Genomic DNA, 143,821 nt, shown 5'->3' with positions numbered 1-143,821 from the left:
GGAAAGCTTTCCAGAATTTAGCTACATAGCTACTTCCGCGGTCGCTGACCACCTTGCGCGGAAAACTATGGAGACGGAAGACATGTGACCCAAAGAGGCAGGCCAGTTTTGGGGCGGACAGGATACCTGCGCAAGGGACAAGATGCACCTGTTTAGAGAACAGGTCCGTGATTACCCAAAGTACAGTTTTTCCTTCACTGAGGGGGAGATCGGTCATAAAATCCATTGCAATTACTTCCCAAGGTCTAGTGGGGGTCTCTAATGGTTGCAACAACCCGGGGGGTTTACCTTGTGACCTTTTGACAGTAGCACATACCGGGCAACTGCGGATGAACGAGTCCACGTCAGTTCGCATGCCTGCCCACCAAAACTGTCTACGTAACAAATGTAACATTTTTAGAAATTCAAAGTGTCCTGCGGTCTTGGCTCCATGGACTAACTGTAGCACTTCCTTCCGTAGTCCTTTCGGCACATACAGCTTAGAGTCTTTGTACCAAAAACCCCCACGTTCAGTTAGAGCGGTGGGGAGGGTTTGCGCAGAGAGTTCGGCTTGGCAACCGGAACGAAGTAAGTTCAAAAAAGAGTCCATTAGACCCCCTCTATCAGGCATTGTGAGCACTGTGCTGGTGTGAGGGGACGCTGACGTCCCTGAGGGGGGTCAGATGACTGAATTATCAGGGCGACTGGGTGCGGGCGGAGTTGGCGAAGGAGGCAAGGGGGGGTGCGGTCGGGCCGACTGGCGTGGTCGGGCTTGGAGTTCCCCCCATGCAAAGGCTGTGGTGGGAGCCGGGCTTGCAATCAAGTTTGGACTGCTAGAGTGGACAGCAAACCTCTGAGCAGGAGTGAGCTAGTTTTAGAGTAAATGAGAATATCATCCAAATAAACCACCACTCCCCTATACAATAAGTCATGTAGAATCTCATTAATGAATTGCATGAAGACCCCCGGGGCCCCTTTTAATCCAAAAGGCATCACTAAGAATTCATACATGCCAAAGCAACTGGAAAAGGCTGTTAGAGGTACATAGCCTTCCCGAATTCTGATTCTGTAATAGGCTTCCACCAAGTCTAATTTAGTAAAGATACGCCCCTCTTTTAATTGTCCCAAGAGATCCGAGATCAGAGGAATGGGATAGGCATTGGACTGGGTGACTGCATTGAGTTTTCGAAAGTCGATGCATAACCGCAAGTCACCCGTTTTCTTGCGCACAAAGAAAGCAGGGGCCGAAGAAGGGGCGGTAGACGGTCGGATGAAACCCCGAGTCAAATTCTTTTCCAAGAATTCACATAGCACAGTACGTTCGGAAGCGCTCAAGGGATAAATCTTACTCTTAGGCAGTTTCATCCCCCACCACTTCAATAGCAGAGTCTGTTCGGCGGTGGGGGGGTAGTACATCACATTCCTGCACATCAAAAACGTCTGCAAAGTCCTGATATTCAACAGGTAGTGGAGAGGGCGAGGGGGTGTCTGTGACTAAAGCCGAGGTTGGTGGAGGTACAACAGCCACCTTGTGACGGTGTTGGTCGCAATTAGGATCAGAGAACTTTATAGTCCCAGCCCCCAGTCAATATACGGGCTGTGCCCCTTGAGCCAGTTAATTCCCAACAGCACTTCGTATCTGATAGGGGCTATGGTGAAGTCTATTTGCTCCCAATGGTGGCCAATGCCCATCGCTACCCCGCGAGTGCGACGATCTACTGGCCCACCCTTGAAGTCACTGCCATCCATTTGGGCAAACTGGATGGGAGTTGACAGGGTCTCTGACTTGACTTTGAGCACTTTGAAAGTGGCTTCATTGATCAGGGAGCGGGCACACCCGGAATCTATGAGTGCTTTGACTTGTAATTGGGGGCCCCTTTTATGGTGTTGTAACACTACATCCACATACACAGTATCTTCGATCTCACTCACCTTCACTGGAGCTTTGGGTTTTGCAGGAACAGCTGCGAGGGTCCGCGGTGTCACTCCACTCACCGCAGACCCCGCTCGTTTTTTGACAGATCCAAAGGAGATTCAAGATTTAAAGCAGGGGGGTCCCAGCCTCTGTCCTCATCCGAAGATGGTGAGCTGTCCCCTCTCAGGGCACTTGTAATCCGGAACCCTGATGAGTCCATCGGTGCAGGCTCACTGGGCGCATCTCCAATGTGGAGTGCCGATGGCGCAGTCCGTCCTGGAGCAGTGCTACGGTTGGCTGCGGTGCCTCTTCGCTGAGTTCGCCCCCAATTCCGGGGCGGTCCATCCAGTCGAGAAGGGACTAACTGGTCTGGTCGAAGCGGGCAGGCTGCAGCAAAGTGGCCCATGGCTCCGCAAACGAGACAGGCTCCCCTTTGAAACCGAGATATGCGGTCTTGCGAGGGTTGAGCAGGTCTCCGCGGTGTAGGAGTAGCAGCCTTGGGTGGGGGCTTTTGGTTGCCCCCCTCCCTGGCCCGATGTCGGGCCAGCAAAATGAATTGGCGGTGGCTTTCCACCTCTTCAGCTAATAAAATCCATTCTTCCAGAGTGTCTGGGTCTCGTCGCATATAAGCCCAGTTCAATATCTCAGGATGTAAGGCTTCCCGGAAATAATGTATTCGGGTAGCCTCGGTCCAGTCCACTATTTTACTGGCGAGCCTTTGGAATTCGTTTGCGAATTCCCGCACAGGTGTAGAGCCTTGTCGAAATTGCAGAAGGGCTGCCTTGGCCTTCTCTCCCAGGAAGGGGTCCTCAAAACATCGCCGCAACGCTCGCATGAAATCATTGAGTGAGCGTATGGATTGGGCCTGTGTGTCAAACTGGAGAACCATCCAGTCGGAGGCTTTTCCAGTCAACAGTGAGGCAACGAACCGTACTCGGCTGTCTTCAGTGGGGAAGTGCTGCCCCTGTTCCCTCATATAACTGTCCACTTGGTGTAGGAAACAGGGCAGAGCCTCAACTGAGCCGTCATAAGTCACCCATAACCGTGGTTGCTTCCACTGCATGAGAGGGGGCGCTTGGGCTAGCGCTGGCAGTTGCCCTGGGGGTGGCAAAACTGGTTGTCCCAGAGGCGGTAGGACTGGTGCCCCCGGGACCGGCTAGGCCGGTTGCCCCGGAGGGGGCAAAGTTGGCGGTCTCAGCAGCGGAACCTGTGGCTGTGGAGCCCCCTGAGTTGGAGGCCCTGGCACCGGTTGAACTGGGGGCATTTGAGCTCACTGTAAACGTTCGTTTTCTCGCATTAGGAGCTCCATTTGGTCCTGCAGACTGGCCACACGATCAGTCAAGTCCCGGTTCTGGCCCCGTAAGAGAAGGATTTCATCCCCAGTACCCCCAGTACATCGGGCCTGACTGACTCAGAGGCCAGTAGCCCAGGGAGACTCCTCACAGTATAAGTCCTCCTCATCTGAGTAATCCGGTTCGATCCCGCAACCAGCGAGCTGACGTGCGTGTTGCACGTCTCGAGACGGGCCATAGGTCGGGGAAAACGGGAACAATCCGAACCCTGTACTTCCTTTGGGACGCACGTCCACTGCCGTCGTCGCGCTGCTCCGAGCGTTGGCCGCTTGAGTCAAACGTAGCTCCTTAGCCTTGTTCAGATCGGTCAGCGTCTGAGCTGCAGCCGCATCGGCGGCCCGCAACTGTTCCTTGGCTCGCTGCCGATCGGCAAGCGCTTGGTCGGCCTCGAGCTTAACAGCGAGCGCTGTTGTAAGGAAGTTTGGTCCAACAACGGTTGAACCCAGACTGCCAGAGCAGCTGCGTCCGAACCAAACTCCGGGGTTAGTCGTTTCGTGATCTCGGCCACCATGGTCGTGGCCGAGGTCAGTCCCACAAACTGTAAAGCCGTCTGGGCCGCCACATCTTGTGCCTCCTTCAGGCACACAGTAGGATCGGACACGGTTGATCTCAGGGCCTGCTCCTCCCGCATTCCCGCCATGGGGGAGCCGCACACAGGGCAGATCGGGGCGGCTGCCGACTCCTGTAAAGTCAATCCCGCGAACAAACAGGTCAAAGTCGCTAAATACTCCTGCGCCAGCTGAACTTCCTCCAACAAACTATCCAGCTTTCGGAGGTCATGCTGGGCACCTCGATCTGCGTCGAGGGTCGTCTAGGGGGTCGTTTCAGCAAGGCGATGCCACTGAACTCGAATAAGTACAACTAGGCGATTAATCTCCGCATCCGTCCGCAGAGCCTCAGCAAGAATATCATTCAGCAGAGTACGGTCATCGGGGAATTCGTCCGACGGTCCCAACGGAAGGTACCAAGGTTCAGGACCCTTCAGGGCTCCATCCAGGAACCCACTACCCGGGGAGCACTGTCTCTACTCCCACCTGGGACCCAGGCGAACCCTCCGGGGCTCCAGCCACAGGCAACTCACTCGGAGAGCTCGTTCCCTGCTCCAGTCCGAAATCCCAGCGATCCCTCCAGGGCTCCAGCCAGGCAGGTAAAAGGTAGAGAGGGATTCGTGCCAAAATGTAAGCACTTGTCCCCGTGGCAATCCCATAAACAACATCCACAGACAAGTAGTCCAAAAGACAGTTGATTTATTAGAAAACCTACAGGTATACAGAGCTAACAGGTAAATTGGCACGAATGAGAACTAAAGGCACAGCCTATATGGAGAAGCATTGGACATATCAGATAGTGGTGGCAGCCCCTACGAGAGCAGTTCCCACAGAGGAAAGGAATTTGGCAGTTACCAGGCTTGGCCTTGGGACGCACCTGGTGGAACCAAAACACACACAGTCTGGCTGTCTCAGCAGAGAGCAGACCTGACACTTCTGGTAAGAAAGAAAATGCTCCTATACACACTTTGGATCTGGCGTCCTGCCAGGGGGCCCAGTTATTATGTAAAGTGGGCCTTGGATTGCCTCACTGGCATTTGGAGACGACATCCAGTGCCAGCTGGCCATGGCATACAGTGAAGTCCATGTTGAGTGGGGACCAAAGAACATCTTTGCTGATGCTGCGTTACCGTTCTCTCTCACTGCCTGGGCAGGTATGCAATGGTGTTCATGCACTTCTGTTCATGCAGAGGTCTCGGAGTCCTTGTAACATCCCGTTGGCAAAAAAAAAAAAAAAAGGCTTTCACCCCTGAAGAATCCTCTCCCAGAGCCCCAGAGAGCTCCTACTCTTTTAAATGATGCTGTCGTGTTTTCCTCACTGCCCCTTACGCCTAGAACCCCCACCCAGAGTCCCAGACAGCTCCTGCTCACTTAAACGATGCTGCTCTTTCTCCCTCACTGCCCCTTACATCTGGAATCCCCTCCCAGAGCCCCAGACAGCTCCTGCTCCCTCACTGCCCCTTACACCTGGAATCCCCTCCCAGAGCCCGAGAGAGCTTCTGTGCCCTCACTGCCCCTTACACCTGGAATCCCCTCTCAGAGCCCCAGACAGCTCCTGCTCCCTCACTTCCCCTTACATCTGGAATCCCCTCCCAGAGCCCCAGACAGCTCTTGCTCTCTCACTTCCCCTTACACCTGGAATCCTCTCCCAGAGAGCTCCAGCTTCCTTAAATGATGCTGCTCTTTCTCCCTCACTGCCCCTTACACCTAGAATTCCCTCCTAGAGAGTTCCTGCTCACTTAAGTGATGCTGCTCTTTCTCCCTCACTGCCCCTTACACCTGGAATCTTCTCCCTGAGAGCTCCTGCTCCCTCAAATGACTGTGCTCTCTCTCACTGCCCCTTGCACCTGGAATCCCCTGCCAGAGCCCCATACGCCCTCTCGCTCTACCCCCTTTTCCCTGCTGCCCCCTTATTAGTAGAATCCCTTGTTACCCGAATTGCTCTATAAATGGGGAAATTAGCTTGAACTATCGGAAACTACAATATTTATATAGCGAGATCAACCTATGTATACCAGAGTCAATAATCTGTGACCCTTGAAATCAAGACAGAGGCAAAAGGATTCCAAATTAAATAGTGTTTATGTATTCAAGCATTCAATGGTGCAACACAAACATACACAGAGAATCTAAGAAATAAAAGGCAGTAGAGTAGCGACAGATGCCAATGTGGCAGGTATCGTTGGTGGGGAGAATACTTTACCGATCTTGTAGAGGAGGTGTCCCAAGCTCCAGTAGACTAAGATAGCAGAAAATAGAATTAAGGCGAGGGCAAGGGGTTCCCGTAGACTCAGCCAGTGAGACAGAAGGGAGCGTGGTCAGGCTGCGCAAAACCAAACCAACAGAGTAACGGCGAGTATGCCAGGAAAGACCTACGGTAACATTATGGGCGGTGGGCACCCCAGATATACTGTTTTTCTGGGGGTGGGGTTGATTGGATTACCCCTCCTAGGTTCCCAGGTGACAAAAGGTGACAAAAGAACTAATGTTCTGCTACTTGGTTGGGTGGTGACAATTTAGAAATCTATTCTAATTCCAGTGACTTGTACAACCTCAGGAGAAAACAAGGAGTCTCGCTGATGAGCTTAATGATCTAAAACAATAGGTGCAGTCTTGCTAACGTCCGGGGATTGTTATCTCATTGTCTCTGAATGGCTTTGCTTAAGCAGTCCGATGATGCAAGGGAGGGGTGTGTGTTGGCTACATGCCTGGGCATATTCCTTGACATGGCTTCTTCTGGAACATAGATGCACAGGAAACATGGAGTCTCTCAGGTTCACTGGAGAGGGTTGACCTGGCCTCGGTCCTCGTCTGCCTGTCTCGCGTATGCATGTCAGTTTCACTGGCTGGGCTCGGGAGCCCTCCCCGTGGCTTTGGGGCTAGGCATGCGCCTTGGAACAGCGGCTGCACTGATCTGTTTGGGTTGCCATGACCAGTCCTGGAGATTGGCAAGCCCATTTCGTAACACCCTTGCTCTCCTGCTCCCTTTAATGAGCCCCATTTGTTCTCCTTTAGACCAGTGCTTCTTAAACTTTTTCCACTCGCGACCCCTTTTCGGATGAGAAATTTTTATGTGACCCCAGGTATATAGGTATATAAAATAGGTATACAAATCAAACATTTACTGATAATAAAGAAAACTGCGACCCCCACATTCAGTTAAGCGACCCCATATGGGGTCACGACCCACAGTTTAAGAAGCTTTGGTCTAGACCAGGGCTTCTTAAACTTTTTCCACTGGCCACCCCTTTTCACCTGAGAAATTTTTACACGGACGCGGGTATATAGGTATATAAAATAGGCATACAAATCAAACGTACTGATAATAAATCAGAAAGAAATGTATTTTAAAACAATTCTTTGGTATACCTTTTACTGTTGCCAAATTTTTTTTGTGACCCCCACATTTAGATACGCGAGTGACCCCATATGGGGTGGCGACCCACAGTTTAAGAAGCTTTGCTTTTAGACCAGGGACTTCTCTCCCTCCGTGCAAAGCTTCTCTTTTCTGTGCTGCTAGGCCCCTGCCCTGACCCCTTGCTGCCTGCAGAACTGACCCCTCGAGCACCTGTCATAGAAACAAACTCCAATCCTCCTGTTGACTTCTGCCCGTTCCTTTCCCACTTCCCCAGCCTCCCCCTCTATCAGTAGGGTTGCCAAACTCCAGGTACTAGCTGGAGATCTCCTGCTATTACAACTGATCTCCAGTCTGTCGAGATCAGTTCCCCTGGAGAAAATGACCGCTTTGGCCATTGGACTCTATGGCATTGAAGTCCCTCCCCTCCCCACACCTTGCCTTCCTCAGGCTCCGCCCCAAAAACCTCCTGCAGGTGGTGAAGAGGGACCTGGCAACCCTATCTATCAGAGAGGAGTCTCCCAGGATTTGCCTTTCCCTCCCTTATGTCATCTCATTCCAGAAAGTGCCGCCTACGTGGCTGCTATACAAATCAGAAGTACGGGCAGGAGGCCTGGCTTTCTGAGAACGGAGGGAAGTGCTGGGCGAGCCTTTTCTTCTTCTTTTTTGGCTGCTCTTTTTTTATTATTATTATTCTACGAGGCTTCCTTATTTTGACAGATTTGACCTTGGCTTCCAGAACATTGTCTGCCGGTTGGATGTAGTGGATGCTCTTGATTTCAACACTCCCCACCCCTCCCCAGACTCTTGGCCCTTCACAAACCAACCCTGAATATAATTTATGACCTTCTGGCTCCTGTCAACACAGGCTGTTAGAGGAGTTCCAGGGAACGTCGCCAAGGGGGGGCAAGCCAAAATGCTTTGGGTGACTTTGGCTTGTGGCAGGTTCTTCTCCCATGGGATGTTCTACTTGGGTGTCGGCGGGGAGGAGAGGGAGGGAGGCGTCCCGGAGAAGAAGAGCCTCGCCGAGCATTTATTTTGAAGCCGTTCTGTTCCAGGGCCTTTGGAGACGCTTGCAACGTGATCTGCGGCGAAAATCCAGCGGCCTTGAGTGACTGATCGCCTAGTATATGAAGGGAACACTTAGCAAAGGGCACAGAGACACGGAAAAGCCAGTTGCGTGTGCGAGACAGAGAAGGTGAGGGGCTGCCAACGGTAGGGTTGCCACCCTCCAGGTGGTGGCTGGAGATCTCCTGCTATTACAACTGATCTCCAGCCGATAGGGATCCGTTCGCCTGGAGAAAATGGCCGCTTTGGCAATTGGACTCTACGACATTGAAGTCCCTCCCCTCTCCAAACCCCGCCCTCCTCAGGCTCCACCCCACAAATCTCCAGGTATTTACCAACCCTTCCTGGAGAAAATGGCCACTTTGGCAATTAGAGTCTACGGCACTGAAGTCCTTCCCTTCCCCAAACCCCGCCCTCCCTAGGCTACTCCCCAAAAACCTCCCGCTGGTTGCGAAGAGGGACCTGGCAACCCTAGCCAATGGGCCCCTTTACCTCCAGATAGTCCATTCTCTCTGACCAAGATAGGGTTGCCAGGTCCTTCTTCACCACCAGTGGGAGATTTTTGGGGTGGAGTCTGAAGAGGGTGGGGTTTGGGTACTGAGAGTTGGAGGAAAAAAATCTTTCTTTGTGCAAGACCTTGGAGATAGGGTTGCCAGGTCCCTCTTCACCACTAACAGGAGGTTTTTGGGGTGGAGCCTGAGGAAGGCAGGGTTTGGGGAGGGAATTCAATGCCATAGAGTCCAATGGCCAAAGCGGCCATTTTCTCCAGGTGAACTGATCTCTATCGGCAGGAGAACAGTCGTAATAGCGGGAGCTCAGCTAGTACCTGGAGGTTGTCAATCCTAGTGTTTTTGGCCCATTGGCAGCCCCTCGCCTTCTCTGTCTCGAACACATAACTGTATTTCCTCTTCTCTCTGCCCTTTGCTAAGTGTTCCCTTAATATACTAGGCGATCAGTCACACGAGGCTGCTGGTTGGCAACCTTACCTCCAACTGTACAATGGTGCAGCCCAACGGTGCATTCTGCGGTACCCCGGTCTCACCCTGGTTTTTGGCAGTGTTCAATCCCTCTCCTAAAGGAGGAGGATGAGCAACATGGTACTTCCCTGAAGGCTTGGAGGTGTTTGCATGGGAAGCTTGCAAGCAAGGGAGAACTTGGCCTAGGGTTGCCAGGTCCCTCTTCACCACTGGTGGGAGATTTTTGGGCCGAAGCCTGAGGACGGTGGGGTTTGGGGAAGGGAGGGACTTCAGTGCCATAGACTCCAATTGCCAATGTGGCCATTTTCTGAAGAAGAAGAAGAGGAAGAGGAAGAGGAGTTGGTTTTTATATGCTGCCTTCTCTACCACTTAAGACAGAAACAAACCGGCTCACAATCACCTTCCCTTCCCCTCCCCGCAACAGACACCCTGTGAGGTAGGTGAGGCTGAGAGAGCTCTTAATAGAATGGTGACTAGCCCAAGGTCACCCAGCAGGCTTCATGTGTAGGGGTGGGGAAACCAACCCGGTTCACCACATTAGCACCCGCCGCTCATGTGGAGGAGTGGGGAATCAAACCCGATTCTCCAGATCAGAATCCACTGCTCCAAACCAGCGCTCTTAACCACTACACCATGCTGGCTCTCCAGGTGAACTGATCTCTATCAGCTGGAGGTCATTCGTAACAGCAGGAGATCTCCAGCTAGTACCCGGCAGTTGGCAACCCTATCTCGGCCCCATCTAGCTTCTCCTACAAGCCTGGCGCAGTGGCAGGTGGGGGGAGAGAAAGAGAACCACTTGCCGAAACCTTCCCTTGAACGCACACGCCTGTCGGGAATCTTCTTCCTATGTGGCGACCTTCCCTTCCCTTGCAAGCTGGCCGATGCCCTTCCTAAAACCCAGCATCGGATTTCTCTGTGGGAAGGGTCACGGGGAGAGAAAAGCGGCCCTCTCCCCTCCAGCAGGCTCCCCCTTCTCCTTCCTCCTCCAAGGTGGATTCCCTCTCTGCTGCTTCATCTAGGGATGCCCTTATGCAGGGAACTGCCTTGCTCCAATTAAGATAAAGAGAGAGGAGGGGAGAGAGAGAGAGAGAGAGAGACTGGCTGGTTGCGTTTTTTGTCCTCTGCTTGCAGGAAAAGGCAGAGGAGAGCCAGGCAGGGCGGTGTCGGGCATACCCAGCATAACTGCATTGTCTGGGTATTTATAGACAGGCGCTTTTGAGCGGGGGCCCTGGGGGGGGGGAGGAAGGGGGTGTGCGCTTTGGGATTGGGGGAAAGAGCAGGTGTGCGTCTGCGGGTCTTTTCTTCCAAAGAGATGAAAGGGATGGAGCCTGCCGTGCCCGCCACAGGTAAGTTGTGCCCCCGAAAGCTTTGTCCTCACCTGCAGGCTTCCTAACGTGGGATGTGGGGGGGGGGATCTTGACTTTCCGAAAACTCAAGACCCGGGGGTGGGGGGCAGGGAGGGAGGCAAAGTTCTGGTCGATGACACATGTGGGGCCCCCCTCTATGTATGCCAACCCTCTTCGGTTTCACTGTCCGAGGAGAGTGGCTGCGATTGAATTTGGTGTACGCATCGGGTCGTCGGAATAAAAAATAATGGGCACTTGCGCTGATTTGCTCTTGGCTTTTGAAATGCAGGCTGGCGCCTCTGTGGACCGTGCTGTTACTTTTCTCTTTTTGTTGTTGCTGTGGTTGTTTTGCACAGGTCAGGGTGCCAAAACGCTAACGGGGGGGGCGGGGAGGACGGGTCTTTTGATATCCTGTCTCTGCAAGTGGAATGATAGAGGGGCTGTGGCTCAGTGGTAGAGCATCTGCGAGGCACGCAGAAGGTCCCAGGTTCAATCCCCGCCATCTCCAGTTCAAGGGACTAGGAAGCAGGTGATGTAAAAGACCTCTGCCTGAGACCCTGGAGAGCCACTGCTGGTCTGAGTAGACAATACTGACTTCGATGGACTAAGGGTCTGATTCAGTATAAGGCAGCTTCATGTGTTCATGTGTTCAATTGGTAGAAATTTCTGGGAGTCTATATAGATGCTCCCACGTTGTTGACAAGACTCAGATTCCACCTCTTCCCAAAAAGCCAGTCATTTCTCCATTTCCAGGATCCAATTTCTCTACTCTTAAACACCAAATGCTCCCTGCGGCGTAATCTTTCCAGCCCCTTCATACAGCTGAGGAATGGAGATGTGTGGGTAATCTGGGGTGCGCTGAAGCAGGAGGGTCAGGTAAGAGTTTGACTTGAGATCTCTACAATTGTTTTTGATATCCTGTCTCTGCAGGCCGCAGCTCAGTGGTAGAGCCTGCCTGGCATGCAGAAGGTCCCAGGTCCAATCCCCGGCATCTCCAGTTAAAAGACTAGGCAAGTAGGTGATGTGAAAGACCCCTGCCTGAGATCCTGGAGAGCCGCTGCCAGTCTGAGTAGACAATACTGACTCTGACGGACCAAGGGTCTGATTCAGTGTAAGGCAGCTTCATGTGTTCATGAGAGAGGCTGCTTTAGAAAAGGACAGAGCTGTCGCAAAGTGACCGAGACCCAAAGCGCTCACCCTAGGGACCCTGCCCAGCCCTTTCAACTTCCAGAGCACCTCTTAGATGCTGTGTCCCCCCTCCAGTTTCCTTTTTCTGCCTCCCCATAACAACATGGGCAGCAGGCCCCACGTCTGCCAATGCTCCCCCCCCCCCAAGTTTTCCTTCCCTGTGCCAAGCGAGGAGTGGGGAGAGTGGTCCGCAGGCTAATTTACAGATGAAAGTTCTACTAGTTTTCAGGATGTTTGCTAAAGATACCAGTCTGGGTGGACCTTGGGAAAGGCGTGTTCTTCGATGGGTCTACCAGCACCCATTTTAGCTATGAGAACTCAGTGAAACCTCCCAGCACAGTGGCAGTCTATCTCTTGGGTGCAGGATGTGTGTGCTAAGTTCCGTCAAGTCGCTTCTGACTCATGGTAACCCTATGAATCAATGTCCTTTAAAACGTCCTGTCTTTAACAGCCTTGCTCAGATCTTGCAAATTGAGGGCTGTGGCTTCCTTTATAGAGTCCATCCATCTCTTGTTGGGCCTTCCTCTTTTCCTGCTGCCTTCCACTTTTCCTAGCATTATTATTTTTTCCAGAGACTCTTGACTTCTCATAATGTGACCAAAGTACGACAGCCTCAGTTTAGTCATTTTAGCTTCTAGGGTCAGTTCAGGCCTGATTTGATCTATAACCCACTGATTTGTTTCTTTGACAGTCCACGGTATCTGTAACACTCTCCTCCAACACCACCACATTTCAAAGGAATCAACTTTCTTCCTATCAGCTTTCGTCATTGTCCAGCTTTCACACCCATACGTAGTAGTAGGGAATACAATGGGTGCAGGATTGGGACTGCTTTTATGGCCAGCTTGTGGCCTTCGCGTATGCATCTGGCAGCTCCTGAGAAGCAGGCAGATACGGGACTGGAGAGGGTCCTTTGTTCTGGTATAGGAGAGAGATGTCTATTGACAGCTCTTGGCTACAATAATTAAATAGAGCCTCCATATTACCAGAGGCTAATGGGGGTGGGGGTGTTGCTTTTCTGCCAGGTTGTGGGCTTCTCATCAGGGCACGAAGAGAATCCAGTTGTAGAATTTCTGAATGCATCACACGGTTAACTTGGAGAACTCCCTGCCACAAGATGTAATCTTAATCTGATTTTTGCAAAGCAGTTCTTCTATCCCTAATTAAAGCGGGTTAGGTAAGATCGTGATTATCAGTGGCTCAAACCCATTGCTTGCTGGGGGTAAAGGGAAGATGACTGGGGAAGGCACTGGCAAAACACCCCGTAAACAAAGTCTGCCTAGAAAATGTTGGGATGTGACATCACCCCATGGGTCAGGAATGACCTGGTGCTTGCACAGGGGACCTTTACCTTTACCTTTTTAAGACCCATGACTTGTAAATGGAACCTCCATGGACATGGGCAGCCTACCCTGGAGTTTACGCCGCAATGCAAGGGGATGCCTAGCTTGTGGCTGGCTACCCTTGGTCGCTCATCTGGGGAGCCGGATTTGTTTCCCCACTTCTACACATGAAGCCATCTGGGTGACCTTGGGCTAGTCACAGCTCTCTCTCAGCCCCACCTGCCTCACAGGGTGTCTGTTGTGGGGAGGGGAAGGCAAGGCGATTGTAAGCTGCTTTGATTCTTCCTTAACTGGTGGAGAAAGTCGGCATAAAAAAACCCAACTCTTCTTTTTCTTCTACCTTTGGTCTGGTCCAGCAGTGTTCATTGTGTGTCCTGAACTGCGAATCCAGATGTAGAACTTCTGAATGCATCCCACTGTTAACTTGGGGAACTCCGTGCCACAAGATGTAATGATGGCATTTTATAAAAGGTTAAGACAAATTTGTGCAGAAAGAGAGCTTATATCCATGGCTGTTAGGCAGGATTGCTAAATGGACCTTTAGAGGTGGTCTACCCCTGGATACCCACAGCTGGAAAATAACAAGAGGGGATTTGTGCTCTGCTGGTAGTCTTGTTGGAGGTGTCTGCTGTGTGGAAGACAGGAGGGGGGACTAGGTGGGCAGACGGTCTGATCCTGTGTAGCTGTTCTTGCAATTTTAATTCCTCGGGAGGTGGTGGGCTCTTCTTCTTTAGAGATTTTTAAGCAGAGGCTAGATGGCCATCTGCCAGCAATGCTGAATATGTGAACTTAGGCTGCTCAAGATGGGGAGGGCAGGAAGGGTTGTGTCAGTGCTTGGCTCTCATAGCCCTTTCTTGCATGCCCAGGGTAGTGCCAATCGCCACTTTGAAGAAGAAGAAGAAGAGTTGGTTTTTACAGGCCAACTTTCTCCACCACTTAAGGCAGAATCAAACTGGCTTACAATCACCTTCCCTTCCCCTCCCCCCCCCCCCAACAGACACCTTGTGAGTTAGGTGGGGCTGAGAGAGCTCTAAGAGAGCTGTGACTATCCCAAGGTCACCCAGCTGGCTTTGTGTGTAGGAGTAGGGAAACAAATCCAGTTTACCAGATTAGCCTCCGCAGCTCATGTGGAGGAGTGGGGAATCAAACCCAGTTCTCCAGATCAGAGTCCACTGTTCCTTCCAAACCACCACACCACGCTGGTGTCAGGAAGCAATTTTTCTCCAGGCCGATTGGTCAGAGATCCTGGAGGATTTTTTTCCCCATCTTCTGTGCATGGAGTACGGGTCACTGGGGTGTGTGGCGGGGAAGGTAGTTGTGAATTTCCTGCATTGTTCAGGGGGTTGGACTAGATGACCCTGGTGGTACCTTCCAATTCTACGATTCTATGATTCTAAATTAGTGATGCTCAAACTGTTAAGAGATCGTGAGTCAACATTGTGGCTTGGCAAACTTAGAATGTGTCAGGGTTTTAATCAAATACATAAATGACATGAGCTTTGGGGTTTCTTGCGCAGTTTTGTACGAGATGGAATTATGGCCAGCTCTGCTTCTCGGAGCGTCATCAGAGAGAGAGAACATTTCTCTTCCGATCCTGCAGCCCTTATGTCCTTTGAATCGGGCAATGCCTGAGAGGCACATGAACACACATGAAGCTGCCTTATCCTGAATCAGACCCTTGGTCCATCAAAATCAGTATTGTTTACTCAGACCGGCAGCGGCTCTCCAGCGTCTTAGGCAGGGGTCCTTCACATCTCCTACTTGCCTAGTCCCTTGAACTGGAGCTGCCTGGAGCTGCGGGGGATTGAACCTGGGACCTTCTGCATGCCAAGGAGAGGCTCTACCATTCAGCTACTGCCTGCAGAGACAGGATATCAAAAACAATTGTAGAGATCTCGAGTCAAACTCTTACCTGTTTCACCGCACCCCAAATTACCCACACATCTCCATTCCTCATTTGTATGAAGGGGCTGGAAAGATTACGCTGCAGGGAGTATCTGGTGTTTAAGAGTAGAGAAATCGGATCCTGGAATTGGAGAAACGACTGGCTTTTGGGGAAGGGTTGGAATCCGAGTCTTGTCAACAACGTGGGAGCATCTATACCGACTCCCGGAAATGCAAGGCACGGTCCGTTTTCTGATCCTGTGTAGAAATTTTGATATATTGGTTGGGAATTTGGCTCTAGATTGGGGGCAGGGTTGCCAACCTCCAGGTACTAGCTGGAGATCTCCCGCTATTACAACTGATAGAGAGCAGTTCACCTGGAGAAAATGGCCACTTTGGCAATTGGACTCCATGGCACTGAAATCCCTCCCCTCCCCAGACCTCGTTCTCCTCAGGCTCCGCCCCAAATACCCCCCACCAGTGGTGAAGAGGAACCTGGCAACCCTACTTGGGGGTAGTAGTCAATCCTGGATTAGGATTGCCAGGTCCCTCTTCGCCACTGGCAGGAGGTTTTTGCTGCAGAGCCTGAGGAGGGTAGGGTATGGAGAGGGAAGGGACTTCAATGTCACAAAGCGGCCATTTTCTCCAAGTGAAGTGATCTCTCTTGGCTGGAGATCAGTTGTAATAGCAGATCTCCAGCAAGTGCCTGGAGGTCGGCAACCCTATCCTGGATCTAGGGCTGAGCTCCACCCCAAAAACCTCCCACCGGTGGCAAAGAGGGACCTGGCAACCCTAAACTGCACCCTGATTGGCTCCATGGCAGGAGGAAAAACTCTCTGCACATGCCCAGATAGGTTCCATTCTTGATCCAGTTTGAAAAGCTGCAATTCTGGTTATTAAAACTTTGTGAAATTGATGAGGGATTCGATTCAGGATCTGCAAAAGAAAGCCCTTCATGTGATTTATTATTAAATTGTGGAATTCACTGCCACATGACAGTGGTGATGGCCAGAAGCTTCGCTTGAAACAGCGGAAGAAAAATTCATGGAGAAGGAGAGATCGACCAGTGGCTACCTGGAACCTCCATATAAACAGGCAGTCTACCTCTCAATACTGGTTAGTGGAGGAGAGGTGGGAGAGGCCTATTGCCTTCGTGCTGTTTGGAAACAAGGTGCCAGACTAGAATGAGACTTTCCTTATTAGAATAGGTTTTGATCATAGATCATGAGATCGATCAGTAGCTAAATAGGGCCTCTATGCTGAGAGGCAGTCTATCTTTGAATACTCCGGATTGGGCGAGGAAGCAGGATGCTGTTTTGGATGGACTTTTGATCTCTTCTTATGTCCCAAATTGATTCAGCCTTCTGTCTGGCTTGATGTTCTTTTCACGCCTTCTAGAAAGTAGTTCTTTTTTCTTTTAAAAAAAAAAGCATTTTGAATTTTTCGGTGGGGGGGAGAAGTATTTTAAAAATATGTTTGTGTGGAAAAGCTTTTTTTTCTTTTTTCTTTTTTTTTTTGGCACCGTGCTTGTGTTCCCAAAACGATTGCGTCTAAACAGGGCAATCATTGAGCACCTCTCCCTCTTTGCTCTCTGGAGTGGTTTATTAATAGCGCCGTCCCTTTTGTTTTGGAAATGAATGGCTGGCAGATGGTCCAGACCTGAGGAACAGGCCCGGATCTGGAGGATTCACACTCTGATGGGGGGGGGGACTGGCTCCATGCGGGGAGAGAGAACCTACCAGGTGTGGCTGGCACTGGATATCCTGCAATGTTTTCCTGTGTTTGCAATTTGCAAAAGTGCCGAAAGGTTCCTTCCATTCTTTTGTGGCTTGACACAACTGATGGGCACAGACCTACTAATAACAACACTGCAAAAAAACAAAACTTGCTATGATAATAACAGCCCTACACCCAAAATTTCTTTTGTGTGATGTTTTATCAATGTGCATAAGCCATAGAGGGCCACATAAGGTGCTCAATGCACTCAGACATAGGGTGGAAACGCATGGTCGCTTTAGCCTCCTTTATTCCCTGTTTCAAGCCAGGATTCAGCCAAGATTGAACGCATGCGTTTGGCTGCAAGGTGATTTACCAGCAGCATACAGTACAGTTTGCTATTGAATACTTGCAAATATATCATAAATGAGCTGATGAAGCCACCGTGAAACGTGAGGTGACTGGTCTCATGTCCTCTACCTCTGAATTCTCCGAGGTCTTCTTAGCACCCGATAGACATGACTCCTTCGTGCTGGTCAATTTCATCCGGACCTCGGCAGGTCCGCCTCCGGGTGCTTGCAACTCACTTGAGGCTTTCTGCCCATGAACTATTGTGGCTCTGTTGTCGAATTGCAATTCTTATTGTATACCTTTCAGACTATTAGATGTTTATGTTATATTGCATGTATATATTTGGCTTTGCTTATGTTTGGTTTATCTTGGGGCATGACGTTAATGCCCAGTAAATATTTTTGAATGTTTAACTGTTATATGGTGTATGAGAATTTATTGCACCGTGTTATTTGTAGAGGCCTCGTGCCGCCAATTTTCTAAACTACCTGGAGGTTGGCAACACTAAGTGGGGGGGGGGAGGTAGCTGTGAATTTCCTGCATTGTGTAGGAGGTTGGACGAGATGACCCTTGAAGTCACTTCCAGCTATATGTTTCTACGTTAAGGTAAGATTGAGGAGTTGGAAAACCTACGGGGGAGGGCAAGCTGCATGCACAGCCAAGGGCGACAGAGGTGAACAGGTCTAAAGTCTACCTTTGGCGGCAGCGCCTTTGAATAGCCCCCTCCCCTCTCCCTGCCCTCCCGCCTGCCTTGCCACTCTTCATTTTCCTCCAGTGTGGACTCCGCTGCAGAAAAAGCTGGTGGAGTCCCAAGGCGATAGAGGCCTTCAGAGGCTAATGGAGAATACGTGTTCAAAGGGGCATCTGTCGTTCTCTTTGTAAAAAGTCCTTGCCCTGGGTCGGATCCTTGCGGATCTGTTCCAGTAGCAGTGGCGCTTTCTTCCTGTGCAAAGAACCTTCCTCTGAGGTTCCTGGCACCAGAGGAAACCACACCAAGTAGCAGAACAGTCAGATCTGTGGGAAACAACCCTCTGATTTGAACAAACAGTCACAGATGAATACATACTGCTGCCTTATTAGGGATAGCAACGTAGACCACAAAAATCCGACCACAAAAATCATGTGTGTTGTAATTAGGGTTGCCAACCTCCAGGTGGCGGCTGGAGATCTCCCGCTATTGCAACCGATCTCCAGCTGATAGAGATCAGCTCCCCTGGAGAAAATGGCTGCTTTGGCAATTGGACTTTATGGCACTGAAGTCCCTCCCCTCCCCAAACTCTGCCCTCCTCAGGCTCCACCCCAAAAACCTCCCTCCAGTGGCAAAGAGGGACCTGGCAACCCCAGTTGTAATCAGGAATTTTTTTGTATGCATCATTGCCGTGAAGTCTCTGCCGGCTTTAACACATATGATTTTTGTGGTCTGCCTTGCTGTTCTTTTTGCTAACTTCCTTTCATCAGCACATTATTGTAATTTTTTTTTTTTGGTCTTATTAGGGATGCCAGCCTCCAGGTGGAAGCTGGGGATCCCCCGGAATTACAGCTCATCTCCGGATTACAGAGATCAGTTCCCCTGGAGACAGCTTTGGAGCAGGGATGTCAAACTCATTTGTTACGAGGGCTTGATATGATATAAATGTCACTTGGTAGGGCCGGGCCAAGTGTACCATAAAATTTAACGCCAGGGACCGGAGATACAAACTTTATAGGAAAGCCAATTAAAGATTTTATTTTTTACTTTATTTTTTACTTAAAATACAAACATGCTTAACACAATTACACTCTTAGGTCATGTATACATGAGAGTTTTAACAGAGGTTCGTTGCCCGCAATTCCTGTTGGGAATCTATGCACCAGCAGTCTCCAAGTTCAAATCAAGTCCCCGCCCCTCTAAATGCTGCTTTTTAATTGGCTTGCTTGTAGTGCTTACTGTGAGAGAAAATCCCCCCAAACCCAATTGCCACATAAAAAAGCACTTTAAGAACAACAAAAACACGGAGCAATCTGGAAGAGGAGCAGAGATCCAAGACTCGGTTTTTAAAAGCCTTTCTTGTACTCAGAAAGAGCTCTGAGGAAGCAGGAAGCATTTGAGTCTCCGCCTCAGGACATGCTGCATTGTAATTGGCTCTGAGCGAAACCAAGCTTTCATAGCCCACACTTTCGCTTATGCACAGAGATTTTGCCCCGGCTTTGCTCAGGGAAGAGGGAAGAGTTGGATTAACAGAGGAATGGGAACACCTGGACATTGCGAGGGCTGGGCACGAGGTCATCTCTAATGGAGGGAAAACTCATGCATAACTCCAAGGAACAACTGATTCAGACCGGGGGGTGAACGTGAGTGAAAGTACCCATGCATAAACGACCTTACAGTATTTTCTTTTATTTAACCGTCTTTGATCATTGTCCCCTCAGGACTGGGGGTGGGGGCTGCATTGGCTGGCTCGCAGGCTGGATAAGAGCTGTCAAGGGGCTAGATTCAGCCCCCTTATGTTTGACACCTGCTTTGAAGAAGAAGAAGAAGAGTTGGTTTTTATATGTCAATTTTCTTTACCTTTTTAAAGGAGAATCAAATCGGCTTACAATCTTCTTCCCTTCCTCTCCCAACAAAAGACACCTTGTGATGTAGGTGAGGCTGAGAGAGCTCTAAGAGAACTATGACTAGCCCAAGGTCACCCGTCTGGCTTCATGGGAGCTGGGAATCAAACCATGTTGTCCAAGTTAAAGTCCACGGCTCATGTGGAGGTGTGGGGAATCAAACCTGGTTCTCCAGATTAGAGTACACTGCTCATGTGGAGGAGTGGGGAAACAAACCCAGTTCACCAGATTAAAGTCTACCACTCTTAACTCTACATCATGCTGGGCCTCTGGAGGGTGGCCTCTATGGCGTATCCCACTGAGGTCCCTGTCCTTCCCCAAACATCTAGGAACTTCCCAACCTGAAGCTGGCAACCCTACCCTCCATCCCTTTCCAGTGGCCAGGGGGACCTGGGAACCCTATACATTATATTGAATCAGACCCTTGGTCCAGCAAAGTCAGTATTGTCTACTCACACTGGCAGCAGCTCTCCAGGGTCTCAGTCTGAGGTCTTTCATGTCAACTACCTGGTCCTCATTAACTGGAGATGCCAGGGATTGAACCTGGGACCTTCTGCATGGCAAGCAGATGCTCTACCGCTGAGCCACAGCTCCTCCCCATTTGCCCAGTTTTTATTTACTTTAAAAAAAACAAAACTTTGGTTTTCTCTTTGGGTTTTCTCCCCATTCGGAACAGTTTTATTGCATTAGCTCAAAACCCTAGCAAAACAATAAAAACAGCAAACAAATAAAACAGTACAATCACAGTATCAAGTAAAATCCATAAAATATCCATTAGAAGATGAAAATACATTATAAGCATTTAGAACACAAGTTTTATAGCTAAAAGAAGCAGAATTAACAATTGTTTATTGTCCCTGTAATAATCCAGGTTAAACAAGTGAACCATTCATTGACCACATTTGCTTGAGAGGTTTTTTTTTTAAATGATGGTATGCGACTTAACTGCACTTTACACACACACACACATATTGCTGGCCCCACCAAGTAATCAGAAAGGGAGTTTAAAATATAGCATTGGTAGGCTTGCCAACCTCCAGGTGGTGGCTGGAAATCTCCCGCTATTACAACTGATCTCCAGGCAACAGAGATCAGTTCCCCTGGAGAAAATGGTCGCTTTGGCCATTGGACTCTATGGCATCGAAGTCCTTCCCCTCTCCAAACTCCACCCTCCTCAGGCTCCACCCTCAAATTGCCTTTATATGCAACCCTATGCACCATCAGGAATTGGAATTATAATTTCAGTCTGTTTAGGGCTGCATTAATGTGATTTTGTTTTACTATATGTTTGTGGATTGTGTAAACCGCTCTGAGTCCTGCTTGCTGGGGTAGAGTGGGTTATAAGAGTCATAAAAAAAAGAAGAAGGAATAAATAAATCTCCAGGTATTTCCCAACCCGGAGCTGGCAACCTTAAGCTGTCCCTCTTCACCACTGGCGGGGTTTTTTCGGATTGGAGCCTGAGGAGGGCAGGGTTTGGGGAGGGGAGGGACTTCAATGCCATCAAGTCCAGTTGCCAAAGCGGCCCTTTTCTCCAGGTGAACTGATCTCTATTGTCTGGAGATCAGTTGTAATAGCAGGAGATCTCCAGCTAGTACCTGCAGGTTGGCAACTCTATAAGCACTGGAAATGGTCATCCCGCTCAATCCTGCACCCTGAAGCGGTACCGTCTCCCCTTGCTACCCCAGAACTCGACCACCTCGTTCTGTCCCCCGGTGTGAGCTGAAGAAAGTCTCTGACTGCTGTTGTCCCACACAAAACGCTTGCCTGTATCTTCCCCCTTGTCCACGTGCCTTTGGCCTGGCGCTTCCTTAAAGGGGGAGCAAGAGGGATCCCATGTGGAATTAATTCTCTCTTAGTCAGCCAAACTCTACTGAGGATTACTCCTCTGCCGAGTGCCTATTTAAAGCACGCCTGACCTTTCTACGCCTACCCGGGGGGGTAGGGGGGTGGCAAAGTCTTGGTTGCTACAGACAGTGTGGTGTGTTTTCTGGGAAAGCTAATCTCCCTGGGTGACTCTTCGGGGCGGGGGAATCTTCTGTATGAGCAAGCGAAAGGAGCCCGTTCCAGCCAGCCCCAAGGGCAGTGACTGGAGGGGTCAAAAGGGTCAGGCTTCATTGTCTTGCAATATGCAATCCAGAATTCAGTTCATACCTCTGGAGCTGCAATGCATCTGAGGGCCAGCTGGGCCAGCTCTAGCGTTCATGTGCATATATTTAAATGCATGTATGTGCAGAGTGGGGGAGGGGAAGGTGGCATGGTATAGCCTAGAGTTAGGCTTACCAGGTCCCTCCTCTGCTCCAGCGGGAGGCTATGGGGCTGTGGGTGCAATTGTGCGTACGCATGCGCGCACGCACCAATGTGCGTACGCAGCACTTCCAGTTTAGTGCCGCCTTGCAAAGGGCCTTTTCCTCTTAGTTGGAGTGGTAAAGCGGCCCTTTATCACTCAAACTAAGAGGAAAAGGCCCCTCGCGAGGCGGCACTTCCAGTTGTAAACCGGAAGTGCTGCGCGCGTTCGTGCACATTTGCCCGCCAACCCTCAGGTGGTTGGCAGGCAGAGGGGTGAATTGCCTCGGGTTTGCCTGCCACTACCGGGCACCTGGCAACCCTACCTAGGGTTGCCAACCTCCAGGTACTGAAGGAAAAATCAGACACCTCTGTACAATTACCAAAAGATGAGAAATTCAGTACAGGAATCCAGCCATAAATGATGCCAAATATATTCTGGCTAAACCTTTACAGAATATATTTGGCATCATTTATGGCTGGATTCCTGTACTGAACCTCCAGGTACTAGCTGGAGATCTCCTGCTATTACAACTGATCTCCAGGCGATAGAGATCAGTTCCCCTGGAGAAAATGGCTGCTTTGGCAATTGGACTCTATGGCATTGAAGTCCCTCCCCTCCCCAAACCCCACCCTCCTCAGGCTCCACTCCCAAAACCTCCCGCCGGTAGTGAAAAGGGACCTGGCAACCCTAGGTATAGCCCAATCTCGTCAGATCTCGTCAGCTAAGGCGGGGCGATACGTGGAAGGAAAACTTTGCGGAGGAAGGCAATGGCCAAACCACCTCTGCTTCTCACTTGCCGGAAGTTGGCTGTGACTTGATGGCACATTATACACACACACACACACACACGCTCAGAGTACAGTTGCCAACCTCTCTATCCATAGCATGCAGTTTCTGCCCTGCTGGCATTTTCAGTCAACTTTTGCTTCCAAACATGCAAGGCTGGGATTCTAACCTATCTTCAAATCATCCTGATGACTGATGGATAGGATTGCCAGGTCCCTCTTCCGGCGGAAGGTTTTGGGGGTGGAGCCTGAGGAGGGCGAGGTTTGGGGAGGGGAGGGACCTCAATGTCATGGTGTCCAATTGCCAAAGAAGCCATTTTTCTCCAGGTGCACGGATCTCTATTGGAGCAGGAGATTTCCAGCTACTACCTGGCAGTTGGCAACCCTACTGATGGATGGCCTCCTAACACAGGGGTGTCAAACTCATTCATTATGAGGGATGGATATAGGGTTGCCAACCTCCAGGTGGTGGCTGGAGATCTCCCGCTATTGCAACTCGAGAAAATGGCCGCTTTGACAATTGGACTCTATGGCATTGAAGTCCCTCCCCTCTTCAAATCCCGCCCTCCTCCACCCCTCAAATCTCCAGGTATTTCCAAATCTGGAGCCGGCAACCCTAGCTCAGAGTGACCTAGATGGCCCTCCTCAGCCTCTGCCCCAAAAACCTCCCACCGGTGGCGAAGAGGGACCTGGCAACCCTATGTGAGGTAGGTGAGGTTGAGAGAGTTCAGAGAGAACTGTGACTAGCCCAAGGTCACCCAGCTGGCTTCGTGTGGAGGAGGGGGGAATCAATCCCAGTTCACCACCACTCTTAACCACTACATCATGCTGGCTCTCCACGTAAGCAGGGAATTCAGAGAACCTGATACACGGATTATTACTGTTATCACAGTATGATGATGTTCAATTACTGATTAAAAAGACAAATAAGCCCCTTGGTGGCAGGGAGGTCAAATTACCCCTGTTTTTGCAGTGGCTGGGAAAATGGAAAATTTCCTGCCCTCATGGCAGCAAGCCAAGCTTTGCTACAACCTTTCCCAAAACTTCACAGCATAGCAGGTTTCAGAAAGATCAGAAAAAATCCCGGGGAACACCAGGAGGTGCACAAAGGCATCACAGTGCTATGGAGAACAGCAGGGGGAAAAACATACTTCCCAAGTAGGATCTAGAGTTGCCAACTCCTGGTTGGGAAATTCTTGGAGATTTGGGCAGGGGAGAACCTGAGGAAGGCGTGTTTCAGGAGAAGAGGGTCCAGTCGGGTCTAATGCCACAGAGATAATGCTCAAAAGCCTTCTGTGAACTCACTAAAGCGGATACATGCAATCCATCACCAGCCGGCATAGATCAGGCAGAATTTGAAGGAGAGCGTCAGCATGGTGGCTCAGTGGCAGAGCATCTGCTTGGCAATGGGAAGGCCCCAGGTTCAATCCCTGGCATCTCCAGTTCAAGGGACTAGGTGATGTGAAAGACCTCTGCCTGAGACCCTGGAGAGCCGCTGCCGGTCTGAGTAGACCAGGGGTGGGGAACCTTTTTTCCGCCAAGGGCCATTTGGATATATATATAACATAATTCACAGGCCATAAGAAATTATCAACTTAAAAATTAGCTGACCAAACCCCAAGCAAGCAGCCGCCCCAGATTACCCCCACCCCGGCACGGGGAAGCAGGCAGGCATCCAACCGGTGGCACACTTGCCCTCCTGGTGGCACAGGATGGTCTGTTGCACCTGCCGGGCACAGCCGTTCAGCCACACGCCGGAGTTGCTCCTGCTCCGCATGGTCGGGGCCGGATTCTACAGCCAGCTCCTGCTACCTCCGCCTGCAGGGGTGAAATGAGGACACACTGGCTAAGAACTCGCCCTCCCCCACGCACATTCTGCCTCTGCCCCCTTTAACCCCTCCACTGTCGCCCCTTCTGCCCCCAGCCCTCTTGTGGTACAGAGGAGGTTGAGGGGGGACAGGATTGCTCTCTTTACATATTTGAAGGGCTATCTCTTAGAGGAGGGCAGGGAGCTGTTCCTGTTGGCAGCAGAGGACAGGACTCGTGATAATGGGTTTAAATTGAGGATGGAAAGGTACCTGCTGGATATTAGGAAACATATTTTTCCAGTAAGAGTTGTTCGACAGTGGAATCAGCTACCTAGGGAGGTGGTGAGCTCCCCCTCCCTGGCAGTCTTTAAGCAGAGGCTGGATAAGCACTTGTCAGGGATGCTCTAGGCCAGGGATGGGGAACCTCAGGCCTGGGGGCCGTATGCGGCCCCCGAGGACATTTTTTTGTGGCCCTCGGAAGCTCCGGGGCCCTGCCGGGGAGGAGAGGTGCAGGGCAGCCCTCCCCGAGGGTGTTCCTGGGGCTGCGGCTTACAGGGGCACTGCGGCGCCCTTTGGACCTCCTCTTGCTGACTGTCGGCTGTTGGTCGGCAAGAGGAGAGGGGAGGGGGAGGGATGCTTCCCCCAAGGCTGCCCCCTACAGCCACAGTGTGCAGGAACACCACGGCACATTGTAAGCCCCTCACGCTGCTTGTCGGCTGTTGAGCAGTGGGGGGGGGGGAAGAGGCCGGCGGCTCCCGGTGGCAGAGCATGCATGTGGGAGCCAATCGAGCTTCAGGGGGGGGGGCTTTTGTGGACTCTGGGGGAAGAAGGTATGGAGACTGGGGCCCGGTCACACTGGGCTCTGTGCGCCATTGTGTGTGTGTTGGGGCGGGGAGGCTGGGGCCTGGTCGCACGGGGCCGGCGTGTGCAGGTGTGTGTGTGTGTGTGGGGAAGGCTTTTCTCTCTTTTCTTCCTCTTTTTCTGTTACTCTTTCTCCCTTCTCTCCCTCTTTTTCTCTTTCTTCGTCTCCCTTCGTCCTTTTCTTTCTTTCCCTCCGTCATTTTCTTTCTTTCTCCCCCTCTCTCCATTTCTCCCTCCCTCCCTTTTCATCTTTCTCTGTTTTCCTTCCTCCCTTCCTCCCTTGCCGATCAACTGTGGGCTGCACCCCCCTGGCGCCTCATTTGCTCGGGCCCACCACTGGCTGCCCTCTCGGCTGGGAGGGGGGAGCGGGGGCACCCTGCAGGCCTTCTCTGTGTGGCCTCCCCTGGGGTTGCCAACCTCCAGGTGGTGGCTGGAGACCTGGCAACCCTAGCCTCTCCCCCCCACCAGGAGATCTACACCTGGTATGGCCCCTGAATGATGTCATAAATGTGCAAATGGCCCTTGGCAGGAAAAAGGTTCCCCACCCCTGCTCTAGGCTGATCCTGCATTGAGCAGGGGGTTGGACTAGATGGCCTGTGTGGCCCCTTCCGATTCTATGATTCCATGTAATTCCGAGAGCTATGTTTGCCCTTTATGACAGAAACAGAACTAATCTGCATACGTCTACATAATTTATTCTGCTCCTCCTAATCATCGGGAAGGGTGAGACCCAGTGGGAAATTCTATCCAGCTGCCTTTCCGGTTTATGGGGTAGCACTCAGTTTTGGCTGCACATGTTCAAGTCACGTTTTGTCAGCATGAGGTCTAGCAACTTTATTTATTTTTTGGCCATGAAATGGGGAAGCAGGGTTCTGTGCCCAGTTCTGCGCTTTTACTGGGGCGGTTTGGAGTTATGGGATTGATGCTGCTCTGATCACTTCCTCCCTTTTCATCAATAAGGAAGCTTGAATGCAAGGGTCGGCGGGAAGGATTTCAACCCTTCCTTTGGGAATGTCAAAAGCAGGCTGACGCACATATGCATACCTGCACACAAGTCCCCTTAACAAGCATTGTTTTCCCAGGGAGGTAATAAATTCTCCCTCCAGGGGATGTATTTATTGGCGGTCACGACAGACCCAGAGATTTAAAGCCTCCTCTTTTGTATCGACATCAATATAAGCTATTAGGGAAACAACCACTAAGTGGTGTTTAATAAAATATTCACTTTGGCTCTATCAGGAGGAGAGAACCTTTGAGGGATGGGGGGGGGGGCATTTTTTCCCACCAACTCAATTTGGCACTTGACAGAGCTGCGCTCTTAAGCTAGGTCAGATCCTGTTTGTGAGGCTGTTTATCATGTTTTCATCCATTGTATCACCTTTGTGGTTTGTATAAGTGTGTAGCACCATAAAGTTTTTTGCACTTTATTTAACCTTTTCGCATCTATGCTGAATTCCAAACTCAGGTATTAGCATAGAGGTGCCTTTTCCCCACAAACCACCAGGTAGCAGCTGGAGATCTCCTGCTGTTACAACTGATCTCCAGCCGAGAGAGATCAGTTCACCTGGAGAAAATGGCCGCTTTGGCAATTGGACTCTATGGCATTGGAGTCCCTCCCATCCCCAAAACCCACCCTCCTCAAGCTCCACCACAAAAACCTCCCACCGGTGGCGAAGAGGGACCTAGCAACCCTAACATGAAGCCTGCTGGGTGACCTTGGGCTAGTCATAAATCTCTCTGAACTCTCTCAGTCCCACCTACCTCACAAGGTTTCTGTTGTGGGGAGGAGGAGGGAAGGCTATTGTAAGCTGGTTTGAGACTTCTTTTGGTAGATAAATTTGGGGAGGAGGAGGAGGAGAAGAAGAAGAAGAGTTGGTTTTTATATGCTGACTTTCTCTGCCCACTTAAGGAAGAATCAAACTGCCTTACAATCACCTTCCCCTCCCCACAACAGATACCCTGTGAGGTAGGTGGGGCTGAGAGAGCTGTAATAGAGCTGTGACTAGCCCAAGGTCACCCAGCTGGCTTCATGTGGAGGAATGCAGAGACCAACCCTGTTCACCAGATTAGCGTCCGCTGCTCATGTGGAGGAGTGGGGAATCAAACCCTGTTCTCCAGATCAGAGTCCACTGCTCCAAACCACCGCTCTTAACCACTACACCATGGTGGCTCTTAGCGGGGAAATGAACCCATTTCACTGACCAGATTAGAGTCCTGCCAGTCTTAACCACTACACCACGCAGGCTCTCTCCCAGTTCTAAAATGTCCTGTTTCTTTGGTCTGCTGTTCGAACCTCTTGGTTTGATACAGCTCACCTGGATCCCCTTACTAAAGGGAAAGGAGGGACATACGTCTGTTAATCCCAGTTTAATAATTGGGGAGGTGGGGCTTGGCTAAATGGTAGGTGGGGCTGAAAGAGCTCGGAGAGAACTGTGACTGGCCCAAGGTCACCCAGCTGGCTTCATGTGGAGGAGTGGGGAATTGCACCCGGTTCTCCAGATTAGAGTCCCCCATTCAGATGAACACATGAAGCTGCCTTCTACTGAATCAGACCCTGGGTCCATCAAAGTCAGTATCGTCTACTCTGACTGACAGTGGCTCTCCAGGGTCTCAGGCAGAGGTCTTTCACATCACCTACTTGCCTGCTCCCTTTAACTGGAGATGCCGGGGATTGAACCTAGGACCTTCTGCATGCCAAGCAGATGCTCTGCCACTGAGCCACAGCCCCTCTTCATCTGGAAGAGCGGGGAATCAACCCACTTCTCCAGTTTAGAGTCCGCCGTTCTTAACCACCACGCCATGCTGGCTCTCGAAAAAGAGGTGAGTTTCCAACAGGTTTTCTGGACTTTGCAGACCATTGGATCTGTGATTCCACTGATTGGTTTCTTGGCAGTTGTCGGGGAGGAGGGCATTTAATAGGAAAGAGAATCCGGCCCATTCATTACCTGTGGAAGAAAAGGGAGAGGCCCCCTTGGTTGGCTGAGCCCTCTTGCTCTCAAGGGACTAGCAGATTAATCAGGCTAATAAGAGTGTAATTTATCCCGTGCCCGGGCAGAAGGGAGAGGGAGCAGCCGCTCATGAAATATTCAGGCCTCTGCCCTCATAACAATAAACGGAGCAAAAGTAATTAAAACATCGCAACGGAGGGGAAACGAGGGAGTGGGGTGAAGGGCCAGAGAGTCTGGGTGGGTGGTGTGGCACAGGCCTGAACCCGTTTTCTCCACTGGCAGCTGCTGAGGATGCGTGGGTGAGCGGATGGTGCTGTGCTCCGGGTTAAGAACAGAAGAACGTAAGAAAAGCCAGGCTGGGTCAGGCCAAGGCCCATCAAGTCCAGCACGGGGAGATGAGACAACCTCTGACAGGAGGGAAAGGAATGCATAATCAAAAGGAAGCCCCAAAGCAGACGGTGGGGGTGACCGCGGGGAAACGTCCCTGCATAAGAACCTAAGAAAGGCCAGCTGGATCAGACCAAGGTCCAGCAAGTCCAGCAGTCTGCTCACACAGTGGACAACCAGGTGCTTCTAGAAAGCCCACAAACAAGATGACTAAAGCTGAGTTGTCCTGCCTGTGTTCCACAGCACCTAATATAATAGGCATGCTCCTCTGATCCTGGAGAGAACAGGGATGCATCATGACTAGTATCCATTTTGACTGGTAGCCATGGATAGCCCTCTCCTCCATGAACATGTCCACTCCCTTCTTAAAGCCTTCCAAGTTGGCAGCCATCACCACATAAGAACATAAGAAAGGACATGCTGGATCAGACCAAGGCCCATCAAGTCCAGCAGTCTGTTCACACAGTGGCCGACCAGGGGCCTCTAGGAAGCCCACAAACAAGATGGCTGCAGCAGCACCATCCTGCCTGTGCTCCACAGCACCTAATATAACAGGCATGCTCCTCTGATCCTGGAGAGAACAGGGACGCATCATGACTAGTATCCACTTTGACTAGTAGACGTGGATAGCCCTCTCCTCCATTAACATGTCCACTGTAGCTAGTCTCACACACACAGTCACACATGAAGCTGTCCGATTCTGAATCGGACCATTGGTCCATCAATGTCGATGTTGCATACTCGGACTGGCCGCAGCTCTCTAGACTCTCATATTTAGGTCTTTCCCATCACCCACTGCCTTATAAGAACATAGGAAAAGCCCTGCTGGATCAGACCAAGGCCCATCAAGTCCAGGAGTCTGTTCACACAGTGGCCAGCCAGGGGCCTCCAGGAAGCCCATAAGCAAGATGACGGCAGCAGCATTGTCCTGCCTGTGTTCCACAACACCTAATATAGGCATTAGGTAGTAGGCATGCTCCTCTGATCCTGGAGAGAATAGGGATGCACCATGACTAGTATTCATTTAGACTAGTAGCCATGGATAGCCCTCTCCTCCATGAACATGCCCATTCCCCTCTTAAAAAAGGAGAAGAGTTGGTTTTTATATGCCAGCTTTCTCTACCACTTAAGGAAGAATCAAACCGGCTTACACTCACCTTTCCTTTCCCTCCCCACAACAACAGACACCCTGTGAGGTAGTCGGGGCTGAGTGAATTCGGAGAGAACTATGACTGGCCCAAGGTCACCCACCTGGCTTCATGTGTAGGAGTGGGGAAACCAACCCAGTTCACCAGATTAGCATCCGCCACTCATGTGGAGGAGTGGGGAATCCCACTCTTCCACATAAAGCCAGCTGGGTGACCTTGGGCTAGTCACAGCTCTCTTAGAGCTCTCTCAGCCCCACCTTCCTCACAGGGTGTCTGTTGTGGGGAGGAAAAGGGAAGGTGATTGTAAGCCGGTTTGATTCTTCCTTAAGTGGTAGAGAAAGTCAGCATATAAAAAACAACTCTTCTTCTTCTTCTTCCTCAGTGTCCAAAGCACTTTGCACGCCTCATCCCAGTAATGCTCCCAGCAGCACTGCGAGGTAGGCCAGGATGATGACCTCCATTTTTCAGACAAGAGACTGAAGCTGTGAAAGAGGGGCTTGCCTGGGCCCACCGAGTGAGCTCATAAAATAGGCAAGATTTGCACTGGGCCCCTCCTGGACTTCCACAGTTCAAAGGGTGAGCCTATTGAATTACATTTGCTGGACCGGGCAACGGAGGGAAAGGAGGAGGTGGTTCACAGAAGCCTGCTTATTAGTCCAGCATCCTGTTTCCACCTGCGGCCAGCTAAAAGCTTCTGGGACGCCGACCAGGTTTCTTCCGTTGCTTGTTCTCCAGGGACGTGTGGTTGTGGGAACTTCCTTGAGCCTGGGTTTCTCTTTTGTCAATGGCTCCTTGCATTCGGGGGTGGGGGGGGTGGGAAGGTCCCAATCCCTACAGATTGCAGCAACGTAGAACTTCTCAGGCAGCTTCGAGTAGCTCTTATTACTAAGCTGCAGTGTTTCCATCCCCGCCGCCCACGCACACACAACAAAGTTCTGTTTAAAACAATCCAGTGGTTATTTACTCTGTGCAAGAAAAGTTGGCACGGCAGGGAAACAAAAGGTGCCCGCTGGGCCAAGGGCGATGCCTCTGCTTTTCCGTGGGAAAAAAATGAGGTGGGAATCTGGCAGCTGGGTGGGAAACAGATGTAGGGAGGGAGGGAGAGAATCCCCCCCTCCCAGCGTTGTTTTGGCAATTCCTGACCGAGTGCTTTTGAAAAGCGCATCCAGGCCATTTACGCATGGGAGTTTTACCTGAGGTTCGTTGCTGGCTGGACCCACACTTTCCTGTTGGGAATCTATGCACCAGCAGTCTCCAAGCTCAAATCAAGTCCCCGCCCCTTGAAATGCTGCTTTGTAATTGACTTTCTTTGTAGTGTTTACTGTGAGAGAAAATTCCCCCCAAACCCAATTGTCGCATGAAAAAACATTTTAACAACAAAAAAACAAAAAACGAAGCAATCTGAAAGGAAGGGGGGAGAAATCCAACCCTTGGTTTTAAAAAGCCTTTCTTCTGCTCAGAAAGAGTCCTGAGGAAGCAGGAAGCATTTGAATCCCTGCCTCTTTACACACTGCTTTGTAATTGGCTGTGAGAGAAACCAAGCTTGCATGTCCGGCACTTTGCCTTATGCACAGGATTTCACCCGGGCTGAGTTAAGGGGAGAGGGAAGAATTGGGTTAACAGAGGGACGGCAAGGTCCAGGATTTTTGAGGTCTGGCAGCGAGGTCACCTCTAATGTACAGAAAACTCATGCATAACTCCAAGGAACAACCGAGACAGACAGGGGGTGAACATGAGTGAAGGTACCCATGCATCAATGAGCCCAGACTCATGATATGCAGCTTAGCCGATACTGTCTTTCACTGGTTAATATTCTTCCCTCATTCTTGTCCTCTCCTTTCATCCCTAGTCCACAGTTGGAGTTTAGATGAAGATTCCATGGGGGCAGGAGCCATTTTCATTTTGCTTCCCTATTAGTTTGCTATTGCGATCGATGGCCTTTCTTTCCAAAGCCATAAACAGTTTCCAGCTTAAAACAGTGGCATGAAATCTAGGAGACCCACCACCTAACAAAAGAAAAAGAAAGGAGGACATTTTGTGCAGTAGCTATGTGCTGTGTAAAGGGTTGGAAACATCGATGCTGCTTAGAACATAACCATGTTCAGTGGCCTCGGGTAAATTCCTCATCACTTTAACATTCACAAGTATGTAGCATGAAGCACCCCAGGAAACCAATTTGGATTCCCTGATCTCTTCAACTCGCTCTCTGAATATGTATACGGTGAGAGTTGTGTATGAGTAGAGTTGAGGAAATCAGCCCAATATCAGTTGTGAATTATTTCTATCCCTGCAAAGAAAAACGCCTGCCTTGTAGATCTCTGACACTTAAAACTCTCCTCCTTCAAATTCCTGTCCAGATTTTGGAGAGCCAAATTTCTCAGTCTTTGTTTCCACAGTGGAACTGATGGGCAGTTCTGTTGGTTGTTATCTCTTAATTTTGAGCAGAGGGCCACATGCGTGTGGTTGGTCACACCTCTTTGTCTCGTTGCATGGTGTAGTGGTTAAGAACGGAGGTTTGGAGCAGTGGGTTCGAATCCCCACTCCTCCACGTAAGCAGCAGATGCTAAGATGGTAAACTGGATTGGTTTCCCTGCTACTACACATGAAGCCATCTGGGTGACCTTGGGCAAGTTACAGCTCTGTTGGAGCTCTCTCAGCCTCACCTACCTCACAGGGAGTCTGTTGTGAGGAGGGGAAGAGAAGGTGATGTAAGCTGGTTTGAGTCTCCCTTAAGTGGTAGAGAAAGTCAGCATATAAAAACCAACTTTTCCTTTTCCTCTTCTTCTTCATCTCATGAATCCAGCTGGGTGACCTTGGGCTAGTCACAGGTCTCTTGGAGCTCTCTCAGCCCCACCTACCTCACAGGGTGTCTGTTGTGGTGAGGGGAAAGGAAGGCAATTGTAAGCTGGTTTAATTCTCCCTTAAGTGATAAAGTTGGCATATAAAAACCTACTCCAACTCCTCCAACTCCTCCTCCACCACCACCACCACCACTACTACTACTACTACTACTTCTTCTTCCTCTTCCTCTTCCTCTTCCTCCTCCTCCAAGGAATCTTCCCCCGAGGCACAAGGAGTCCTTGCTCTAGAGGAGAGCTCCACAGCTGGTGGAATGAATTTGCTGGATCCAACCAACTCTCTGGGAAGCATTTTTCCCCATTCTCAGAGTTAGATATCAAATGTTAATTATGCACATGGATGAAGCCTTGAAAAACAAATCTTGACGTGCCTTTAAACAGGGTTAGATCTTCGTTTCATCCCATGCGTGGAGGCAGCGAGAATTTTCTTTGCAGTGTGTTATTTGCCTGTCGTCAATGGCGAGGGAAAGGATTCTTTATTCAGCAAGATCCTTTTCGTGCGGTTTGCTGAAACTCACATGTGCATCAGTCACAAGGACACACGAAAGAAAGCTTAATGCAGTTCTGCGCATAATTACCTTGAGTTTGATAAAAGGCTACAAAGGAAACGATGTGTCTGGGTGGCAGGGGAAGAGAGTCACGCGAAGTCACAAGGTGACCTTTGGGAAGCCATTTATGTCTCAGCCCCGTCCCCCTCCCATTTGCAGAGAAGGGATTATAATAAGGAGCTACCTTGCAAGGGTATTGGAAGGATTTCAACAAGAAAATGGGTTGGATCTCATAGATCTGTTCCCCTAGAGGTGACATTTTCCTCTGGCGCATGGAGCTTTCCCATAGCGGAACAGACTTTTTGCATGAAAGGAAAGTACCACTGCTAACAATACAGATTTGTGGCATCCAAACTGGGGAGCACTTTTGAACGCTCACAGTAGAGAAAGTGCTCATTTTAATTAACTTAGCTTTGAAGGGTGAACACACAAACACATGAAGCTGCCTTATACCGAATCAGACTCTTGGTCCATCAAAATCAGTATTGTCTACTCAGATTGGCAGCGGCTCTCCAGGGTCTCAGGCAGGGGTCTTTCACATCACCTAATCCCTTTAACTGGAGATGCCAGGGATTGAACCTGGGACATTCTGCATGCCAAACAGATGCTCTACTGCTGAGCCACAGCCCCTCTCCAGGGACAGGAAGACATTTTTACATTTATTTATGTATTTCAAAAGCCAGAGTGGGTCACATCATTTTCCCTTTTATCCTCACAGCAACCTTGTAAGGTAGGCTAGGCTGTGAGTGTGTGACTGGCCCAAGGTCCACTGAGCAAGCATCCATGGCAGCGTGGGGATTTGAACCTGGGTCTCCCCAATCCTAGTCTGAACACTCTAACCACTGCACCACACTGGCTTTCACCATGTTATCATCTTGAAGGTCCTAAGGCCATGCCTAGTATGTTTGCCAACTCTGGGTCAGGAAATTCCTGGCGATTTAGGGGGTGGAGCCTGGGGGGTGGAGCCTGGGGAGGGGGGTGGTGGGGTGTGATCTCAGTGGGGTTTAATGCCATATTCACCCTCCAAAGCAGCCATTTCCTCCAGGGGATCTCCGTTGTCTGGACATCACTTGTAATTCTGGGAGATCTCCAAGCCCCACCTGGAGGCCAGCAACTCTAAGCGTGTTGTCTTTCTTATTCCCCCACCCCGTTCTGCTGCCTCCTTCAATCACACGCACACACACACACACAAACCTGCCTTTTGAAGGGGACTTGAATATTGTAAAACAATTCTTTCATGAGACCCCAGAGTCCTTCCTTTCATAGCACAGGCTTGACCTCTGCAGAAATATTTTTCCGTAATGCATTCTGGCAGAAATTTATTAAAAACTCAAGACCTCCTTGCAAAAGCAACAGGTTGAAAATGAACACCGGATAATAGGTTCGGCGCACAACGCGGCCGTGATCTTTGAAACTCTGCCGCTCTGGGAAGCCTTTGGGACTGAAGGAAAGATTTGCTTATCACAGTATATTCCCCTGCCCCCAACCCCAAATAAACCAGAGAAGAGGGTGGTATATTATCCTGGCTCTCCATTATTTCCCATGATATGTTGGTATTGTTTTTTAAAAAACCTTTCATTGCAAGGATACTTTCATGAGGTAGCACTGAAAATCACATAAGAAAGGCCATGCTGGATCAGACCAAGGCCCATCAAGTCCAGCAGTCTGTTCACACAGTGGCCAACTAGGGGCCTCTAGGAAGCCCAACAAACAAGACAACTGCAGCAGCACCATCCTGTGTTCCACAGCACCTAATAGAATAGGCATAAGAACATAAGAAAGGCCCTGCTGGATCAGACCAAGGCCCATCGAGTCCAGCAGTTTGTTCACACAGCGGCCAACCAGGTGCCTCTAAGAAGCCCATAAACAAGATGCCTGCAGCAGCATTATCCTGCCTGGCTTCCACAGCACCTAATATAATAGGCCTGCTCCTGTGATGCTGGAGAGAATAGGTCTCTTGCCTTGAAAACTGTACGGGGTCACCATAAGTTGGCAGTGACTTGACGGCACTTTCAACCACTGCCGCCACCATGCTGGGCGGCAAGTATACCAAGGATGCCACCCACTCCATCACAGAAACAGTCAAATGTTCAGTCATTGTTATCCCAGCAATGGAACTGTAAATCACAAAGCAGTGAAGAAGCTTCCAGGATGCACAGAACTCTTCTCAGGCTGGGTGTTGAACTGAAGAGGAGTTCTGTGCGGCTTGGAAAGCCACGCACTATGTTGTCGCTTTTGGTGGCTTCTGACAAGGGTGCTTTGGGGTTATTGCCGCCATTTGAATTGTTTCAAAGGTTAGCAATGCTGTTGGCTATCTACAAAGTTGACTTCTCCCCAAAAATATCGGCAGCCAAAGGGCTTTAGCAACAATGGGCACAGTCTGTTCGCGGCCTCACTTCCTCCATCTGTAAAATGGGAACGACGAGAAACTGACCTCGCTCAGATACAGGACAGACAAAAGGAAGTACTAATTGGGGGGGATTCACTGGCAAAGAAGGGGAGGGGCTGTGGCTCAGTGGTAGAGCCTTTGCTCGGCAGGCAGAAGGTCCCAGGTTCAATCCCTGGCATCTCCAGTTAAAGGGCCTAGGCAAGTAGGTGATGTAAAAGACCTCAGCCTGAGACCCTGGAGAGCCGCTGCCATTCTGAGTAGGCAATACTGACATTGATGGACCAAGGGTCTGGTTCAGTATAAGGCAGCTTCATGTGTTCATGTGTTCATGGGGCAATGGCCACCAGTTTAGCTGACATTGCGGAATGGTAATTTTTACACATTACCCCGTTCTAAGTTTATTGAGCCCCTCTTATTGAGAATGGGACCTGACAGGGCAGGAGAAAAGATTGAGATGCTCCTACAAGGGGATAATCCTTCAATCACTTTACAGGTTGCGAAATTTTCCAGGGCAGCGATGAAAATTCGTCGCCATAAAACAGTCTCTTAGCAAATTGGCAGATGTATCTCAGCTGTTATTTCTCTTTTTAAGTGTTATAAGTGTAAGGGTCTGTAAGCTTTTGCTTTGTGTGCTCCCCCCCCCCCCCGGACTCATAAAAGCAGTCCAGGCCTTTTGCCTTTCTCTGGTTCAGGCGCTGCGTCCAGCAGGCCCCAGGTTGGAATGTCTCTTCCCACCATCCTCCTCCCTTGCTCTCTCCGACTCCCTCCCACCAGCTATGGCCTTGGTGTGTAGATAGTAATAACGAGCTTCCTGAGGTCTTTGATGTTTCTGTACCATGCACAATTATCTCGTAGATTCCCATAACATGCTTTTGACATCTGTTTCCCTGTAGGGGTTATAATTCTGTCTTTGTGAAATTGCTAGCACTTGCAACTCTGCCATTGTAAGGCCTATACTAACCTGAAGCTTCCAATAAAGTTCCTTGTTTCTGCATGACCGTCTGAGCAAGTGATTTTATGGAGTTTGCACAGGGAGGTTGGGAACCCTCACAATAAGACTCGGACTGTAATTCTTTGTTTGTAAGAATATATTAGTCCATGTTTCTTGTTTTATCTGGCTAAGGGCCGTAAATAAACTATCTATCTAGTTGACATTGCAACGGGATTAGACACATTCATGGAACAGGAATTTGTACAAACATGTATGAAGGAACTTGTACAAATCTATGGCGAGACCACACTTGGAATACTGTGTACAGTTCTGGTCAACACACCTAAAAAAAGATATTGCAGAGCTTGAGAAAGTGCAGAGCAGAGCAACCAAAATGATCAGGGGGCCAGAGCAACTGGCCTACAAGGAGCAGTTAAAACGCTTAGGGTTGTTTAGCTTGGAAAGAAGGAGGTGAAGGGGAGACATGATAGAGGTCTATAAAATTATGCATGGTGTGGAGAGAGTGGACAGGGAGAAGCTTTTCTCCCTCTTTCATAAAACTAGGATGTGGGGTCATCTGCTGAAGTTGGAGGGTGAGAGATTTAAAACAGATAAAAGGAAATTTTTCTTCACCCAACACATAGTTAAATTGTGGAACTCCCTGCCCCAGGATGTGGTGATGGTTGCCAACTAGGAAGGCTATAAGAGGAGAGTGGACACGTTCGTGGAGGATAGAGCTATCCATGGCTACTAGTCAAAGTGAATACTAGTAATGATACATACCCCTTATTTCTAAAATCAGAGGAGCATGCCTACTATATTAGGTGCTGTGGGACATAGACAGGATAATGCTGCTGCAGTCGTCTTGTGAACAGACTGCTGGACTTGATGGGCCTTGGCCTGATCCAGCATGGCTTTTCATATGTTCTTATATAGGAGAGGTGCCTCAATGGCTATTTGTCACACAGGCTAAATGGAACCTCCAAGACCAAAGAGAGTCTACCTTGGAATACCATTTGCTTGTGGGGGTGGGGGCAACAAGAAAGGCAGGCTTGGTCCTCCATGCCTTGCATGTCAGCTTTTGAGGCTGTCTGCTCGGTCACGGTATAAAACAGGACACTGGACTAGCTGGACCTTTGGTCCGATCCAGCACAGCTGTTCTTACATTCACTGTAAGGGGCTTTACATGTGTCTGTCCTTGAACTCAGATTTGTGCAACACAGCAGCTTAGTTTTGCAGTAGGATTGGGGGTCTGGCCCATGTGGGGTTGCTAACAGGCCTGGAAGAAAACGTCCTGTCCTTTCAATAGACACATGAACACATGAAGCTGCCTTATACTGAACCAGACCCTTGGTCCATCAAAGTCAGTATTGTCTACTCAGAGCAGCAGCGGCTCTCCATGGTCTCAGGCAGAGGTCTTTCCCATCACCTACTCACATGGTCCTTTAACTGGAGATGCCGGGGATTGAACCTTGGACCTTCTGCATGCCAAGCAGATGCTCTACCACTGAGCCATAGCCCCTCGCTTGATAGGATGTCATTTACCACCATGCATGAGAAGATCCAGTTGCCCATTTCTGCACTTTGAGCCTATGTTCAAGGAACAGGGCATTTTGCTTTCTTCAAGTCTGTTGTAAACCCTATCCATGAGGATACAGCACTTGCGCTGGATGCTGGTCTGTTTCTCGGTTCAATTCAAAATGTCCTTTTTGTCTGTAAAGTCTGGTATAACCTGGAACCGACATCCTTGAGGGATCTCTTGCTCCCCATCTCGATCTGCCTGCCATCTTTGCTCAGCCCAAGGATTGCTGAGAGATTCCCTCTTTCTGGGAGGGTTGTCCACCTCAAAGGGAACAGTGGCTTTTTGCTGGTGACCCCTGCCCTACAGAAGGGTCTGCCAGAAGAGGTGCATAAAACAGTTACATTTTCGTGGGCTTCTGCAGAGGGATTTCGAGAAGCCCTGGTCCGCTGTTGATTTGGGTCTAACAAATTAGCACACTTCTTGACTGGGCCAAAATATATGATAACCATCTTCAAGTACTTGAAGGGCTGTCATAGAGAGGAGGGTGCCGAGTTTTCTGTTGCCCCAGAAGGTCAGACCAGAACCAACGGGTTAAAATTAAATAAAAAGAGTTTCCGTCTAGACATTAGGAAGTATTTTCTAACAGTTAGAGCGGTTCCTCAGTGGAACAGGCTTCCTCGGGAGGTGGTAAGCTCTCCTTCCCTGGAGGTTTCTAAGAGGAGGTTAAATGGCCATCTGTCAGCAATGCTGATTCTATGACCTTAAGCAGATGATGAGAGGGAGGGCATCTTGGCCATCTTCTGGACATGGAGTAGGGGTCACTGGGGGTGTGGAGGGGGGAGGTAGTGGTGAATTTCCTACATTGTGCAGGGGGTTGGACTAGATGAACTTGGTGGTACCTTCCAACTCTATGATTCTATTATTCTAAAATTTGTATGAATCACTTCTATCGTTGCTATGTTTCTATGTGCTTTGTTGTAGTGTTTGTATTGATTCATTGGAAGTTGCATGGAGTACGATTAGAAAGCAAGGTACAAATTGTTAAATAAATAAGTGGTGCTGGATCACTGGATGGAAAGGAGATCCGTGGAGGAAGAGAATAGATCCATCCACAGCAATGAGTCATGGTGGATAAACAGAGCTTCCATGTTCCGAGGCAGCCTACCTTTGTGTGCCATGCACTGTGGACCAGTCAACAAGGGAAGAGCTATTGCCTTTGTGCCCTGCTGGTTGGATGTAAAATTAGTTGGACTCTTGGTCTGACCCACCAAGAGGAGGGGAGGTCTACCAAGAGCTGCTAGTCAAGATAACTTAATGGAATCTCCATGTCAAGAAGCAGTCTTTCTTGGTATAAAGGTATAATGGCTGGCTGTCAGTTACATTGACTGGGAAGAAACAAGCAGGGATGGCCATCAGAAGAAGAAGAGTTGGTTTTTATAAGTCAACTTTCTCTACCACTTAAGGGAGACTCAAACCGGCTTACAATCACCTTCCCTTCCCCTCCCCACAAGAGACACCCTGTGAGGTAGGTGGGACTGAGAGAGTTCTAACAGAGCTGCAACTTGCCCAAGGTCACCCAGCTGACTTCGTGTGTAGGAGTGGGGAAACAAATCCAGTTCACCAGATTAGCCTCCACCGCTCATGTAGAGGAGTGAGGAATCAAACCCGGTTCTCCAGATCAGAGTCCACCACTCCAAAACACCACTCTTAACCACTACACCATGCTGGCTCTCATCTACCCTTCAGCTTCAGACTGGGACATCTGACTAGCCACTGTTGGAAACATGGTGCAGAGTTAAGCGAGCCATCCTCGGTCCAGTCCAGCTTTGACAATACTTCTGCTCTTTTAAAAAGAGAGCTGGGCAAATATCTCGTGGAGAAGAGGTCTATCAATCACTGCTGGTCATAATAGCTAAGGGGAGCCTCCATGTTCAGGGGCAGTATATCTCCAAATATTGATTTTTAGGTGGAAGCAAATGGTGTGGCGGGTGTCATCTCCCTCCTTTCTTGTGGGCTTCCCAGGAGCATGTTGTTGGCTACTGTGAGGCAGCAGGATGCTGGGTGAGATGGATTTTTGATCTGATCCTACAAGCCCGCCCCCAGTGCAGTGAATTATATCTTGCTTATAGTGCTGTAACTTCCTGTGACCAATTCATAGAATCAAAGAGTTGGAAGGGACCACCAGGGTCATCAACCCCTTGCACAATGCAGGAAATTCACAACTACCTCCCCCCTACACCCCCAGTATCCCCTACTCCATGCCCAGAAGATGGCAAAAAAAAAAAAATCCAGGATCCCTGACCAATTTGGCCTGGAGGAAAATTGCTGTGAATTAATTATAAGTACCACTGCAATCACACCAGCCCAATTTCATTGGAGCTTGGAAGCTAAGCACGGTTGGTACTTGGATGGGAGACCACCAAGTAAGGCTCTGCAGAGGAAGGCCATGGCAAACCCTCTCTGCTCACCTCCTGCTCATGAGGCAGAAATTTGCCGGGTCACCATGAGTCAGTTGCGACTCCACAGAACCCTTTACCTTTTACCGTGCTGTAATGTTTGGTCTGTTGTGCTACTCGGTTGGGAACATGGTGATTGTAACCTCCTCTGGGGCAGGGACTTGCCTCTTTCATTTGGCCCATGCAGTACCACATCCCTACATGCCAGCATGGGGTAGTGGTTAAGAGCGGTGGTTTGGAGCAGTGGACTCTGATCTGGAGAACCAGGTTTGATTCCCCCCTCCTCCACATGAGCAGTGGAGTCTAACCTGGTGAACTGGATTTGTTTCCCTGCTCCTACACATGAAGGCAGCTGGGTGACCTTGGGCTAGCCACAGCTCTCTTCAAGCTCTCTCAGCCCCACCTACCTCACAGGGTGTCTGTTGTGGAGAGGGGAAGGGAAGCCGGTTTGATTCTCCCTTAATTGGTAGAGAAAGTTGGCATATAAAAACCCACTCTTCTTCTTCATCATCATCCCTATGTAGAAAAGTAATGAACGTTCAAAGATCTGGAGAGCTGTTTTGGTCATGTCCCAAGGCATGGCGGTGTGCTGGAGTCTGCCCACAATATGACACAACTCTAAAAGTATGCGGGGGTGGGGGGGAGGCCCTGCAAATTCAGCAGCGGTTTCCATTGCTAGATGATGTTGGCTGCACATCTGTTTCCTGGGTGGTTGGGAGAGGGAACGGAGATGGTTCCCCCCCTCTGTCAATGCCTTTCAAGCATTCTGCTACCAGAACACTGTGGGGTGGGGGAGCAGTGCAACAAAATCTCTTTGCTTCTTTTTGCATTCTCGCAAATAGGACCTGACTCTTTGGAGGAAGAATGATTAGGGTGCTAAATGAAAGGGAGGGCTTAGAGCCCTTTCCTGTGAGGAAAGGCTAAAGTCTTGGACGCTTTACGACTTGTAAGGGTTTACAAAATCACTGTGGAGCAGGTGGATGGATTTTCTCCCTCTTGAGCACCTATGGTAATGGGGGGAAGAATGGAAGCCAGTGATATTCATGGGCAAATGATCTTGGACCAGCTAAAGGAGATCCTTGTTCATGTAATGCAGAATTAGGTTCTTATGTTTTTAATTAATCTACGGAACTCATTACCACATGATGTAGCAATGGACATAAGTGGTATAGTGGTTAAGAGTGGTGGTTTGGAGCGGTGGACTCTGATCTGGGAACTGGGTTTGATTCCCTGTTCCTCCACATGAGCAGCAGAGGCTAATCTGGTGAACTGGGTTTGTTTCCCCACTCCTACACATGAAGCCAGCTGAGTGACCTTGGGCTAGTCACACTCTCTCAGTGTGAGGTTCGTCAGCTGCCCTCAGCAATCTCAATAAGTCACTTGATCAGACAGATCAATATGAAGCAGGTAAACGTTTATTGAAGAGCACGTAGGAACACAGCATGAGCACTACACGGATTCAAAGCTTCTAATGGCGGCCAAAACTACAAAGCATAATTTTAAGCATGACACCCACCCAGGTGCAGAGCTACATGGCTTGGGAACAAGAAGATAACAGCGCCTAGTAGAAAGCAAGGGAGTGAACCAGCCATAACACTGAGAGGCCTGTAAGGGGCTCAAGGCCGGAGCAGGGAGGGAGGATGGGAGAGGGGAGTTCAAAGAAATGAAACCCAAACGAGACATGAGAACAGCAATGGGCCTAACTCATGTCAAGAGCCTGTCTGACAGTTAAACACTTCACAGAGAAATGAACCCACATGACCTGGTACTTGACAGAGCCAGGCACAGGACAGTCAGGACCCTGAAGAGACAGTCAGGATCCTGACATTCTGCCCCCCTTAAGACCCCCCTCCCACATCCGCAGCAGGGCGAGGCTTTTGGGGGTACTCTTCATGAAATTGCCGAACCAGATGAGGAGCTGCTACATGAAGAGCCGCTACCCATTCATCATGACCAAATCCAAGGTGTTTCCACCGGACCAAATAGAACAGCTTTCCCTTCATCAGTTTAGAATCCAGAATTTTAGACACTTCAAGATGCATTTCCCCCCCACCACCACTGTTGGTACCTCAGGCTTAGGTTCTGGGTGGAACGGGGGAGCAGTGACATATGGTTTAAGTAGACTGATGTGAAACACTGGGTGTCCGCCCCTGAGAGCTTTGGGCAGTGCCAGCTCCACAGCCACTTCATTGATCACTCTGGTGATGATATATGGACCCACATATTTGTCACTTAATTTCTTACATGGTCTTAGGGATCACAAATGTTTGGTGGACAAATAGACCTGGTCCCCCACATTAAAATCCCCCCCCTGAGAACGGTGTTTATCCGCTTGTTCTTTATATTTGCGTTTAGCTCGCTCCAGATTCTTCTGAAGCCATGGCCACGTGTTTTGCACCACCTGTACCCAATCACCCACTTCCCTTGTGACCCCTTCTTCCTGGAGTACATCCACGTTTCCAAAGGGTCCTAAGTCTCTGCCATTTACCACATGGAACGGACTATATCCTGTGGACGAATGAGGGGCATTATTGTAAGCATATTCAGCAAAAGGCAGCAAATCAACCCAATCATCCTGATGATAGTTCACATAACAGCACAAATAGCATTCTAACACAGAATTAACACTTTCCGTTTGTCCATCTGTCTGAGGGTGATGTGCTGAAGACAACCCTTGTTCCACCCCCATGAGTTTTAAAAACGCTTTCCAGAACTTAGCTACAAATTGTGAACCTCTGTCAGAAATTATCTTGCGTGAAAAAGAATGATATTTCATCACGTGAGTAACAAACATACGTGCCAACTTTTGGGCCGTCGGTAAGTCTGAACATGGAACAAAATGTACTTGCTTAGAAAACAAGTCCGTCACCACCCACAGTACCGTCTTTCCCCGACTGGGGGGGAGATCCGTAATAAAGTCCATGGCAATGACTTCCCAGGAAACGGATGGGACTTCTATGGGCTTAAGAAGTCCAGGGGTTTTTCCCATGAGTCTTTTAGAAGTTGCGCAGGTGGGGCAACTGCGCACAAACAGGTCCATATCCGTTCTCATGCCTGGCCTCCAAAACTGACGTCTCAATAAATGCAAAGATTTGACAAAACCAAAATGTCCCGTGGGTTTTGCTCCATGAGCCATCTCTAACACTTCTCTCCTTATAATCTCTGGCACATACATTTTTACCCCATTAAACCACAACTCCCCCCGGTGAGTAATGGTTTGAGGGAGCTTTTTGTCCTTTTCTTCCTGGTGCACGGCTTCGGCTACTCTCGAGCAGAAAGCTTCTGGGAGTCCGCTTGCTGAGTCTGAATGCTCCACTCAGCTCTGCGCACGAGTAAGCACGGCCAATCCCGGCACCTCCCCCCGTTGTTCCGGGGTGAATAACGAATCCACCGGTCGATCTATTTGACCACAGTATTAGGGGAGTCGGGACAATGCATCTGCCAAACAGTTTTCTTTTCCAGGGACATGTTTCAACACAAACCGGAACTTGGCAAAGAATTGCGCCCAACGAACCTGATTGGCGGACAGCTTCCTAGCCCCTTTTAACGCCTCTAGATTTTTGTGATCGGTCTGGACCTAAAAAGGCTCGTCAATAGGGCTGTCGATTCAGTTCGTCCTGAACTGAAAAAATGCCGAATTTCCCCCGATTTGGTGGTTTTCGGTTCGGGATGAACCGAATATAAAAAAAGGTGGGAAATGGGGGAGCCGAATTCCCCGACTTCGGGGTATTCGGCAAATACATTCGGCAAATTTGGGGTTTGGCGCAGCAGCATAACCGTCAGGCTCCCCCCCCCGTGCGCCTTCACGGGGCTTTGCTGAAGGCGCGCAGGGGGGGGGAACAGATCTGCACCTCCCAGCTGTTAGGCGCAGATCTGTTTAAAGCCCCCCCCCGCTCGCCTTCAGGAAATTCCCCTGAAGGCACGGGGGGGAAACAGATCTGCGCCTCCCAGCTGTTAGGCACAGATCTGTTTAAAGGACCCCCCCCCCGTGTGCCTTCAGGGAAGACCCCTGAAGGCACGTGGGGGGGAAACAGATCTGCGTCTAACAGCTGGGAGGCGCAGATCTGTTTAAAGGGCCCCCCACGCCTTCAGGGAAGCCCCGTGAAGGTGCACGGGGGGCCCAAATTTTCCCCCGAACTCCGGATCTCGCGCCGAATTTCGCGGATCCAAAGTGGGGGAGTTTGGACTTCGGCACGGCCCGAATTTAAAAGGGCCGAATTTTGCCAAAGCTGAACTGTACCGAATGTTTTTTTCAACAGCCCTACTCGTCAAGCCCTTCCAGAAAATGTCTCCAAATCGAGAGGGCATGTTTTACTGCTGCCACCTCCTTTTCCCATATAGCCCAATTGAGTTCTGCTTGAGAAAATGTTTTAGAGAAATACACACATGGTTGTAGCTGGCCACCTTCGTCCCTTTGGAGAAGTGCCCCCCCCATAGCTACGTCTGAAGCATCCACCTGTACAATAAAAGGTTTTTCACAATCAGGGTGTTTCAACACTGGCTCAGAAGTGAACAACTCTTTTAATAAATCAAACACTTGTTGACAATCTGGACCCCACTGTAATTTGGCTGACGGTAGCGCAGCTGCAGGTCCTTTACCTTTTGTCCGTAACAAGGAAGTCAGAGGCAAAGCTGTTTGCGCAAAGTTAGGAATAACGTTGCGGTAGAAATTGGCGAACCCGAGAAATTGTTGCAGCTGTTTGCGGGTAGAGGGGACTTCCCACTCTACTACTTCCCGAACTTTCTCAGGATCCATAGCAAGCCCTTGATGTGACACTATATATCCCAGAAATGTAATGAAACATATTGAAAGCTGATGAAAGTCACATTTGGAAACTTTAGCGTACAATCTGTGAGTATGCAACTGGCGTAACACTTCTTTCACCAAGGCCACATCTTCTTCCATGGTCTTGGTGTAAATTAAAATATTGTCTAAATAAACAATCACTCCTTGGAACAATAAGTCATGTAACCCTTCATTAATCATCTGCATGAAGACACTCGGAGCCCTCATCAAGCCAAATGGCATGACCAGATATTCAAACATTCCAAAACAACTGGAGAAGGCTGTCTTATGTTCGTCACCTTCTCTGATTCTAATACGATGGTATGCTTCCACTAAGTCAAGTTTAGTAAAAATACAGCCTTCCTTCAACTGAGCGAGCAGATCTGGAATGAGAGGAAGGGGGTAGGCATTAGTCTGAGTGACCGCATTGAGTCTGCGGAAATCTATGCAGAGACTCAAATCCCCAGTCTTTTTCTTAACGAAGAAAGCGGGTGCCAAGTGAGGCGCAGAGGACGGGCGGATAAATCCCCTTGCCAAGTTGGTGTCTAAATAGTCTCGTAACACTGCCTTTTATTTAGGGCTCATAGGGTAAATCTTCCCTTTGGTGAGTTTGCCCTCTCCTACAACTTCAATGGCACAGTCAGTGGCTCGATGGGGGGACAATTCATCACACTCACGTACATCAAACACATCGGCAAACTGAGCATATTCCATGGGGAGCTGAGGCGGTGGAGCCTCTGGGAGCGGCTGCTCTTGCAATGCTGCCCCTTGCCCCTTGAATGCCACTTCCCTTCTGTGCCGCTCACACTGGGCTTGAGCAAATGTAATAAAAAAGTCCGGGCTTTCCAGTCTATGGCAGGACTATGACCATGTAACCAGTTCATTCCCAACACAATGGGATATTTAACTGAGGGGGCTATAGTGAAATGGAGTTGTTCCCAATGTTCCCCAACTCCCAAGGTGACTCGGGCAGTCCTATGCGTAACCTGCCCTCCCTTAAAATCACTACAGTCCATCTGGGCAAACTGAATGGGTGCAGGTAATTCCACCTTCTTCACCCGTAACTTATTGGCAGTCTCTTCATTCATTAAAGTCCGAGCACAGCCGGAATCAACTAGGGCCGGTACTCACAATACTGGCCCCCCCTTCGGCAATGCAATGGCTACCTCAATGTACACATTGTCTTCATGATCGCTTACCATCACCGAAGCTCCCTTCTTAGGATCTGAGACGGCCTGCTGAGGAGCCCCTTTTACAGCAGACCGATGGCGTTTTTTGCCGGCGGGCTCCACTCGTCCTCCTCACTGGAGGAGGAGGCACGGTTTGTAATCCACGGCTCCAAGGAGCCAGTGGCTTGGTTTGTAATCCACGGCTCTGATGAGCCGGAAGCTTGCGTCAGTTCTGGCCCCGGTTGCAGCTGCAGAGCCGTGGGTGTCCCTCGTCGTCCCGGCGGGGCGCTTCTGCTGCGGGCTTGTCCCTCAGCGCGGGCCTTTTCCGGTTCCACTGCCGCTGGCTGGGTTGAGACCAGTTTCTCGACCCAAGACGGATAACGGGCAGCAAAATGCCCCAAGCCTCCGCAAACAAGACAGGCTCCACTCTGAAAACATTTGTTTCGTTCCGTCGCTGACAGCCCCCCTCTGATCCCGGAGCGAAAGTCTTTTGGGGCACCAGGCCTTTCTCCACGGGGCTTGGTTTCCAATGCAGTATGTTGCCTCGAGAGCTGCAACAACTGTCTACGGTTTTCGATGTCAGCAGCATGCCGCACCCAACCCTCCCTGCATAAAGGCCCAATGCTGCAGGTCAGGGTTGAGCCCTTCCCGAAAATACTGCACTCGGGTGGCTTCACTCCAGTCCAAAATCTTACTTGATAGTAACTGGAACTGCATACTGCACCACCGACTTAGTCCCTTGGTGCAATTGCAAAAGAGCCATCTTGGCCCGTCCCCCCCCCCCCCGATGTGGGTCCTCAAACCGGTTACGGAGGGCCACCATGAAGTCATCCAGGCTTCCCAAAACTCGAGAGCGCAGTTCGTATTGTTGCACCACCCACGCCGCTGCCTCTCCTTGAAGCAGCGAAGCAACATAGTGAACCCGGCTCTCGTCCGAGGGGAAGGTCGCTCCCTATTCATGCATGAACACATCCACTTGGATCAAAAAATAAGACAACAGGTCACTCAACCCATCAAATATCACTTTCAACTCCCTTCGAGGTGGGGGCGCTGGACCCGGCGAGCCCGGTGGTGGCGGCAGAGGTGGCGGCGGTGGTTGAACCGGTTGGCCCCCCGAAGGCTGTTGGGGCTGCCGCCGTAAGTCACCCAACTCATGCGACATCTCTTCCATCAGGGTTTGCATGGCATTCATCCTTTCTGCCATCTCCTCCTTCTCAAAGCAAAGCTGACGGCGTTCCTCTTCCAACTCATGCCGCAGGATCGCTTCCCTTCAGGCCGGGTCATCCTCAAACAGTGTGCCCATGAATCCTTGCCGCTGGGGCCGGGTGTCCATCCCCGACGTCCAGCCCCGGGGGGATTCCAGCCAGGAGCTAAAGCGGGGGGGGGGCTTGGGCTGCGCGCCAGAGCCAGAGCCACTCGGCTTTTCCCCCACCGGCTTGTTCATCTTGGAGTCAGGATTGGGCTCACCCAGCATCGTTCCATCCGGTGGCACTGTCTTGTCCTCCTCCTTCTTGCCATCTCCATTCCCCGCCATAGCCACCCGCACGTCGGGATGAGAGCGGAGACCGGAGCAAAGTGATTAGCAGCTTAATGTGAGGTTCGTCAGCTGCCCTCAGCAATCCCAATAAGTCACTTGCTCAGACAGATGAGTATGAAGCAGGTAAACATTTATTGAAGAGCACGTAGGAACACAGCATGAGCACTACATGGATTCAAAGCTGCTAATGGTGGACAAAACTACAAGGCATAATTTTAAGCATGACACCCACCCAGGTGCAGAGCTATGCTGCTTGGGAACAAGAAGATAACAGCGCCTAGTAGAGTGAACCACCCATAACACTGAGAGGCCTGTAAGGGGCTCAAGGCCGGAGCAGGGAGGGAGGATGGGAGAGGGGAGTTCAAAGAAATGAAACCCAAATGAGACATGAGAACAGCAATGGGCCTAACTCATGTCAAGAGCCTGTCTGACAGTTAAACACTTCACAGAGAAATGAACTCACATGACCTGGTACTTGACAGAGCCAGGCACAGGACAGTCAGGACCCTGAAGAGACAGTCAGGATCCTGACACTCAGCCCCACCTTCCTCACAGGGTGTCTGTTGTGGGGAGGGGAAGGGAAAGTGATTGTAAGCCAGTTTGAGTCTCCCTTAAGTGGTGGAGAAAGTTGGCATATAAAAACCAACTCCAACTCCTCCTCCTCCTCCTCTTCTTCTTCTTCTTCTTCTTCTTCTTCTTCTTCTTCTTCTTCTTCTTATTCAGCAAGTTATTGGAGGACAAGGAGGAGGAGAGTTCCATCAATGGCTACTAGGCATGGGGGCTGAGTGGAACCTCCATTTGTAAGAGCAGTCTATCTCTTGATAGCAGGCAGAAGAGCCATGAAGTGAGAGTAAAATAGCAATCCAGCTTTTGCCGTGTGTGGGTAAAGTGCTGTCAGGTCTCAGCTGGCAACCCAGTAGACAAGAGACTAACAGAGGTAGTTTGCCATTGCCTGCCTCTGTACAGCAACCCTGGTATTCCTTGGTGGTCTGCCATCCAAGTACTCACCAGGGCTGACCCTGCTCAGCTTCTGAGATCTGATGAGATCAGGCTAGCCTGGACTATCCAGGGCAGGGCAGGGCAGGCTTTCACTGCTCTGCCTGTAAATTTCCACAGCCTTTTGCCTAGATGTGAAAAATAAAAACAGAGGTTGTAGCAACTCCTTCAAAATATTTATTTTTTTAGTAAATATACCATTCCTGCCTCCCCAGTTTACATCCCCCCCCCCAGTCATCAACTGTTCCAAACTTAACTGGATTAATTAGTGTGGAAAAAAGAATAATTCAATTGACACAAGATGAATACAGAGAATGTTAGAAGCTGGTTTGTGTGTGTGCTAAGTGCCATCAAGTCGCTTCTGACTCATGGCGACCCTATCAATCAATGTCCTCCGAAACATCCTATCTTAAACAGCATTGCTCGGGTCTTGCAAACTGAGGGCTGTGGCTTCCTTTACAGAGTCAGTCCATCCCTTGTTGGGTCTTCCTCTTTTCCTGCTGCCTCCCACTTTTCCTGGCATGATTGTCTTTTCCAGTTACTTTTTCTCATAATGTGACCAAAGTACAATAGGCTCAGTTTAGTCATTTTAGCTTCTAGGGTCAGTTCAAGCTTGATTCGATTTATAACCCACTGATTTTTTTTTTTTTGGCAGTCCACAGTATCCGTAACACTCTCCTCCAATGCCACATTTCAAAGGAATCCACTTTCTTCCTATCATCTTTAGCTTTTGCATAAAGCTTTGTTGAAAGCATTTCACCTGCAATATCCAGTTATAATCCTCGCAACTGTCCTGTAAGGTATATTGTCTTCTTACTGTGCAGATATTTCATCTAATGAGTTTGTGGCCGAGGTGAGATTTGAACTGGAAAAAGGCACACACCCCTCCACGTCTCATTCTCTTTGCCACTTTTTCATGCTGACAGTCATAAAGCGAATCAACCCCGGGATAAATGAACCAACCCAGGTTGCAAAAATAAATGAACCAACGCAGAATAAATGGATGCGGGGAGATGCAGAAATTAATCCTGGAGAGGATGAATCCATCAACTCGAAACGCGACCCCCAGTCAAGAATAAATGAATGCACTTGGAATGAAAGGAAGTGGCGTAAAGAAATGAATTTAAAAAAAATGAAATCAAGCCAGAGTAAAAAAGCTAATCCAAAATGCAAGGGGGTGGGGGAGGGAGAAATAAAAGAATGCCGAATAAATGGATGAAAACAAAAGATACGCAAAAGGGCAGCTGTGTCAGTCTGTTGCAGCAAAATCTTGTGGCACCCGAAAGAGAGTTGGAATAAAAAATTCTTTAAGGATTCCTGTTATCAAAATGCAGAAATTAACTCGGAACAAAATGAATGCCTCAACGAATTCCTCAAGCAAAATAGATAGATAGATAGATAGATAGATAGATAGATAGATAGATAGATAGATAGATAGAGAGAGAGAGAGAGAGAGAGAGAGAGAGAGAGAGAGAGAGAGAGAGAGAGAGGCAGGCAGGCAGGCAGGCAGGCAGGCAAGCAAGCAGGCATTTAGGTAGGTAGACAGACAGACAGGTAGGTAGGTATTTAGGCAGGCAGGCAGGCAGACAGACAGACAGACAGACAGATAGATAGATACAGTCGAGAATAAAGTAACGGGCCCAAACTAAAAAAACCCAGAATAAACTAATGAGTGCAGAACAATTCAAGGAATCCAGCATAATTGGAGGACACCAGAATAAATGAGCGCAGGATGAGGACAGGACAAACGCATCCAGAGTAACGATCACGCATTATGAAGGACAGTCTCTTCCCCGCCCCCCACCGACACCCCGCAGGAGCCCTTACTCCGGATCGCAGGGGGTGTGATTTTTGCGCGTGTGCACCTCGAGAGAAAGAGGCGAGGGGGCGGCGCGGCGAAGGGGGGGGGGCTGCGCCGGGAGGAGGCGGCGCTCCGCCCCAGCCCTCCAATGGGAAGGGGACCTTTCGGATCCCACCAGGGGGTCGGTGGGGTAGCGGGGAGGGGGGGAAGCCGCCGGGGGGGAGAAAAAGATTGAACCGGCGCCCGGGAGAGGCGGGGATGCCGCGGCGAGACCCCGGCGCTGTCTTCCAGCACCCGCCGCCACCGCCGCCGCAGGGCGACCGCGCCAGCTCCGCAGTCGGCGCGGCGGAGGCGAGCCGCCCGCTTCAGCACCGCGGACAGCTCCTGGGCGGCCCGCTTCAGCACCAGGGGCAGCTCCTTGGAGGGTCTCTTCAGCACCAGGGACAGCTCCGCGGCGGGCCGCCCAGGGACGGGGCGCTGGCCGGAGGGACCCCCCAGCCCCCCCTCCCCCTCGGCTGCCCGCCCCCCCTCCAGCCCCTCCAGCCCCTCCCGGACCCCCTTTTCCCCCTGCCCCGCCCGCCCCGGGACCTCGCCAGGCTCTGGCCCCCTTGCCCCCTCGGGCACCCCTCCGGTGGGCACCCTCCCCGCCTCCTCTCCCGAAGCCGTCCCGAGTGCGCCAGAAAGGAGCGGGTCTGCCTGCAGGAGCTGGTGCTCCGGCCCCATCTCCCGCTGGCACCGCCTCGCTGGGCCCAGGGAGGACCGTGGGCTTGGCCCCTCGCCGGGGACGAGCCGGCGTGCCCAGACTGGGCACGGCAGTGGCGCTGCCAGCCTGGGGGAGAGCAGGCGTCCTGGGCGCCCCAGCCGCATAAGCAGGAGCCAGCCCCGGTGCGGAGAAACTTCGCTTGCCACAGCACGTCTTCGCCGAGCTGTTTGTGGAACCCGCCGCCAGTCATCCCACGGAAGGTAACCTCCCTTGTCTTCTTGCTCATGGGGGGGGGGGTGCCATCTGAGACCCAGAGGTGCATGTTAGAACGACCCACATGAATAGTAGTGTGGTTAAGGGGTCGCGCTTCCCCTCCCCATAACTCCTCACATCTCTGGGGACGTGAGCGCTTTTGCCCATGGAGTAGAAGCAGTGAGCCTGAGCAAACGGGAGTTTTCTCTTCCACGACCCTCGGTGCATAAAATTTCTTTTAGCTAGTTTTATAAAATTATCGTCATCCTTGTCTTGCGGCTGGCCTGTTCCATTTGATGTGATGCTTGCTTTTCATAGGTTTCTTAAAAAATAATAATTGATAATCGTTTAAATGGTCACTGTTCGCATCGGAAGAAGTGCTAATCTGCATTTTTATAAATAAATAAACCAGAGCGGATGGAAACGGCCATCGACTGTGTCCATGGGGGTCCTGTTGGCTTTTGAAACCCCCCCCCCAGTTTTCTCGTATGGTCCAATTCCTGCCACCTAAGTATACCACTGTACTGCAGAATTTGAGGCGCGGGGGGGGGGGAATCTCACCTCACTCAGCAGTTCTGTTCCCTGCAATCCTCTTCTAGTTCAAGTTTGTTTGCTTTGGGGGAGGTTTGGGTGGTATCGGCCCCATTTTGGGGCAGAGAGATTTTGTTGTTGCTGTTGTTAAGTAAATGCCTTTTGGGGGGGGGGATGTTTGCATGAGTCCACGTCAAATCTCACTTTATTAAAACGACCTAGGGCCCCATGGGTGAGTGTTCGTCCAAATGATTCCAAGAAGAAGTTTAGATGGACGTGAGATACAGAAATGACACCACTGATATGGGGAAGATGTGTGTAATCAGAAGGGATTGAGTTAGTGGTCTCCTATTTCTCAAGGTTGGGGGGGATTGTTGGGTAGTGGAGACCCCCATCTTCAATGAGAAGCAGGCCTATCTGTACGGGGTGGTGAACAGTCTGTGGCTGCTTGCGCTAAAGGCTTCTGAATTAGCCCACCGATAGCTTTCCAGGTTGTGTTCAGACATCTCTGTGCTGCCTTTAAAATAATCCTCTCCCAATCAGAAGGTTTCCCTCCACTCTCTTTTTTTCATGTGATAGTTATCACTGGCTTCCCCACCTCCCTTTATATTAGAAAATTTAAAGCCCAGGTCCGCGGTCGGCCCAAAGGAAGGGGGGAAGGCTCCTGCCACTTGGAACGTGTGAAGCTGTTGGGAAACGTATCCGACAAACCTCTAAGGAACGGATAAATTTTACAGCAATCCGGGGGCAATGGGGGCAGAGCTGAAGAGAGCCCTCTTTGAGAAGAGCTTTCCTTTTTCATACCGGGCAAGAAAGCAGAGAAAAACCTTCTAGGGGGGCTCCTTCTCTGTTCAGGGCGTATCGGTTTTCCCGCTCCTCAGCCTTCCAGAGTGTCAACTGCGACGGGCGTCAGTGTCAGCCTGAAGCCAGCAATGCTCAGGCGGTTCAGCGAGAGGGGGCCATGCCCCTTGGCAAAGGCGTGCCCCTTCCAGAAGCCTGGCTTCAGCTCCTCCCGTGGTCTCTGAGCACCACAAAAGCAACCAGGAAAGTGGCTTATGGACTGCAGCTGGTCTCCACTGAATGCAGAGACCAGGTCCACGAGCCCTGGGAAACTGCACAATGACCTTGCAGGCGGCTGGGGCCGGGCATGCTCTCCTGCTGCCGTAAAAGCCTCTTGGCCTTCATCGGTGTCGGGGCGAGCCCTAAGTGTGGCCATGACCAGCTACTATGGGGGAGAGGGGAGCAGAGAAAGGGGGCTGTGGTGCCTGAAAGACGGATGGGTTTGCAGTGGCTTTTCCTAGCCAGAATCTGCCTCGTCAGAAGCGTGCAGAGTTATCCTCCGCTGGGGTGTACATAGGATAAGCATGGAACATGAGAAAGTCCAGCAAAGGCTCAAAGACATGCCAAATAAGCACAAGGACCCATTGGCTGTGACAGGAAGTAGGGAGAGGAACAGACCCTCTATCACTGCCCCTTGTGATATTAACATTCGACATCTCAGGCCCTGCACCCTCTCTACCTGCTGAAGTAAGGAGGGTGGTTGTGATAAACAGGGCCTTCTTGGTAATAGCCTCCCTGCTGTCTCCCATTTCCCTCTCTTTGTGGAGAGGGCCTGCGGCTCAGTGGCAGAGCCACTGCTTTGCATGCGGAAGATCCCATTATCAATCCCCAGTACACCCAGTAGAAAGGATCAGGGTGTCGATGACGGGAAAGATCTCCAACACCCTAGAGAGCTGCTGCCAATCCGAGTAGACAACTCTAACTTGGATAGACCAATGGTCTGACTCAAGGGGGAAAAAAGGGGGGTAAAGGTCCCCTGTGCAAGCACCAGGTCATTCCTGACCCATGGGATGATGTCACATCCAGACTTTGTTTACGGGGTGGTTTGCCAGTGCCTTCCCCAGTCATCTTCCCTTTACCCCCAGCAAGCTGGGTCCTCATTTTACTGACCTCAGAAGGATGGAAGGCTGAGTCAACCTTGAGAGGGCTACCTGGGACCAACTTCCGTTGCGCAGAGCTTGGACTGCAGTACTGCAGCTTACCACTCTGTGCCACGGGGTTCTAAATCTTGACTGTGGGTAAGGCAGCTTAAATAAGGGTGTGTGGCTCCGTGGTAGAGCATCTGCTTTGCACACAGTAGGTCTCGATCCCCGGCATCTCCAGTCAAAAGGACCAAGCCGGCAGTAGATGAATGACCTCTGCCCAAGGTTCTGGAGAGCTGCTGCCAGTCCGAGTAGGCAGTACAGACCTCGGTAAACCCTTAGTCCGACTCAGTGTGCAGCACCTCCATGTACTCTCCCTGAACTCGGTGCTATGATTATATATTTTCCCCCTTGGCTGCTCTTTTATTTCTGTTTTCTGGAGCGAGGCGTGACTGTGCCATAGACTTTAGCTCCTGTTATAGATGGGTTTTATATGGTTTCTTGGTGGCATTCTTTTGTAGATCATTGGCTTTAGTTTCTGGTTGTTTTTATGTGTTTTTTTATCAGTTGTAAACCACCTCGGGCCTGTTTTTTTGCAGAGAGGGAGGAGATAAATATTTTAAAATCGATAGCAAGAGGCATCCAGGATTGCAGCTGCCGTGACAGAGATGTACGCTATGGCTTCACATGTGGGGAATACGGTATTCTTGAGAGAGTTCCTTCAAGGAGTAAAGTAGGCTGAGGGGTTCCTGAATGGGGGGAGAACCCTGTCCCATAATACTACAGCTTGGGGTCACCCAATGAAGTCACGGAGAAATAGGTTCAGGAAAGACAAAAGGAAATATTTCTGTACTCAATAAGTAATCAAATTGTGGGATTCACTGCCAGCGGAAATAGTGATGGCCACAAGTGTGTGTGTGTGTGTGTGTGTGTGTGTGTGTGTGTGTGTGTGTAAAGCACCATCAAGCAGCTGACTTATGGCAACCCACGCAAGGGGCTTTCAAGACAAGTGAGAAGCAGAGGCGGTTTGCCATGGCCTTCCTCTGCAGAGCCTTCCTTGGTGGTCTCTCTTCCAAGTACCGACCCTGTTTAGCTTCCCAGATCTGATGAGATCGGGCTGTACCATACCACCTTCCCTTCCTTCATTTATATATATGTACATATGTAAGTGCCATCAAGTCACAACTGACTTACGGCAACTCCTGCAAGGGGCTTTCAAGAAGAAGAAGAGTTGGTTTTTATACGCCGACTTTCTCTACCACTTAAGGAAGAATCAAACTGGCCTAGAATCACCTTCCCTCCCCCTCCCCACAACAGACACCCTGTGAGGTAGGTGGGGCTGAGAGAATGTGACTAGCCCAAGGTCACCCAGCTGGCTTCATTTGTAGGAGTGGGGAAACAAATCCAGTTCACCAGATTAGCCTCTGCCGCTCATGTGGAGGAGTGGGGAATCAATCCTGGTTCTCCAGATCAGACTCCACCGCTCCAAACCACCACTCTTAACCACTACACCACGCTGGCTCTGAACAAGTGAGAAGGAAAGGTGGTTTGCCGTTGCCTTTCTCTGCAGAGTCTTCCTTGGAGGTCTCTCTTCCAAGTATTGACCCTGCTTAGCTTCCCATCCTGACATTTACTATGCAGACTATGTTTACGGAGTGGTTACTTAGCCATTGCCTTCCCCAGTCGACTACACTTTTCCCCCAGCAGCAAGGTGGGTACTCATTTCACTGACCTCAAAAGGATGGAAGGCTGAGTCCATCTTGAGCCGGCTACCTGAAACTGACTTCCATCGGGATCGAACTCAGGTCGTGAGCAGAGCTTTCGACTGCAGTACTGTAACTTACCACTCTGCGCCATGGGGCTCTCTCAGGGTCGACTTACGTTCTTATAATTGCCGAAGCTTATCCATCACTCTGTGTTGGGAGAATTTGTAGACCACGTAGAGGGGACGCCACAATTCAAGCTCCAGATTTTTTTCCTGGCTTTTCTGTGACTCCTATTACCATCTGAATTAAGGCCAATGAGGATCAGGGGTGGGGCCTTTTTTGCTGTGGTGCCCTGTCTGTTGAACTTCCTCCCCCATGACACTCGCCTGACACCTTAACTGTCCTTAAAGCACCAGACAGAGACCTTCCAACTTTACTGCATGCTTGGTTGACTTCTCAATCTTGATTCCCCTCCATGTTGGCTCATTAGGTATGATGGCTGTGTGTGTGTGTGTGTGTGTGTGTGTGTCACAGCTGACTTGATTTGAGAGCCAGCGTGGTGCGGTGGTCAAGAGTGGCGGACTCTAATCTGGAGAACCAGGTTTGATTCCCCGCTCCTCCACATGAGCAGCGTACTCTAATCTGGAGAACCATATTAGATTACTCGCTCCACCACATGCAGCCTGCTGGGTGACCTTGCTGGGTGAGAACTCACAGTTCTCTCAGAACTCTCTCAGCCTTGCCTACCTCCCAAGGTGCCTGTTGTGGGGGGTGGAAGGTGATTGTAAGCCCCTTTGAGATTCCTTTCAGTAGAGAAAAGCTGGGTATAAAACCCAACTCTTCTTCTTCGTATGGTGACTCTAGGGTTTTTAGGACAAGAGATGTACAAGGAGGATTTTCTGTTTGCCAATGATTAGATTTGTGAAGGTTGATTTTATTTGGGAGTTGGTCATCTTGTTGGGTTCTCTTCAGATCGGATTATTATCTTTGTGATCGGATAGTGATCTCTGTTACAAACCCTGTTTTCTTGCATTGCTTACAAAATGCATTCTTCACACAACACATAATTAAATTGTGGAACTCCCTGCCTCAGGTTGTGGTGATGGCTGCCAATACGGAAGGCTTTAAGTGGGGAGTGGACATGTTCATGGAAGAGAGGGCTATCCATGGCTACTAGCCAAAATGGATACTAGTCATGATGCATCCCTATTCTCTCCAGGAACAGAGGAGCATGCCCATTATATTAGGTGCTGTGGAACACAGGCAGGATAATGCTGCTTCAGTCGTCTTGCTTGTGGGCTTCCTAGAGGTACCTGGTTGGCCCCTGTGTGAACAGACTGCTGGACTTGATGGGCCTTGGTCTGATCCAGCATGGCCTTTCTTATGTTCAAATGATGCAAAGTTGTTCTATGTTGGGAAAATGGGATACAGATAATTTTAATCAGCCCACCGAGAGACCTTCCATTGGGATGCATAACAGGGAAGTTGCTCTCTGATAACAATGGGATTTGGAAAGGGAAAGAGATCACATTGGGGAGGCAGCCCAAAACATTCTACCATCCAACTTAAACAGCCACAGCTGGAGTCACACCTCACTCAGCATCCTCTGGGAAGTGCTGTGGCTCAGTGGTAGAGCATCTGCTTGGCATGCGGAAGATCCCAGGTTCAACCCCTGGAATCTTCAGTTGAAAGGATCAGATAACAGAAGATGGAAAAGACCACTACATGAGCCCCTGGCAAGCCGCTTCCAGTCTGAGTAGACAATACTGACCTTAGAATGGAATAGAATAATAGAGTTGGAACGTACCACCAGGGTCATCTAGTCCAACCCTGTGCACAATGCAGGAAATTCACCACTACCTCCCCTCCCCCTCACTGATCACTACTCCATGCCCAGAAGATGGCCAAGATAATCCCCCCCTCTCAAGATCTGCCTAAAGTCATAGAATCAGCATTGCTGACAAATGGCCATCTAGCATCTGCTTAAAAACCTCCAGGGAAGGAGAGCCCACCACCTCCCAAGGAAGCCTGTTCCACTGAGGAACTGCTCTAAGAGAGCCAGCATGGTCTAGTGGTTAAGAGCGGTGGTTTGGAGCGGTGGACTCTGATCTGGAGAACCAGGTTTGATTCCCCACTCCTCCACATGAGAGGCGTAGGCTAATCTAGTAAACTGGGTTGGTTTCCCCCCATTCCTGCACATGACGCCAGCTGGGTGACCTTGGGCTAGTCACAGCTCTCTCTGAATTCTCTCAGCCTCACCTACCTCACAGGGTGTCTGTTGTGGGGAGGGGAAGGGAAGGTGATTCGCCAATTTGAGTCTCCCTTAAGTGGTAGAGAAAGTTAGCATATAAAAACCAACTCCTCCTTCTAACTGTTAGAAAGTTCTTCCTAATATTTAGACGAAAACTCCTTTGATTTAATTTCAACCCATCAGTTCTAGTCTGACCTTCTGGGGCAACAGAAAACAGCTCAGCACCCTCCTCTATATGAAAGCCCTTCAAGCACCTTGACAGACAGATGTTCTGATTCAGTTGAAAACATCTTCACGTGAGACATTCTGGGACAGGAAACGCGTCTTTGGCACCACTGGAAATATTCCCCTCCCACCTATCCACACACGTGCCACAGCCAACCTGACTTGTGAGATTTCCAAAAGCCAAATAAGCAGGGGGTGGGAGTGGCGGCTGCTTGAATGCAAGAGTGTTGGTGTCCTTGAAGAGGGGGAAGTCAGAGCAAGTATGTCTGAAAGGCACAAGAGCCTCCCTCTGCCAGATGCAAACCACTGGGCCAGCTAGCCCCGTATCGTTTTTTCCGACTGGCAGTGGCTCTCCAGGGTCTCAGGCAGAGAAAGGTCTTTGCCAGCCTTTGAGAGAGTGGACCTGTGATCTTTGACATGCAAACCAGCTGCTGCACCGCCAAGAGACGGTTCAAAAGAGCCCATGAAGCTGAGTCAGGCTATCAGGGTCATTTTGGCCTACTCTGACTGGCAGCTGCTCTCCAGGGTCTCAGCAATGCAGATTCTGAGAACTTAGGCAGATCGTGAGAGGGAGGGCAGGAAGGGTTGCATCAATGCTTGGCTCACACGGCCCTTTCTTACATTCCCAGGGTAATGGCGATCAATCACCACTTTGGGGTTAGGAAGCAATTTTCCTCCAGCCAAATTGGCCAGGGATCCCGGAGGGGTTTTCCCCCCACCCCATCTTCTGGGCATGGAGTAGGGGTGACTGGGGATGGGGGAAGCAGTTGTGAATTTCCTGCATTGTGCAGGGGGTTGGACTAGATGACCCTGGTGGTCCCTTCCAACTCTATGATTCTAGAGGTCTTTTTATATCACCTACTAACTGATCCTTTTATCCTGAGCTGGAGATGCTGGGGATTGAACCTGAGACCTTCAGCATGTGAAGCAGATACACTACCACTGAGCCACAGCCCTGCCCCAAGATTTTTTAAAAATTTCTTGGGCTTCTCAGCACATGCAGGCAAACCCATGGACCATCTAGCTCAGTGCTGGCTCTGCAGCAGCCATCCAAAGTCTCAGGCCAAGACAAGTCTGAGCGCCTTCACCTGGAGAAGCCAGAGACCAAACCTGGGGTTTTCGGCAAGCATAGCAGGGGCTCTGCATCTTGATCCATCTGATCTAATCTTGCGCCCTTCTGATTGGCCATGGCTCGCCAGGATCTCAGGCACAGAGAGGCCATTGCTGGCATGTGATTACATGCTTCTCGCCCTCCTGGAAAGCAGCAATTCCAGGAACTGAACCTGGATCCTTTTGCGTGAAAAGCAGGCATTCCACAGCTGAGTAAGGTAGGCTGAGAGCATGGCGAAATCTTTTTTTTCTTCTTTTTTTGAATGGATGCCTCGCCTTATCCTTTGAGTGGCTTGTGACATTCTGAAGGCAGCATGGTGTAGTGGTTAAGAGCAGCGGACTCTAATCTGGAGAACTGGGTTTGACTCCCCACTCTTCCACATGAGCAGCGGACTCTAATCTGGAGAACCGGGTTGGTTTCCCCACTCCTTCACATTAGCAGCAGACTCTAATCTGGTGAACCGGGTTGATTTCCCCACTCCTCCACATGAAGCCATCTGGGAGACCTTGGGCTAGTCACAGCTCTCTCAGCCCCACCTACCTCACAGGGTGTCTGTTGTGGAGTGAGGAAGGGAAGGCAATTGTGAGCCGCTTTGAGGCTCCTTATGGTAGAGAATAGTGGGGTATAAAAACAAACTCCTCCTCCTCGGTGCATTTTGGTCCCTCCTGCCCACTTCTGCCATCCCTTCCCAAGACCCCACTTCACTCCATCTACCTAATTGGCTCCAACACGTCATCTTTCTCCCCACCCAAAAACAACACCTGTTCCTCCCTAGTCTAATTCCCTTTTCTCATCCCTTCCTCCCCATGTCTACCTATAGGAACCAGTTCTTCCCCTCTCTCTTGTTTCGGCTGCTCGGGCTGTCTCTTAGGGTGCTGAGGTCTTCTTGATGGTGGCCCTACTTTTATGGAACGGCCTACTGAAAGAGTTCAGAAGGTCAACACCTTGAGTGATTTTTCCAGAGCAAGGAGACAACATAAAGCATCTTTGGATGGGTATTCATGGAGGAAAGGGGTATTCATAGCTATTAGTTAAAATGGATTAGTTAAGAGGGGAGTGGACATGTTCATGGAGGAGAGGGGTATTCATGGCTATTAGTTAAAATGGAAACTGGTCATGCTGCATACCTATTCTCTCTAGTATCAGAGGAGCATGGCCATTATATTAGGTGGTGTGGAACACAGGCAGGATAATGCTGCAGTCGTCTTGTTTGTGGCTTCCTAGAGGCACCTGGTTTGGCCACTGTGTGAACAGACTGCTGGACTTGATGGGTCTTGGTCTGATCCAGCAGGGCCTTTCTTATGTTCTTATGTTTCTATTTTTCTGATGTAATGGAGCTGATATTTTTCTGATGTAATGGAGCTGATACATGCGTAGAACTTGTCTGGCCAGGGTCTACTGTGAAGTTGTTAATGTGAATTCTTTTCATTTGCTGATTGCAATGTTTTTGCAATGTTTTTTGTGGGCCCGGGGAGGGAGGAGAAGATCAATAGATCATTATTATCAATAGATGGCTTAAAAACAGGTAGCAAGAGAGCCTGGGGTGGGGAGGATAAGTCTTAAGCAGCCCCACCCCAAACTCACAGATAGGTTTGCCAGCTCTGGGTTGAGAAATACTCGGGAGATTTTAGGTGTGAAGCATGAAGTGGGCGGGGTTTGGGGGGAGGGACTTCCCTGGAGTATAATGCCATAGAGTCCCCCTTCCAAAGCAGCCATTTTCTCCAGGCAAACTGATCTCTGTCTCCTGGGGATCAGTTGTAATAGCAGGAGAGTTCCAGTAGGGTTGCCAACCTCCAGGTAGTAGCTAGAGATCTCCTGCTATTACAATTGATCTCCCCTGGAGAAAATGGCCACTTTAGCAATTGGACTCTATGGCATTGAAGTCCCTCCCCTACCCAAACCCTGCCCTCCTCAGGCTCCACCCCAAAAACCTCCTGCCAGAGGCGAAGAGGGACCTGGCAACCCTAAGCTCCAGCCACCCCCTGGAGGTTGGCAAGCATACTCACAGATCTTGGTGTCGGATGAACAGATGTCCGTAGCTTCGTCTCGAGAATTCTGCCTCCCCAATCCTCCCCAACAATTAATCCCTTCTCCACTGCAGCTCTTTAGGCCTTGGCCATCTCACTGGGTTGATGTGTGGGGCAGGAAAGGAGGCCAGAGGGAAAGAGCTGGCATTGCCCAGAAGCTGAGCCACTGGCTATGTTTTTACTCTGAGCAGGCCGTGGCAGATCGAATCGTTCCATCATTCTCCATTATATCTTCACAACAACCCTGCAAGTTAGGCTAGGCTGAATGAAAGGCTGAAAGCGGCTGAGCCAAGATCATCCAGTGGGCTTCAAGGCTAAAGTAGGATTCAAATCCAGGGGTCCCATTTCTGAGTTCTAACTGCTGTACTGCATTGGCTCAAAAGAGGCTCTTATCTATCTCACTTTTTAAATCCTCCCTCCGTCCAAGGAGATATCACTTACAACCGCCCTGCAAGGTGGAACCAGAAAACCTCCCCTAAGATACATGGTTGTCAAAAATAAAAGAGGTTTATATTTTAGTGAAGCTAACCGCTTACTAAAAAAATAATGATATTAATAGTGTAGAACTGTTATGGACAAGAACCACTCAAAGAATGGAAATGTCCATTTTATAATAAGATATCATTTTGATTAAGCGAGAAGGGGCTACGGATGCAGGGTTGTAAAGTATTTTATGTGACTTTATGATATTATGTGATATTATTTGTTTTTAGTTTATGTATATATTTACTGTTGATTGTCCATTTCTCTTAATAAAACTTTAAAAAACAGCCCTGCAAGGTAGGTTAGGTTAAGAGAGATTATGGCTGACCCCAGGTCAGCTTCGTAGTTGAATGAGGATTTGAACCCAGGTCTCTCCTGTCCTGCTTTGATATTCTAGCCATGGTGCTGCACCGACACCTGTTTCAGCTTTGCCTCTTTCGGTGTTTGACCTGTCCTTATACGAATCTGCCCCTGAATTCAAATAATGTTCTTAGTTCCTTCTCCAGAGGCCGGGCAGCTGGCAACTGGGATCTTCTCTGTGGTGCCTGTTCCCAGCTGTGCCAGCTTTATTGCTCTCTAAGTCAATGGATGAAGATGGTTTTTACCCACCCAAAAAATATTTCCTGCATTCCCCCCTCCCCCCCGGAAGGTGTGACAGGTAATTTATGCATGGGAGTTTTACCTGAGGTTTGTTGCTCACTGGACCCACACTTTCCTGTTGGGAATCTACGCACCAGCAGCCTCCAAGATCAAATCAAGTCCCCGCCCCTTTAAATGCTGCTTTGTAATTGGCTTACTTTGTAGTGCTTACTGTGAGAGAAAATTTCCCCCCAGAAAAACCCAATTGCTGCATAAAAAAGAATGTTAACAACAAAAAACGGAGCAATCTGAAAGTAGGGGGTGGGGAGAAATCGAAGCCTTGGTTTTAAAAAGCCTTTCTTCTGCTCAGAAAGAGCTCCAACAAAGCAGGAAGCATTTGAATCCCCACCTCTTTACACGCTGCTTTGTAATTGGCTGTAAGAGAAACCAAGCTTGGGTGTCCCGCACGTTGCCTTATACTCGGGAATTTCAGCTGGGCTGAGCTCAGGGGCGAGAGAAGAATCGGGTTAACCGAGGAACGGGAAGGTCCGGGATCTTTGATGGCTGGCAGCAAGGTCATCTCTAATGGAGGGGAAACTCATGCGTAACTCCAAGGAACAACCAAGACAGACCGGAGGCGACCGTGAGTGAAAGTACCCATGCATGAACGACCATAGTCAGAAACTCACGGCCAAGTTCATGTTCTGCTGCATGTTTGTGACCATGAAAATCCTTTGATTTGGCCAACCCCGCCGGGTGAGCTTTGAAATGCATCAAGGCTGTGGTCCAAGCTCATTTCTTCTGTCTCTCCTGGCCAGTTGGAATGCAGCTATCTGGCTGGTGTCCAGACACAAGGAGGATCTTCAGTTGAACCTAGCAAGACAAATCCCTGCATTCATTCGCTGGTGTCACGAAGACCTCGTGCACATGCTGAGGTAGAGAGAGACTGCTTGTCAAAATGTTTCTTTGGAGTTTTAATTTTTCACCTTAGTCCCCTTTACCTATTTTACCTCAGCAGAAATGAGACACCAGAGGCTTTTTCAAGTGAACAAACAAGAAACAGATTTATTAAACACTGTACAAGGGATTGATGGGACTAGGTTTATGGGCAAAAACTCCGACTTTATGGGTAAGGCATATAATAAAGCAAGAAAGTGGCATACAAAGATAGAACCCAATGCAGTAATTGCGAGGTGATATGTACAATAAAAGTTGCAATGGACTACAGGTTGAGGTTAAATAAATACATTTATTTACGGCAAAAGACAGAATAAAAGTCCAACTACAACCTGTGAGAGATTAAGATCTCTCCTGTTTAAAATATCACAATTTAAAAACCATTAAAACCAATAATTTACCAGATAAAAATTAGCCAGTCCCAGTGATTACCTTTCCTGTACGGACCTTAATTGAAGCAGAGCAAAATTTGGCAACTTGAGAGAGACAAAAAGAGTCCCAGTCCCAAGAAGAAGCTTCATTATCTCTTCCTCTGATTCCATTAAATTTATAAGTGGATGGATCAGGTTCCGCCGGATACCCTCGTAACAACCACATCTCAGGAGCACATGGTTTGTATTTTCCATTTCTCCCGCACCACACGGGCACTCCCACTGTGCTCTTGGCAGCTTCCTAAATTTTCCCTCCAATAAAGCTGAGGGTAGAGCAGATCCTCGCGCGAGGGTTAAAGCTCACCTATACTTATTTGATTCTAGTGTAAATAAATACATAGCAGGGACCAGACGGTAGCGTATACTGGAAGGAGCTAGATAAGCCGGGAAGCTCCTAAGATCTGTTTGTCTCTCAATGTCATATATCCTTTGCTTCATTGAGGCCTTTGCTTGCTCTCGCCTGAGCTCTAAAAGGGATTGTGGAAAGAAGCCTAGTCTTTCTATTTTTTCAATGGAGTGCTTCCACCATTTAGATTAGGTTGAGGTTTAATTCATGCCATCGTATTCCCTATTACTATGTACGGGTGTGAGAGCTGGACAATGAAGAAAGCTGATAGGAAGAAAGTAGATTCCTTTGAAATGTGGTGTTGGAGGAGAGTGTTACGGATACCATGGACTGCCAAAAAGACAAACCAGTGGGTTCTAGATCAAATCAAGCCTGAACTGACCCTAGAAGCTAAAATGACTAAACTGAGGCTGTTGTACTTTGGACACATTATGAGAAGACAAGAGTCACTGGAAAAGACAATCATGCTTGGAAAAGTTGAAGGCAGCAGGGAAAGAGGAAGACCCAACAAGAGATGGATTGACTCAATAAAGGAAGCCATGGCCCTCACTTTGCAAGATCTGAGCAAGGATGTTAAGGATAGGACACTTTGGAGGACATTGATTCGTAGGGTCGCCATGAGTCGGAAGCGACTTGACAGCACTTAACACACACACAGGTTGAGTATCCGGACTGCTTGGGACCAGAAGTGGTCCGTATTTCGGATCTTTCCATATTTTAGAAGAGTTTGGAATTTTTGCACATACATAAGGAGATGTCTTGGGGATGGGACCCAATTCTAAACCTTAAATTCATTGATGTTTTATATATGTTTGATATATACTTTATACACATAGCCTGAATGTAATTTTAAACAGTATTTTAAAATAATTTTGCATACGCTGAACCATCAGAAAGCAAATTGGTGGGCTGCTGAGAACGCCTGCATGCCGGTTAAAAAAGTCAAATTTTGGGGTCAGTCCGAATATCAGATGTTTGGATATGGGTTACTCAACCTGTACTCACCTGTTGCCTTATAAAAGCAACCTCCTGATCTCTGTTTCAATCCTCACAACAATAACCCTGTGAAGTAGGTTAGTCTGAGAGTGTGTGACTGGCCCACGGTCACCCAGTGAGTTTCCATGGCTAAGTGGGAATTCAAACCTGGGTCACCCAGATCCTGGTCCAACACTCTAACCAGAGCACCACGTGTGTACATCAGTTGGAAGGGGGAGGGCAGCAATGTATCGAGGGAGATAAGAGACGTGGCAATTTGTGCATACGTGCTCTTTATCGAGTCTAATAGATCAGGTCTGCTTTGGAAACCAGACCAGGGAATTTAGAAATGCCAAAACCCAAGGGAGGGTTCAGGTCAGGAGATTTTTTTTTCTGAGGGAGACAAGGAAAGAGAGTGGCCGAAGGCCATTCATTTCAATTTCAATTCATTTCAATTTGCAGCTCAAATTTTGCTTTAAACCATGTTCCACGTCTAGAAAAAAAATTGCCTGAATATTCTAATTTTCTGGATTAAGAGAATGAGAATGCTCTTCTGTGAGAAAAAAATCCCCGCCCATAGAAAACTAGGATGCTAAGGCTAGGGTCATAGAATCATAGAATCAAGTCCAAAGGATGTCTGGGGGAAACCTGGTTGGTCCTGTGTAGGGAGGAACAAGATTTCCCTTCCGAGCATCCTAGAATCCTAAAGTTGGAAGGGACCACCAGGATCATCTAGTCCAACGCCCTGTACAATGCAGAACATTCACAACTACCTCCTTCACACACACCCAGTGACCCCTACTCCATGTCCAGAAGATGGCCAAGATGCACTCTGTCTCATCATCTGCCTAAGTTCATAGAATCAGCGTTGCTGACAGATAGCCATCTAGTCTCTTCTTAAAAACCCCCATTGAAGGAGCGCTTACCACCTCCTGAGGAAGCCTGTTCCACTGAGGAACTGCTCTAACTGTGAGAAAATTCTTCCTAATGTCTAGACGGAAACTCTTTTGATTTAATTTCAACCTGTTGGTTCTGGTCCGATCTCCTGGGGCAACAGAAAACAACTCGGCACCATCCTCTATATGACAGCCCTTCAAGTACTTGAAGATGGTTATCATATCCCCTCTCAGTCTTCTCTTCTTCAGGCTACACATACCCTGCTCCTTCAACCTTTCCTCATAGGACTTGGTCTCCAGACCCCTCACCATCTTTGTTGGCCTCCTCTGGACACGTTCCAGCTTGTCTACATCCTTCTTAAAGGGTCTTCTTCCTGCCACTTGCTTCATTTGCTGTGTTCCCATCCCTTTAATTTTTAAAAAAATATTTAAGTAATGGAGGAAAGCAACAAATGATCATTTTCTTCTCAGGTGTGCATGACACTTGCTTGGGAGTCGGGAGAATCGTCTTGCACATCACCATTGCAGACATTAAATGCAACCAGCCGTGTGATGCTTCCACCCAACCCTGAAAGCTTATCCATTATACATAATGAGCAAATGGACTCCAGAGTTTCCCTCCGTGCACGCAAACTACCAGCTGATTTTTGATAAGCTGTCAATTTAACAAGAATAGTGGCGCCCTGCCCTCCTCTACGTGACAGCCCTTCAATTACGTAAAGAGAGCAATCCTGTCCCCCCTCAACCTCCTCTTCTCCAGACTAAACATTCCCAACTCCCTCAGCCTTTCCTTGTAGGGCTTGGTCTCCAGGCCCCTGGTCATCCTCGTTGCTCTCCTCTGTACCCTCTCGATTATGTCCACATCCTTTTTGAAGTGAGGACCCCAGAAATGCACACAATACTCCAGGTGCAGCCTGACCAATGCAGTGTACAGCGGAACTATGACATCTTCCAATTTGGATGTTATGCCTCTGTTGATGCACCCTAAGATTGCATTAGCTTTTTTGGTTGCTGCATCACACTGACTGCTCATATTTAACTTATGGTCCACTTAGTTCCTCACCTTTGGAGACGCAGTGTCTCCCCTCCCTTTGCAGTCAAATACAGAAAGAAATTTCCAGTTAAAAATCTCAAGTTCTATCACCAGTGACATCAAGGAAAAGCTCTGCATGACACAAGAAAGTCCCACTGCTGGCAGAACCAATCCACAAGATCCAATCCATTGCCTGTTTTCATGTACCAGTTTTTTTCCCTCTGCATTTTCCATCATTATCTGTGAATCCAACAATTGGTCCACTGGGCATATGTTATATTATCAGTGACTGTGGGATAAAGACATAGGGGAGCCTCCATTTGTAACGTTGCGATGTTACATCCAAGAGGAGACCCGGAAGTGACATTGGTCAACTCTAGGAGTTGACTAAAACTCTATGCTTTTACCATAGAGTTCCCCCCATGATTCCTAGAGAGGACCAACAACATTTCCTGGAGCTGGAACTGGAATCTAGAGAACTGGGTTTGATTCCCAACTCCCACACATGAACAGCTAGTTTGGAATTTCCTTCATTGTGCGGGGGGTTGGACTAAATGAACCTGGTGGTCCCTTCCAACTCTATGATTCTATGAAAATGCAGAACCAACAGCAGAATGGAGACATTTGAAACCACCGGCAACAACCCACAGATGCCTAAATACCCAAATGAATGTGCATTAATTCATGCCCGGTACTCTGATCTTTCTAATAGGACACGCGCTGTCCCCCGGGCTCCAATCCTGGGTAGAGTTGTGTGGGCGAAGACGGCCTTCTGGATCCTTTTCCACACTGCAAGAGTCACTTGCTCTCTTCCTCTCCCTGCTAATTTTTCCGTGACCCATTTCAGATCACTCCTGGACTTGTTTATTTAGAAAATGTATTTGCTGCCTCTCTGGAGACCTTCCGGAGGCTGCTTCTAAAATCACAACAATGCAGCGAAATCATAAAAGCAACAACATAGGAATGATCAGTGATAAAACAAGCCATCGCAACAAAGCAAGGGGCAGAAAAAACACAGGGGGGAAAAAACATTCAGCAGCCTAAACTGATATCCACACGACTGCTCTCAGGCTAAAAACAAACCATAAGAACTGCTAAAAAGTGATAAAACCCCTACAGTTGAAAGCCTAGGCAAAAAGAAATATTTGGGCGAAGCACCTCAAGGAGAAAGGCAGCACCAGGTTACCTTCAAGGGGGAGAGCATATCAAAGGTCAGGTGCCACCACTGAAAAGCCCTATCTTTGGTTGCCACTCCTCTCTCCTCCACAAGTACAGAGAGCAGAGCTTAAGATGATGACTTACGTAGGGTTGCCAACCTCCAGGCGATCTCCTGCTATTCATAGAAGCATAGAATCATAAAGTTGGAAGGGAACCCCAGGGTCATCTAGTCCAACCCCCTGCACAATGCAGAACATTCACAACTACCTCCACCCCCAGTGACCCCCACTACATGCCCAGAAGATGACCAAGATGCCCTCCCTCTCATCATCCGCTTAAGGTTATAGAATCAGCATTGCTGACAGATGGCCATCTAACCTCTTCTTAAAGACCTCCAGGGAAGGAGAGTTTACCACCTCTCGAGGAAGCCTGTTCCACCGAGGAACCGCTCTAACTGTTCGAAAATTCTTCCTAATGTCTAGATGGAAACTCTTGATTTAATTTCAACCCGTTGGTTCTGTTCTGACCCTTTGGGGCAACAGAAAACAACTCGGCACCCTCCTCTATGTGACAGCCTTTCAAGTACTTGAAGATGGTTATCATATCCCCTCTCAGTCTTCTCCTCTACAGGTTAAACATACCCAGCTCCTTCAACCTTTCCTCATAGGACTTGGTCTCCAGACCCCTCTGGAGCTGATCTCCGGCCAATAGAGATCAGTTCACCTAGAAAAATGGCTGTTTTGGCAACTGGACTCCATGGTATTGAAGTCCCTCCCCTCCCCAAACCCCGCCTTCCTCAGGCTCTGCCCCAAAAACCTCCTGCTGGTGGCGTAGAGGGACCTGTCAACCCCACATTGAAGTCCCTCCCCTCTCCAAACCCCGCTTTCTTCAGGCCCCACCCCCAAAATCTCCAGGTATTTCCCAACCCTGAACTGGCAACCATATCTGGGACTGAAAGGAGAGGTCTAGCCATCCAATGGATGTTCCTTCCTTCATACCATTGTCAAGAGCCTAGAGAAAAAATGTCCTGTTCCTTTAATAGAGGCATAATGGAATGTTATTTACATGGGGATGCCATGGGAAAGCTTTAACTGCCCATTTCCGCACATTAAGCCTCTATTAAAGAGCCAGGATATTTTTCACCAGGGCAGTTGGCCACACTAGTTCCATGGTGAGAGAAAGAGAGACAGAGAGAGCATATAACCCTGAACATTTCTCCCTACAAAGGAATCTTATTTTCCCTAGGGATTTATAGGTTTCCCCCATTGCATTCCCTTCTTATTTCAGAATTTCTCTATGCCCTGCATTGTGCGCCTCCCAAATTTTGATTTAGCTGAATTTATAAAATTCAGTTTTAGAAATGGTGTAGTGGTTAAGAGTGGCGGACTTTAATCTGGAGAACCAGGTTTGATTCCCCACTCCTCCACTTGAGCGGTGGACTCTAATCTGGTGGACGGGGTTGGTTTCCCCACTCCTACACATGACTAAAAGCTTGTGCAGAAGCTATTGGAAAGTCAATTTATATGGATATGAAGGGGGAGCTCCCCCCCTCCGCGCCTCCCCTGTAGCAGTGAGCATCTCTGTGCATTTTTAAAGCACAGATTGCTTGTCAAAGCAACGCTCTTTCCCCTTTCCGGAGGCACCTAGAGCTTTGGGGCAGAGGAAATGGAAATGTCATCTGCGTGCCCTCTCTATCTCCGTCAAAGCTGAAAGGCAAGCTGCAGTTGCCGCCAAAGAAGGCAAGTCCAAAGGATGTCTGGGGAAAACCTGGTTGGTCCCGTGTACAAAGGAACAAGATTTCCCTTCCTAGAATCATAGAATCATAGAGTTGAAAGGTACCACCAGAGTCATCTAGTCCAACCCCCTGAACAATGCAGGAATTTCACAACGACCTCCCCCCTACACCCCCGATGACCCCTACTCCATGCTCAGAAGATGGCCCTCTCATAGTCTGCTTAAGGTCGTAGAATCAGCATTGCTGACAGATGGCCTTCTAGCCTCTGCTTTAAAACCTCCAGGGAAGGAGAGCTCACCACCTCACGAGGAAGCCTGTTCCACTGAGGAACCGATCTCACTGTTAGAAAATTCTTCCTAATGTCTAGATGGAAACTCTTTTGATTTAATTTCAACCCATTGGTTCCGGTCCGAACTTCTGGGGCAACAGAAAACAACTCGGCACCCTCCTCTATATGACAGCCCTTCAAGTACTTGAAGATGGTTATCAAATCACCCCTCAGTCTTCTCCTCTTTAGGCTAAACATACCCTGCTCCTTCAACCTTTCCTCATAGGACTTGGTCTCCAGACCCCTCGCCATCTTCGTTGCCCTCCTCTGTTTAGAATTTCTTACTGTTTGGTACTATGTTTTTGAGTCTTTCTTACTGTTTGGCACTATGTTTTTGAGTCTTGATACAGTTATATAATGCACACACCAATTTAGTCTTTACTAGTCTTTATTGTTCATTTGGTCATTGTTGCTGTTGGTCTCTATTTCCTAAATTGACTTGTAGCATGAGAGTTTTTGCTTGTTTATTAACCTCCAGTTGGGGCCTGGAGGTCTCCAGGAATTAGAACTGATTTCCAGGCCAGAGATCAGTTCCCCTGGAGAAAATGGCTGACTTGGAGAGTAGACTTTATGGCAGGGGTGTCAAACATAAGGCCCGCGGGCCGTATCCAGCCCCTTGAGAGTTCTTATCCGGCCCGTGAGGCAGCTTCCCTCGCACCAGCCCCGATCTGCGCTGCCCAGGCATGACCTGGCCCGACCAAGTGACATTTATGTTATATCCAGTCATTGTAACAATTGAGTTCAACACCCCTGCCCTATGGCATTATAACCTGCTAGGGTCCCCTCCGAAAGCCACACCCTCTCCCAGCTCCACCCCCAAGCTCCAGGAATTCCCAACCCATAGTTGGCAACCCTCTGCCTCATTCCGCTAAGCAGAAACACTCTCCTCTGGCCAATTTTTCTACAGAGACTCCACAGTAGGGTTACCTGCTCTGGGTTGGGAAATACCTGGAGATTTTTGGGGTGGAGCCTGAGGAGGGGGGGTTGGGGAGGGGAGGGACATCAATGCCACAGAGTCCAACTGCCAAAGCAGCCATTTTTTCCAGGTGAACTGATCTCTATCGGCTGGAGATCAGTTGTAATAGCGGTAGATCTCCAGCTACTACCTGGAGGTTGACAAAACTAGTTGCCAGCTCTAGGTTGGGAAAAAACCTGGAGATTTTGGGGGCATAGCTTGAGGAAGGCGGGGTTTGGAGAGGGGAGGGACTTCAATGTCATAGAGTCTAATTGCCAAAGAGGCCATTTTCTCCAGGGGAACTGATCTCTGTCGCTTGGAGATCAGTTGTAATAGTGGGAGATCTCCAGCCACCACCTGGAGGTTGGCAACTCTACGCCACAGCCTCTGGGAGGTTCTGAATCCCCACTTCAGATGCTGAGGGCTCGGTGCCGCCTCCCATTTTCCCCGACTCGCTTCTCTTCCTTGAAAGCCACGGCGTCTCTTTGCCCTGTAATTTCCCTGACAGCCTCGGGCCCCTTTGCAGGGAACGCTTTGCCTGCTGTCAGGGTGAGCCGAATCTGGGTGCCAGCGCTTCAGAGGGGTGTAATTAGCCGCCGCAGGAGTAGCACTTCGGTAAGAACCTTGCGGCGCGGGAACAAAGCCACCAGCATAGGGGGAGAGGGGGGAATGTGAGGTGGCGCGCGGCAGGTACAATTGCACCCTGGCAGAGCGAGTGCAGGGCTTGATTGGCACCAGGGCCCATCCCAGTGGTGCCAAGTATGCATGGTGTCGTGACTGGGGGTGGGGATAGAGCACGCGCGGATGTATAAATGTCTGGCTTTGCACAGTGACTTTATATTTGGGGAATCCCTGGTTCAAATTTTGTCTCTGGCGTGATCTCACTCAGGGACCTTGGCAAGCCACAAGCCCGCTCATCTGCAATATGAGAGTGTTAATTTAGGATTGCCAATAGGGTTGCCAGCCTCCAGGGACTAGCTGGAGATCTCCTGCTATTACCACTGATCTCCTGCCAATAGAGATCAGTTCCCCTGGAGAAAATGGCTGCTTTGGCCATTGGACTCTATGGCATTAAAGTCCCTCCCCAAACCCTGCCCTCCTCAGGCTCTGCCCCAAAAACCTCCTGCCTGTGGCAAAGAGGGACCTGGCAACTCTAATTGCCAACCTCCACGTGGCACCTGGAGATCACCTGCTATTAGAATTGATCTCCAGGCAACCAAGATCAGTTCCCCTGGAGAAAATGGCTGCTTTGGAGAATGGACTTTATAGCAACCTGCTGAGGTCCCTCCCCTCCTCAAATCCCACCCTCCCAGGCTCCACCCCCAAAATCTCTAGGCATTTCCCAACTCAAAGCAGGGAACCCTACCTTGTCCTACCTTGCAAGAGAGTTGTATACTACATTGTATGAGAAGCACTTTGAATATTTGTAAACCTCCTACAAATGCTGAGAATTATACTCGTGTTGAAAAAGTTTTCGGGATTCCTCTTAAAAGCAAGCCGGGAAGCTGGCCGTTTAAGTCTCATTTCTGCCATAAACTGGTCAGCGTCCTTAAGTCAAGCCTTGCTTTCTCACATCCCACCCTGCATGGTGTTTCCGCAAAACTCCACCAGGAGGGCATAAGGGCCAGCATGGTGCAGTGGCTAGCATGTCGAGCTAGAGTCTAGGAGGTAAAAGGGTAAAGGTCCTCTGTGCAAGCACTGGATCATTACTGACCCATGGGGTGACGTCACATCCGGACGTTTACTAGGCAGACTTTGTTTATGGGGTGGTTTGCCAGTGCCTCCCCCAGTCATCTTCCCTTTACCCCCAGCAAGCTGGGTCCTCATTTTACCAACCTCGGAAGGATGGAAGGCTGAGTCAGCCTTGAGCCTGGCTACCTGAAACCGACTTCCGTCGAGATCGAACTCAGGTCGTGAGCAGAGCTTTTGACTGCAGTACTGCAGCTTACCACTCTGCGCCACAAGGCATTTAGAGTCTAGGATACCTGGGTGCAAATTCCCTCTCAGCCATGACTAGGGTTGCCAATCTCCAGGTGGTGGCTGGAGATCTCCTGGTATTACAACTAATCTCCATAGATGATCCTTTTGTGCAGTTTCAACAGGCCTCTTTTTAAATATTCCTATCGGAAGGGGCCTGGGCAAATGCCAGGAGGAATGCCAGCCGCATTGAGTTCCGCGAGGGAGAAAGGCAGCTAATAAGTGTTTTAAACAAACAAATAAATGAAACATTGATGGATATTAGCCAAATGGGTCCTCCATATTCAAAAGCAGTCTACCTCTGAATAATTGGATGCTGGGGACCAATCGGGGAGAGTTGTTATTTTTCTACCCTTATTGCAGGCTTACCAAGGCAGCTTTAGGGTTGCCAACCTCCAGGTACTAGCTGGAGATCTCCTGCTATTAGAACTGATCCCCAACCGACAGAGATCGGTTCCCCTGGAGAAAATGGCCCCTTGGGCAATAGGACTCTATGGCATTGAAGTCCCTCCCCTCTCCAAACCCCACCCCTCCTCAGGCTCCACCCCCAAAACCTCCAGGTATGTCCCAATCCAGAGTTGGCAACCCTAGACATGACGTTGCCTGGGAGACTTTGGTCAATCATTGTCTCTGAGCCTAACCCGCCTCACAGGGTTGTCGTGAGTACAAAAGGGAGACAGTGAGAACCACGTGTGCCATCCTGGGCTCCTTGGAGGACGAATGGAATAAAAACCTGATCAGCAGCCTTCTCTCCAAGGCTGCCCCTTCCGTTATCTTGTATTTGGAGTTAAACTGCCTCTGATCTAGTATTTTTCTCTAACATCCTTGCCAGTAGCTGTTAGCAGACCTTTCTGCTTCCATGCATTTATCCTTTCTCCCTTTTAAAGCAAGGGGCCATCATTGCAGCAGGGGGTTCCACAAGCTAATTGGGCATTGTTTGAAAAAGGGATTTCCTTCTGTGCAAAGAACCAGGAACAGTAGAGCAAAGAGCAACCAAGCCTTTCTTTAAAGCTGATATTTGAAAGAGCTTTTAAAAAGGACCACAATTATGATCATACTGGTGGCAATAATTAGCATTTATACAGCCAGTCTTCGGAAATGGGCAGTATCTTGGTTCCTATAACAGGCAGTCAAAAGTGTGGAAACAAATCTGTTCTACTCACCATTATGGGGATTTCTGCGTCCTTGTTTAGCAATAGGGTTGCCAGCTCTGAGTTGGGAAATACCTGGAGATTTGGGGGGTGGAGCCTGAGGAGGGCAGGGTTTGGGGAGGGAGGGACTTCAATGGGGTATAATGTCACAGAGTCCACCTTCCAAAGTGGCCATTTTCTTCGGGTGAACTGATCTCTGTCGCCTGGAGATCAGTTGTAATAGCGGGATATCTCCAGCCATCACCTGGAGGTTGGCAACCCTATTTAGCAATCAGGTTAGGGTCTTTTCCTGTGAGTATGTTTAGCTGATAACCTCTGCACGTTGAGCGACGGTTATGATTTCCCCAGGGTTATAAACATGAAGGATTGTTGCCATGTTCTCTCTTCTGGACAGAGGAGGGTTGAGGGAGGAAGCCATAGGAAGACAAGTGTGTGGAGAAGCCAAGGTTCTTTGAGGGCTTTTCAGTGGGTTGCCAACCTCCAGGTACTAGCTGGGGATCTCCTGCTATTACAACTGATCTCCAGCCGATAGAGAGAGAGAGGGGCCTGGGCAACCCTAGTGGGACATCAGACTGACCACTGTTGGAAACAGGATGCTGGACAAGACAGACCCACCTGGGTCTGGTCTAGCAAAGGGACATCTAATGGTCCCTCTTCGCCACTGGCAGGAGGTTTTTGGGCGAAGCCTGAAAAGGGCAGAGTTTGGGAAGGGGAGGGACTTCAATGCCATAGAGTCCAATTGCCAAAGCTGCCATTTTCTCCAGGTGAACCGATCTCTATCAGTTGGAGATCAGTTGCAATAGCAGGAGCTCTCCAGCAAGTACCTGGAGGTTGGCAACCCTAGGAATAAACCAATCAACCAACCCAGACTTGGCAACCCTAGGCAGCGTCTAGCTGTCCCCTGTCGGGAGCAGGAGGCTCTCCTCCGCCTAATCCAGGAGGGCTCTTTGTCTCTTCTCCCCAGGTCAATGCTGACTCCCAAATTTTGAGCCATGCTGGATCCAGGAGCGGGGGCAGCGAGACGAGCCCTTTTGCCGAGATAGCCATGAACAGCTGCAAGTTCAACGGCGGCGTGGTCCGGCCCTTGAGCAGCCTAAGCGCCTCCCACCGGAACCTGCACGAGCTGGATGCCGAGACCCAGCCCCTGCAGACCTTCCACGACTCTGGCCTGGAGGTGGTGGTGTCCAAGTCGGAGAACAGCAAGACGTCGGACCCCCACCTGGACGAGGCGGGGGAGGCGGAGGGGGCCGCCCACGGCCAGAAGAAGAACCAGAACATCGGGTACCGGCTGGGCCACCGGAGGGCCCTCTTTGAGAAGCGCAAGCGGCTGAGCGACTATGCCTTGATCTTCGGCATGTTCGGCATCGTGGTCATGGTCACCGAGACGGAGCTCTCGTGGGGGGTCTACACAAAGGTAAAGGCATCCCTTTGGGGCTTGGGCATCGTGAATTATGAGAGCCCGCATGTGGTTAAGAGCGGTGGTTTGGAGTGGTGGACTCTAATCTGGAGAACCGGGTTTGATTCCCCACTCCTCCACATGAGCGGCAGACTCTAATCTGGTGAACTGGGCTCGATTCCTCACTCCTCCACATGCAGCCAGCTGGGTGACCTTGAGCTAGTCACAGTTCTCTCCAAACTCTCTCAACCTCACCTACCTCACAGGGTGTCTGTTGTGAGGAGAGGAAGGGAAGGAGATTGTAAGTTGGTTTGATTCTTCCTTAAGTGGTAGAGAAAGTCGGCGTATAAAAAACCAACTCTTCTTCTGCCTTTGAGACATTTCAAGGGAGCACAGTCCAAGTTTGCTTTACAATAACTTTACGAGGTAGGCCCTGGAATATGACTGGCACAAGGACACCCGGTGAGCTTTGAAGCTCAAGTGTACCCTTGGGGAAAAAAATAAAAGCTGATGCCTCTCTTTGCTCAATCTGGCCATTCAAGGTGACTTGCTATATATAAAAAGCACAACCCATAAAATGACACAATCCAAAAATGACGTCAAATAGCCGGCTTGCTGGGGTGACTTTGGGGGCAGACACACTTTCTCAACCTAACCTATTTCACAGGGTTGTTGTGAGGACAAAATGGAGCCATTTGGAAGTCCTTGAAGGAATCCGGGATAAAAATGGATAGATAAGTTGGTGGTTGTTTTTTAAATGTCAGTCAGAGGACTATTGGGGGGGGGGCTCTTTAACCCATTCACTTCCAGCTGTTTTTTTTGTGTGTGTGTGCTAAACATCACCTTCCTGTGCTTGGCCTTATTTCCTGCTCCAGTGGAGAAATGCACCAGTGCCTCCCGTCTTTCCTTCCACATAGGGTTGCCACCGGCGGGAGGTTTTTGGGGTGGAGCCTGAGGAGGGCGGGGTTTGGGGAGGGACTTCAATCCCATAGAGTCCAATTGCCAAAGGGGCCATTTTCTCCAGGTGAACTGATCTCTGTCAGCTGGAGATCAGTTGTAATAGCAGGAGATCTCCAGCTAGTACCTGGAGGTTGGCAACCCTACTTCCACAGCAGATGGGGACAGCCATAACTCATGCATAGCACACACAGCTTTCATTCCTTGGCCCAGTCCCCAGGATCTCCACTTAAACAGGGTTGCCAACCTCCAGGTAGTAGCTGGAGATCTCCCGCTGTTACAACTGATCTCCAGCCAACAGATATCAGTTCACCTGGAGAAAATGGCCACTTTTGCAACTGGATTCTATGGCATTGAAGTCCCTCCCCAAATCCCGCCCTCCAACAGCTTTGCCCCAAAAGTCTCCAGGTATTTCCCAACCCGGAGCTACCACTTAGAGGGTGTCAGAGGGCTTGACTACACATTACATTGTTTAGGGGTCTGCCCCTGTTGCTGTCACATAAATGTGCACTTGTCGAATAGGGACACTATGGGATGCTTTTAAAGCAGTCCTTAGAGGGAATTTGATAAGTTTGGCGGCTGCCAAACACAAAGACAGAGTAAAAACGATACATGAAATTAATTTTCTTATAGAAGAGAAAAGTTGCAAGGTTAAAAGGATTAAAGGAAGGAAAAGTAAAAGAAATAAAAATTTAGAAAAAGAAATAGAGATTTTGAAAAAGCAGTTAATAATTGTTTAAATAGAGAAATTAAATTGGATATGAAGCAAATGAAACAAAAAGCATTTTTTGGAGCAAATAAAATAGGAAAACATTTGGAAAAATATATAGACAAAAAGAACAACAACAATAGGATTACATCAGTAAAAACTGGTAAGGATATATATTATGATTTAAAATCTATAAAAGAGGTGTTAGTAAAATATTATCAAAATTATATGAAATACAAGATATTAAAGAACAAGATATAAAAGACTATTTATCAAAAATTGAAGTTCCTAAAATTAATGAACATTTAATATATCAATTAAATGATACAATAAGCATGGAAGAACTTGATATATCAATAAGTAATTTAAAAACTGAAAAAACACCTGGTCCAGATGGTTTTCCTGCTTTATTTTACAAAACATTTAGAGAGGAAATAAGACAACCTTTATTAAAAACAATGAATGCAATAAGAGAAGAAGGGTATATCCCAAATTCTTGGCAACATTCAAATACTACATTAATTCCTAAAGTGGAAAGCTCTCCAATTGAAATGTGAAGTTAGACCTATAACTCTATTAAATTGTGACTATAAAATTTTTATTACAATTATGGCAAACAGATTAAAAAACATTCTACAAGAAGTAATAAGTGATGAACAAACAGGATTCCTTCCTAAATGATATCTGAATGAGAATATCCGTTATCTTATGAATCTTTTAGAGATTGGAAATAAAAGTTTCTCCATCCTATCAGTGACTCCTTTAATAAATGACAAGAATACCTTTCCTATGGGAGACTGTTTTTCCTGAGTTTTCTGAGTTTTGTTTGGTTTAATGGCCCTTCTGATTTCCAAACAAAACTCAGAAAACTCAGAAAAAACAGTCTCCCATAGGAAAGGTATTCTTGCCATTTATTAAAGGAGTCACTGATAGGATGGAGAAACTTTTGAAAAAACATAACCTACAAACAGTGTTTAAACCCACCAAGAAAATACAACAGATGCTACGATCAGCAAAAGACAAAAGAGATCCCCTCACCTCTGCAGGAGTATATCGTATACCTTGCAGCTGTGGACAAGTTTACATCGGGACCTCAAAACGCAGCATACAAACAAGGATAAAAGAACATGAAAGATACTGCAGACTTGGCCAACCTGAGAAATCAGCAGTGGCTGAACATGGACTGACACAAACAGGACACAGGGTCTTATTCCAAGACACTGAAAGACCGGACAATTCTACCAACTATTTTGTCAGATTGCACAGAGAAGCCATTGAAATTCATAAACATCAGCACAACTTTAACAGAAAAGAAGAGAGTTTAAGAATGAATAAGGCTTGGCTTCCTGTCCTGAAAACCTCCAGACTAACAGAGACTACAGCCATGCAGATTAGCTTTGGATTTCACACATTAACAGATACCTTCAGGATACAATGGTTCCATATTAACATACCACACCCTCATTAGCACATTATCTTGATACTTACAGGTCAATGATTAGCACATTACCTTTGATACTTTTTGCAGGACAATGATTCAGCTCAACCCAACCCCTTTCTGACTATATATTACTCTTCCTACACACTTGACACTGAGAGACACTGTCCTTCAGTGTTACTCCTCTGAAGATGCCTGCCACAGCTGCTGGCGAAACGTCAGGAAAGAAAATACTAAGACCACGGTTACACAGCCTGGATAACCTACAAGAACCAATTCTTTGTATAGTTTGAAAGTCTCAGTAAAGAAATTTTGACATTGTTTGATTTTAGATCTTAAATGTAACTTAATTTTTTTTCTTTTGTGTTTCCTCTATTGTTGTTTCTTAATAAAGTTAAATTTAAAAAAATGTGCACTTGTCGAAATCTAGATCCTCAGGTGTGTGGGGGCCTGATTTGGACTGGGACACTCTGTGAGGTAGGAGAGGCTGAGAGAGCTCTAAGAGAGCTGTGACTAGCCCAAGGTCACCCAGCTGGCTTCATGTGTAGGAGTGGGGAAACAAGTCCAGTTCACCAGATTAGCCTCCGCCGCTCATGTGGAGGAGTGGGGAATCAAACCCGGTTCTCCAGACCAGAGTCCACCGCTCCTAACCACCGCTCTTAACCATTACACCACGCTGGGTCTCTGAAGATTGGGCAGTTATCACCCCAAGCCTCTGCATGAAAATAGCACCCCTCACATGTTTGCAAAACTGGATCCCATTGTGTGACAAGCAGAGTCGTTCTCTACCTGACATGCTCTCTTCTTCTTTTGTTCTTTCAGGAATCTTCCTATTCATTTGCACTGAAATGCCTTATCAGCCTGTCTACTATGATCCTCTTGGGGCTTATCATCATGTACCATGCCAGAGAGATCCAGGTAAGAGCTCCTCCTTTGGTGCCTTCTGGACGAGGGGACCCACAGCCCTGTCGAAAGAGGCAGGGGCTGAAACTAGCAGATAAGGGGAACTGTTCTGGCCCAGCTGTCTTGCTGAATTGCTAGCTTTCTAGGTGCACAGAGGGGTGTGTGTGTGTTTAATTATGGGACGTGCTCAGACATGCAGCTCTTTCTCTGCACTTGGAAATTACCCAAGATGCGATTCTCCCGCAATGCAGCTGATCTCTAAACTGCAATGATAAAGACAGATTTCACGTGTAGGGTTAGAAGAGTTTCCTCCTGCTCTTGGCATGCAGGGTCAAAAGGCAGACATTGAATTTTCAAAGCACATGTGCCTAGTTGTCTTCAAATTAATTACTGATTTGGCTTTTTGAATTTGTTTGGCCATTTTTTAGTCTTAGAAAAAGCTCTCAAAGAGCAATTGACAAACAAGAAGAGTGTTGTCTTAAGAGCTGCTGGAAGTGATCGATACCAAATATTGCAGCATTATGATTCTCAGCTTAATTACCATTTTGCAGTCAATAGTAGAGCTTGCTAATGAAATGGCTGCAGTTAAACCGCTGGGGAGGCCGCACCACCCTGCCTGGCTTCTCCGGAAAAGGGAAAGTCGATCCATGGACATGTATGAAAGTGGAAGTTCAGCTCCAGGGCTGGATCCAGACTATAGTGGTGATTTCCACCAGTTCTCCCTTCTGGCTGCAGAACTCTGTCATGCAGAGGATTACCTATCTCCCAGGAGCTACATTTTGTGGCGAACAATGGATTGCAGTGGAAGAAGAAGTTGGTTTTTATATGCCGACTTTCTCTACCACTTAAGGAAGAATCAAACTGGCTTACAGTCACCTTCCCCTCCCCCTCCCCACAACAGACACCCTGTGAGGTAGGTGGGGCTGAGAGAGAGTGACTTGCCCAAGGTCACCCAGCTGGCTTCATGTGGAGGAGTGGGGAAACCAACTCAGTTCACCAGATTAGCCTCCGCCGCTCATGTGGAGGAGTGGGGAATCAAACCTGGTGCTCCAGATCAGAATCCACCGCTCCAAACCACCGCTCTTAACCACTACACCACGCTGGCCTGGAAAATATTGCTACAATGCTAGATAATTTAGCCTGGATCCAACCCACAGTCCATCTCAAGTACATTTTTTTAGACTTCTACCCACCATTCCTCATCCTATGGAGATTTATGCACTTGGGAATCACTTTCCCCCCAAATTTTAACCTCCCTTCCTTCTATGAAAGTTCCCTCTCAAAGCCTTGTCAGTTTCATTTGTGTCATTTTTCCCTGCCCTATATCCCACCAGTAGCAGCCTCACTCAACTTAGACTAGCTGGGTCTTGTCAGATGTCAGATGCCAAGCAGTGTTGGTGCTTGGATGGGAGATCACCAAAAAAGACTGGGGTTGCTCTGCAGAGGAAGGCAGCGGCAAACCGCCTGTGCTTAGCTCTTGCCTTGAAAACCCCATGAGGTGGGACTTTATGGGGTCACTATGAGTTGGCTGCAGCTCAGTGGCAGACTTTACCTTTTTAGCCAGCGTGGGTGTAGTGGGATGGAGGGATGGACTCTAATCTGGAAAATCGGGTTTGATTCCCCACTCCTCCACATGAGCAGCAGACTCTAATCTGGAGAACCGGGTTTGTTTCCCCATCCTACGTATGAAGCCTGCTGGGTGACCTTGCGCTAGTCACAGTTCTCTCTGAGCTCTCTCAGCCCCACCTACAGGGTGTCTGTTGTGGGGAGAGGAAGGGAAGGAGATTGTAAGTCGGTTTGAGTCTTCTTTAAAAGGTAGAGAAAATCCGGGTATAAAAACAAACTCTTCATCACCATCATCTTCTTCATCTTCTTCTTATACAGGACTGTTCCATAAAAATGACAAGGTCAGGGAAAGGCATCTCAGTTTTTCCAAAGCCTGTTTACTTCAAAATATTGTCGAAGGCTTTCACGGTCAGAGTTCATTGGTTCTCGTAGGTTATCCGGGCTGTGTAACCGTGGTCTTGGTATTTTCTTTCCTGACGTTTCGCCAGCAGCTGTGGCCGGCATCTTCAGAGGAGTAACACTGAAGGACAGTGTCTCTCAGTGTCTGTTTACTTCACAAATAGTGAAGTAAACAGACAGTGTCTGTTTACTTCACTGGTCCCAATTGGGTTGAAACTGTCAAGGCTTTCCTGAGACCTTTTTTTGGGGGGGGTGTTTCCTGTTCTGTATGTGTTTTGCCCCCTCTTGTGGTCGATTTGATATTACATTGCTTTATGTCCAGCATAAAAACCCTCAGTTTAAATCTGCAGGGAGATATGCTGGACATAAGGTGGTGTGATATTGCATTGACCACTAGAGGGAGCAAAACACTGAAGCATTAGGAACAAAAGTGAGGAAAATGAGAATGCGGTAAAGCTCTTTGGTAGTTTCATTTGAGAAGGCACCTTGAAAGGAAGTGTCCAATGGGGCAGAATGAAAAGGATACCTTTGGGGCATCTATGGTTACAGAACAGTAAGAGGCAGATGGGAGTTCTTGTACCGCTAGGCTGGTTGGAGCAGGTGTGCTCACATTTAAAGTGAGAAAAGCATTGCTTGTGAGCAGTAGTGAAGCACATTAAGTGAAGATTCCTCAAATGGTCATCTAATGCATGGGTCTTCAGCCCAAAATCTTACGGGTATCCTTACAGTAGAACTCTACCAGTGTATCTGTTCCATGAAAGATAGCAAAAAACCGAGATGACTCCCTTGGAATCGGAACTCAAAGCACTTGCAAAGGCATACTTTTTATGGACCAGAAGTAAAGCTTAAATATAATGCCTTAAATATAAATCAACGGACTTGGGGGGGAGGGGTGGCTGATGCAAAGGGCCAAAGTGAGAGGAGACAATGAAAGTGTAGTATAATGGTTAGCGAACTAGACGAGGATTGTAAAGCCTTGGGTTTAAATCAGCCATGAAATTTCACTCGGGGAATATGGGCCAGTTGCACTCACAACAAGGTTGTTTTGAGGATATAATGGAGCAGGAGAAAGTGATACATGCCACATTCCTTGGAGAAGGGGGTTGGGTCAAAAAGGTGTATTTATTTACTTCATTTATACCCCACCGTTCTCCCCAATGAAGACCCAAAGTGGCTTATGTCATTTTCCTGCCCTCCGTTTTATCCTCGCAACAATGTCAAAGTCACATCCAGCAAGCTTCCATGGTGGAGAGGGGATTTGAACCTGGAGCTCCCAGATCCTAGTCTGGCAGTCTGACCACTACACCACACTTGGCGAGTAGAAGCTCCTTCAAAGTGCACCCAATCCCTCACAAGTAGGGTTGCCAACCTTCAGGTATTAGCTGGAGATCTCCCGCTATTACAACTGATCTCCAGCCGATAGAGATCTGTTCCCCTGGAGAAAATGGCCGCTTTGGCAATTGGACTCTATGGCATTGAAGTCCCTCCCCTCCCCAAACTCTGCCCCCAAACCTCCCACCAGTAGCGGAGAGGAACCTGACAACCCTACTCACAAGACAGCGATGCCAAAAATGAGATAATTATCTGGGTCAGCAAACCAGAAGCCCCCCCCCCCCAAAGAGGAGTTATGAAATATTTTATAATGCAGGTTTGTTCCTTCTTTCTAGCATAGCCAGGAGGGCTGATCTGCCCACAACCTCAGCTCCTGAGGTAACAGATATGAAGCCACAACCACAGAGGAAACTGGCTAGAGAGCCAAAGCAAAGAGACATCCGGAAAACTTCGAACCCAGATCTAGGGAAACTTCGAACCCAGATCTAGGATCGAGGCAGTTGTAGGAAATAGCCTTGCTTCAGTCTCCGGCATTTCCAGTTTAAAAGGATATTTTGATTTCGTTATTTTGCTAAAACATGCTGGTAGGAAAAGCGGGAGAGCGGCAGATGGGGACGCCGCGACCGCTGGCCTACTGGAGCCTGCAGCCATTACTCAGCTGAGCGACCACAGCTGCCGCGAGAGCCATCACAGTCAGTGGACTCTGGGCCGAGGGGCCCGCGTGCGAGGCCTCGCAGGCATCTGGTGCCGGCTTGGTGGGGGGTTAAACAGCACGGAGAGTGTTCCCATTAAACCGTCATTACGGGCTGCGGCTGAGTGCCGAAAAAGCCCACTGCGGGTTGCTGGCGCTGGCGGCCATTTTCAAGGGGAACAGGTGTACTCGGAATGAATGAGCGATTCTCTTTTGCCTCTCGAGTCGAGGAGCCTGGAAAGTCTTTAACCTTCTTGTGGCCGTCACGGCCAGACAGGATGAGGTGGAATGAAAAAGGAGCTTGGTGGTCGGAGGGCCGTCCGCGCAGATCGTTCCACGCGCACGATCTACCGGCCAATGACGCAACTGCGGAAATGCAGATTTATTTATTTTTTACGGCAGCACAGATTTCTCCAATCGTAAAATGTTTTCCAGCTGTGCATTTTTTTTCCAAACCCTCGCTTTCATATCGCCTGAGCTTTGTTGATGTATTTTTCAGAGATTTCAAGGATTTTTGGTCAATTTTAATCATCCACCTTCATAGAATCATAGAATCATAGAGCTGGAAGGGACCTCCAGGGTCATCTAGTCCAACCCCCTGCACAATGCAGGAAATTCACAACGACCTCCCACACACACACCCAGTGATCCATACTCCATGCCCAGAAGATGGCCAAGGTGCCCACCCTCTCATGATCTGCCTAAGGTCACAGAATCAGCATTGCTGACAGATGGCCATCTAACCTCTTCTTAAAAACCTCCAGAGAAGGAGAGCTCACCACCTCCCAAGGAAGCCTGTTCCACTGAGGAACCGCTCTAACGGTTAGAAAATTCTTCCTGATGTCTAGACAGAAACTCTTTTGATTTAGTTTCAACCCGTTGGTTCTGGTCCAACCTTCTGGGGCAACAGAAAACAACCTTGTCAGCAATGTAACTGGTTAGTAGATAAAATTTAAATGAATGTGCATATTCCCAGCACTGAAAGATGATTTAATACCTAGAAGCTACTTTACACTGTTCCATAGTGTTGTTCTGTTTTTAACTCCCTACTCTAGCCAAATACTCCTAAATCAAACATCCGGCAAAAGTGACGTAAATTTAGTATTGGCGCTGTCTCTCTCGGGGAGCTTGAAGCAGTAGATGAGAAGTATTGCGTTGGCCACCTTCTTACTGGTACTCCATGCTAGCCCCTACCATCTTACCTGGTAACAGGTAATGTGAAAGGCCTCCCCTGAGTCCCTGGAGAGCTGCTGCCAGTCTGAGTAGACAATACAGATCTTAGGGTTGCCAACCTCCTGGTACTAGCTGGAGATCTCCTGCTATTACAACGGATCTCCAGCCAATAAGAGATCAGTTCCCCTGGAGAAAAATGTCCACTTTGGCAATTGGACTCTATGGCATTTAAGTCTGTCCCCCTCCGCAGGCTCCACCCCAGAAACTTCCCACCGGTGGTGAAAAGGGACCTGGCAACCCTAACAGACCTTGATGGGGCAAGGATCTGATCCAGTATAAGGCCACTTTCATGTATGTTCACCTCTGCCCCTGTAAACAATCCTCCAAAACTGTGATTTTAATTTGGATGGATTAAGAGTCAGTGGGTTAGATCCACATGGAGTTTTCCGCTAACGGGAGACACTTCTGTGACAATGGAATACAACTTCCTGCCTCTTCGACCGCCAAGCTCCTTTTTGTATTCCACCTTGTCCTGTCTGGCTGTGATGGCCACAAGAAAGTTAGAGACATTGCAGGCTCCTTGACTCAACAGGCAAAGAGAGCAAGTTGGCCGGACCCACATTTTTCAGCTGGATATCTCTGCACCAGCAGTCTCCAAGCTCAAATCAAGTCCCCACCCCTTTAAATGCTGCTTTGTAATTGGCTTACTTTGCAGTGCTTGTTGTGAGAGAAGATTCCCCCCCAAAAAACTCAATTGCCACATAAAAAAGCATTTTAAGAACAAAAAACAAAGCAATCTCAATGAAGTGGGGGGGGGGGAGAAATCCAAGTCTCTGTTTTAAAAAGCCTTCCTTTTGCTCAGAAAGATCTCCCAGGAAGCAGGAAGTATTTAAATCTCTTTGCACACTGCTTTGTGATTGGCTGTGAGAGAAAGGAATCTTCTGAGTCCAGTGCTTTGCCTTCTGCATGGAGAGTTCAGCAAGGCTGAGCTCAGGGGAGAGGGAAGAGTCGGGTTAACAGAGGAATGGGAAGACCCAGATATTGCGAGGGCTGGCAGCGAGGTCATCTCTAATGGAGGGAGAAGTCATGCATAACTCCAAGGAACAGCCGAGTCAGACAGGGGGCAAACGTGAGTTCAAGTACCCATGCATGAATGACCTAAGTCTTTGAAAGGCTATCCCTTAGAGCAGGGCAGGGAGCTGTTCCTGTTGGCAGCAGAGGATAGGAATCGCAACACTGGGTTTATATTACAGGCGGAAAGGTACCGGCGGGATATTAGGATTTTTTTTTACAGTAAGATTAGTTCAGCAGTGGAATCAGCTACATACGGAGGTGGTGAGCACCCCCTCACTGGCAGACTTCAAGCAGCGGCTGGACGAACACTTATCAGGGATGCTTTAGGCTGATCTTGCGTTGAGCGGGGGGTTGGACTAGATGGCCTGTATGGCCCCTTCCAACTCTATGATTCTGTGAATTGAATGGGAGAGATGCACTCATCCCTAGGTAAGAGCCATTGAACTAGCCTGCATCCCCCACACTTGGCTTAATCCGTTTATGCCTTCTCATAATACTAGAACATGGTGTCATCTGCTGAAGGTGGAGGGAGAGAGATTCAAAACAAATAAAAGGAAATATTTCTTCACACAACACATAGTTAAATTGTGGAACACACTGCCCCAGGATGGGGTAATGGCTGCCAACTTGCAAGGCTTTAAGAGGGGAGTGGACATGTTCATGGAGGAGAGGGCTATCCACAGCTAGTAGTAAAAATGTATACTAGTCGTGATGCATACCTTTTCTCTCCAGGATCAGAGGAGCATGCCTATTATATCAGGTGCTGGGGAACACAGGCAGGATGGTGCTGCTGCAGTCGTCTTGTTTGGGGGCTTCCTAGAGGCACCTGGTTGGCCACTGTGTGAACAGACTGCTGGACTTGATGGACCTTGGTCTGATCCAGCATGGCTTTCCCTATGTTCTTATAAGGCAGTAGGTGATGGGAAAGACCTTAAATCTGAAGGTCTGGAGAGCTGCGGCCAGCCCCAGTATGCAACATTGACCTTGATGGACCAATGCTCCGATTCAGAATCGGGCAGCTTCACATGTGGCCATGTGTGTGACTACCTACAGTGGACATGTTCATGGAGGAGAGGGCTATCCATGGCTACTAGTCAAAATGGATAGTAGTCATGATTCATACTTATTATCTCCAGTCTCAAAAAAGCATGTCTATTATATTAGGTGCTGTGGAACACAGGCAGGATAATGCTGCTGCGGTTGTCTTGTTTGTGGGCTTCCCAGAGGCACCTGGTTGTGTGAACAGACTGCTGGATTTGATTAATCCTTTCTTGAGCCATCGTTGTGTAGTGATTAAGAGCAGTGGCTTGGAGCGATGGACTCTGACCTGGAGAACCAGGTTTGATTCCCCACTCCTCCACATGAGCGGCGGATGCTAATCTGGTGAACCGGGTTGGTTTCCCAGCTCCTCCACATGAAGCCAGCTGGGTGACCTTGGGCTAAACACAGCTCTCTTAGAGCTCTCTCAGCCCCACCTACCTCACAGGGTGTCTGTTGTGGGGAGGGGACGGTGATTGTAAACGGTTTGATTCTGCCTTAAGTGGTAGAGAAAGTCGGCATAGAAAAACCAACTCTTCTTCTTCTTCTTCTTCTTCTTCTTCTTATGTTCTTATGCCTTCTCTGCGCAGCTGTTCATGGTGGACAACGGTGCTGACGACTGGAGGATAGCGATGACCTACAAACGGATATTTTTCATCACCCTGGAGCTGATTGTCTGTGCCATCCACCCCATCCCAGGCCAGTACTTCTTCACCTGGACCACCCGCCTGGCCTTCACCTATGCCACCTCCGAGGCCAACACTGACGTGGACATTATCCTCTCCATCCCCATGTTCTTGCGGCTCTACCTGATCGGCCGGGTCATGCTCTTGCACAGCAAACTGTTCACGGACGCCTCTTCCCGCAGCATCGGCGCCCTCAACAAGATCAACTTCAACACCCGTTTCGTCATGAAGACCCTCATGACCATTTGCCCCGGGACTGTGCTTCTGGTCTTCAGCATTTCCTCCTGGATTATCGCCGCCTGGACGGTCCGCGTCTGCGAAAGGTAGGGCCGGTTCCTCCTTGTTCCCTGCCGGAAGGGTTGTGGGGAGCGCGCGTGGCGATCCGTCGGGTCCTTCCCCACCTCTGGTGCAGCTGAAGAGAAACCCAGCCCCTTCACATCGACTAAGGCCGGGGAAGTACTAATTTTTTTTCCTGATGGATGTGGACAGAATCGAGCGGGTGCAGAGGAGAGGGACGAGGGAGATCAGGGGCCTGGAGACCAAGCCTTGCGAGGAAAGGCTGAGGGAGTTGGGAATGTTTAGTCTGGAGAAGAGGAGGTTGAGGGGGGACATGATTGCTCTCTTTAAGTATTTGAAGGGCTGTCACATAGAGGAGGGCAGGGAGCTGCTTCCTGTTGGTTGCAGAGGATAGGACTTGCAAGAATGGGTTTAAATTGCGGGCGGAAAGGTACAGCCTGGCTATTAGGAAAAATTTTTTTACAGTAAGAGTTGTTCGACAGGGGAATCGGCTACCTAGGGCAGTGGTGAGCTCCCCCTCACTGGCAGTCTTTAAACAGAAGCTGGACAATCACTTGTCAAGGATGCTCTAGGCTGATCCTGTATTAAGGAGGGAGTTGGAATAGACGGCCTGCAGGGCCCCCTCCAACTCTATGATTCCATGATTCATGTTTTGCTGGGTTGGTTCTAACCATGGCCTGCGGTGCTATCCGGAAAAAAAAATAACCTGCCCCCCTTTCAACCAGCCTTCAGCCCCCTCCGTTTTGACCCATTTGAGACTTCATGGTTCTATTTCTTGCTGAGATGGTCCCCCAGTGTCTGGCATGTACAACATCGAGCAGTAAAAACAAAACTTCACCACATGTAGACAATGAACATAGCAGGGAACTCTTCTCCTGAGAGGCTGGTTTTCCCTTGTAGAAAACCATTTGACTGCTTCACGCACTCCAGATTTTCTGCACGTAGAAAATAAGTGCATCATGCAGAAGATTTTCCCCGAGAGGTTAGTTCTCCATGTTGAGGGGGGTTTTTGTTGGAATTCCTTTAAGGGAGGCCTCGCCTACATTTTGAAGCGGCGCAGCTCAGATACAAGTTAGCCCCCTTAGCGAGACAAAACTTTAAAGAAAAGAGAAAGATAGGCTGCCGGTTGCAATCAGACTAATTAGTTAGACTAGTTAGAGAGGTTCCTCAGTGGAACAGGCTTCCTCGGGAGGTGGTAAGCTCTCCTTCCCTGGAGGTTTTTAAGCAGACAGATGGCCATCTGTCAGCAATGCTGATTCTATGACCTTAGGCAGATCATGACAGGGAGGGTATCTTGGCCATCTTCTGGACATGAAGTGGGGGTCACTGGGGGTGTGGGGGGAGGGTGGTTGTAAATTCCATTGTGCAGGGGGGTTGGACTAGATTACCCTGGTGGTCCCTTCCAACTCTATGATTCTATGATAATGCTGAGGTTGGGATCTCCTGTTTTGCCACCCTCCCCTGTTAAAATTATCCATGAAGTTGCTGTTACCTCTACTTGGGGTGAGGGGAACTAAGTGAACTTGAGAGGAAAACAGCATGGGTTCAATGACCACCACCATCACCACCACCACCATTTTCTGAGGTAAAAAGCTCAGTGTTTACATGTGTGTAAAAGTGTTCGGTGAGTGTGGAGGATTAAAAAAAAACTTCTCCAGACTCTAGTCTTTTTTTTTAATACTTTTAATAGACTATCAACAATTATATACATAAACTAAAGCAGATAGTTGCATAATACATAAAACCACGTAAAATACTTTACAGCTCTACATCAGTAATTCCTTCTCACTTAACCAAAACTATATCTTTTTGCAAAATGGACATTTCTGTTCTTTGAAGTGTTCTTGTCCACTCTACACTAGTAATATCATTATTCTTTTTGGTAAGTGGTTAACTTCACTAAAATATAGACCTCTTTTATTTTTGATATCCAATCATGTATCTTAGGGGGAAACGTTCCGATTCCGCTGCCTAGCAAATCCAGACTCTAGTCTTGACTCTAGATTATACATCTTGTTCCTCTCCACCTTCCTTTTAAGAAAGAGAGATCCAAATGAGGCCAAGCCAAGGAGACGCTCTGGCGACGTGTCTCATCCTGTGACCATGTTCGAGCTTCTCTATCGGCTGAAGATCAGTTGTAATAGCAGGAGATCTCCAGCTAGTACCTGGAGGTTGCCAGAAAAATGATCAACATAATACTATACCATAATACTAGAACGCGGGGTCATCTGCTAAAGCTGGAGGGTGAGAGATTCAAAACAGATAAAAGGAAGTATTTTTTCACACAATGCATTGTTAAATTGTGGAACTCCCTGCCCCAGGATGTGGTGATGGCTGCCAGCTTGGAGGGCTTTAAGAGGGGAGCAGACATATTCATGGAGGAAAGGGGTATTCATGGCTATTAGTTAGAATGGATACTAGTCATGCTGCATACCTATTCTCTCTAGTATCAAAGGAGCATGCCTATTATTTTGGGTTCGGTGGAACACAGGCAGGATGGTGCTGCTGCAGTCGTCTTGTTTGTGGCTTCCTAGAGGCACTTGGTTGGTCACTGTGTGAACAGACTGCTGGACTTGATGGGCCTTGGTCTGATCCAGCAGGGCCTTTCTTGTGTTCTTAAAAAACAGACACCACTGTACAGATACTATGAAGTTAGGAAAATAGTACAGGAGCGACACAGCAAGTAACCAAAGTGCAAAAATAGTCCATTGGTGAGCTACCAAAATCATATCACATATCATCACAATAGTTCTACAGTCTATACATCAATATCCTGTGTCTATATGGTCAAGGCAAAAGATTCTTGGATATATTCTTTCCAATGGTGGCAAGTTGGTACGATCCAGAAGTTCAAGTGAAAAGGGGATACGGCCGTTTCAAAATTCTTCTATTCAGTTCTTCCTCAGTCCCCTCTAAAAACAAATAGTAAATTACATACAAATTTATACTAAGCCTTATATACAACAACATAATCTACAGAGACATACAAAAATATACACTAATATACTTACAAAATATCAATCTTATTCAAACTTCAATAATTCATGACTGCATTCCGAAATTCAGGAGAGTTTCCATGTTCCTCACAGGGATACAATCAATGTAGCATTATCATCTCCTAATTTACTAGTAGCTAAATAGCTAACTGGTGTGTATGATGCATACATTGGCTGCTGTAGCAATTGGACTCTATGGCATTGAAGTCCCTCCCCTCCTCATCCCCACCCTCCTCAGGCTCCACCCCAAAAACCTCCCGTTGGTGGCAAAGGAGGACCTGGCAACCCTATATATGGGCCACCATCTGAGGCTGCCATTTCCTCCAGGGGAATTGATCCCAGTTGTCTGGAGATCGGTTATAATTTGGGGAGAGCTCCAGGCCCCACCTGGAGGCTGGCAACCATATTCTCCAGGCACCTGGACAGGGAGAGGCTTGGTATTCGTTCCTTGAAAATAGCCCTCAGCTAAAAAAAACAGTGGCCAACGAGGGGATATAGGAATTCATCACACGCCAGATTTTTTTTGTTTTTTGTTTGCAATGTTGATCGTTTTTTTAATAAGAAATAAAATTGCCTTCTGTGTTCCTGGTCCAACGGACTCTTGCTGTGGTCGTCCGCCTATGAAATAGATTCACGGCAGCACCAACTTCATTTAAACAGATACGAACCAGCAGAAAATTTGGTGGGGCTGGTTTCGTCTGGCCTCTGTCCCATGGCCCGAAAGCTAGGGATGCCAGCTCTGGGTTGGGAAATACCAGGAGATTTTGGGGGGTGGAACCTGGGGACGGTGGGGTTTGGGGAGAGGAGGGTCCTCAGTGTATTATAATGGCATAGAGTAGGAGTGTTGAACTCAATTGTTACAAGGGCCGGATATGACTAGGGTTGCCAGCTCCCTCTTCACCACCAGCGGGAGGTTATTGGGGCGGAGCCTGAGGAGGGCGGGGTTTAGGGAGGAGAAGGACTTCAATGCCATAGAGTCCAATTGCCAAAGCGACCATTTCCTCCAAGGGAACTGATCTCTATCGGCTGGAGATCAGTTGTAATAGCAGGAGATCTCCAGCTAGTACCTGGAGGCTGGCAACCCTAGTTATGACATAAATGTCACTTGGTGGGGCCTCAACAGCCCAGATCGAGAAGGGGGGTGCGTGGCTGCCCCAGCTGGCTTGCGGACTGGATAAGAGCTCTCAAGGGGCCAAATCTGGCTCTCAGGCCTTATGTTTGACACCCCTGCCATAGAGCCTACCCTGCAAAGCAGGCCATTTTCTCCAGGGTAACTGATCTTGGTCATCTGGTAATCAATTGTAACAGCGGGAGATCTCCAGGTGCCACCTGGAGGTTGGCAACCCGATGCTTGCCTGAGACCTTGAAGAGCAGCGGCCAATCAGAGTAGGCAGTACGGGCTTAGGGGGGGCCAGTGGTCTGACTCAGAATAGGGAAGCTTTATAAATCCACAAGGGGGGAAAGTGTTTGACTCTGCTCTTCTGCTTTTAGCCATAACTCAGTGGCTGAGCGCTAGCATTGCATGCAGAAGGTCTCTGGTTCGATGTCGGATATTTCCCGTTAAAAAAGGGCAGCAAGGAAGGCCCCTCACTGCTTGGAAGGAGTGACAACTTCCAAATATCACCATAAATGGGTTCTATGAAAAAAGCCCACATGAAAATTGTGCACAGGAAAAAAAACCCACTGTCATTAATGCACACAAGAAAAAAGCCCATATGGAAAAAAGCCCACATGGAAAAAAGCCCACACGGAAAAAAGCCCACACGGAAAAAAGCCCACACGGAAAAAAGCCCACACGGAAAAAAGCCCACACGGAAAAAAGTGTGGTGCTTGGATGCCCCTGGAGGTCAGGGCAGTGACCCATGGGGGGGCATTCTGACTATACAGTGCCCTATATACAGCACCCCATATTTCCGCCACTGTTGTCTTTGGAGCTACAACTCCTGAACCCACCCCAAGCTTCTCCTGGCCTTAAGTATTTAAATGTATTTTTCCTTGTGGGCATTTTTCCTTGTGGGCATTTTTCCTTGTGGGCATTTTCCCATGTGGTGCGCTTTTTTCCACGTGCGCTTTTTTCTATGTGGGCATTTTTCCATGTGGGCTTTTTTCTTGTGAGCATTTATGACAGGTTTTTTTTTTCTGTGAGCAATTTTCATGCGGGCATTTTTCATGTGCATTTTTTTCTGGTTACCCCATAAATGAAAGAGCTTGAAATACATACCAAAAGGTCAATACAGTGGGAGAAGAAGAAGAAGAGTTGGTTCTTATATGCCGACTTTCTCTACCACTTGAGGCAGAATCAAACCGGCTTACAATCGCCTTCCCCTCCCCACAACAGACACCCTGTGAGGTAGGCGGGACTAGCTGAAGGTCATCCAGCTGGCTTCGTGTGTAGGAGTGGGGAAACAAATCTACGTAGTTCACCAGAGTAGCCTCCGCTGCTCATGTGGAGGAGTGGGGAATCGAACCTGGTTCTCCACATCAGACTCCATCGCTCCAAACCACTGCTCTTAACCACTACACCACGCTGGCTGACATATTTATTTTATTTTTATTGTATTAAATTTATATCCCGCCCTCCCCGACACAAAGTTGGGCTCAGGGCGGCTTCCAACAGCAATCACATAATAATACAAAAATTCAAAATCAGGCATCATACACTTGGAATAAAAGCACTTCCGTTTAGATAAAACTCTTCCCATTTAAAACGTAATATTCTGTTCCATTATACCTTGTGGCGCCTCCAGTGACTGTGGAATACACAGAGAGCCAGAACAGCACACAATATGCCTAGGGCTGGTATCGCAGATTTATATAAATCACAATTCAGTCCCCCTTCTCTAAACATTCCTCTTTCTGTCACGGCTTCACTCAATTTAGACTCCACGTGATCTTAAGAGTCCTGCGTTTTCCAACAATTTGTTACCCTGTCACCAGTTTAGGGAGATTCTTTTGGAGCTCGCTCTTCCCAGTTTGTGGGCATTGCCGTAACTGATCTTAAAAGGTTCATCCCGCTTTTCAGGACAGAAGCTCGCAACGTCATAAAACCCCGTCTGGCACCACAACCAAGCTCTTTGTCCCTTCTTCTCAAGGCAGAAGCATGCACTGCACAGCCTTAGCAGATGATCCTTAAGCATGGCTTATCCCTATCCCCTACCCCTCGAATGACTTGTCTTTCTCCACAAATTTCCATGATCCCCTTTTAGAGATATTGGCCATCTCCACATCTTGTGGCAGTGAGTTCTATAAGTTAATGAGGGATTACACGGAGGGCTTCCTTTGCATCTGCCCTGAAATGTCATAGGATGTCCCCAATTTCTAGTATAATCGAAGAAAAAGATTCTTTGTGTCCACCTGCTCCGCTCCATGTGCAGGGAGTTGGACAAGATGACCCTGGTGGTCCCTTCCAACTCTGTGATTCTATGTGTCATTCGATAAACTTCTATCATGTTTATCCTACCCAATTTTAGTCTTCTTTTCTCCCAGAATCTGCAGCCTTACTTCACAAGGCTGGTGCTTGACCCCTCCCCCAAATCGTTCTGATTACCCCTTTTTCTTGACTTGACTTGACTTGATTACCCCTTTTTGCTCCAGAGTGATCATACTGATCATAGTGAGCCAGTGTGGTGTAATGGTTAGAGCAGGGGTGTCGAACGTATTTGCTACAAGGTTCAGATATGAGATAAATATCACTTCGTCTGGCTGGGCCATGCGTACCATAAAATTTAATGCCAGGTAACTGAGATACAAACTTTACAGAAGACACAGGCAAAGCCAATTAATGATAGTATTTTTTTCACTTTATTTTCTAACTTAAAATACAAACACGCTTAACAGAGTAACACTCTTTCGGTATTTTCTTTTATTTAACAGTCTTTGATCATTGACACCTCGGGAGTGGGGGTAGGCTGCCTCAGCTGGCTTACAGGCTGGATAAGAGCTCCCAAGGGGCCAAATCCAGCCCCCGGGCCTTATGTTTGACATCCCTGGGTTAGAGTGTCAGAATAGTATCTGGGAGACCCAGGTTCAAATCCTTATCCTGCCATGGAAGCTTAATGGGTGTGACTCTGGGCCATTCTCTCTCTCTCTCTCTCTCTCTCTCTCAGCCTAACCTACCTCACAAGGTTGTTGTGAGGATAAAACGGAACAGAGGAGAATGATATAAGCTGCTTTGGGTCCCCATTGGAGAGAAAGGCAGGATATAAATGAAGTAAAATAAAATAAATACTGGGCTGGGGATAGATTGCTTCTGGCTTGGCAGGGCTGTTAGGAAGCTTGTTCTTCTCTGGATGATTGCTGGCATTAAATTACACCTCTAAGAACATAAGAAAGGCCATGCTGGATCAGACCAAGGCCCATCAAGTCCAGCAGTCTGTTCACACAGTGGCCAACCAGGTTCCTCCAGGAAGCCCACAAACAAGACGACTGGAGCAGCACCATCCTGCCTGTGTTCCACCGCACCTAATATAATGGGCCTGCTCCTCTGATCCTGGAGAGAATAGGGATGCATCATGACTAGATTCCATTTTTACTACTAGCCATGGATAGCCCTCTCCTCCATGAACATGTCCACTCCCCTCTTAAAACCTTCCAAGTTGGCAGCCATCACCTTGTCCTGGGGCAGGTAGTTCCACAATTTCACTAAGCATTGTGTGAAGAAATATATCTTTTAATCTGTCTTGAATCTCTCACCCTCCAGCTTCAGCAGATGACCCCGCGTTCTAGTATTATGAGAGAGGGAGAAAAGCTTCTCCCTGTCCACTCTCTCCACACCATGCATCATTTTATAGACCTCTATCATGTCTCCCCTTAACTGCCTTCGTTCCAAGCTAAACAGCCCGAAGGGGGTACTCAAGGTTGGTGCCACGAATTAGAACTGTTGCCAGTGGGAACTGGGAAGGTCTGTAGAGCAGCTGCTTCAAAGCAGACCAAATTTAGCGGGGAATGGTGGGTTCCAAACCCTTGGACCTATTGGGATGGATTGCACTAGGACGACATCTCCCTTCATGTCACAGTGACATCTTTTTCACTCCAAGGTGTCCGGGTTTCTCCCTCGGCTCCACCAGACGGAGGAGGGCGGCTAAACCGCGCCGGCCGATTTCCGCCCTACTTTTTTTGTGTGCGTGTCGTCGCCGCGGTCCGCTTTGTCGTGTTTTTGTCGCGCGATCGCCGGGCCTCTAATGCTCATTAATGTGCTGTTGTTTTTCCCTCCTCTCTAACCGCTCTGCTGCTCATAGGGATAAACTGTGAGTTCCCCTTGGTAGAAGTTGGGTAGACGCAACCCTTTGCACGGAGGCTGAGCTTTGCGCAGAATTTAAGATTAGCTGCAGTTTTGCGGGGCAGCCGGGCAGCAAAGAGCTGGGCGGATCGTCATGAACCTTGGAAGTTATCCCCATGTGTCTAAGGTTTGGAAGGAACCTTTCTCCATCTAGCCATCCCTCCCTCCTTCCCCCCTCCCGCTGTCCTTCCCTCCCTCACACTCCATCCATCCATCTCTCACTCCCTGCCTCCCTCCATCTAACCATCCATCTCTCACACCATCCATCCATTTCTCCCTCACCCCTGGTATCCCTCCCTCCCTCACACCATCCATCCAGCCTTCCCTTGCTCCCTGCCACCCATCTATCCCTCACACCCTGCATCCCTCCATTTTTCCATCCCTGCCTCCCTCCACCTATCCATCGCTCTGTCACTCCCTGCCTCTCTCCCTCGATCTCTCCATCTCTCACACACCATCTATCCAGTTCGCCCTCACTCCCTGCATCCCATCTATCCCTCACACCCTGCATCCCTCCATTTTTCCATCCCTGCCTCCCTCCATTTATCCATTGCTCTGCCTCCCTCCCTCTAGCTAGCCATCTCTCACACCATCTATCCAGTTCTCCCTCGCTCTCTGCTTCCCATCCACCCATCCCTCGCTCCCACCTCTATCCACCCAGCCCTCACACCAGCCATCCAGCCGTCCCTCGCACCCTCCCTCCTTCTCTCTATTGAAACCTCCATCTTCTTTGTGCTCCCACACACGTGCACCTGTCCCCTTCTGGAGGATCCATTCAAGCAGCCGAGCCCACCTCCACCCTTCCTTCCTTCCCCATTCCCCACCAAACCAAAATGCCTACCAGAATCTTCAGAAATGCTGCTGCCGAACTCACGCGGTTCTCAGAGGTCCGATAAACTCATCTTCTATTAATTGGAAGGGAGTTTTCCGAAGGATATTTTCTGCCACAGACCTCCATCGCTTTGTAGAAGATTCTGAGGCATCCGTTAGAGTGTACACCCAACTCATGAGGCTGTGGCATTGTCATAGAATCACTTGGTATTCAGAGGTAGACTGCTGCTGAATGTGGAGGCTCCATTTAGGCCACAGCTATGGATAGGCCTCTCTGCCTCTTCCATGAATTTGGCCAATGCTCAGTTAGTCATCTGCAAGTAGCCACAGATATATCTTGTGGCAGCGAGTTTCATAAGTTAATTTCGAATAGTGTGAAGGAGGACTTCCTTTTGTCTCACCTGAATCAACTGCCCTTGAATGTCACTGGGTGATTCTGAGTTCTGGAGCTATGGGAGAAGGAGAAAAAAATTCTCTTTCTCCACACCAGGCATAATTTTATAAATGTTTTGTCATATCTGGCCCACCCATCGTAATCTTTATCCCAACAAAACAACAATCTTTATCTTAACAAAACAACTTTCTCCAATATTTCATCCTTTTCCTGGCAGCCCACTTGCAGAAGAAAACAACCTAAGCGTGACTCTTTCTCTCTCTCTTTCTCTCTCTCTTGGGATGTGCATGTTTTAATGTCCAAGATTCTTTGAAGCATCACAGACCTATCCTTCAAGGGTCATCGTGCAAAGCAACACTAAAAAAAACAAATAATAGAGCAAAGATATTCAGGTGGCCATCGTGGCATCTTAGCCTGACTCAGATGAAACGTTGGAGGCTGAGGAGAGGCCCGCCAATGTCTATTCATTTTGATGGTGAAATGGAACCTCCTTGTTCAGAAGCAGTCTATCTCTGGCTGCCAGTGATGGAGGTGTGGCAACAGGGGAACGCTTTGACCTCCATGCTCCTGCTTATAGGCTTTTCAGGGGCATAGACTACATTGGATGAATAGTTGGTTCGACTCTGCGGGTCTCCTCTTACAGCAAAGCGGAGTATTGCTCTGACCTTCCCTGAGAGGTATTTCCCGCTACCTGGCTCCCAACCTATCTGCTCCTGGCAGAGAGTTCGGGTTACACCCATCGCCCAAGAAACCAGGTAGCAACCAAGGAAAAACGAGCCAAGGCCAAGCCCCAGTGAGCAAACCATGAAAGGACTGCAAGAGATCTGGTACCATCTGGTTGGCGGATATCTTGCAAAAGCATTGATCATCTTTAAATAATGTACAAAGGGTCTAGATTGACATGTACGGGCTGAGCGCTGGTATCCTCTCCTCCTCTTGGGAGAGGGATGGAACGCCGTGAAAATTGGCAGGAGAGCCTGCAGCCTTTTATGCCTTGCTGTTTCTTTTATGGTCACCCCTCTGATGACTTCTTGTCTTCGTTGTGATTATGCATGCCGTTTCCGACCGTCAGAGGTTGCATCGCTCTCCCCCTGCGTTTCCTCGCATTTTGCCCATGTTTTCAGACGCCTGATTTATCTCAAATTTGAAAACATGGGCAAAACACAGGGAAACGCAGGGGGAGAGCATAGGGTTGCCAGGTCCCTCTTTGCCACCAGTGGGAAATTTTGGGGTGGAGTATGAGGAGGGTGGGGTTTGGAGAGGGGAGGGACTTCAATGCCATAGAGTCCAATTTTTAGGGCGGAGCCTGGGGAGGGTGGGGTTTGGGGAGGGGAGGGACTTCAATGCCACAGAATCCAATTGCCAAAGCAGCCATTATCTCCAGGTGAACTGATCTCTATTGGCTGGAGATCAGTTGTAATAGTGGGAAATCTCCTGCTAATACCTGGAGGATGGCAACCCTAGGAGAGAAAGGCAGCCTTTGACCATTGGAAATGGCATGCATAATCAGAACAAAGACCCGAAGTCATCAGAGGTGTGATGATAGGGTTGCCAACCTCCACGTTACTAGCTGGAGATTTCCTGCTATTACAACCGATCTCCAGCCAATAGAGATCAGTTCCCCTGGAGAAAATGGCAGCTTTGGCAATTGGATTCTGTGGCATTGAAGTCCCTCCCCTCCCCAAACCCCACCCTCCCCAGGCTCCGCCCTAAAAACCTCCCACCAATGGTAAGGAGGGAACTGGTAACCATAGATGACGACGAGGGAAACAGCCTTGCATAAAAGACCAGAGGGAATTCCAAACACTGGGACAGAGAACAAGGGGAGGATCTGGAGCAGGGATCAGAAATCGTTGACTGTGGAAGAGCCAAACCTCCAGGTGGGGCCTAGAGTTCTCCCTGTATTTCAACTGATCTCCAGACTACAGACATGAGCTCGCCCTGCAGCAAATGGATGCTTTGGGGGATGAAGAAGAAGAGTTGGTTTTTATATGCCGACTTTCTCTACCACTTAAGGCAGAATCAAACTGGCTTACAATCACCTTCTCCTCCCCACAACAGACACCCTGTGAGGTAGGTGGGGTTGAGAGAGCTCTAAGAGAACTGTGACTAGCCCAAGGTCACCCAGCTGGCGTCATGTGGAGGAGTGGGGAAACCAACTCAGTTCACCAGATTAGCCTCCACTGCTCCTGTGGAGGAGTGGGGAATCAAACCCGGTTCTCCAGATCAGAGTCCACTGCTCCAAACCACCTCTCTCATCCATTACACCACACTGGCTCTCAAGGATATAATGCCAGAGAGGATGGCCTCTCTGGTATTATATCCAGCTGACTGGTCCTTCCTCTCCCCTTCCCAATACCCACCCTCCCCAGGCTCCATCCCAAACCTCCACGAATTTCCCAACCTTATCAGGAGCACCCAGCATGATATTTTTAAGTGCACTGGCATAAATCTAAACATGGTCAACAATTGCTTCCTGACCCCAAAGTGGCAATCAGCATTTCCCTAGACATATAAGAAAAGGCCACGAGAGCCAAACACTGACGCAACCCTTCTTCCTGCCCTCCCTCTCATGATCTGCCTAACGTCACAGAATCAGCATTGCTGGCAAATGGCCATCTAGCCTCTGCTTATAAACCTCCATAGAAGGAGAGCCCATAACCTCTTGAGGAAGCCTATTCCACCACTGAACCACTCTGTCAGAAAGTTCTTCCTAATGTTTAGCCAAAAACTCTTTTGATTTAGTTTCATCCCACGGGTTGTGGTCCAACCTTCCGGGGCAACAGAAAACCACTCCGCAACATCCTCTATACGACAGCCCTTCAAGTACTTGAAGACGGTCACCCAGCAAGCTTCCATGGCAGAGTGGAGATTTGAACCTGGGCTTCCAAGAGCCTAGTCTGACACTCTAACCATTACACCATGCAGTCTTGAAGTTGCCTTAGACAGAGTCTGACATTTGGCGCATTGAGTTCTGAATGGCAGCAGCTTTCCAGGGTTCGGGGAAGAAGAAGAAGAAGAAGAAGAAGAGTTGGTTTTTCTATGCCGACTTTCTCTACCACTTAAGGCAGAATCAAACCGGCTTACAATCACCTTCCGTTCCCCTCCCTGTAACAGACACCCTGCGAGGAAGGTGGAGCTGAGAGAGCTCTAAGAGAGCTGTGTCTAGCCCAAGGTCACCCAGCTGCCTTCATGTGGAGGAGTGGAGAAACCAACCCGGTTCACCAGATTAGAGTCCGCCACTCATGTGGAGGAGTGTGGAATCAAACCCGGTTCTCCAGATTAGAGTCCACCGCTCCAAACCATCGCTCTTAACCACTGCACCATGCTGGCTCTCAATTAGGAACCTTTCCAAGCCAGGCTAAATTTTAGCAATAATAATAACAACAATGATGACAACAAACACAATAATAAACCCTGCCTTGCTTTCCTTATTAATTTTGACTCCCCCTGCCCCATTCCCCACCCCCATTTTTCATGATGACCCTCAGTCCATGCTCGGCTGAGGTTCTTCCAAGCCAAACTTTGCAAGGTTCGGGTTTCCCCTTCTCTGGGCAAGGAAGACTTTGTTCTGGATTGAATTACGGGGGATGGGGGAGGTCTGTTGACCCCAGCTGGGTGAGGAGCAGCATCTGGTTTCAACAAAGCAGCAATCCTAAATTCCTCTTTCCCCATTGCTTGGAGTTGGACTCGTTTGGGACTCTTTATTCCTGTTTTTGGTTTTTCGGGACCGTTCTTTCCCTCTCCTCTCCCCTGCCCTGCATGCTTTCTCCCCTTGCCCTCAGCATCTGGATGCACCTTTTGAAATTGGCAATGCTCCACGTCCGGGGAGGAGAGAACCCTCCCTCTTGTTTTCTTTCTGTGATCCTTCACTTGCGGGGAGGGGGAGTTGAGGGGGGGGCTGTGACGGTTTGCACTGAAGGGTTTTGATGAAAATCGGACTCCCAAATAGGGCCAGGATGATTTTCTCCCCTCTCCGGTGCCATTTCCTTTTTCCTGCTCTAGAATTCTGCTCTTCACTTCATTCTGGTTTAACACTTAGAAATTTGAACAACACATCCCGGGAATTGGATTGTATGCGGTTTGCTGCACCTTTCTTAAATTAATTTGCATTGCGTTTTCTCACTGTGCCTGGCGGGTACGCACTTGAGCATTGATAGGACACTACCAAAGGAAAGACAACCACAAGGGGATCATACGTATGGCTGCATCAAGGTTCTTACCAGTGTGGTGCTTTGCCCAATGCAGATGTGCATCGAGGAAGCACTGCAAAATAGTCATTGGATTGGGTTGCATAGAAGGGAGGATCAAGATTGGTTGGCCGAGGGCTTTTAGCCGATATTTCATTGATGCACTTGGTATGCACCGAATCTTAATATCACCGGACATAGCATCACAGCAAAGTTGCTTGTTTGCAGTGTGCATGTGCAAATCCGTACTGCAGAGGAGGGGAATGGCCACTAAGGAACAAGATCTGTGGCCGGCGCATTTCTGTGTACCAAATGCAGGAGTCGGGGAAGAAAACACTGGGTGCCTTCTACATCCATGTAACTTTTAACGCCAGAACTTGGAGGCAAATTTGGACAAGGGGGGTTTCAGAAACGTCCTAGTGCTTGAGCTGAAATAACAGTAGAATCATAGAATTGGAAGGGGTCCTACAGGCCATCTAGTCCAACCCCCTGCTTAATGCAGGATCAGCCTAGGCCCTAGAGCATCTCTGACAAGTGCTTGTCCAGCCTCTGCTTAAAGACTGCCAGGGAGGGGGAGCTCACCACCTCCCTAGGTAGCTGATTCCCCTGTCAAACAACACTTACTGTAAAAAAAATTCCCTAATATCCAGCTGGTACCTTTCCTCCCACAATTTAAACTCATTATTGTGAGTCCTATCCTCTGCTGCCAACAGGAACAGCTCCCTGCCCTCCTCTAAGTGACAGCCCTTCAAATACGTAAAGAGAGCAATCATACCCACCCCCCCAATCTCCTCTTCTCCAGATTGAACCTTCCCAACTCCCTCAGCCTTTCCTCATAGGACTTGGTCTCCAGGCCTCTGATCATCCTCGTCGCTCTCCTCTGCACCCGCTCGATTCTGTCCGCATCCTTTTTTTTTTTTTCCTTTTTTTTTTTTTGCGGCTCCTGAGAACCGAGCCCATGGTCTCTGGCCACACTTTGGGATCCGCCTGTTTGAGCCTGGGTTTCCCGCTCAGCTCTGTGGTCTGTAAAGTGGGAAGGAGGGGAATGAAGCCCCCACTTAGTGATCTACCTACATTCCAGGTTGCGCAAAATCCTGCCGGCACATGCCGAGGGCATTCTGTCCGCATCCATAACGTTTAGGACTGCAGTGTTTCATCTAATGGATAGATTTTGCCATTGGTTAAATCTATAGATCCATTAAAAAGGTGTCCTCTCCTTGCCTAATTAAGCAGCAGGTTTTTGTCTTTTTAAAAAGTTAACTATTTTAATTACAACTATTTAAATTTTAAAAAATCACAAGTGCCATCTTTAAAAAGATGAATATCTCTCATATAGGAGAAATGCTTCTTCCACAGTAATGCTTAATGAGATGTTTTCCTGCATCCTTAATTAAGCAAGAGTGGTTTACAATGAAATTTTGTTTTGCATTTTCAAATATATGCAGATTGAAACTTCCTCCGTTGCTTAAAGCTCACATGGCTATACGGTTCAGATGTCTTTGACTGGGTGTCACCCCCACAATTTTATGCATAAGGGATTCCATATGGAAATCCAACGCACAAGCACGATTTTGGCATGTTTCTGGTCCTCAAGGTGATAATTTATTTTAAAACCAAGAGAGACAATATCTGTAACCAAAAAAAAAACAAAAAACAAAAAACCAGCCCCAGCATTGGCTTCCAACGGCTGCCCCCTCACTCTCATCTGGGGTTGCCAACTTCGGAGTGGGAAATTCCTGAAGAACTGGGTGGAACCTGGGGATTGCAAGGATTTCGGAAAAGAGGGACCTCAGTGGGGTATAATGTCATGGAATCCACCCTCCAAAGCCGCCATTTTCTCCAGGGAAACTGATCTTTGTAGTCCGGAGATATGGTTGTCAGGCACATATAGGGTTACCAGGGTTTGGGGAGGGGAGGGACTTCAATGCCATAGAGTCCAATTGCCAAAGCAGCCATTTTCTCCAGGGGGACTGATCTCTGTCGGCTGGAGATTGGTTGTGATAGCATGAGATCTCCAGCTAGTACCTGGAGGTTGGCAACCCTAGAGATCCAGGACACAGGGCCTGACTCAAAAACTCCACGTCACCTTCAGATGTGTCTTTGAAAGGCCCAGCCAGGCCCAAATGGTGCTTGCTTCCATTTTTCTTTTGCAAAAATGCCCTTTTTGGAACCCGGCCTGCAGGCTTTTATTTTTCAGCCCCGGTTAGTTCCCTTAAAAATAGAAGTTAATTAGTGCATTGAGTGTTTATCTGTTTCTCCACGCATGAAATGCTGGTGTTTGTCTGCGGTTGTTTCTCGGAATGCAATTTAGCACATCATCTTTTGGAACGTGGGAAGAAACAAGCCCTTAAGTGGAAGGCGTGATCAAGAGGAAAAACATAAACCTCTCTGTGGTGTAGAATTTTCTGACTTGAGGGGCCATGAATTTGGAGAAGAAAGGGAAGGTTGTTTTCAAATGTGAATTGAGCAACCTTGGGGAAATCCTGATTTTCACAATTTCAGGCTGCTCATTTAAAAATTAATATTCCCAACTTCTAGGTTTGGGAAGGTTTTTTTTTATTCTGGTATTTTATTTTAAAGGAATAGTACATAAATTTACTCCCGTATGAAAAGAGGAACAATAAGCCAGTGATAACAATTTCTCAAACAGATAGATTCCAATACAGTAGCACCTTAGACACCAATCAGATTTTCGGACTATGAGCTGTTGAGAGTCAAAACTCCCTTCGTCAGATACCAAAAAGCTTCTTGGTCTCCAAGGTAGTGATGCCAACCTCCAGGTAGTTAAACCCTAAATCACACAGAAACCATTTTCACTAATGATTCACAATTATATTCCAATAATTAAATCTACAACCTAGTAGTAGGTATAACAAACACACAGCCCATTCCTGAGCTGAGGCGTACGGGGATGGCAGGGAAGAGGCACAGCTGCGCCTCTTTCTAAGCCGATTCCTGTATGTCGTTAAACAAAAAAAAGCCGTTTCGCTGCTTTTTTTTTGTTTAATTGGGACCTCTCACCTAAAAAGCAGGCCTTTTGTTTAACTGGGGCCTTTCACCTAAAAAACAGGTGCAGCACCGCCATTCCCGGCGCAGGCGGAAGTGGCCGAAAGGGGATCGGGAGCTGCCTAACTGGTGGCTCCTCCCCCCGGACGCCCCCGGAACGCCACCCTGCACCGACGTGGCCTCTCCACACTGTTGCCGGCGCCACGGAGAGGCCACGCTGGCGGAGGGGGGAGGCGCGGTCCCGCGGTGCTCAGCTGCTGCCGGGACTGGCCTTGCCGCCAGCATGAATGCGTGTAAACACGTGATTACACGCATTTACGCCGGCGGCGAGGTCACGCCACCTCCTAACAACTTTCGGCCCCATTCTCAGGAATGGGCTGAAAGTCAGGTAACATATAGAAATATACAAAAAAGATGGTTACACACCAAAATCCACAAAAGTGTGAATACAGGTCATTGTACAAATATCTATTTCTAATATACATGTGTCTAATATACAACCTCTTTTTTATATATAGAATTGTTATTGACAAGAAAATTTTGAACAATAAAGAGATTACAAGAAAAATAAATGAAGAAAAAAAAGATATTAAACAAAATTAAATTAACAAAAAACAAAAAGTAATATAGTATTGAATGTGAAAGTCCCCTTCTCTCCCTCGTGTCAAGTACTCCAACCTCTTGATCATCCAGGTTCCCTTTTTCTTAGGGTTGCCAGGCCCCTCTTCGCCACCGGCGGGAGGTTTTTGGGGCAGAGCCTGAGGAGGGCAGGGTTTGGGGAGGGGAGGGACTTCAATGCCATAGAGTCCAATTGCCAAAGCTGCCATTTTCTCCAGGGGAGCTGATCTCTATCGGCTGGAGATCAGTTGTAATAGCAGGAGATCTCCAGTTAGTATAGTTGGTCAGTGTACCAGAGACATTGTTTTGATATAATTGTGTGACAATATATCTCACCAGTCAGCCATCCTTGCTTGTGTTTTTGCTTTTTAGTACCTGGAGGTTGGCAACCCTACTTTTTCTGCACCAGAAACCAGAATAGGAACATAATCCCCAAATGCGTTAGCATCACATATCTTTCCAAGGGCTAGTGTTGCCAACTTCCAGGTGGGGCCTGGAGACCTCCTGGAATGTCAACTGATCTCCAGATGACAGAGGTCAGTTGCCTTGGAGAAAATGGCTGCTTTGGAAGATGGATTCTATGGCACGAGACCCTGCTGAGATCTCTCCTCCTCAAACCCCGCCCTCCTCAGGCTCCACCCCCAAATCTCCAAGAATTTCCCAATCCAGAGGGGGCAACCCTACCAAGAGCATTCTTCTTGTGTTGGCTGTACTTTGGAAACCAGGCTGATGGCATTTGAAGTTAACTCCAGAGATAAATTGGGGGGGGGGGCTTTCAGAAGCACCCTCCCATCCACCTAAAGCAGTGATGGCGAACCTTTTAGAGACCGAGTGCCCAAACTGCAACCCAAAACCCACTTATTCATCGTAAAGTGCCAACACGGCAATTTAACCTGAATACTGAGGTTTTAGTTTAGAAAAAAACAACTCATATGTTAACATCTTATGCTCACAAGCATAAGATGATCCAAACAAAGTAAGGAAAGCAATCCCAAGTGTTTTCATTGACTTAAAATTATTTGGCAGAGAATTCCACACATTAAGGATTTCATTTTCAGAACTAACTATGCTATCCTTTGTCATCCATAAAATTAAATCATGGCAATGACTGACAAACACCATTTTCCCCATCTGCATTCTCAAAAAACTGCAGGGGGGCTTATTGTTGAGTTGTGCATCTGAGTGGCAAGTCCAAGGCAAAACCTCCCATTCACAAATAGACAATAAACCCCCCCCCCATGCAGTTTTGAGAATCCGGATGGGGGAAATGTGCATCTCAGTGGCAAGTCCAAGGCTAAACCTCCCATTCACAAATAGACAACAAACCCCCCCATGCAGTTTTGAGAATCTGGATGGGGGAAATGTGCATCTCAGTGGCAAGTCCAAGGCTAAACCTCCCATTCACAAATAGACAACCCCCCCCCCCATGCAGTTTTGAGAATCTGGATGGGGGAAAAGTGCATCTCAGTGGCAAGTCCAAGGCTAAACCTCCCATTCACAAATAGACAACAACCCCCCCCCCCATGCAGTTTTGAGTATCTGGATGGGGGAAATGTGCATCTCAGTGGCGAGTCCAAGGCTAAACCTCCCATTCACAAATAGACAACCCCCCCCCCATGCAGTTTTGAGAATCTGGATGGGGGAAAAGTGCATCTCAGTGGCAAGTCCAAGGCTAAACCTCCCATTCACAAATAGACAACAACCCCCCCCCCCATGCAGTTTTGAGTATCTGGATGGGGGAAATGTGCATCTCAGTGGCAAGTCCAAGGCTAAACCTCCTATTCACAAATAGACAACAACCCCCCCATGCAGTTTTGAGAATCTGGATGGGGGAAATGTGCATCTCAGTGGCGAGTCCAAGGCTAAACCTCCCATTCACAAATAGACAACAACCCCCCCATGCAGTTTTGAGAATCTGGATGGGGGAAATGTGCATCTCAGTGGTAAGTCCAAGCGAAAGAGCTGCCCGCCGCCAGCCTCCCGCAAGCCTCCCGCTGCCCCGCTCCGCCTCAGCAGCAGCGCCGCCACCCCACCCAGGCGCCGCTCTGGACCCACCGCCGCCACCGGCCGCTCATGCTCGGCCCCAAGGGCTGTCCTGCCGGCCGCACCGCTACGCCCACTGAGTCGCCCCCCGCGACAAAGTTGGCTGCGGCGCGGCGGAAACGTGCGCCGAGGCCGCGAGGAGGGGCAGAGGAGGGGGACGGGCAGCCAAGGGGGAGGGGGAGGGGGCAACTCGGCGGGCGTAGCGGTGCGGCCGGCAGGGCAGCCCTCGGGGCCGAGCATGAGCGGGTGGCGGCGGGTCTGGAGCGGCGCCTGGGTGGGGCGGTGGCGCTGCTGCTGCTGCTAAGGCGGAGCGGGCCGGCAGGAGGCAGATGGCGTCGAGGCCGCGAGGAGGGGGCGGGGGGCGGGGGGGCCCGGCGGCTCCACGCGTGCCCATAGAAAGGGCTCAGCGTGCCGCCTGTGGCACGCGTGCCATAGGTTCGCCAACACGGACCTAAAGTGTTCCTCACCACCACCAAAAAGAAACCCTTCCATTCCCTGTTAATAGGGTTGCCGGCCTCCAGGTACTAGCTGGAGATCTCCCGCTATTACAACTGATCTCCAGCCAATAGAGATCAGTTCACCTGGAGAAAATGGCCGCTTTCGCAATTGGACTCTATGGCATTGAAGTCCCTCCAATACCCAAACCCTGCCCTTCTCAGATCCGCCCTAAAAACCTCCCGTCGATGGCAAAGAGGGACCTGGCAACCCTACCTGTTAATGTACAGCCATTCCATCCAGCGGGGGAATTAATACACTTCACCAAAGGCCTTTGTTATCAGAGAGAAAATCCACCTTCCACTGGGGGCAGGAGGGAGAAAAGATCGTTCCCCCTCCTTCTGGAAGGCAGTGGGGTTGAAGAAAAGTCCAGACTCCTCCGTTCCCCTCTCTCTCCGCCCATCAAACACGACCGGCCTTTTAGCACCTGGGTTGTGATATTAATTAGCACCATTAGTAATTCTGTAGCGCTTTCTCGTAAATGCATTTCACGTCGCTTTTAAATGCTCCTCCGCCACACCTCCGGGGGGCCTCTGCGGAGCTGCTCGACACAGCAGAGAAATCCCAACGCGCTCCCGTCCCACTCATCTTGCATTAGCTTTAATTTGCTGTGCATTTGAACAGCTCACAAGAGCGAGCGCTTTCATCCTCAGCTTTGTTGACATTCCCAATTCCCCTGAAAATCTGGTTAATAAGAGAGAACTCCGTCTCTCTCCAAAGAGCCTCGGCTTTGTCTGTTTGTGTGGGCTCAACAGAGATCTGTGAAGCTCCCCGTCTTGAAATGCGCGTCACCCTCTTTTTGGAACAGTGTCGTGTTGGTTTTGCACTCTTGTTCGTCAACGGGCCAGACCTTGGCTGGGGTTGAGCAAGAAAACCCAGGCATGAGGAAGACAAGCAACACTTCTGAAATCCTCCTCATTCTCCCTTCGGGGGATCAATCTATCATCCAGGTAGAGTTGGAAGGGACCACCAGGATAGGGTTGCCAACCTCCAGGGACTAGCTGGCGATCTCCTGCTATTACAACTGATCTCCAGCCCGTAGAAATCAGTACACCTGGAGAAAATGGCCGCTATGGCAATTGGACTCTATGGCATTGAAGCCCCTTCCCTCTTCAAGCCCCACCCTCCTCAGGCTGCACCCAAAAACCTCCTGCCATTGGCGAAGAGGGATCTGGCGACCCTACACCAGGACTATCTAGTCCAACACCTGCACAATGCAGGAAATTCACAACTACCTCCACCACCACACCCTTGGTAAACCCTGCTCCTTGCCCAGAAGGTGGCAAAGAAAAAATCCTCCAGGGTCCCTGGCCAATCTGGCCTGGAGGAAAATTGCTTCCTGACCCCAAACTGGTGATCGACATGTAAGAAAGGGCCACGAGAGCCAAACACTGATGCAACCCTTCCTGCCCTCCCTCTCATGATCTGTCTAAGTTCACAGAATCAGTGTTGCTGACAGATGGCCATGTGGCCTCTGCTTTAAAACCTCCAAAGAAGGAGGGCCCACCACCTCCCGAGGAAGCCTGTTCCACTAGGGTTGCCAGCTCCTGGTTGGGAATTACCTGGAGATTTTGGGGGTGGAGCCTGAGGAGGGCGGGGTTTGGAGAGGCGAGGGACTTCAATGCTATAGAGTCCAATGGCCAAAGAGGCCATTTTCTCCCGATGAACTGATTTCCATCACCTGGAGATCAGTTGTAATAGCAGGAGATTTCCAGCCACCACCTGCAGGTTGGCAACCCTATGTTCCACTGAGGTAGGGCCTGGAGTTCTCTCAGAATTACAACTGATCATTCAAGATCAGTTCCCCTGGAGGAAATGGCAGCTTCAGAGGACAGACATTATGACATCACAACCTTGCTGAGTTCCTTCCCCTCCCCAAACTCAGCTTTTGTGCAGTGTTTTACCATAGAGTTTTTGGAGGAATGTGCTAGAGCAGGGGTGTCAAACTGACGGCGCGCAGGCCGGATCCGGCCCCCGGAGGGCTCTTCACCTGCCCGCGAGCCAAGCCCAGCCCCCCTGCCACCCCCTGTACTCTTCCAGGCTCGCCTGGCCCCGGCAGGGGCCGGGTTCACCCTCCCCACCACTCTCCCGGGCTCTCCTGGCCCCAGCGGGAGCCAGGAGCGCCTTCCCCACCACCACCCCTCTCCCGGGCGCTCCGTAAGTGGCGTTATTACGCCAATAACCCCCCAGCCCCACCACAATGAAGCTCCCACCGGGTTTACCCAAAAGTGATGTTAATTGCCCCCCCCTTCAGCTGGCGGCTTCCGCCCGCCCACCAGCTGAGGGGTGGCGGACAGCCCTTTTAATTGGCGGGCAATTGTCCACCATTACCTGGTACCTGAAGCTAATAGTCAGCACGTAGGCTCAACAATGAACTAAACAACCACTATCATTCTACTTAAATATCTATCAACTTTAATCACCAGTTTTTGTGATATCAGTTTAAGGCATTCAACATCATGCCCGAATTCACAATTCCCAAAATTAAACCTATTATAATCAACACCAAACATCCAATGCTTATAATGCTCTATTACTACATATGTGTGTAAAGTGCCGTCAAGTCGCAGCCAACTTATGGCGACCCCTTTGGGGGGTTTTCATGGCAAGAGACTAACACAGGTGGTTTGCCAGTGCCTTCCTCTGCACAGCAACCCTGGTATTCCTTGGTGGTCTCCCATCCAAATACTAACCAGGGCTGACCTTGCTTAACTTCTGAGATCTGACGAGATCAGGCTAGCCTGGGCCATCCAGGTCAGGGCATTACTACATATACCTAATGCTAATACTAACATGAATTTCTAACTTTCAATACATTAACAATAACAGCTACAAGCCTATGGACAGGTTTGAAACTCTCCGAAGACGAGACTCCTCCGCCCAGTCAACATTTAGTCCCAAATGGGTCAGTTCGAGTCCTCAAGTTCGACGTCCTGTTCCTGGAAGTGGCGTGGTTTGAACTGCCATAGTACGAATTGTGAATTCGGGCATGATGTTGAATGCCTTGAACTGATATCACAAAAACTGGTGATTAAAGTGCATAGATATTGAAGTAGAATGATAGTGGTTGTTTAGTTCATCGTTGAGCCTACGTGCTGACTATTAGCTTCAGGTTTTCCTAATTTGCAGCACAGGTTGCTAGGCTGACAAAGCTTGATTACCTGGTACCTGGCAACCCTACCCACCCAGCACAGCAGGACACCTCTGAGTAAACATGCATAGGATTGGACTGTCCCTTTGGCAGCAGGATGGTGCTGCTTCCGTCGTCTTGCTTGTGGGCTTCCTAGAGGCACCTGGTTGGCCCCTGTGTGAACAGACTGCTGGACTTGATGGGCCTGGGTCTGATCCAGCAGGGCTTTTCTTATGTTCTTATCTCTCCGCATCCATTTCCTTTTTAACTCTCCAAACCCCGCCCTCCTCGAGCTCCACCTCACAAACCTCCTGCTGGTGGCAAGAGGGACCTGGCAACCCTTCTTCTTCTTAACACTGGCATCCTTTTTGTCAAACCTTTGCTTCTTTGGAAGTTGGGATCCTGTCAAGGCCAGGCTCTGGCTGCTGGTCAGGGTTTTGTTCCCATGCTGCAAATCCTGTTATGTCTTTGATTCTCTGGGAATCGTTATCTCTTAGTACGGCACTGTGGTTTCACTTCTGTTTGCTTTTTGCCTAGAATGCTTTTAGACGGTAACCCACCTGCCTAGACCCCATTAGCACCCTCTCCTGAGTGAGAGGCAGTCAACTTCTTAAATCTGTCTTTTTGCTCCTAATAAATCAGCATTGCTTAGGTTGACCTGCCTGAGTGTGTCTGTTTATGGGAAGCTAGGGATAGACGCCTGAGCTGACACTTTTATGAACAGATATACAATACTAATATCAACCGACATGGATCCTTTATTGCAATATATCTATTTTTTGAAATATGTTTGCCCTTTTTATCTGCAGTTCATAATGTTAAAACTTGTAAATTCCAATTTCTAACTAAAAAAGTTTAAAAATAAAAGAATGGAACCCAACTGGGGGAAGTCTACATATTTTCCACCAGGTGTATCCCCGTCCTCTAGGGTTGCCAACCACCAGGTGGTGGCTGGAGATCTCCCGCTATTACAACTGATCTCCAGGCAACAGAGATCAGGTCCCCTGGAGAAAATGGCCGCTTTGGCAGTTGGACTCTATGGCATTGAAGTCCCTTCCCTCTCCAAACCCCGCCCTCCTCAGGATCCACCCCCCCCAAAAAATCTCCAAGTATTTCCCAACCCGGAGGTGGCAACCCTACCCCCCCCCCCCAATCTCCCTGGTGTCTGTGAGAACACAGACTTGGGGGAAAGTTTAGACATAGTTTTGTGTCTATAAAATTCCAGGACCCTGAAATTCTGCCAAGCAGGTTACAAGGGGGAGAGGAGAGAGAATTTACTTTTTGCTCTGCGGTTAGGGTTGCCAACCTCCAGATGGGTATACAATACCAAAAGGGGAGTGGTACCTGGAACACACATATACATAAAATACCACTGACCCACTGAATATGATGGTTTATATAACTTTAAAAGCGTAATTTCCAACAAATAATTCAAATTATGCAACAAAACAATCTATACAAGTTTACAAGGTTTCACAGATCTTATCCTTGTTTCTTATCCTTGCAAAACAAGGATAAGATTAGCAAAACTTTGTAAACTTGTAGTTTGTTTTGTAACATAATTTGAATTATTGGTTGGAAATTACGTTTTTGAAATTATATAAACCATCATATTCAGTGGATCAGTGGTATTTTATGGATACGTAACCTCCAGATGAGGCATGGAGATCGACTGAAATTATAACTGATCTCCAGTTCCCCTGAAGAAAATGGCTGCTTTGGATAGGGTTGCCAGGTCCCTCCTTGCCACCGGCAGGAGGTTTTTGGGACGGAGCCTGAGGAGGGTGGGGTTTGGGGAGGGGAGGGCCTTCAATGCCATAGAGTCCAATTGCCAAAGCGGCCATTTTCTCCAGGTGAACTGATCTCTATCGGCTGGAGATCAGTTGAAATAGCAGGAGATCTCCTGCTACTACCTGGAGGTTGGCAACCCTTGCTTTGGAGGATGGGCTCTATAGCATTATAACCATGAAATCCCTCAATCTCCCCAAATGTCACCCTCCCCAGGCTCTGCCCCCAAACCTCCAGAAATTCCCCAAACCAAAGTTGGCAACCCTAGCTGAATATGCAGTTCTGTGAGCTTCTTGACCCTTTTCCGAAGCAGCACCGCATGCCGCATGTTGTGGTAGGCCCAATCGAAACCTCACTAGAATGTCAGCTCGCTTGCAGCTGGAATGCGAATTCAGACTTGTTGCCGACCCAAACAAGGAGTCTTGAGATTTATTTATTTTTAAGGAACAAAACCCTTCAGGTTTTGAAATAATTTTGACCCACCGAACAGGCAGTCGCTTATGTTTATGGGGAACGGCCTGCAAATGCAGCAGGGAGAATGCACAAATTGCCCTCTTGATTGGTTTGCGCAAAATACTAAAATGTGCTTTAAATGCTTCAGGGTGCCACAGGGAGGGAGCCGGAGATGGCCATTTCCAGAAACAGTGCATAAATTGTGTGAGGGGGAGCTACTTCCTAGCTCTGTATGTTGATTTTCACAGCGACGTCAGCTCAAATGCACTTTTGGTTTTTGTTCTTTCTTTCTTTCTTTTCTTTTTTTTTTAAAGCCATTTCCAGAAATGGTGCCTCGTTTGGCTCTTGTATTCTGCATCCCTTGGATATGCAAATTGAATGTAAAAGCTGCACTGTCTGAAATGCACATTTGATTTTTTTTGTTTGTTAAAAGTAATAGGATTCCTCTTCCACTTTACGTTGCATTAGCAGCCTGTGTCATTCCTGATTTGATTTTAGCAATGTGGAAAGATACATGTTGGAAGGGTGATCACAGTGTCTTTGGCCTTGACCTGCTTAAATTCAGGCCCTCTCCCCATCGCAAGTGGCTGGCTGCGTTAGATGAAGACTTAATGTTGGGGGGCTCCTAAGGCCTCTCTGGGGCCAGGTATGGGATGTGGGGAAAGAACCTAAGTCGGTTTTGATGGGGACTTTCTCCCTCTGGCTCTTTGACAGGTATCACGACAAGCAGGACGTGACCAGCAACTTCCTGGGGGCAATGTGGTTGATCTCGATCACGTTCCTCTCCATCGGCTACGGTGACATGGTCCCCCACACCTACTGCGGGAAAGGGGTCTGCCTGCTGACCGGCATTATGGTGAGGCCCCACATGCCATTTGGGCCCAGAGTAGGGTAGTCAGTAAGGTTGCCAGGTCCCTCTTCGCCACCAGTGGGAGGTTTTTGGGGCGGAGCCTGAGGAGGGCGGGGTTTGGGGAGGGATTTCAATGCCATAGAGTCCAATTGCCAAAGCGGCCATTTTCTCCAGGCGAACTGATCTCTATTGGCTGGAGATCAGTTGTACTAGCAGGAGATCCCCAGCTACTACCTGGAGGTTGGCAACCCTAGTAGTCAGCCCAATGTTGACATCTGGCAGCAGGGCTGGGAGAGCAGCATCCTGGATGAAAAATGAAAATTAAGGCCTCATCTACTTACAAGAATTTCTCACCATGGCGTTTCTGACAATTCCTAGAGCTACTTGGAAGTGAAAGGCTAGCTCTAGGAATTGTCAGAAACTCTATGGTAAAACTGGAAGTTCTTACCATTGAGTTTCCAGTTGTTCCTAGAGCTACCCTTTTCCCTTCCAAGTAGCTCTAGGAATCAGTAAGAACTCTATGGTAAGAACTTCCCATGAGTAGAGGAGGCCTTATTTTTCTTTTTAATTTTTCCCCCATTGCTGCTTCCTGTGGCATCGGGCAACGGGACCTGGGGGTAGGGGATCTCCTGCCCCCAACGAGGTCTTGGCAGCCCTAGTGAGGACACATGAATGGCCTTTGCTCCACTATTGTGAACCCAGAAGTGATGTCAAGGTGACACTATTATACCGAAACTCTAGTTTATAGCAATTTCCCCCCTTCTACCCTACTGACCAGGGGATTGGGGCTGCTGGGCTGGAGGTCCCCCACTGGAGTGGTAGACCTAGCAGCCCTAGTGCAGAGGTAGGGTTGCCAACCTCCAGGTACTAGCTGGAGATCTCCTGCTATTACAACTGATCTCCAGCTGATAGAGATCAGTTCCCATGGAGAAAAATGGCCACTTTGTAGGGTTGCCAGGTCCCTTTGCCATCGGCAGGAGGTTTTTGGGGCGGAGCCTGAGGAGGGCGGGGTTTGGGGAGGGGAGGGACTTCAATGCCATAGAGTCCATTTGCCAAAGAGACCATTTTCTCCAGGTGAACTGATCTCTATCGGCGGGAGATCAGTTGTATTAGCAGGAGATCTGCTATTACCTGGAGGTTGGCAACCCTACTGCTTTGGCAATTGGACTCTAGGGCATTGAAGTCCCTCCCCTCTCCAAACCCTGCCCTCCTCAGGCTCCGCCCCCAAAATCTTCAGGTATTTCCCAACCCGGAGCTGGCAACCCTAACCCCAGGCTCCACCCCCCACCCTAATCTCCGGAAATTTCCCAACCAAGAGTTGGCAACCTCCACACCCGTAATAATAACAATACTGGCCTACCTGTGGTAAGGTTGGCAGCACATAAATGCTCATGCTGCACTCTGGACACAGCAGTGTGTTGTTGTTACTAGCACCTGGCTGCCCAGTGTGTAAACAGGAGCCTGTAAATCAGGAGAAGCCAGAGAATGAGATGGGGAAGGGAGGACTTTTCCAGAGGCACCAGGTAGGCTTTCTTAGGCCAGGCCATAATTAGACAAGGGATAGAGAATAAAACTGCTGCCATCATCCTGCCCTTGTACAAATCTGTGATGAGACCACACTTGGATTTTGCGTACAGGTCTGGTCACCACCCCTAAAAAAAAGAGTATTGCAGAGCTCGAGATGGTGCAGAAAAGAGCAACCAAAATGATCAGGGGTCAAGAGCAACTGCCCTATGAGGAGCAGTTAAAACGCTTAGGGCTGTTTAGTTTGGAAAGAAGGCAGTTAAGGGGAAACATGATAGAGGTCTATAAAATTATGCCTAGTATGGGGAGAGTCGACAGGGAGAAGTTTTTCTCCCTCTCTCATCATACTAAAACGTGGGGTCATCTGCTGAAGCCGGAGGGTGAGAGATTCAAAACAGATGAAAGGAAGTATTTCTTAATGCATAGTTAAATTGTGGAACTCCCTGCCACAGGATGTGATGATGGCTGCCAACTTGGAAAGCTGGAAGAGGGGAGTAGACATGTTCATGGAGGAGAGGGCTATCCATGGCTACTAGTCAGAATGCGTACTAGTCATGATGCATACCTATTCTCTCCAGGATCAGAGGAGCATGCCTATGACATTAGGTGCTTTGGAACACAGGCAAGACAATACTGCTGCAGTCGTCTTGTTTGGGGGCTTCCTAGAGGCCCCTGGTTGGCCACCGTGTGAACAGACTGCTGGACTTAATGGGCCTTGGTCTGATCCTGCATGGCCTTTCTTATGTTCTTATGTACCCCTGTGGCACAGTAGAGCTGCCACCTACCCAGTGGATGTGTGAGATCTCCCGTACCCAGCTCCAGTTGCCCAGCTCCAGTGGCCAGCAGGAGTAGAATAAAGTAAAAAAAAAAAAAAACATTGGCATATTGGTGTTATGTCATTTCCAGGAGAAACCCATAAGTGATGTCATGCTGCTCTAGGAATCACCAGAAACAATATGGTAAACCCATACTGTTTCCGGTAAGTCCTAGAGAGGCATGATGTCACTTTCCCGTTTTCCTTGGAAGTGACATGATGCCATCATTCCAACGGTGCCCATCATGTCCCCGGCCCCTCAGAAGCCCACCGGTTGCCAGCCACTATAAATGAGATGATCATGAGATGATAGAGACCTGCGTTATAAGAACAGACTGTACCATTTCATAGGGTAGTGTAGGAGATCACATTTTTGGAAGCTAAAGAAAGGAATAATTCCCAGCAATTGGAGAGCTAGAGAAAAGCCTACTGTATGTGTAGGCCATCCCTAATGAATTGTACGATGTGTGTGTGTGATAAACACCCCCATATGTGTGTGCATGCACACACCCCACTGTAGTGTATCAGTGAGAGTGTCAGACTAGGACTTGGGTTCAAATCTCGACTCTGCCATGAAGCTCACTGGGTGGGTGATCTCGGGCCGCTCAACTTTACCTGCCTCACAGGGTTGTTGTGGTGATGTAATAAGGAGGCAGCTATGTATGCTGCCCTCCGCTCCTTGGAGGAAGGCTGGGACAAAAAATGTATAAATCGACCCATCTGGACTTCATGCTCCGTGAGGCAGGCAGAAATTCAGCAGATTTGGCTGTTCCACCCTGACCTCAGCGTTGGGACAGCAGGCTCACAATCACCCCCTCTTTTCTGTGTTTTAGGGTGCGGGGTGCACAGCCCTGGTGGTCGCCGTCGTTGCACGGAAGCTGGAACTCACCAAAGCGGAAAAACACGTCCACAATTTCATGATGGATACGCAATTATCAAAGCGGGTAAGAGGCGTCTCCTTGGCATTCACCTTTCTACTTTCCCCCAGCCCACAGCGATGAAACAATTTCCAAGGTTTCATTTTATGCTAAATTCATATTTAACCATGCGCATTTCAAGAATTAATTAAACGGGTGATCGAGACAGCACAAAATGGGAGAGGGACTGTTTGTCCCTCTGCCGGTTCCTCATGTCTGCCCACGTGAATCATAGAATCATAGAGTTGGAAGGGACTGCCAGGGTCATCTAGTCCAACCCCCTGCACAATGCAGAAAATTCACAACTACCTCCCACTCCACCCACCCAGTGACCCCTACTCCATGCCCAGAAGATGGCCAAGGTGTCCTCCCTCTCATCATCTGCCTAAGGTTATAGAATCAGAATTGCTGACAGATGGCCATCTAGCCTCTGCTTAAAAACCTCCAGGGAAGGAGAGCCTCCTGAGGAAGCCAGTTCCACTGAGGAACCGCTCTAACGGTTAGAAAGTTCTTCCTAATGTCTAGACGGAGACTCTTGATTTAATTTCAACCCATTGGTTCTGGTCCAACCTTCTGGGGCAACAGAAAACAACTCGGCACCCCCCTCTATATGACAGCCTTTCAAGTACTTGAAGATGGTTATCATATCAGAGACAGAGCAGAGGCTTTGTCTTGGTGGCCCCGGGCTCGTGATTGGCACAGTCCCAGAAAGGAATGGGTATACCTTGCTTGGAATGACAAAATATTTTGAACCGGACCTGGGTAGGGTTGCCAATAATGTCCCTTCCGGGGTAAACCTGAAAGTGTTAGGGACATTCTAGCACATCCCTTAAAGAACTCTACGGAAACCATAGAGTTTTTAGAGGAATGTGCTAGAGCATCTCGGTCAAATCCGGAAGTGATGGGGACGCTCTAGCACATTCCTTTGAAAACTCTATAGTTTCCATAGAGATTTTTGAGGGACATGCTAGAGCGTCCCCATCATTTCTGGGTTTACCTTGGAAGGGACATTATTGTGCCACCCTTTAGCTGGCCTGTTTTCCCCACCAGTGAGCTGAGGGGCAGCTGGCAGGCCTGTTAATTGGTGGGCAATTGGCCGCCATTAACAAGCACCTTCCCCCCCCTTTTTGGAATTGATTCACAAGCACCTGGCAACCCTATACCTGGGTGAGGCCCCACGCAAAGGAATCTCTCTACAACCCAACACATGCTCACATAGGGTTGCCAAGTGCCCGGTGGTGGCAGGTAAAATCCCACCAATCCACTGGGCTGCCCACCGACCAGCTGAGGGCCGGCAAGCAGTGCATTCATGCATGCGCACACGTTGCGCAAACTTTCAAGTTTACCCGGAAGCGACACAGATGCTCTGGCAACCTCGGCTAAAACTCTATGAAAACCATAGAGTTTGGGCCGAGATCACTAGAGCGTCCACATCGCTTCCAGGTAAACCTGGAAGTGACGTAGGCATGTCACGTGGGGTGTGCACGCGTGCCATGCCAGGTGTGCACACGCATTGCACACCGTGGCCGTGGCCCCGCAAAGCTCCCGCCGGTGGAGCTACTGAGCCTGGCAAGCCTATGCTCACATCACGATTTCTCTTTCTGTGGGCCAAACTAGGCAATACGTCTGCCTCGAATAGCCAACCCTACATTACATCAGGAAACTAACATTTCCAAAGTGTTTGGGGCCTGGTTCAGCTCTGGAGCATGGCAGAGGGGGAGGAAGGGCTTCCATTTTCCCTCCTTGCCATTTATCCCAAGTCAATTGGGGCCCCAGAGCATTTGGGAACATTTGTTCCCTAACTTAACATCTGTTTGCAAATTGGGCTGGAGAAGCCTAACCTGACCCGTGGTAGCTGGATCAGCTAGCTTGGCCCTGTGTTCCAGAATGGAAAGAACTGAGCAGTATCTGGCCTAAAGCTCTGCACGACATTTGGAAATCAAGAGCGGAGCCATGGAAGAGTCTAAACGCATCAGGTTCCCCTTCAGAAACGAGACCGAATAGTCTGGAGCTTGAAAATGTAAAGTTGAAATTCAAGCGTGAAGAATTTTGTAAGCATGAAAATCCTCCCTACCAGTTCTAGGTTGTCAGTTGAATGGTTTTATTTGCATTTAGCCATAGGCCATTACAAACATGTCAAGGATTCCACAGATACATAATAAAAGGAAATACTAGGTTAATAAAATTCTGGATTAATAATAAATATACATAATAAAACTGTGCTAAATCGATGCATACAAAAACAACAACAACAAAAAATAATAACTAAAAATTGTAGTGGTGCCCTAATCGGCCAATGGGACCTAGCAACCATTAAAATCAACTTGAAGGATCAGCTCCCTTAGCAGCCATATTGGACCTTATTTTCTTTGCTGCCAGAGCATACAGGGCAGTCCTATGAGAAACAAACCAATCAGTATCTTTTAACAGAAATACTAGTTTCTTGGCACTAGCACAAGTGTTTTGGCCAGAAACCAACCCGGCAAGAAATTTAGCCCTGGGTTCCACATATAGAGGGCATTCAAATAAGTAGAGGTATAAGTCCTCCAGGAGCCCAATGGTGCAGAGTGGTAAGCTGCAGTACTGCAGTCCAAGCTCTGCTCACGACCTGCGTTCGATCCTGACGGAAGTTGGTTTCAGGTAGCTGGCTCAAGGTTGACTCAGCCTTCCATCTTTCCGAGATCGGTAAAATGAGTGCCCAGCTTGCTGGGGGTAACGGGAAGATGACTGGGGGAGGCACTGGCAAACCACCCCGTAAACAAAAGTCTGCCTAGTAAACGTCGGGATGTGATGTCACCCCATGGGTCAGGAATGACCCGGTGCTTGCACAGGGGACCTTTACCTTTACCTATAAGTCCTCCAGAGCAGATGTTCCACAGATGCAAAAACATTTTTTTGGAATTCGGCAATAACACCCAGTCAATACAGCCGTTGGCATTGTTTGAAACCATAGGGACCGACCAGTTCTACGTTTGTTCCCAAGGGTATGTCCGATTTCTGTATTTACCAGATTCCTGTCTTGTTTCCTCTTCCCTGCCCCAAATCTCCCAGGTCAAAAACGCTGCCGCCAACGTACTCAGGGAAACCTGGCTGATATACAAGCACACCAAGCTGGTGAAGAAGATCGATCACGCCAAGGTGCGGAAACACCAGCGTAAGTTCCTCCAAGCCATCCATCAGTAAGTCCTACACGTTTACCTGCTTCAAATCCCGGTGCCTGCTGCTGTCTCCACCCTGTCCCGGCCTCTGTCCCCAGTTCCATCTCCCCCCAGTCAAGGGCTCTTTCCAGAATTAGGCAACCCACCCCCAACAGACATCCTTCATTTGATGGCTACAAAATCTCCCTCTCGCATCCAGGGAAGTTGGTTGCGCAAATCCTCTCTTAGGGTAACCAACTCTTTTTTTTCTGGTTATATATATTTCCTTCCCGTAGATTTAACAGCCACTGGCTATCCATCAACCATTTCACACTTCAAAAGAGGAAATAAAATTTAATTTTCCCTTGACACTATAAAGAGAAAAGTTGCCACATCTCTCACGCAATTGACCGATCTCATTGACAGCAGATAATGCAGTATCCACTTCTCAAAAAGTGTCTTTATATATTGGCACCGAGCATTGGTTGCACCGAGCGTTCATTGCAGCCAAATGTGGCCAAGAGGTGGTGATATGAGATGAGGGGGGGACAGGCAGGTGGTCCAGAGGAATGGGCTTCCCAAATACAGCAGTGGGGACAGATCTGCCTGAGGGCTTACAAAGTAAGGCAGGCAAGATGTGGGTTTGAATTGCTCGTGGAAGCGATGCGAGGCATCACCAGGCTAGGGGAGCAAGGGATCAGGCCAACACATCACCCACCAAAAGACAAACCCCAAAAGGGTGGGAGATCCTTTCTCACAATGCAGCCAGCATTCTCTGATCCAGCATGGTGTAGTGGTTAAGAGCGGTGGTTTGGAGTGGCGGACTCTAATCTGGAGAACTGGGTTTGATTCCCCACTCCTCCATGTGAGCGGCAAAGGCTAATCTGGCGAACCGGGTTGGTTTCCCCACTCCTACACATGAAGCCAGCTGGGTGACCTTGGGCTATTCACAGCTCTCTTAGAGCTCTCTCAGCCCCACCTTCCTCACAGGGTGTCTGTTGTGGGGAGGGAAGGGAAGGTGGTTGTAAGCCAGTTTCAGTCTCTAAATGGTAAAGAAAGTAGGCGTATAAAAACCAACTCTACTTCTTCTGAAGCTGAATGACTTCTGCATGGGGGGTATGGAGGCGGGGAACAATCTGTCTTCCCACAACTAACCCTGTGGACCCCACAGGATCAGTTCTACTCATCTCTCTCTGAAGCTGCCAGTGCCACTGGAAAGAGGGAAGTTCAGACAGTCAGAGAGAATAGTGCCTGTCTCGATCAGCCTCCCGAGATTGGTGCATTTTCCAGGGAGGAGGGTGTGATAAAAACTGAGTGCAAAGGGGAGGACAGACTCCACCCTGCACCCAGGTATGAAAGCACATGAATAAAATAAGAACATAAGAAAGGCCATGCTGGATCAGACCAAGGCCCATCAAGTCCAGCAGTCTTTTCACACAGGGGCCAACCAGGGGCCTCTAGGAAGCCCACAAACCAGACGACTGCAGCAGCATTGTCCTGCCTGTGTTCCACAGCACCTAATATATGTTGAACCGGGTTGTCGGCTTTCTCTCCCACTTAAGGAAGAATCAAACCGGCTTACAATCACCTTCCCTTCCCCTCCCCACAACAGACACCCTGTGAGGTGGGTGGGGCTGAGAGAGCTCTAAGAGAGCTGTGACTATTCCAAGGTCACTCAACTGGCTTAATGTGGAGGATCGGGGAAACCAGCCCAGTTCACCAGATGTCCCAGGGCTGCAGGGGAGGGGGAGACAAGAAGCGGGTACCTCCCAAGACTATGTCCGGGCCTCTTCCCTGAATTTTCAGGATTCGACTGCACCTTACGGCCATTCACAAACAATGGTTTTCTTGCTTTTAAGTCTCACCACGTCCCTACTGTGAGAGCTAATATGGGAGAAGACCCACCCTCACCCACCTTCTCCAGCTGGTAGCCAAATCCCCCATGCAAAACAAAATAAATTACCTGTGCTGAACAACTATGACTTTCAACAGAAATAACAGCACAACAGACCAATTGGATGTAATATATTAAGTACTTCACAACAACTATAACTATACCTATGTTACTGACTACCAAATATCTACATCTAGTTACAACTTGGTCTACAATTTGGCTCTTAAAGGACTCAGCTGAGACAATGGATCTCCCTCCCCCTTTGGAGGGCTGAACTGGACGCTGTGGTTACTATGTTTGGATTGTAAATACATCTGTATTACTTGCTTGTTGTAACCAGATGTAGATATTTAATAACATATTAAGTACTTCACAACAACTATAACTATACCTACCAAATATCTACATCTGGTTACAACTTGGTCTACAATTTGACTCTTAAAGAACTTGGCCGAGACAACGGATCTCCCTCCCCTTTTTGGAGGGTTGAACTGGACGATGTGGTTACTATGTTTGGATTGTAAATACATGTGTATTACTTGCTTGTTGTAACCAGATGTAGATATTTGGTAGTCGGTAACATAGGTATAGTTATAGTTGCTGTGAAATCCCCCCTGCAGCCAGACTCCCAGATGCTACCCCACAAGTACTCTTCTGGTCCGCCACCATCTTCGTCACCATCCCTTCCTCTCCTTGCCGGTCTCATCACTGCCTTTAAAATTTCCTTTCTTGTTTTAAACGACGTATCCATGGGCAAGCCCACATGCTGCCCTGAAATGAGTACGCGGTACAGTCCTGTCGTAGTGCAGTGCCGCTCTTTGGAAACAAAGGGCTATACCATTTGGTAAGGCCTCCGTTTTGAGGTGTGTTTGAGCAATGAAAACTTCAGGGGGGGCGTAATGGCTTGGGAATGAATGTATGATTATGATGCTCCAGTTTTCGCTGCTGGTGTCGTATTGATTTGGTAAAAACAGTCGCCCACCTTTGTTCCGCGTTGCCTTCGACACTTAACACTCCTGTGTATTTTTTCTTTAAAAAAACACCTATTTTCCTTCCCTTTCCCCCCTTGTCCTCATAATATCCATCTCTCTATGATGTCGTGAATATCCTCTCCCCATGATGTCGTCCTGTATCACTTCCAAAGAATATTTATCTCTTTAAAAAAAATAACCCTACCAAACCTAACGATTTTGTATTTGAATGAAACAACGTTGCTTTTCCCATTGAGTCGTTACATCCCTCCCTACTGCACCCTGAGGGTTTGGACTTTGTGGATCCTTAGATCACATCTAGAAGTGTGTGGGTGCATGTGGGTCACCCCATTCTTTCCCCCAGTGAGGCCCGCGTGTCTCCCACGATTTCGCACCAGCTTTTTTCCGCTCCCGGATTGTGCCCATCCTTTGACGGGGCCCCCGCAACTTTCTGCATGAGGATGGGGGGAAAGGCAGATGGGGTGAAACGGGGGAAGGCCGGTTTGGTGTCTGTCTCTGGCTGCTTGTGTGTGTCCCCACCCCTCCCCCAGCCGTGTTACTTAAACCTCTGTTGTTTTGTCTCTGTTTTGCCCCCCATCCTTGCAGAGCTCAGAAGTAAGTTAATCTTTGTCTCACAGCTGCCTATGTCTCGAATGTGAGCACTCTCTCTGCATGGTTTCCATTTGGGGGTTTTGATTTGGACTTTCTGGAAGGTTAACGCAGAGCCCATCGGGACCCGTGCCCCTCTCGCACCGTCCTTGCCCCCTCCCGCTAACACAGTCCCCCACATTTCTGCCTTGCTTGCCGTGGGAGCTGGCAAAGGACACCCATCTGCCATTGTTTTGTCACCCCCCCAAATTTCACAGCGTTTGAAATTTGGAGACGCGGCATTCCAAGTGTTTCGATTGTGTGGCATGTCAGTCGACCGGTGCAAACTCTGTGTTTCCAGCGCATTTTGGCACAAGTTTCCTCTGATCGTGGCGCAGTGTTGCTTGGATCAGATGCCCAGCAATGTGGTTTTCTGGGAGATGTTCCCATCCATGAGTGGGAATGCCATTTTTCCATCAAAAAGTGTGTGACTCGCACATACACACACACACATACACAGACACGACAGTTCCAACCAACTCTGCCTCCTTGTTCCAGGTCCATGCTGCATCCTTGATTTTACCCTGGCAGAGTCATCCTGTTAATCTGACGTGAACCGCCAAGCGATTCCTTTTTCTTCAGACCAACCAAATTGTCACCAAACAATGCATATGATCTGCTTCTGTGAAGTGGGGGGACTCTAACCTCTGGGGGATGATATCCAGTTTTGGTTCTATTGACTTTTTTTTAACCAAATGATCCACCTAACAGCCAGCATGGTGTAGTGGTTAAGAGCAGTGGTTTGGAGTGGTGGACTCTAATCTGGAGAACTAGGTTTGATTCCCCCACTCCTCCACATGAGCGGTAAAGGCTCATCTGGAGAACCGGGTTGGTTTCAGTTCAGTTTTTTTGTTTTTGTTTTTTTCAGTTCAGATACCTTTATTGGCATATCCAGCATTCATCCAAGTAAGGGTTGGTTTCCCCACTCCTCCACCTGAAGCCAGCCGAGTGACCTTGGGCTAGTCACAGCTCTCTTAGAGTTCTCTCAGCCCCACCTACCTCACAGGGTGTCTGTTGTGGGGAGGGGAAGGGAAGGTGATTATAAGCCGGTTTGATTCTTCCTTAAGTGGTAGAGAAAGTCGGCATATAAAAACCAACTCTTCTTCTTCTTCTAACATGGACATCCCGTTTTGGTCAACAGATGGATCACTGTTCTTTTCTTCTAGTCTATGCCTTCCGTCAGTCCTGATTTATTTCCTTCTCCATTTATTAAAATATTTACACCCCACCTTTCCTCTTAGCTCAAGGCAATTCGTGGTGGAAACAGATCTAAAGGATTGCTAGCTTTTTATATTCTCAAAAGGAGACCAGCCTGTGTTTCTTGCTTCTCTGTCCCAGCGACCTTTGGTGCATCTTGAAATTTGCTTTGCACCGAACACCATGTAATCTAATTAAGCCTCCCACATTTCCTAGTTTCCATTTCAAGAAGGCTATAAACTTCTTGGGGCTTTTCCATCATGCCTCTCCTCCTCCTGTTATTTTTTGGACTGAACATCTAGTCTGGTGAAGGGGAACTCCAAAGCAAGCATTTGCTATTTGGCAATAATTTTGATTGGCCCAAACAAACAAGTATCACATGACTAGGTTTGCCAACCTCCAGGTAGTAGCTGGAGATCTCCTGCTATTACAACTGATCTCCAGCCGATAGAGATCTGTTCACCTGGAGAAAATGGCCACTTTGGCAATTGGATTGTATGGCGTTGAAGTCCCTCCCCAAACCCCGCCCTCCTCAGGCTCCACCCCCAAAACTTCCTGCCGGTGGCGAAGAGGGACCTGGCAACCCTACACATGACTACTGGGTTGGGGGGAGCAGGGGCAGCAGGGAATTACACTGTCAATAAGGTTGCCAATCTCCAAGTGGGATCCAGAGATCTCCCAGAATTACAGTTGTTCTCCAGACTACAGAGATCAGTTCCCTGGAGGAAATGGCAGCTCTGAGGGTGAATTCATTTGCATTTCAGCCCTGCTGAACTCCCTCTTCTTTCCACTCTCCACAGAATCTCCTCCCAAATCTCCAGGAATTTCCAAAGCAGAATTTGGCAACCTACACTGTAGACCACAACAGCTACCTACCATCTTTGCCTGGAAATAACTTGCCACCCTCGTCCCTGTTTTGAAAGAGTTTGGACTCCGTATTTAGGGAAAGAAAACATGTTAAAGCCATTTCTCTGGGGATCGTCCCAAAGTGATGTATAAAACGGCAAAGATATAAGTTTAAAAGGAGAACCCCCCCCCCAAAGGAAAGATTGAGTGCGGCCCTACGACGTCGCACAGACGTCGCACATCAACAAGAGTGACATAAGTGACTTGCTAGAAAGGTTTTTGTGAGGGACCTGGCAGAGGCCTGAAATGAAAGAAATGGAGCCCCCACCCACCAAGCCTAGAGACCCCCTTTTCCTTCAGGTCTCCTTGCTTGGGTCAATAATGACCTCATCAGCCAGCTGCATGTGTGTGTGTGTATGCGTGTGGGCGTGTGGATCCAGCAAGGACGGATCTGGAATTCTGTGCATGTCCGTTTGCAATGATGGTGGAATCAGACCTTTCTCGCTCGCCTGTCACTTCGTCCCACTGACAGATCAACGCTTTTTTTCTTTTGCTTTTGCTTTGCAGGTTGAGGAGTGTGAAAATGGAACAGAGGAAGCTCAATGACCAAGCAAACACCCTTGTGGATTTAGCAAAGGTGAGCCGGGCATGTCGGAGACAAGTTTCCTGGCTTGTGCTCGGTAGTGCATTTCAACGGTAGAGGATTTCAGGGGTGACTCTACCACACATGGGGGAATGCCAAAGGGCACTGTAAAAGGGACCCAGGTCTTTGGGGACAGCACTTTGTAGGTGGAGCAAGCATGTGAGTCCAATACCTCTATGGCTGTTACTGGGGTATATTGGGATATGCCCTAGTGAGATATAGTGGTTAGAGCAGGGGTGTCAAATTCAATTGTTACGAGGGCCGGATATGACATGTCACTTGGTCAGGCCGAGTCATGCCTCGCTAGTCCAGATCGAGAGTGGGGAGGGGGATAGCTGACTCGACTGGCCCGCAGGCCGGATGAGAGCTCTCAAGAGGCCGGATCTGGCCCGCGGGCCTTATGGGGATCGTTAGAGTATTGGACGTAGATCTAGGAGACACAGGTCATTTGTGCATGTGAGTTTTACCTGAGGTTTGTTGCTTGCTGGACCCACACTTTCCTGTTGGGAATCAATGCACCAGCAGTCTCCAAGCTCATATCAAGTCCCTTCCCCATTAAATGCTGCTTTGTAATTGGCTTACTTGTAGGGCTTACTGTGAGAGAAAATTCCCCCCCAACCCAACTGCTACATAAAAAAGCATTTTAAGAACAACAACAGTAGCAAAAAGGAGCAATCTCATTATTCCTGTCTGAAAGTATTTTCATTAATTGGATGGACCTTTGACTAGCTGAAAGGCTAGCCAAAATGGGTTATATCAATGCAAAAATCTCTCTTTTTTCCCCCTCCTTCCCCCACCCCTACTCCTCTTGCCCCTCGGTAGACGCAGAACGTTATGTATGACATGATGTCGGAACTGCAGGAGCGCAACGAGGACCTGGAGAAGCGCATCAGCGCACTGGAGGGGAAAATTGACTTGCTCGGCCTCACTCTGCACGCCCTGCCCAGCCTGGTCAGCCAAGCCATACGTCAGCAGCAGAGGGCCCTGGCTCGGGCCTGCGGCACCTCCAACAGCTCAGAACGCTCTTCATGGACCCCCACACGGCGGCGGAAATCTCCCTCCACTGCCCCACACACATCTTCAGACAGCGGGTGACACAGGCCATCCCTGCCGGAGCCCTCTGACTTTATCTATGGCCATTGTGTGGCCGAATCCCTCTTAGCTTTTTTTCTGGAAAGCCCTGTATAGTTACAACAACCTCCCAGAATTCTTTGCACCGAGAAGGAAGCAGCAGGTCCCCACAGCTACAGGAAACCAGACTGGACCATTTCCAACGTCACTTTGTATGAGGAATCGGTTGTTCTCGCTTTTCCCCGAGGGATTGTTCCACTGATTGCCCCAGGGTTTGGGAGCCAGCGTGGTGTAGTGGTTAAGAGCGGTGGTTTGGAGCATGGACTCTGATCTGGAGAACCGGGTTTGATTCCCAACTCCTCCATGTAAGTGGCGGATGCTAATCTGGTGAACTGGATTTGTTTCCCCACTCCTCCACATGAAGCCAGCTGGGTGACTGTGGGGTAGTCACACTCTCTCAGCCCCACCTACCTCACAGGGTGTCTGTTGTGGGGAGGGGAAGGGAAGGTGATTGTAAGTCGGTTTGATTCTTCCTTAAGTGGTAGAGAAAGTCGGCGTATAAAAACCAACTCTTCTTCTTCTTCTTTGCTTCGGTTTGCTCCTTAATTCTGGTTTTTTTGAAGGAGAAACTCTCAAGTTATTTCCAGACTTGGCAGATGTGCAGAGCGCTTCCAGTTGCTGGTCCCCATTTTACCGGTGCCCATTGATCGAGCACTGCGAACAAAAGCAATCTCAATGTGACCTTACATATGAATTCATCAAAACTCTTTCTGTTTGGAGTTTGGTCAAGGTGCGTGTGTGCCTCAATACATTGTGAGGATGTGGCATGAAAAAACATCTTGATCTGGTCATATAAACCATCCAGATTGTTCTTTTGCAGGGCTCTATCAATGCGCATGCGCCCAATGGTAACATAGAAAGGAAAATGGATCGGAGGGACTGAAAACTGGCAAACTGCACATGTGCTGTGCTCCGCGCAAACGTTGGGATGGGTTTAAAAAGGGGGATGCCATATGAATCAGTTCCACTTTGAGGGGGGGAGCAGATAATCTGGTACCTTAAAACTGGGGAGAGGATTTGAATGGGGAGAATTCTGGAAGTATCCTAATGAAAACCAACCCAACTTTTGCAGAAGCGAATCCAAATTTGTGCGCGTTTCAGGAAAACACCCAACGGAGTGCTTTCCTTGGAGATGGCGGAGCAGATGTTACCTTGAAACTGGTCTTCAGATTTGGATGAGGCATGGATCCCGTCTCCAGTCAAAGAGGCCTGGATTAAGGAGTGTGTCGGTGCCCTTCCACCATACGGACTGGATCCTGGGAAGCCAATCTGCTGGCGGTGGTGCTTTCCTCTGGCGCAAAGAGCTTTCCTTAGGCTTGCATCAGGGGAAGTCTTCTGCCACCGGACTCAGTGCTCCACTGCGAGGAGGACAGATCTCTGGGATCCAACCCTTTGTGATTTAGCACAAAACATTTCTTTGAACGTCACTCGAGCTGTTTCAAAAGTGGGCTTTTAATTTTAGAAGAAGAAGAAGAGTTGGTTTTTATATGCCGACTTTCTCTACCACTTAAGGAAGAATCAAACCAGCTTACAATAACCTTCCCTTCCCCTCCCCACAACAGACACCCTGTGAGGTGGGTGGGGCTGAGAGAGCTCTCAAGAGAGCTGTGACTAGCCCAAGGTCACCCAACCGGCTTCGAGTGGAGGAGTGGGGAAACAAATCCAGTTCACCAGATTAGCCTCCGCCCCTCATGTGGAGGAGTGGGGAATCAAACCTGGTTCTCCAGATCAGAGTCCACCACTCCAACCCACCGCTCTTAACCACTACACCATGCTGGCGCCCCCCATTTTATTTTCTCTCCCTGTAGCCTGTGGTGTAGTGGTTAAGAGCGGTGGTTTGGAGCAGCGGAGGCTGATCTGGAGAATCTGGTTTGATTCCCCACTCCTCCACATGAAGCCAGCTGGGTGACCTTGGGCTAGTCACACTCACTCAACCCCATCCACCTCATAGGGTGTCTGTTGTGGGGAGGGGAAGGGAAGGTGATTGTAAGCCGGTTTGATTCTTCCTTAAGTGGTAGAGAAAGGGGGCATATAAAAGCCAACTCTTCTTCTTCTTCATTTCTGGCTTCTTCCTTTGTCCCACTTTAAATACTTAAAAAAAACAAAAACCTTTCCTGTTTGGGTTTTCCAATCCTATGGATTTCTGAAAATACCCCTCCCTTTTCTATCCATCACCTGTTTCTTGAATCAATAACAAATGGGGAGGGGGAGAAAAATGGATTGAACCTCTGGCTGTGTCAAATGACCGAGGGGTGGGGGGGGGGGAAGCATCCTGCTACTTTACAATATTCTAGAAAACATGGGGTATGATCCAGCCAAAGCTAAGCATTTGAAGCTGGGCAAAACCAAATCATGGGAGAGGGTAGGGGGGATGCAACATGACACAAAATTGAACTAAGTGAATTGCACCCCCTCTCTTGGGAGGAGCTAGAAAGGGGATGAAAATGTTTCCTATACTTCTCCTCTTTGGCAGCCGTTCTCCCTAGCATCACCTCTCCCTTCACCCCACCACGAAAAAACTCAGTTCTTCCCCCTATGTTCTGGAAGCAATAGCAAAAATAGCCTATTTACATCTCCCATTGATAGCTGCATCAACACCTTTTTTAAACCATCAGGGTTCCCCTCCCCAATTTCTGTAAGTGCAACTTGCACGCAGGAGGTCCCCAGCAGTGTAGTGGTTAAGAGAGGCGGTTTGGAGCGGTGGACTCTGATCTGGAGAACCAGGTTTGATCCCCCACTCCTCCACGTGAGCGGCTGACGCTAATCTGGTGAACTGGGTTGGTTTCCCCACTCCTACACATGGTGTAGTGGTTAAGAGCGGAGGTTTGGAGCAGTGGAGCCTAATCTGGAGAACCCGGTTTGATTCCCCACTCCTACACACAAAGCCAGCTGGGTGACCTTGGGCTAGTTGCATTCTCTCAGCCCCACCTACCTCACAAGGTGTCTGTTGTGGGGAGGGGAAGGGAAGGTGATTGTAAGCTGGTTTGATTCTTCCTTAAGTGGTAGAGAAAATCGGCGTATAATCTCCAACATCTCCAGCTAAAAAAGTCTTGGGCGTTGGGAAAGATCTTTCTCTTCCTGAGACCCTTCAGAGCCATTGGATGATACCAGGCTGGCTGGACCAAGGGTCAGATTCTGTACGAAGCACCTCCATAGTTTCATAAGCCAGATTCTGCATCTTGGCTTTTCCAGATTTAGCCGGGGGGGTACCTCAGCGAGTGGGTGGGGGCACAGCATGTGGTGGAACACCTATTAGCCACAAAGAAGGTTCCTGGACCCATCAGGGTACGACTCCAACTGAAGAATCTCTGTTGTTAGAAAAGGTCTGGGACCCTAGAGAGCTGCTGCCAATCAGAGGAGACAATACTGGGCAGCATGGACCAATGATCTGACTCAGCTTAGTTGCAGGTGTTAACATAGCTGACAGCAGTCAGCAGTGCCAGTGTGAAGAAACAGACATTTTTGTTTTTCCAAGGGGACAGTTTAGCATATTCATAAAACAAGTTTCTAGGGGAGAAGGTTAAATCTGTATTAACTATCCCAGTGAAATCCTTGGGCCTTAAAAGTGGTTAACTGTGGCTGAATTATTCTTAATGGGCTGCAATTTGCAATATGCATACTTTTAAAAACTGGATCATGTTGCTGAGATACTTTTTGGAATAATGGCATCCTAACCTGTAAAGGCTATAACAAAATCTGAAACCCGACCAGCTGCAAAAACCGTTTTTTAGGGGAAGATGCGAAATTTAAGATTCTGGGTGAATTTTCGGGGAGTGGATTTAGAGCGGGAGATTGCCATAGAATCCTCCTTTTCTGATGGCGACACTTGGCTTGAAACTAGAAGAGTCTTCTGTGGGGGGGGGGTCCTGATCTTCAGTACTTAACTGCTAAGGAGCCTCATGTGTGCAACGAGATTTACAAATGTGAATCCCTTGGTGGTTTGCATCCTCATGACAGTGCATCCTACCCGATAGTATGGGTTGGAAGGGGATGTGTGTTCAAATTTGACCCCACCCATCCACATTTTGGGGCAACTAATTGCTCATTCTTGTGTATCCAGAGTTGGACCAAAGGCCTGTCCTTGCGTAATATTCTGAAGTTTCATGCTTAGCAAGGAATAGAATTTCGTTCAGAATTTGAGCTGCGTGTCTTGCTAGATATGCCTGGTAAAGGTAAAGGTAGTCCCCTGTGCAAACATCGGGTCAATACTAACCGGGGTGACATCACATCTTGACGTTTACTAGGTAGACATTGTTTATGGGGTAGTCTGCCATTGCCTTCTCCAGTCATCTACACTTTACCCCCAGCAAGCTGGGTACTAGTTTCACCGATCTCGGAAGGATGGACGGTTGAGTCAACCTTGAGCCGGCTACCTGAAACCGACTTCCATCAGGATCGAACTCAGGTCGTGAGCAGAGCTTTTGACTGCAGTACTGCAGCTTACCATTCTGCCCCACGGGGCTCAATAGATATGCCAACCAGGACGAAATTCGGAAATCTCAAAATTTCATGTCAGTTAAAAAAAATTTCAAATCCACTCTTTCAGTTCCGAAAAATCACCAGAATTGCAGAACAATGTTCTCAATTCCAGCTCTTTAAACAAAAGACAGCAAATTCTCTCCATGTATAATTACGCTTCTTTTATTTTTATTTTTTTACAAATTGCAGCTGAATTGCGGGGGAGAGTGCAGGACCTGTGGTGGTTGTTTTTCCAATTAAAAAAAAATACAAGAGAATGCCATTCGGTTTCCCATTAGGGGGAAATTAGCAATCAGTTCTAATGTGAGAATTTTTGACTGTTTGGGGGAGGGGTAATGCACGTCTTGGGCAGGGCGGGGGCGGGAGGGGAGCTAGACCAGGTTCTGGGCGTGATGTCCAGAAACACATGTGCAAGGATTTTAATGAATGTTATTTCAGGTTATAAATCACCAGGACTGTAGGGAACAGACGTGATAACTCTGCAGGGGTTAAAGTGGGAGAGGACGGGGCGGGATGGGGCGGGAGGGACAAGGACTTTGGGATAAAAGTTCACGTCCTGCTGTAAGATCAACGGAGAGCTCATAACGAAAGGAGACCCAAGTGCTTATGTCTGGGCATTGTGGAAGGGGGAAAAAAGTATCCGGGATTCATATATTTCAGAAGAAAATTGGATTTGTGAGGATGACCCAATCTCTTTGGGGTTTCCGTTATCAGTGAAGCAATATCGGCTCAATTGCAGCAGAGAACAGTTGAGGGTCCCAAAAATTGTAGGGTGGGAGGGTTGCTAAGATGTGCATTTTCAAGTGCTCCGAATATAGCAATAGATTTTTTTTCTTGTTGGCCTGCACAAGAAGAATGAGCAGGTGGGGGAGGGAAAGCAATCCCTTTCAGAACCCAGATGATTTTTTTTTAATGTTAAATTTCACAGTCCAAGAAACTACCTTTGTAAGTTTGCTGGGCAATGCATTCAACACTTTTTGTCAGCAATTAAAATACATGCAAAAAAAATCATACCCAACTTCCTCCCTCCCTGTTCTACAAAAAAAAAAAAAAATCCACTCCATTTTCCTACAGCCTCACCAGTGGGTGAAGACAAATGTAATGTTTTAAGTGTGGTGGGGAGAAGACCTAATGTGTAAAGTATGGCCAGGGTGTTTCAAAGTGCCATGAAAGCACATGTTCATTGTTCCTTCCTAGAGGGAGGGGGGGAATCCCACAAGTTTCCAGTGTGTCATGGTGCGGCCATCGGTGGTAATGGTAATAACTACCTATTGGCTAGTGTCCATAATGCCACCAACATTCCTCCTTTACCCCAGTCCTCCATGGCAATTTTGCAACTGCTTTCAAAATGGTTGCAAATGTTTGGGAGGTGTGTAAATTGATAAATGAACAATACGTGTATCAAGGCATTTGAGCTGCTTTAATGTAGACATTTTAAAAAAAAAATATGGACAGCTGCTAGGATTGAGAGCTGACCCAGCTTCCAGCAGCCGTAAATGGGTGGGGGTTCCTAGCAGATGAAGAACTCCCAAAGGCTGCTCTTAAAGGTGTTACATCTGGCTTCACCTTGGGCTAAGGGATTCCATTTCTTTTGAATTGTGTAACTAATTTCAGGCCTGTTGGTTTCCCTGAGCTGTGATCGGAAGTGCCTCTCCTAAGTAAGGGAAGAGAGTTAGAGTCAAATGGCACATTTCAGTTTTTAAGGTGTTGTTGCGAATTCCCCTGACCTTACTGATACTCAAGCAGTCACATATCAGGCGCAAGATGAGGCCTTTCCCAAGAATGCGGGAGCCCAGTTTGGATTAGGATTGTGTGTAAGGAGAGAAGGGAATTCAGCATCCCCTCTGCGCCATTTTCCTAAAGCCAGCATGGTGTGGTGGTTAAGAGCGGTGGTTTGGAGCGGTGGAGTCTGATCTGGAGAACCGGGTTTGATTCCCCCACTCCTCCATATGAGCGGCGGAGGCTAATCTGGTGAACTGGCTTTGTTTCCCCACTCCTACACATGAAGCCAGCTGGGTCACCTTGGGCTAGTCACAGCTCTCTCAGCCCCAATTACCTCACAGGGTGTCTGTTGTGAGGAGGGGGAGGGAAGGTGATTGTAGGCCGGTTTGATTCCTCCTTAAGTGGTAGAGAAAGTAGGCATATAAAAACCAACTCTTCTTCTTCTTGAACACATGAAGCTGCCTTATACTGAACCAGACCCTTGGTCCATCAAAGTCAGTATCGTCTAAGACCAGCAGCGGCTCTCCAGGGTCTCAGGCAGGGGTCTTCCATATCACCTACTTGCTAGACCCTTTAACTGGAGATGCCGGGGATTGAACCTGGGACCTTCTGCATGCCAAGCAGATGCTCTGCCACTGAGCCACAGCCCATCCCTTCTAAAGGCCCAGGGAGCCAGCATGGTGTAGTGGTTAAGAGCAGCAGATTCTAATCTGGAGAACCGGGTTTGATTCCCCGCTCCTCCACATGAGTGATGGTCTCTAATCTGGTGAACCAGGTTGGTTTCTCCACTCCTCCACATGAAGCCAGCTGAGTTACTTTGAGCTAGTCACAGCTCTCTCAGAGCTCTCTCAGCCCCACCTACCTCACAAGGTGTCTGTTGCAGGGAGAGGTAGGGAAGGAGATTGTAAACTGGTTTGATTCTTCTTAAAAAGTAGAGAAAGTCGGCATATAAAAGCCAACTCTTCTTCTTCATTATTTGCCACATTGGGGGGCTGCAGATATACAGATGAGCTACACACACAACCCCCAAATTGAGAAAATAGCACCTCTAGAGAAGTGTTGGGAAGTCTCTTTCTCCCCTGCACTGTGGTCCTGATCTGAATCACGGTCCTATGCACTTGCCACATGGTTCCCAGTATGGAACACTGTTTGATTCAAAGTCAGGTCGGGAAAACCCAGAGGCAACATGTTTTTAAAAATCAAAATGTGTAGTTTGGGTTCTTGGCGCAAAATGAATTGAAATCAACAGCACTGACTTCAGAGCAAGCATCCTTGGGCCTGAGAAGGGTGATCCAGTTTAAAACCAAAGCACTTCTAGAGGAAGGCACTGGCTTGCGCATAATCAATGTTCCCAAGAGCACCACTCAAAACAATTGCCTGAGTCCAGTTGTGCGCTGAAATGCATGCACATTGGTGTTATTCTTTGATGTGAATGACGAACCCATTCCAGACAGTCGAGCTTGTTGGATTTGGGAGGAATCGGTTTTTCCAAATTTCCATTTCTTCATTATTCTGCCCTGCTATGCATTTCTCCCAAGTTTCCATTTTATGAGTTCCAAATTCTAAGATTGGTACATGCGAGGGTCAGGTCATTGTCCTCTTCACACCCATCTGTGTGTCAAAACACTACAAAAAAGCCATGCTTGATGTAAAGGTACATATGCGCACAACAAGATTTACTGATGTGCACATGTGCTTTAGTGCACTGGGAGAAAATGCCACTCAAGAAGGATCTTGAAATGACTCTTGGGTCGTTTATGCATGGGTACTTTCACTCACCTTTGCCCCCCAGTCTGAATCAGTTGTTCCTTGGAGTTATGCATGAGTTTTCCCTCCAGTAGAGATGACCTCGCTGCCAGCCCTCACAAATCCTGGGACTTCCTGGTCCTCTATTAACCCAATTCTTCCCTCTCACCTAAGCTCAGTCCGGGTGAAATCCCCATGCATAAGGCAAAACGCAGGACACGCAAGCTTGGTTTCTCTCACAGCCAATTACAAAGCAGCATGTAAAGAAGTGGGGATTCTAATGCTTCCTGCTTCCTCTGAGCTCTTTCTGAGCAGAAGAAAGGCTTTTTAAAACCAAGGCATGGATTTCTCCCCCCCTCCTTTCAGATTGCTCCATTTTTTTGTTGTTGTTCTTAAAATGCTTTTTTAATGCACCAATTGGGTTTGGGGGGATTTTCTCTCTCAGTAAGCTTTACAAAGTAAGCCAATTACAAAGCAGCATTTCAAGGGGTGGGGACTTGATCTGAGCTTGGAGACTGCTGGAGCATAGACTCCCAACAGGAAAGTGTGGGTCCAGCCAGCAACGATCCTCAGGTAAAACTCCCATGCATAAATGACCTTGGGGCTTTCCCCCCCTTTTTTCCTTTTTTTTTTTTTTTTTTTTTTTTGCAGTGTTCTATCAATGAGGGGAAGGGTTGACACCAATGAGCTGGGGGGGGGGACCTGCCCAGAGCTCTACAGAAATCTGCTCAAAAGGATGGGGAAAGTGGAGGGTGTTGAATTAAATGATTCAGCCTCCGGAAAAAAGACCAGGGAACTCGGGATGCTGAAAACCAGAGAGAAATTGGAAGGAGAACTTTTGGAAGCATCAGGAATTAAGATTGCAAGAAAAATATTTGCGCTTCCAACGCTCTGAAATGTGATAGCATACGTTCAAGATGCTGCCACTCCACTCAGTTCTTGGCAGCCTGTCCGGCCCATTCGAGAAACCTTTTCATTGCTGAAAGAACACAATGGGTAGCTCTGTTAGATTGTCTGTAGCAGTAGAAAAGAGCAAGAGTACAGTAGCACCTTAAAGATGAACAAAATGCCTGGCAGGGTATGAGCTTCTGTGAGTCACAGCTCACTTCTTCAGATACAGCTAGCTTGCTCTTTTCTATTGCTGAAAGAAGAGACTCTTGCCTCAGAGGAATGTGCCACGGTTAGCTGAGCAGGGTAAAAAGGATACTACACATTGCTACTATTAAAAAACATTACATCCAAGGTGAACATGGGTACAGTGAAGGCACCAATCCTCTTTTCTTTCCTTGTTTTTCAAATATTTTTAGATGTCACCCTTTCTTTCAGTCTTTCCCTCTCTCTTCCATCTTTCCCCATCCCTCGATTTTATTATTTTATTTATTATTTCCACTTATTACCCCACTCTCCCCAGCCTAAACCAGGCTCAGAGCGGCTTACAAAATATAAGCATCCCTTTAAATCAGTAAAAAATTTCCTCTGGGTTGCTTCCTGTCTTACTTCCTTTCTTCCTTTGGAAAGTGGCAGCAAACGCATGGGGGGAGGGTGTCAGGGAAATGTGGCTGGATTTAAATACTTAGTATTTCTTCTTAGGAATATTGAATTTTTTCCACAGTGTTTTATGTACACTGCTAACATATGCAGAATTAGAACCAATGTCATAAAGTACTCTGAATGAATCTTCGTTCTCTCTTTTTGAATTATTTGAGCTGCCTTTCCTAGTTGGGGGGCAGCTATGGGGCTGGCTGTTTATGTACAAGCAAGGTTGTGCACGATTTATTCTGTTGAAGAGCAACTGAGAGCAGAGGAAGAGCAAAATGCCTTGTGATAAATGCACCGTGCATTTGTCTGGACCAGCCACAGTGCAGCGTGCAAGCTAATTCAGCACTATACAGGATTCTTCTGCAGAAGGTTAAAAATAACTCAAAGCGACTAAAAGGTGGTTTCTAGGTGAGGGCCTGCAGCTTAGCCCTCTTTTCTTCTCTTTAAAGACCATTTGGGGGCATCACAGTGGTTTAGGAGACTCGAGCTACAATTCAAGATTCTGGTTGTGATCCCACCGCTGCCACCAGTTCATTAGCTACCTCCTCCCGTTCTGCTCCCTGCCACTCTACAATATAGAGAATGAGTTGGCCTGTGCTTGTGTTCTCTCTCATACCAGGAAAAGGCTCCTTGGGTCAAAGGAAAGTGCCACCACTAGCAGAATGGACCCCCCCCCTTTCCAGGATGCACTCCAATAATTCCTGCCTACCTCAGAGGGCTTTTGTAGTATTACTTAGGGAACCTACAAGAAGTGCTTAATGTATGTAAATGCTACATATGATTGAAGGAGGAAGATGAGTAAGGAGGGCAGGAGAGCCAGGCTAAGTATCCTAGAGGAAACAGGATGCTTTTGGATGACATTATAGAGCAGTGGTTTTCAACTAGGGTTGCCAACCTCCAGGCACTAGCTGGATATCTATTACAACTGATCTCCAGCCGGTAGAGATCAATTCACCTGTAGAAAATGGCTGCTTCGGCAATTGGACTCCCCTCTCCAAACCCCACCCTCCTCAGGCTCTGCCCAAAAAACCTCCTGCCAGTGGTGAAGAGGGACCCAGCAACCCTATCTTCAACCCATGACTCAGGAGCCTCAGGTGGGTTGTGAATAGGGTTGCCAGCTCCGGGTTGGGAAATACCTGGAGATTTTGGGGGCTCCACAAGTGCTTACAGCATGGCACCCCCCCTTCTCAAAAGGGAAGTAATCCCTTTAGCTCCTCCTTTTCCTGTCTCAGGACTTCTTTTTGTGTTTGTGCAGGTCAGAACGTCCTAGGCTGCCACCTGGGCACCAAAGATGTGTCCTTATTGTAGGAAATTTTGAACATTTCTCATTGGTTTAAGGGACCTGTTCTTAAGATGTGGTGTAGAAGTTAGGAGTGGTGGACTCTAATCTGATGAACAGGGTTGGTTTCCCCTCTCCTCCACATGAAGCCAGCTGGGTGACCTTGGGCTAGTCACAGTTCTCTCCGAACTCTTTCAGCCCTCCCTACCTCATAAGGTGTCTGTTGTGGGGAGGGGAAGGGAAGGTGATTGTAAGCCAGTCTGAGACTCCTTGAAGGAAGAGAAAATTGGGGTATAAAAACCAACCCTTCTTCTTCCTTTTCTTCTGGTTGTCAGCCCCTTTGAGCTTCACAAAAAAGATTTAAAATTAAATCAGCTTGTTGGGATGGGGATGAAGGATTCCAGAACAGTGTGTGAATCTGCCTTCTTTTTAAAAACCTTTTTCAATTTCATACATTGTTGGAACCTTGTTTCGTTTCTGACGCCCTCAATTCCTTTTATTTCTCCTCTGCCCTTTCTCTGCCATTTTTGGGGCTATTTCTGTTGTCTACATCATCTATCTGCAATCCACACACACACACACACACACACACACACACACACACACACACAAATACCCCTAAAAATGGTGTTCAGTTAAACAAGGGAAAAAGTGGTGACAAGAAACAGAAAACAGTATGCACACAAAAAGAGTTTCGGGTTCAGTTTGCACAAGGGGAAATGAAATTTGGGGAGGGGAGATAAGAACATAAGAAAGGCCATGCTGGATCAGACCATGGTTCATCAAGTCCAGCAGTCTGTTCACACAGTGGCCAAACAGGTGCCTCTAGGAAGCCCACAAACAATATAACTGCAGCAGCACCAGCCTGCCTGTGTCCCACAGCACCTAATATAATAGGCATGCTCCTCTGATGCTGGAGAGAATAGGTATGCATCATGACTTGTATCCATTTTGACTAGTAGCCATGAATAGCCCTCTCCTCCATGAACATGTCCACTCCCCTCTTAAAACCTCCCAAGTTGGCAGCCATCACCACATCCTGGGGCAGGGAGTTCCACAATTTAACTACGGCAAAACAGCGGAACCTGTTTCCCTCCCTGCTGCGGGCTATAAGGCTCTGCTCTTTCATTCTCACCATGTTTCGGGAGGGCTGGTCGGTGCAGTTGAAACGCACCCAAATAGGACCTTTGGTGGCTCTTTGGTGCCCTCTAGTGGGCAATGAATGCACAAGTCACCCCTTCCTAGGGATTTGAACAGAGAGCGCAGAAGAGGAAATTCGGGTGGGAAGTGGAGCCTTTTGGGGGCTCTGTTTAAAGCCAGGGTGGTGTAGTGGTTAAGAGCGGCAGACTCTAATCTGGAGAACCAGGTTTGATTCCCCACTCCTCTGCATGAGGAGGAACTCTCTCAGCCCCACCTACTTCACAAGGTGTCTGTTGTGGGGAGGGGAAGGGAAGGTGCAAGCCACTTAAAGTTAGAGAAAAGCAAGGTTTCTTTTTCTTCTTAATCAAAAACTGTGGATTTGTCAATAGATTCAAGACAAACAGAAGGAAGTACTTCTTCACACAATGGGTAGTTGACTTGTGGAATTCACTGCTGCTAGATGCAGTCATGGCCACTGGCTTGGTGGTGGAGGAAAGTGCCGTCAAGTTGCAGCTGAATTATGGAGACACCCCCCCCGTAGGGTTTCAAGGCAAGAAGTGGTTTGCTATTGCCTGCGTCTACGTCTGCACCTGCGTTGGAGGAGGAGGAGGAGGAAGAAGAAGAGTTCATTTTATATGCTGACTTTCTCTACCATTTCAAGGAGACTCAAACCGGCTTACAATCACCTTCCCTTCCCCTCCCCACAACAGACACCCTGTGAGGTAACGGGCTGAGAGAGTGTGACTAGCCCAAGGTCACCCAGCTGGCTTCATGTGCAGGAGTGAGGAAACAAATCTAGTTCACCAGATTAGCCTCTGCCGCTCATGTGGAGGAGTGAGGTATCAAACCCAGTTCTCTAGATCAGACTCCACCACTCCAAACCACCGCTCTTAACCACTATACCACACTGGCACTGGATAGATCTATCACTGGGCATTAACCATGATCGCTGAACGAGTGCTCTGGGCTCAGATGTAGAATGCCTCTGGTTTGTCAGATGCCGAGGAACACTCCCCAAATGACAGATGCTGCCAGCTTGCCTGCTTGTGGGCTTCCTTGTGACCTCTGGGTTGTCCATTATTGGAAACACGGTGCTGGGCTAGATGGATCATAGGTCTGATCTGGCAGGGCTACTGTAAGCTCCTGACCCTTCAAACCAGAAATCACCACAGAGTCATATAGAATCCAAGCAGATGGCTTTTACTGGTCAAAAAGGCAATACAGTGCATACAGGGAACTATGGCAGCTATGAGAGTCTCACTAGCTGAACGATAATATAAAGCAGTAAATGGCGAGAGATTACAAAGCATCAGCAACGCATAAACAGAGTACACTTTCCCAGGAGTAGCATTCCCAGGCCTTGGTATGTGTGGTCGACCTTGAGGCTAGACAGTACAGCACAGACACAGAAACAATACTGAAACCGAGATAGCAGCCTGACATCCTGCTCCCCTTAAGGCCCCCTCCCAGTCTGTAAGGGGGCTGGTCTTGCCGGGTAGGCAGTGTGAAAGGCATTGACGAGTTTGGGGGCGGAGACATCTCGTGCGCGAACCCATTCGTCGTAGGCAGGGGGGAAGTGTTTCCAACGGACCAAGTACTGTAGGTTTCCATGGTGAATACGAGAATCAAGGATTTTGGAGACCTCGAAGTGCTCCTCCCCCCCCCCACCATAATGGGCTGTTCGGGAGGCGGATCGGGATGCCACTGTGGAGAAGCAGTATGGGGCTTCAGGAGGCTAATGTGGAAAACGGGATGCACACGCCTCAGGGTTTTGGGGAGAGCTAGCTCCACTGTGACCGGATTTATGATCCGTGTGATGGGGAATGGGCCAATGAATTTAGCATTGAGCTTAGGGCACGGACGGGTGGAACATAGATTTTTAGTGGAAAGGTAGACCATTTTACCCACTCGCAGGTCACCCCCGGGGGAACGATGTTTGTCGGCTTGTGCTTTGTATTTGCGCTTGGCTCGATCGAGATTGCTAACGAGCCAGGGCCAGGTGGTACGGAGGGTGTGTGCCCAGGAGGCAACGTCAGGGTCTCCCTCCCCCTCCCCATTATTTCCGGGAGTAACAGGACCGAAATCCTGTCCATACACTGCATAGAATGGGCTAAAACCTGTAGATTGATGTACAGCATTATTGTAGGCATATTCTGCAAAAGGTAATAGTTCCACCCAGTTATCTTGGTGGTAGTTGACATAACCGCGTAAATAACATTCAAGTACAGCATTAACACGTTCAGTTTGACCATCTGTTTGAGGATGGTATGCAGTAGACAATCCTTGTTCTACCTCCACCAACTTGAGAAATGCTTTCCAAAACTTAGAAACAAAACCACTGCCGCGGTCACAGATTATTTTGCGCGGAAACGAATGTAACCTGAAGATATGTGTCACGAAGAGGCGGGCCAATTTTTGAGCAGAGGGGATCCCTGCGCATGGAACTAAATGGATTTGTTTGGAAAACAAATCAGTAACAACCCATAAGACAGTTTTTCCCCCGCTGAGAGGGAGATCAGTCATAAAGTCCATAGCAATCACTTCCCATGGTCTGTTGGGTATTTCCAGAGGTTGCAGTAGACCTGGGGGTTTGCCCTGTGATCGTTTCATTGTGGCGCAAACAGGACAGCTGCGAATAAAAGAATCAACATCGGACCGCATTCCCCCCCACCAAAATTGTCTGCGCAATAAGTGGAGAGTCTTTAGGAATCCAAAGTGTCCAGCTGTTTTTACTCCATGAGCTAAGTGCAAAACGTCTTTTCGGAGTGCTTTGGGTACATATAATTTTGAGTCTTTGTACCAAGAGCCCCCCTGTTCTATTACACCAGGGGGTAGGGAGTGATTAGAGCGTTCTAAAAGGCAGTGGTCCCGAAGGGTATTCAACAAGGATTCGGAGATGGGAACCTTGGCGGGTACCCCCTCCCCCGCTACAGTGGTCTTAGGAACTGTTATGGGGGTAGTGCTTACGTGCGGTGGTGCGCAGATTGCAGGCGGCAGGGCAGCCGGTGGGGTTGGAGGGGTGGAATCGGTTCGTTGGTGTTGTGGGGGCGGCTGGGTAGCCGATCGGGTTGGAGGAGCTGGAGAGCTGGATCTGGGGTGCTGTTGCTGAGATCGAGTTTGTACGGCCAGTACAGGAAGGGCTCCCCTTTGCGTAGGGGTGAACAGAGAGTCGGTTGGCCTCTCAAGTTTTATCGGGTATTGCGGCAACCGGGAGAGGGCATCTGCGAGAACGTTTTGTTTCCCAGGAACATGCTTTAGGACGAAACGAAACTGAGTGAAGAATTCCGCCCAACGTTGTTGTTTCGCTGATAGTTTATGGGACCCCGTGAGGGCAGCTAGATTCTTGTGATCGGTCCAAACCTCGAAGGGGATTTTGGACCCTTCTAAGAATTGTCTCCATAGAGTCAATGCATGGTGAACGGCCGCTGCCTCTTTCTCCCAAATGGGCCAGTTCAATTGTGCATGCGCAAATTTTCTCGAAAAGTACGCGCAAGGGTGAAGGAGACCATCCGGACCTTTCTGGAGGAGGGCCCCTCCCATAGCTACATCGGAGGCATCGACTTGCACAATAAACATTTGGTTTGGGTCCGGGTGCTGTAGTACGGGTTCGGATGTGAAGAGGCGTTTGAGGGCTACAAACGCGGCTTGGCATTGATCAGTCCACAGGATTTTTGCGGAGGGTGAGGTAGCCGCGTTTGCTTTCCCTTTAGTTTTTAGGAGATCAGTGATGGGTAGGGCCACTTGGGCGAAGTTAGGGATGAACCCTCGATAAAAGTTCGCAAACCCCAGAAACTGTTGTACTTGCTTGCGGTTGGTGGGGGGAGTCCAATCGAGAACGGCTTGGACTTTGACAGGGTCCATGCGAAGACCTTGGTGGGAGATTACGTATCCTAAAAATG

The 143,821-nt window shown here is 48.7% G+C and overlaps 1 protein-coding gene and 1 non-coding gene across 2 annotated transcripts; one reads left to right on the top strand and one right to left on the bottom strand.

The window, feature by feature from the left end:
- Nucleotides 1-20,136: 20,136 nt before the first annotated feature.
- Nucleotides 20,137-20,208, bottom strand: TRNAG-GCC (transfer RNA glycine (anticodon GCC)). The gene has a single exon. It is a non-coding gene; the product is annotated as a tRNA-Gly (tRNA).
- Nucleotides 20,209-51,713: 31,505 nt separating this feature from the next.
- Nucleotides 51,714-128,039, top strand: KCNN1 (potassium calcium-activated channel subfamily N member 1). The gene is made up of 9 exons (XM_056844498.1): nt 51,714-51,795; nt 75,529-75,978; nt 79,887-79,982; nt 87,831-88,249; nt 114,160-114,301; nt 117,467-117,577; nt 120,602-120,729; nt 126,811-126,880; nt 127,709-128,039. The coding sequence occupies exons 2-9, from the start codon at nt 75,610-75,612 to the stop codon at nt 127,979-127,981; spliced, it is 1,608 nt and encodes a 535-aa protein (XP_056700476.1). The 5' UTR covers nt 51,714-51,795; nt 75,529-75,609; the 3' UTR covers nt 127,982-128,039.
- Nucleotides 128,040-143,821: the final 15,782 nt, after the last annotated feature.

This window comes from Euleptes europaea, chromosome 2 (assembly GCF_029931775.1).
Source record: "Euleptes europaea isolate rEulEur1 chromosome 2, rEulEur1.hap1, whole genome shotgun sequence".
NCBI classification, from domain to species: Eukaryota; Metazoa; Chordata; class Lepidosauria; order Squamata; family Sphaerodactylidae; genus Euleptes; species Euleptes europaea.
Note: the sequence above shows the minus strand (reverse complement) of the source record. Positions and strands in the feature narration are given on the sequence as shown.

Excerpts from the sequence above, each read along its gene's own strand:
- KCNN1 (XM_056844498.1), top strand. The coding sequence starts at position 75,610 with ATGAACAGCTGCAAGTTCAACGGCGGCGTGGTCCGGCCCTTGAGCAGC. Across the intron at positions 117,578-120,601 it reads ATACGCAATTATCAAAGCGG|GTCAAAAACGCTGCCGCCAA; the intron begins GTAAGAGGCGTC and ends CAAATCTCCCAG. Across the intron at positions 126,881-127,708 it reads CCCTTGTGGATTTAGCAAAG|ACGCAGAACGTTATGTATGA; the intron begins GTGAGCCGGGCA and ends GCCCCTCGGTAG.